Here is a 144179-nt window from a genome sequence, read left to right on the forward strand (position 1 = left end):
ACACTCATTTTTTAATTTGAAATACGTACCATAGGTCTATAATAATCCCGTGATCATTTCTTCAATGGGATGGAGGGCTGGGAATACCAAAAGGACGACACCCCTTTTAATATTCCAGCCAGCATTTTTTATTGAAACCAGTGTTTAAAAACGCAGATTTGACGCGGAACGCGGCCAGGAAAAATCCTTGTCGACTCAACGCGGACGCGGCCAAGAATGCGGTTGACGAGGTTGATGCGGTTATAACTTGGGAGATTCGAAGGAGTTTAATGACTATGTAGGGCAAAACGCGGAATGCGGATGTGGTGCAATGCGGAACGCGGCCAAGGCAAAAAGGAGTCGACTCGGGGGAGTTCCTTGTCGAGTCAAGGAGTTTTTGAACACTGATTGAAACAAACAAGAGCATACAGCCAAACTATTAGTAGTCCAAGTAATTGTGAGTGCAGTATTAAAGTGTAGGGAATTACTAGCGTCCATCGCAAAAGGCATTTTGCGACTGGTCTGTCGCATGAATGAAGACAACAGCTTTTGTCTCCATTCACGAGGTGGCGAGTCTGACATGCGACAGACCAGCCGCGAAAAGCATTTTGTGATGGACCTTAGCAAATCCCTAAAGGGTATTCCAAAGGTGGTTTCAGAAGTTTATTATTTTTGAAAGAGGGTTACCGGACATGCCCTGTGTCGCGGTGACATGCGCCTCATGGGGTTGACCGGGTTTGACCCTTTCGGCCCACTTCGAGGGCCGGTTCGAGCCCTTGCCAACCAGTTTTTGGCAAACAGAAAATGGTTCCAAGTCTCTCCTAACCTGGGTAAAAAATTCGAGGGCATCGCCTTCCGTTTTCTAATCTGATTTTCCCACGACAAACCTTTTGGAGTTGGTGGGACCAACCCTATCAAGATATTATTTAAAGTGCTGGGCCCCACCGTATGCATGTATTTGCGTGGAGATGGTGGGCCACTCATGTGTGTAAAATGGTGGGCCCAACCATAAACAAAGTTTTTGGGGAAAGATAGTGGGCCCTACAATAGTCACATGAGATTTAAAATGGTGGACCCCACCCATGATATGGATGGGTGTAAAATGTGGGCCTCACCTTATCAAGACATTTGTTATAAAATGGTAGCCCCACCTTAAGAAAATCCACAGCATATAAAATTCCAATAAAAATTCAAGGGAAAATATTTTCCAAAGAAATTTTCATGGAGAGAAAACAAATAAAAGACTTGGATTGTTCTTCCTTCAGTTCTTGGTAGTTAAAACATTGTGTTTCTGTCAATTGGGTTCAGAAAAACAAAAATCTGATGCTGTCGGATTAGAGATTGACTAGCAAGGCGATAAACGGGCATGATTAGGTGCACACTTCGGAGGTCATCTGGACCGTTGATCTAATTGATCATCATAAGATGGACCATTGTGCCAGATCTAATGTCAAAAGGAGATCTCAATCGCAAGATTAAGTGGTGAAAAAAACCAATGGATTATTTACGTCTTAAAAGAAATAATTTTCATCATGCTTGGTCAACAGTCTAGAATCGAAATCATCCGATGAGTGTAGGGCCAAGGAAGTTAGGCCATCCATTCAGGTAATTGAGACCGTTGATCTTGTAGATCATTGTAGGGTGACCCACATGGTCTTTAAACACGGCTTGATGGATAAAAGGGCTAGGATCTTTCAAAGGTAGGGTCAGCAACAATGGGGCCGGAGTGTTTGTGTGGACTCAAAATCCAAAACAAACAGAGAATTCCAAAACAAACAAGGCCTTTATAACTTGGATAAACGTATACAAGTGGAGCCCACTTATTCAATGATCCAAACCGTTTATTTTACACTCTCATCGGTGTGGATACCTCCCCAAAAGAAATTCCCTCTAATGTCTGATCCTAGCCATTCATACAATAGATGTGGCCTAAGATGGACGTCTCAAAAAGTCCAACAAATAACAAGGACCCACCTAGAGTATTATATGTCCAGCCTCTATGAGTACTCTAGCTATTTTTTATTGTAGCGGCATGTAGCTAATTTTGAGAGACTAATGTCAGAACCTTATAGTGCTGTTCTTCAAGCCCTCATTAATAAAATGCTTGAGAACTGGTTTTGGTGGGGTGCGCCAGGCCCATGCAGTAGTGCAACGCATGAGCGACACATAAGGACCCCCAATAGCAAGCTACTGGTAGTGGGCCCTCCCCCTAAAGAAATTAGGTTAATATCATGTGGTCCGATGGACCACGTATCAGATATTAAACTGATAAGAACAGATACTACACTTGATCTTAGCCAAAAGGCCGAGAAAGGTATGCTTATTCCCTATGCATTCGGCTCATTTTATACACGAGAGTTCCTCCTACTCTTATTTTCTTTTCCGATGTGGGACTAAAGAGGACCAGATGAGAAGAAAAACTAGCTGCTTTTACATTCACCCGTTTTTTATAGCTTGGGCCACCCCCATTTGGTTTGTTTATGACTACTCTTTTAGTCTTTTACACTAGATGGAGTGACCCATGGAAGTAAGGGGGAGAATATTTCATGTCACAATGTAAAAGGCAATGTTTGGGATTGGCATTGAGGGGATGAGAGTAAGATCATGACCGTTGATCTTAAAGAACGTCCTGGTCTTCGTCCCATCTTGAGAGAACATCCCATCGTAAGGTAAATGACTATAAAGGACATCATCCCATGGTTAATCTTTTCTTGGCGGAACGCCACGGTCTTGGTCCCATCTTGAGGACTCATGGATCAAGGGCTTAGATCATTGGATTGAGTTGTTCTCAATGAGGGAGCCAGGAGTTTACACTTGGGGCGCCGGACTAGTTTACACTTTGCCTGCATTGGTCATTGGATGTGGCCGGGGGATGGGGGCTAACTAGGGTTGCAAGTTAACTCCCATCTTACCTTACAAAAACAAGGGATTTTGCAAGTCATTGGGGGCCGTGGCCATATGTACGGGCTTATGATTTTTGTTTGGATCAATTTGATTTGATCATTTAAGGGCACATTCGGCCACCGTGATTTTTTTTTAATGATAAACTAGTGTCTCCAAGTGGTGAGAGAGGGGTGGTGACCGGTGAGAGGGGGGTAAGGACAATGAAGTGGCTAAAAAATCAGGAAGTCAAGTAACTAGTGTCTCCAAGTGGTGAGAAGTGGCTAAAAATCAGGAAGTAAAATCTCTACTCAAAATTAGATCAACTTATTCTTGATTTTTAGCCATTTCTCACCCTCATCTTTATCAGGCCCTCTCAATTCTCTCTCCTTCCCTTATCACCAATTGGAGACACTAATTTATTATGAAAAAAAATATCCCGGCTGCCAGACATGGCCTAAATGTGAAGGCGGCGATAGACTTCAAACTGATACGGTGCATTTTTTAGGAAGAGGTGTAACAGGCGAGGTCAAAATTTTAAGGCCCAATAAGGAAACTCCTCAGTGATTTTTGGCCTTTTCCGTTGCTGTGAGACAAAAAGCCGAACCGGGAAAAGCACCTTATGTTGTTGATTTTTTCTTTATAGAAAAAACCAAGTTGTAATTCAAAATTACAAATGGTGGTATATTTTGTCAGTTTATGGTTTGTCCTTTGTGACTTACTTTATGGTTTGTCCTTTGTGGCTTGCTTTGCCTTTTAAGCCTTTTAGCTCAAATTTTGAGCTTCCCTCCAACTCTTCTAAAGTAAGGTGAAAACCTTTAGTCCTAGATGGGAGAATGGAGGAGAAACTTGTGGGCATATATATATATATATATATATATATATATATATATATATATATATATATATATATATAGAGAGAGAGAGAGAGAGAACGGTTCCTACACATATGTGTAGAGAGTTCTCTACACACTAGCTTAAAATACAGTGGGGGCCCACATTGTTTGGGTGATCCAAGCCATTTTAAAGACTCTCACATAGATAGGGTGTCTACAAAAAATCAGATCCATAGGATCATCCCAACCCTACGATTTGTGGAGGTAAAATGGATGTCTTTAAACCTTCACAAATTAGTCCATTTTTTGCCTCCACAGTTCGAATTGTTAGGATGATCCTATGGATCTGATTTTTTGTGGACACCCTATCTATGTGAGGGCCTTAAATATGAATGGTTTGGATCACCCAAATAATGTGGCCCCCACTGTATTTTAAGCTAGTGTGTAGATAACTTATCTACACATATGTGTAGGAACCGTTTTCTCATATATATATATATATATATATATATATATATATATATATATATATGAGGAAAGTGAAGCTACACCGCCGGCTTAAAATACAATGGGCCCACATTGTTTTGGTGATCCAAAGAATTCATTTGATTGGCCCTCACATAGATAGGGTGTCCACCAAAAATCAGCTTCATAGGATCATCCCAACCCTACGATTTGTGGAGGCAAAAATGAACGTGTAAAAACCTTCACAAATTTGTCCATTTTTGCCTCCACAGTTTGAAGGGTTGGGATGATCCTATGGAGCTGATTTTTGGTGGACACCCTATCTATGTGAGGGCCAATCAAATGAATGGTTTGGATCACCAAAACAATGTGGGCCCATTGTATTTTAAGCCGGCGGTGTAGCTTCACTTTCCTCTATATATATATATATATATATATATATATATATATATATATATATATATATATATATATTCACTCTTCTATGTCTTGTGAATGAGAAAGAGAAAAAGGAAGACCCTCGCGCATGAGCCGTCGGGTGGCCCGATGGGTTAGACCATACCACACACGCGCGTGGGCCCAAAGCCTTTTTTCTTTTATTTCTTTTCTCTTGGTTTACTAATTATTTAATTAATTTTACCGTTTTTTTATTCTTAACTCTAGATTACCGTTTAAGATAACGTGTAATCGTGGTTTAGTGACTGTTTGGTAACGTCTCTCACGCACTAAAAGAGTGCGATGTTTCAACCTACATGTCTATCAATTTCTATTTATTCGGATTTGTGAAAAATAGAAAGATACCTTTTGGAACGACTTTCTATTTCCACTGTTCTTCTCCTTGCTTTCATCTGTTTTCTGGAACTACTATTTTTCTCCCCCAACCTTTCTTATCAAGGCGATTTTTGCTCATATAAACAAGTTTTAAGGCATTTGGACTGCGTGAGTGCACACCCTTGGAGCGAGAGTTGTTGTATCCTTGAGGCATACGCCGAGACGCCCATCTGCACTGTTGATTCATCACAATGAGGGCGAGATTTGCTTTAAGGACAGCGGAGATTCTTCATGCCTCAACTCGATAAGTGGTCTAACGATTTCTCTATTTGTTTACAATTAATTCTTGCAGTGAAAATAGTTACTGTTCATTTATGTTCGAAGTTACAATATTAATTTGGTACAAGGTATTCTCGAATCCTAAATTACATATTTATACATCAAATTTCTAACACCTTACACACCAGCTTTAGTGGAATCAATGTAGGATTCTTCGGGGAGGGCGTTTTTATCTTTCGAGTCCTATTAGGGTTAGGACTCTCCATTGAAAACTATAAATACATCATTTAGGGTTCTGCAGAACATAATTCAACCCTAATTGTTTTCTACAGCCTTAGAAGAGAGAGATATATACGTATGAACGACCTCGGATGATCAATCGCGGAGCCATCGTCTGCGAATCTGGGTAAGAACTTTGAGTATTCTTCGTTTGATACGAACTAAAAACAAGATTGATAGATTTGATAAAGTTTAAATCAGGTAGAAGTTGGTGTATGATTGATCTAAGTGATGAATTCATGGATCCCTAAGAGAACTTTGATTTTTAGAACTATAATTAGGGTTTAGATCGATCCTTAAAAAGATTTGATTAATTTTTGGTAATTAGATCTGAGGATTTTCGAGCATAAAATTGGATTAGATGGATCTCTCTCGTCCATACGAGTCCAACGGATCCAACAACGCACGATTTGGATGTCAAAAGTATGAGTTATGACCGTTTTGATGTAAAAAACGGTGAAAAATAGTGAAAAATAGCGTTTCGGGAAAAACTGGGTCCGCGCGGGGACGGACGAACGGCAAAAATGGCGGGCATCCAACTGAGTGTAGTTAGGCAAATTGGAAGTTCTCCAGACGTCCGGCGCGGCAGTTTTTCCCCCAGCAGCTTAAACTTAAGAAATTCATAACTTCTTCGTTTCTTGTTCGTTTACGATGCTCTCGTACTCTATGGATATGCCGGAAACATGCTATTTCTGTTAAAAATAGTTTCAAAAAGTTCTGAAAACTTCATAATGATGGAAATTCCAAAATACTAAAAGGAACCCTAGGACGGTTTACCGATTCTTTCCCGATTGAGCACCAAAGGGTGTCTTGTGTCAGTGGAAGGATACATATGCTTTATAGGACTGATATTAATAACGGAACTCATGGGGAATATTCATATTATTGATTGTAGATAACCAAGGTGTACTGTGAAAAGGATTTCGAACTTCAATCGAGGTGAGTAATAAGGGACTATACTGATGGGTTAATCCAAACCCTTTTTGACAATATTCTTTTGTTCACATGCTTTACTGTTGAAAAACCAATTCAGATTATTGATTATTGCACCCTATTGAATATTGAAAACCATGATACCTTATAGATTGAGACTATATACCCATTATGAACCCTTTTGAACCACATGTTATTGAATACTGTGGACCCCGATCTGAGAAGGACGCGTGCAGAGGAACACGAGATCCCCCTGCAATCCTCAAAGTTCTCCACATGTGAAGGAGAGCTCTACCAAGAAACTCTCAAAATAAGTGCCACTCTTACAGCATAGCACGAGTGGCGATACAAAATGAATGAGATAACTCTTGATCTGGAGCCGGGGCTCAAAACCAAGAGGTACCTAAAAATAACTCAGAGTCGTCATCCATGGATACGCCATGGAACCAAAACAAATGCTCTGTTACAATGGATAATCAAAGATACAAAAGGTTCGTGCCTGGTGACGAATGGAGAAGGTCCGAAGAGCGCCCCCAATTCGCCGAGTTCGAACACTTGGTCTCTATGCCATTTATTTATTAACCTTGAAGAGTTTTGGGCAAAAATCATGTAAAATGGGAACGAAATATCCCCGAGAAGACGTCTATCTAATCATGCATGATCCGGGGATGAAATAATAAGCACACACAAAATAAATAAAAGAAGTGTTACCTAAGCATTGCTAGGTTATGAGTGACATGCCTAATGGGTATCAAAGTTCTAGTGGACAGACACATGCATGCTATAGCTATAGGTATAAGGTCTGCACAAGATATATCAAATACAGTAAATAAGATAAATGAGATACAACTAAACATATGATCAAGTAATCAAACAGGTAAATATTACAGCTAAACATGTAAGTAATCAAAGAAAAGAACGGCCACTATCAAGATCCTATGCAAAAATCATCAGAATACAAACACAAACCCTAAAGTACTAACAACAAATCCTAAGACTCTAATGCCTAAACCCGAGTCTTTAGATGATCTGATGTTCATCCAAAGAAGCCTACGTATCCCCGCCTCCACAAGAATCAGAGTCACGTAGTTCTTCGCACCTATTCTAAGCTATGATGTCTAAGACATCTAGACCTCTATCCTAGACTCGACCTAAGAGACCGGATAAGTTATTAGAGCTTCTTGTGCGATTATTTAAATTCCAGTGGATTGTAAATTTTAGGACACCCTATATGCCCTAACTACATGCAGGTTAGTCCTAAGCCAATGCAAGTGGTTCCTACAACCTATGTGTAACTAGGCTGTGCGTCCTAAGGAAAATAATGAGATCACTAGCGCATCTTAGACCTAGTCATCAGTCGGCGATATGAATCGCCAACTGACCGGATGGAGGCGCTCCTAGTTAGGACAAACTCATAACTCTAACACAAACACACAACAACCACAACAATCAAACAACAAACTCCTAACTCTAAAACTCTCTATCTAGGACAAACTCCTAACTCTAAGGGAAGAGTTTTTTGAAAATAAGGTTTTAAAGTTGTTTACTCAAAAAAAAAGATTTAAAAATGCTATTTACAAAAGTTTGGCTGGACTCGGGATAAAGATCCCAAGCTGCACTACGTACCTCGTGAAAGACGATCAAGCCAACGTAGTTCGGAAACGAACTTTCCTAATATGCTCCTAAAACCCAAATCTTTAGATTTTTAAGGTTTTGATGTTTTCAAATGTTTTTGATGTTTTCAAATATTCCAATATTTTTTAGATTTATAAAATTCTTCAATGTTTTAGGACCTTTAAATGCTTTTACTCTTAAAAGGAACACGCAAGTAACACCATAAACTATGGCAAAGCCCTAAATCTAAAGGAAAAACTCCGAATAAGCAACTAGTGTCTCAAAGAGACAATCCACAACAAGTAAACTAGTGTCCCGAGAACGGCGAAAACGATCTAAGATCCCAAGCAGGTAAGCTCTAATAAGACTGAGTTAGTCTCTAATGGAAAACCTCCTAACTAATAACACTAGAGAGGGAATACAAATGAGTCAAAGACTCTCTAATAGCACTACCAAGTCAAAGACTCGCTCTAAAAGAAGAGGCCATTCTAACATGAGGCTGGGTAAGCCTCCTAAAGGGGAAACTCTATACATGAGAGAAGAAGTGTCTCCAAATAGGGGCTCTGTAAATGAGGCAAGGCATGCCTCCTATGGGTAAACTCTCTGCCAAACTAAGGTAACCTTCCTAAGGGTGGGCTTTTGTAAGCCCAATGGTTCTCACCTCAGCAATCTTCTATGTTTTGATGATTCCAAACACAAGTTGAATTGTGTTGTATTTCCAACGTGTTTGATGTTTAAAGTGCATGTATTGAAGATTCAAGCATTTCAAACACTTAGATCAAGGAAAACGGCATGGATCGAGGCTTGTACATCCTTGAACACCATTAGAAGGCAAAGGATGATGAAGGCTTAGAGCATTCAAGGAGAGATCTTGAAGAGCCAAATAAATGGAGGTGATCATTGCAAGAATTCAAGACTTGAAGATGTGCTTCAAAAGAAGAAGATTTGAAGGCTTAAGTCTTGTGTTAGATTGTAAATCTAATCCCTATTAGGTACCCCACCTAGAGGCATAATGGAGTCACCAAACAACTGACATTAATTGAATAGTAATCACATCTATGTCAAATTTGGAAGCCCTTGAAGGCCAAAAATTATCAGCATAAAAAATATGGAATATTGGCTGATTTAGGCTTCTCGGAGCTCCGAGCTCGGAACTCCGAGAAATGGTCCAGTAGCTATTTTTCAAATTTTGTTTGTATTCCCAGAACTCTGAGAGAAATTCTCGGAACTCCGAGACCACTGTGTCGGGAACAAAATTATGACCGTTTGGGATTTTGCCAGAATTACGACTATGCCCCTGTAACGGTCATATTTGGGTTTTCCCTATATATATATGTGTTCTCTATGCCTTAGAACATATCTCTCTCATTACTAAACATGTTCTAAACACATTAGAGAGTGGTAATCAACCTTGTGCCTCAATTTGGGATATCTAGAGGGATTAGACCTAGGCTTGAATTTGTACATCATTTCAAAAAGTGAATTTGTGTGAGCTTGAGAGCTATCTACCCTTGAAGAGGGAAGTTGTATTTTCTATTTTCTTTGATTATATTTGGGCGAGTGCGAAGGGACGCGGAACCATCCCAAGGGCAAGTGTTCGGAGAAGCGTAGCCCTCTCTCCGTGGTGAGGATTGCCACCAAGGTTAAAGCGATTGTAATCGGCACCGGTCTTCGCCGAAGTTAAGAAGATCAAATAGTGAAGCCATCAACGAGTTTGGTTGGTGGAGTGGAGTAGGCCTCGTGTTTGAGGACCGAACCACTTTAAATCTCGGGTGCACTCTTTCTTGTCTCTTGCTCTATTTCTTGCATTGCACTTTAGATTTGACTCACTTACTTAAATTGTTTTATTCCTTGATCTCTTAATCCTTCATTAGAGAACCTAAAAATTTTAGGATAAAATTTCAAAAGGTAAAATTTTATTTGTATCAACCTAATCTCCTTTTAGGTTGCTAATTGGGCCCACCCTTGGATTTTCACCTTTAATCGACAAGGCATGTCTTCAAAGAAGGACTTACCTCAATGAGACAGAGTGTGTCTCCTAACGGGGGCTCTAGAAATAAGGCAAGGCATGCCTCCCAGACACAAAGGTGGCCTCCAAGTATCCTTATCATCACCCATGCAATGATGGAAGGATCAGGCAACTAGTAGAGGGGCTCCACTCGGGACTTGGATAGTCTCCTGTGGGTGACTCGCTAATGAGACAAAGCCCGTCTCCAAAGGGTTTGATTTTTCTTTTAAGACACAACTTGTCTCCCTAATGGATGGGCTTTAGATGACTCTTTCATTGCCCTTGCAATGATAAAGGGCTCTAATTTTTACAGGTGTCTAAAAGACTAAGGCTAGTCTACTAAATGAGAGGGGAAATGCTATTAGGACTTGGCAAGTCCCCTAAATGATGGGCTTGGGCTAGCGCCTTCATCGCCCTTGCAATGCAAGCCCTTCTAAAAAGCTGAATGATTTTCACGATAATTCTAATACTACTAGTGAAAAGGTTAGGGTATAAGAAAATGAAAGGATCCAATACATTCTAGATTTTCCTAAGGCCATTACTCATATAAGAAAGTATCTCCCTTAATTATCTATCTGAAGCAACCTGAAAGACTCTACTGATCTCCACTAATGATATTCTTAATGGAAAGAAGGAAATACTACTAATAAAATTATATCAAAGCTATATGATGACCACAAAATAAGAACATGTTATGATTTGCATAATCTTTCCACCTTACCGTAAAGCAAAGAGACACATACAGACATTGAATCACAAATTATGAAACCTGAACACTGCTCATATACAAATAACGAGAGTTAATGCCATTGTCTAAGAGCATGATACTTTTAACTCTCTCATCAACTATTATGAAGTTATCTTTTCTTTAATAACACATTTCCAAATAAATGTAATAACCCCGATAGCCTTACTGTTAGGCGTTTGATTTAGCACAGACAATTACAAGAAGTACAATTCTTTTGGCATTAAGATATGATAGTACAAAGATTGACAATCAAAGTATGCAATATCAGTGAGACTTTGTACACTTAAACTATATAATAGGGCAGATATCGACAAGCAAAGCTTATAATATTCAGGAGACAAGCCTAGCTTTACACACTCATACTAGAGTCCCCCATAAAGACCATCTAATATATGCATCATCGTGCTCTTAGGCTGGTCTGAATTAAGCTAGTCCCCCCACCCCCCACCCCTTTTCCTTAGTCAGCTATTGAACTTTCTCAAAATTGCAATAGCCTTTGCCAGCTTGCTAAATAGAGAGAGGACGAACAACTTTACCCCACTATTAAAACATGGTGGTACAAATACTGACCTTGTGAGAATGGAATTGAGTTTCCAACGACTACATCAAATCATTTAGTCTCTTATTGCCAAGATGGCATTCTCAAAATTATTGCAATTCCAAGGAGAACCTTAATAAGCTAAACATAAAAAGAGACATAATGGCCTAATGCAGTTATGATGTCCGAGCAGTGTTGATATTAGAAATCAATAGGGAAATCAACTTAAATGAGTAAGGTAAACTAAGACTGGGTCTGATGGCGTCTGAATCCGGGCCTGCGATTGCGCGGTCGGTAGAGGGCCTCCGCGGGGTCTGCAATCACAAACAAAGGGGGTCAGGGGTGGGTCCCGGACGACCACTTCGACACCCAAGTCAGATCCTTCGACCGATCAATATAAAGAACAGCGAGATGGGGAAGGGGTTTCGATCAGGGTTACCAGGGGCAGCGTGCATAATCTTTTCTGGGTGCATGAGTGAGTGGATCGGAGGGGACTAACAGGGAGGGCAGGATTGAGTTCCCGCTCTGCCGCCTGATGGCGTTTGAATCCGGGCCTGCGATTGCGCGGTCGGTAGAGGGCCTCCGCCGGGTCTGCAATCACAAACAAAGGGGGTCGGGGGGTCCGGGGTGGGTCCCGGACGACCACTTCGACACCCAAGTGGTCGTCCAGGACGATCATGACACGCGTCACCCATTCTCCACTCCGGACACCGGAAAAAAAGGCGAGGCAACAACAGAGGAGGCTAGGAACTCAATCCTGCCCTCCCTGCTAGTCCCCTCCGATCCACTCACTCACGCACCCAGAAAAGATTCTGCACGCTGCCCCTAGTAACCCTGATCGAAACCCCTTCCCCATCTCGTTGTTCTTTATATTGTTCGATCGAAGGATCTGCTTGGGTGTCGAAGTGGTCGTCCGGGACCCACCCCGGACCCCCTGACCCCCTTTGTTTGTGATTGCAGACCCCGCGGAGGCTCTCTACCGACGGCGCAATCGCAGGCCCGGATTCAGACGCCATCATATCATCCGTGGGACTCGTCGAGTACTGAACGCCTTATGGCGATGAGAAACCACACCCAACAGCAAGATATAGGGGTAATGACCAGAAGTCAGGCTCAACGCGCACGAACGAACACCTCAAGCTCCCGAGACCCCAACTCACCGCCCTCGGGCCGACACCAGCCCTCCTCTAGCACGCCGCAGATGGTCCCCACTATGGAGGTGTTCAACGAACTCCGCCGAGAACTACTCCAGCGCTTGCCTCCTCCTGCCCCGGAGAAGCCCCTGACAACACAGGACCAGACAGAAGCCTATGATGAAGGCAACGAGGAACAGCCAGGGGAGCGTCATCCCCGGCGAAAGCGAGCACCGACTCGCCGGACACCGTCCCCATCCACGAACAGCCCTTTGCCCCCCGTATCCAGGGGACACCAGCGAGACAGCGGGAGGCAGGCCACGCTAAGCCGCGCCCCCCTATCCAGGCAACCCATCTCCAGGAACCGCCCTTGGCTCGGGTGGAAGAAGTAGCAACCTCAGCACAGCCGCCCGGCATGGATCCGATAGCCGACCTACAAAGGCAAATCCGAGAGGTAAAACTGGAAATGAAAAAACCCTACGCACACGGCATCCTTGATGAGTGGGAAAGGGAGACGGCATCCCCATTCACCTCGGAGGTCTTAAAAACCCAGCAGAAACAGGCATAGACCTCTCCCGCTTCGACCTATACGATGGAAGCACGGATCCTCTCGAGTTCCTCCAAACCTTCAAAAGGGTAATGACGCTTCGAGGCGCGTCAGACGGATTCATGTGCAGAGCCTTTGCGTCCCTGCTAAGAAAAACCGCTAACGACTGGTACATGAGATTGGAGCCCGACTCCATCGCATCCTTCCACGAATTCGGAAGGAAGTTCAGCACAAGGTTCGCCAACAAACGCCTCCGTCATGATCCAGCGGACGCCCTCCTAACCCTCCGGCAGGGAAGGAATGAGACCCTAAGAGACTTCATGTTAAAATTTAACGCCGAATTGGCCCAGCTTTGTAACATGGACGTCCAAATAGCGGTCGCGACGCTAAAGCACGCCACCACCGATCCGAATCTCAAGCTGCACCTCACCCTCAAGCCACCACGGGACCTGCAGGAACTTGAATCCAAGGCTGATAAGTTCGTCGGAGCAGAAGAAGCCTGCGCTCGAGAGCAGAATCAGCCCGGCCCCGATGAGAGAAAAAACAACGGCCGAAGGGCCATAAGGCCACGTGCCGACGAGAGGCAGGCAGGCCGGAACCCCGTCCCCGTCTTCGAGAGACTCGGAACCGCCCCGCTGAAGTTCCCCCTCTCCCACATTCTACTAGCTATCAGGGATCAGGGTCTCCTAACCCCCCCAAGAAAATGGCCACAGACCCAAAGAAGAGGTTCGCCAGAAAATTCTGCGAATTCCACGGGGACCACGGCCACGAAACTGACCATTGCTTCCACCTCCGCCTACAGCTCGAAAAGCTGGCCGAAGAAGGGCACCTAAATCAATATCTTAGGAACCCTGGCGAAAGCTCGCGCGAGGTCCAGCACCCGCCCTACGAGCCCAGAGTTAGGCATCGGTCACCCAATAGACGCCGGTCCAACAACCGTCGCTGATCCACGAGACGACACCGATCCCCTAGCCGGCATCGCTCCCGAAGCAGACGTCGATCCCGCAGCAGACACGACCACATGCACCGCCACCAGCGCCCCTGGAAAGAAGAGCCCCCCGAGCAACCACAGGCCCGCGAATAGCCACCCACCATTATCGGAAAAATCAATATCATCACGGGTGGGCCGGCAGCGGGAGGGCCGACAACCGCCGGTCGGCGGGCATATGCTGAACGTGTATTCTCCATGGATATGCCTTCCAAAAAGGCCCGAACAGATCCGCCCCATGAGGACCAGATCATCACTTTCTCCAACAACGACCTTGAAGGGCTACAGGTCCCGCATGACGACGCACTGGTCATCAGGCTAATCGTCGCCAACTTCGACATAGGAAAAATCCTAGTCGACACAGGAAGCTCCGTCAACGTGCTGCACCTCGACACTTTCGAAGAAATGAAACTGGGCAGGGAAAGCTTGGGACCCGCGGAGTATTCCATCTACGGGTTCTCTGGTGCATCCGTACGGGTGCACGGCAAGATCGACTTACCCGTGACCTTTGGGACATACCCCCTCCAAAAAACCATCCTGACCACCTTCCTGGTTGTGGATATACCATTCACTTACAGCGCCATTGTCGGGCGACCCGCTCTCAGAGATTTGGGAGCAGTAGTCTCCACCCCCCACCTCAAGATGAAATTCCCCACCCCAACCGGAATAGGGGAGGTCCGGGGACAGCAAATGATCGCACGTCAGTGCTACGCAGCAAGCCTAAGAGGAACCAATGCCCCGGCCGAAAACTTCACGATCGATAGCGAAGATCCCCGGCAGCGGGCCTGCACAATCAGAGGAGAGCCCGCCGAGGAGCTAGACTCCATCCCCATAGCCCAAGATCAGCCGGAGAGACAAGTCCTGATCAGTTCCCTACTCAAAGGCCCCCTACGAGACCAGATGATCGACTTCCTCAGGATCAACAAGGACATGTTCGCATGGTCCGCTAAAGACATGCCCGGTATACCCAAGGAACTAGTTGTTCACAAGCTGAATGTGAACCCAGCCCATAAACCCGTCCGGCAGAAAAAAGGAACTTCGCGATAGAGCGCCAAACTCACATAAAGGCTGAAGTGGAAAAGCTACTACAAGCCGGGTTCATCAGAGAAATCTGGTATCCCGAGTGGCTGTCAAACGTCGTCATGGTCAAGAAACCTAGCGGAGGCTGGCGGGCCTGTATAGACTTCACAGACCTAAATCGGGCCTGCCCAAAGGACCCCTACCCCCTCCCGCGCATAGACCAACTCATCGACGCCACATCCGGGCACGAACTTCTCACCTTCTTGGATGCGTTCTCAGGCTACAATCAGGTCAAAATGCACGAGCCAGACATCCCGAAAACAGTGTTTATCACCGATCAGGGCGTCTACTGTTACACTGTTATGCCATTCGATTTAAAAAACGCGGGCGCCACCTACCAGCGGCTCGTAAATAAGCTATTCCAGGCGCAAATCGGAAGGAACGTAGAGGTGTATGTCGACGATATGCTGGTAAAAAATCTAGAAGCCTCCAGACACATCTCCCACCTTCAGGAAACTTTCAACACCTTGCGACGAGCCCGGATGAAACTAAACCTCGCAAAATGCGCCTTCGGGGTAACTTCCGGAAAGTTCTTGGGGTTCATGGTCAGCCAGAGAGGGATCGAGGCCAACCCCGAGAAGATCCAGGCCATCCTAGACATGGAACCCCCGACGACAGCGGTAGAAGTACAGAGGCTCGCAGGTCGAATCACGGCCCTCGGCCGCTTCATGCCCAAATCGGCAGAAAAGTGTCAACCCTTCTTCAAACAATTAAAACACATGCGAGAATTCGAATGGACCCCGGCCTGCCAAGAGGCTTTCGACTCCTTGAAGCAATACCTTCAAACACCACCCGTACTCGCCAAACCCAAGCCGGGGGAAGAGCTATTTTTATACCTAGCCGTCAGCCCCACGGCGGTGAGCGCGGTGTTGGCCAAACAAAGAGACAAAAAGGAACACCCAGTGTACTACGTGAGCAAGACTCTCCATGGTGCAGAAATCCAGTACCTAAACATAGAAAAGTTCGCCCTTGCAGTTGTCAGCGCCGCCCGAAAACTCCGCCCCTACTTCCAGGCCCACCCCATTGTGCTTCTGACCGACCAACCTCTGTGGAAGATTCTCCAAAAACCAGAGACCTCGGGAAGGATGGTCAGTTAGGCCGTTGAGTTGGGAGAATTCGACATACAGGTCCGCCCGAGGCCAGCTATCAAATCCCAAGCCCTTACTGACTTTATAGTGGAATCCACGGCCCTGGCCGCGGAACCAGCAACAACGGAGGACGGCGAGGGCCCCACCGAACAGACGGCTCGCAACGACGTCGCACCAGACTCAGCCAGGCAAAGCGACGATGTTCATTAGACCCTGCACGTTGACGGCTCAGCCGGCAAAAAAGGGCACTGGGCGGGAGTGGTCCTCCACGGCCCAGAAGGATTTACGCTGGAATACGCCCTCAGGTTAGATTTCAAAGCCTCCAACAATGAAGCTGAATATGAAGCCTTACTGGCAGGACTGAATCTAGCAGCGGAGCTCGGCGCGGGAAAGTTAAAATTCCATAGCGACTCCCAGCTCGTCGTCAACCAAGTGAACGGAATGTACGAAGCCAAAGGCCTCAGGATGAAGAGATACCTCCATAACATAAAAGAAAAACTGCAAGGGATGGGAGAGGTAGAGATCCTTCAGGTACCACGAGACATGAACAATCGAACGGATGCATTATCAAAAATGGCCGCCGAAGAGACCCATGACTTCGGCGCCGTGCTCACAGAAATACTGCCCCACCCCAGCATCGACGAGGTGCAAGTTTTGGAAATTCCACCTGGACCAAGCTGGATGGACCCCATCATGCGATACCTGAAAGACGGTATACTGCCCACAGATAAGCTAGAAGCCCGGCGCCTAACTGCAAGAGCCGCCCACTACGTGGTCCACGGGCCCAGGCTCTACAAACGGTCATACACATGGCCGTACCTCCGATGCCTGGTGCCCTCCGAATCAGACTACGCGCTACGAGAAGTACATGAAGGGATCTACGGAGACCACGGAGGCGGTAGGACTCTCGTTCAGAAAATCGTAAGGCACGACTACTTCTGGCCTACGATCCTCAGGGACGCCAAGAAGTTCGTCAAGAAGTGCGGCCCATGCCAAATGTACGCGACCACCCCCCGCCAACCGGCCACACCATATACCGCGATAGCAGGGCCCCTGCCTTTCGCCATGTGGGGCATGGATCTGCTCGGACCTTCCCGAAAACTCCCAGGGGGCATACAATGTTGTACGTCGCCATTGACTACTTCACCAAATGGGTCGAGGTCAAAGCCGTGGTAAAACCCAATTCCAAGGCGACAGAGAAGTTCTTCTATCACGACGTGGTGTGCCGTTTCGGCATTCCAAAGATACTTGTAACAAACAACGGTCCCCAGTTCGCTAGTGCTGAATTTAGCAGATTCTGCGATAACCTAAGCATCGAACATCGCTTCGCCTCCTATAGCGCACCCGCAGGCCAACGGGCAGGTAGAGGTAACTAACAGGATCTTGCTCCAGAGCCTCAAGAAGCGACTGGGAGAAGCCAGAAAAAACTGGGTAGAGGCGTTCCCTAGCGTCCTCTGGGCCTATCGAACGACACCCCGGACCGCGACTGGAGAATCCCCTTTCAGCTTAACCTTCGGGGCCGAAGCGGTCATTCCGCTAGAAATTGGCCTCCCCAACTTCCGCACCGCGAATTATGACGAACAGGGAAATTCCGAGCTCCTCCGGAACACCCTCGATCTCGTGCTCGAAAAAAGAGAGCAAGCTCTTCTCCGAACCCCCTCCTACCAGCAAAAGGTGGCACGCTACTACAACGCCCGAGTAAAGAAACGCTCGGTAAAGCCCGGAGACCTGGTGCTACGGCGTGCGGAGGTATCCGACCCCCGCAACACCGAAAAACTCGCCCCTAAATGGGAAGGACCGTACAGGGTCGTTCGAGCACTCCGCCCCGAGGCCTACCAACTAGCACGCCTTGACGGGACCCCAGTCCCTCGCAGTTGGAGCATGGACAACCTCCGAGAATTTTACCAGTAAAAAGACAGGGTAAGTTCCGTGTTTTTCTTTAAAAGCATGACGAATGTTTGTTTGTTTCTTTTTGTGTCTCTAGAAGCAAAGATGTATTTTCTCCTTAAACAAATCAATGGAATAGCGTTTCTACTTAAAACCATACGTATCTCCACTTTCCGGCCCATAATAAACGAGGGACCCAAAAGAAGACAGGGAGTGAGACAGAGGTAGCATCGGGGCCGATCCCCCCGAGAATACCCTAAAACGCTCCCCATGAAGAAAAGACCTCCCCTTAAGGGGCAGGCGGGACCCATTAACCCCGGACTGATTACCCGAGGGGAAGATAGTCCTTCCAGACACCCCACGGGGTGCACCAGAAATATTCTCGACGATCAGATTGAAATTCAATACCAAAAGGCTCGGATAACCCGGAGCACATCGTGTATACAAAAAAAGGGGAAGAAAGCAGAAAAAGGAAGGAAAGAAGGAGAATTCAAAAGTTATTACAGACCCTGCAAGAAAAAGTAAAATATAAGGTCCAAAATACATCCTGGCATCACTGAGCCCCCTCAGAGGTCTCAGGGACTACTGGATCCGCCAGGGCAGCCACGTCCTCTCCAACTAGCTCCGGTGCCTCTACTGGTACCGGCGGAGGGTCGACCTCAGCCTCATGCATCAGTCTATTACGGGGAAAGGAAGGATCAACCTCTTGAACACGCCTCCGGCATTCAGCAAAAGCATCAATCTCAACATCCACACTAAACGCGGCTGTAGCCCTAAGAAACTCCACTGAGCCACGCCATTCCTCCCGCGCCTTCGCCAGTTCCCAGGCATGCGTTCGATGAGCCACCGCCAATTTGTCCACCACACGACTTCTCCCCTCCATAGTTTTCCGGAGGTCTTCCCGAAGTCGAGCGACAGTATCATCAAAGGTCGTTCTCTCCGCCCGGGCTCTATCCAAATCCTCGCTTAGCTGCCGGTTTCGCTCCTCGAAGGCACTTATCTCAGCCTCATCCTCGAGCAGGCACTGCACCATCCTCCTGGCATAGCTCTGGGACTGCAAAAGCAACATATTAGAAAGTTTCCAACGTACGTTCTCAAAATAGCAAAGAAAGAAACGTACAAACAGAAAACCGGCCACCCGGTGCTTACGCAAAATGTTGATTGAAAATACTGAGCCCCAAGGGGCCCTACGATCGTAGCCCTCCAACTCACCCTCGTCGCCAGGAAGGGTGGTCGTCACCCCCAGTTCCACCCCAACCTGGGGATTCACAAGTACGCTATCCTCGACGCCAATCTTCCAGTTAAGCTTAAACAGCTCTCCTCGCGCCTGGAAGCTCTGCGGAGGAAGCACCACCCGTTCCAGAAGAAGTTTGGTCATAACCGCCCCCTCCATCCGACTTGGCACGTCCTCCGCAAAGGCAGGAGAACGTGCCACGCGAATAGCATCCCCCTGCCGAGCGCTAGAAGGGGCAGCCCTCTTGGCAGACGGCTCCGACTCCGAAGGACAAAGCCTAGCCGCTCCCTTTTCTCCGATCGCTCGAGCAGAGGGGCTAGAAGGCACGGATGCCGCGAGTTTTGCTTGCGACCGGCCCAGCCTGGTCGTTGCCATGAAATCAGAAGGGATCTTCTTGTGACTCATCAGACCCTTCGTCACCACCGCAACTCCTTTCCCCTTCCCAGCGTCACCGGAAGAAGACATACCTCCTGCCAAAAACAGGAGAACAACAACCGCTCAGAACGAAGGAAAGCAAAAAAAAAAGAGAGAGAAAAGGGAGAAACAGAGAGGGAGAAAGAGGAGAGGCGCTCACCACGACGGCTGGCGGAACTCTCCCCCGTTCCCTCGCCCACACAGCGAGTCCTCCTCTCCGCCGCTCCCAGCAAACCAGGCCTCTTCAAGCTCCTCTCCCATCTAAACTCGAAAATGTCAATAGCCTCCCCAGAGGCGAGCTGTAACGACCCGATTTCCGTCGAGTCGCTACGAGCAAAAGAACGCAAAAATCATGGAAATATTTTTTTTTTATAAGCATCAACCACGATGGAATCTTATTCCAACTTAAATATGTCTTACCATAACAATTTCAATACTCATACTTCAAAAGAAAAGCAAAGTTTTAAATCCACAAAGTCCAAGCTAAATAAAATCTTGATAGAAATAAAAAAGTAAATGACGCAGGACGTCAAAATGCAAAGACTCCATAAACGAACTCTCTGATCACACAGTCCCTTATCCCAAGGTTCCTTCATTTGCAAATGCTCCGCCATCTAATGCCTCAACCCCTGTGGTGGAGGAAACAACGTCAGAGCAGGGTCCTCCAGAGACCGAGCAGAGTAAAGGAGACAATATAAACAGCGTATACAATATAATCCACATCCTTAATAATATCTAGGAACAATAATAAAGACTGAAATAAATTACAATATCCATGGCAATATAAATAAAAGGAGTGACAATAATTCAAATTTATACTATGTATGCAACAATTTTATAAAAATTGAGACAGCACATTCCCCAGGTACATCCGGCTTTCCCCAGTTTATTTTTCTGTCAGTTCTTTTCTGACTTTTTCATTTTATTTTTGCCGGTGTCCTTGCCGCACGATTACCCACTACCCCTGTCTAAAGGTAGTGGCGTTATGGACTCGGATTTCGGTCTCGCATTTAATGCCGAGCCGTTTCGGGGATACTATCCCTTTCTGGATGATTTGCCAACGAAAGGCTGTACACGCTTCTCGCGTTGGCCTTTGGACCTTAGGTCCCAGGATGATACCACCACACCCTTAAGTTCCCCTTCACTCTCCCCCATGTATGATATGCAATTAAGAATTTAAGTACATTACCTTTGCCTTCCTTCCTGCATTACTTCGTATAAAATTTTAGAACAATTCATTTTTCATTTCAATTCATTTGATTCCAGGCAAGCAAGTATAAATTAACTAAGCAGGTATTAATAAGGCAAAATTTATAAGTAGAGCTACATTGCATAGACAAGTTATATTGAAAACTATTACAAGGCAAGGTCTAGCTGTCACCTGCCTTCCAGTTAGATTTGAGGATAAAAATTTGACGAGCCCCCTAGAGGAGGTGGGAAGATTGATAACCTAGCAAGGATGAGATACATAGTTTATACCCTAATTTATACATCAAAATTGTACCATGTCTACTTAGTTATTATACACAGATTTTTACGTATACATTAGTTTATACGCATTACCATTCATAAGAACATTTAGACGCATACATATGTATTGTTTTCTTTTTCTTTTTCTTTTTTCTTTTTTAAAGAAAACGAATAAACAAAAAGGGTGTCTCAAGGTAAAAACGAGGGGCATGCTCAATAGACGAATGTCTTTTAAAAAAAACGAATAAAAAAAGGGTGTCTCAAGGTAAAAACGAGGGCATAAGTATAAAAATTTTCATTATTTATTTTTCTCTTTTCTGCCTTGTTTCATTCGTTTACAGCAACCCTAGTTTTCTTTAAACAGATATGTGGGATTTTGCAGGTTGAAACATGAAATAGAGTATGAAGAAATCAAAAATGGAATGGGTAAGGTATAAATCACTTTATTTATTTTCCTGTTTTTGCATCATGATTTCTTTTGATTATAAAATCCATGTATTTCTTTTTAACACAGATTGGGTTTTTGCAGGTGATGAAATCGTGAGATTTGAGCATGGAGAAAAATGTGGGAACGAAATGGGTAATGTATAAATCATTTTATTTATTTATTTATTTTCCTTTTGTATCTCGTTTTCTTAGTTGTAGAAACCCTAAATTAATTTTAACGCATATGCGGTTTTCTGCAGGTTTTTGGAGCTTGAGATATAGGGCATGGCAAAATCGTGAAATTGAAATGGGTTTTACAGAATAACAAGAAGGGTTTCATCGCATATATGGTTTAGGGGTTCCGTTCCATGGTTTCAAAAATAATAGAAGAAGAAGAAGAAGCTGTCATGGGATTTCAAGAACTAAAAAGAAGCATACCTTTCTGCTGGTGAATGAGGAAGTTGAAGAATCGAGATGGGTTTCCCGGCCAAGAACGAGGATGATGCAACCGAGCCTCTCTCTTTCTCCCTCTCTCTCTCACTGTATTCTTTCCCCTCTTCTTCTCTTGATTTTTAATCTTAACAATAAGGTATGTAATTGATTTGGGTGGAATTTTTAAGGTTTTCTAAGCAAGAATGGAAGTTACCACAAAATAAATACGATCCATAAAGAAAATCTTTATTTTTGCCCACTCTCCTCTTGAAATTTTGAGATCGTGTTTTCCTTCCTCATAATTTCCAACGGTTTTTCCTTTTAATTGTTACTAGCCTTTTTAATTTAGTCATCAAATGCCCCTAATTACTTCCCTTAATTATGAATAATGAACAGCTTTATGCAGTTTTTAGATTTAATGAGGGTAGTCTTTACACGAGCTTCCCCAAGTCAAACTTGCTATAGTCAGACTTGTCGGGAAGGGACTTCCTCCGCCACTCAACGGAGTGCCTCCACGACCGAGAAAAGTGCCAGCCGGCGTCCGACGGAGGGGTGATGAACACATACTCCTCCTTCCACTTTTTGATGGAGGAAGGCAAGTTCGCCGCCATTTTCACCTGAGGACGCTGGGTCAGATATAGTCAGCTGTCCTCCCCCTTCACTAATAGGCTAAGGGCAACACAGGCCCGTAGCAGCAGAAGGGTAGGCTGAACCTTGTGAAGACCCGCCTTGGCCACAAAGGCTAAGAGAGTGCGCCAACTATTAGGCGCCAGTTGGGAGGGGGCCACCCGGTAAAACTCGAGGGCCTTTACTATAATGTCCAAGAGCGGGAACCTAACCCCCGCCCGAAAAGCCTCCACGTAGAAAGCTACTTCTTCCTCAGTAGTACCTCCACACACCCTCTCTACAAAGGAAGGAACCCTAATCCCATAATCATCGGGAATGTGGAACTCCCTCCTAATTTTCTCCGCCGCCCCTTCCCCCAAAGTGTTCCTGAAACACGCCACCCGACCGGGACAAATAACGGCACCAGACCGAATGTCCCCAATCTCCGCCTCACGACCAGAAGAAACTCGAGCCCGAGATTCCGAAGGAGCGGCCCCCACCGATGACCCAGAGGTCCCGGAGCTATCTCTCAACTCCGTGGGCTGCCGTACATCTTCAGAGACGCCGCCCCCACCCTCTACAGACAACCGCCTCCTTTTTCTTGGCGGAGCCCTCTCCACTACTTCTACCGACTCAGAAGAAGGGCTCTGAGGTACAGTCGCGACAGACATCGTAAACTATCAAACGACGAATAACAAAAAAACGCACAGAACTCACCGGAAGAAGGTTGATGAACAAGCAACGTGCAGAAAAATCGCCGCGGAGCAAAACCCGTTTAACCCTAGGAAGACGAAGAAATAAAGCAAAAGATGAAATCCCCAAAAGGCTTTAAAAAGAGCTAGGGTTTCGACACGTGTCGTTTGATTTTCCTCCTTTTCTAAATCGATGGGACACGCACACGTGGCGCCGATTGGGAAACCCGAGAGAACATCCAAAAGTCCCACACGGAAAACACGCCCCTACCCCTACGTGACTTCCCCAGCAAGCCATCCTTAAACCCTCACTGCGCCCAACAGCAAAAGGCTCGGACCCGTCAAAAGGGTCCAGGATACACATCCACAAGATGGGAAAGACCACGGTCGACAGCAAAGAGCTTGGAACACTTCACAAGGGGACAGTATGTGGATCCGTTGGATGGAAAATACTGCGTAAGGCCAAGAAAGGCTCAGAGCAAGTCCCGAAGACACGACACACGGTGCCACCAGGCAAATAATACCAAACACAGCGAAAAGGCTCGAGTCGCGCGGGAAAACAAACGCGCAAGGAGAAAGCAAACGCGTAAGGAGAAAGCAAAAATAGGATATAAGTTGTAAGAAGCAGAGAAAAAGACAAAAAAGCCATTCATAAACCACTTCCTTCTGGCCCACAGGCCTACAAAAGAGGGAGGAGTAAGGACAGAAGGCACGCAAGCCCGGACCCCCCAAGGCCCCTAACAAAAAGAAAAAAAATACACAGAGAAAAGAGGCTTCCTCCCAAAATTCTACTCATCCTGCCACCTCGAGCTCAGAGCGATTGGCCGCTAAAAGAGTTCTCCGCATTAGAGAGCTCCTTATCACTCTGCTCCCCCTCCGAAGAGCTCCCCCAGCGGCGACTCTCAGCAAATCGGGCCCGGTCATTCAGCCAGCGCACCCGATTCCTCAACAAATCATTTTCCGCCCGCAAGGCCGCAATCTCCCGATCCATGTCAATCATCCGACTGCAAACTGCCATTTCCCTACGATGGACATGGGAGAAGAACGACCGGTGGCGATGGACAAAAGCTTCATGGGACTCCCTCTCGTAAAACGGGGGAAGGGGAGAACGCGGGGAAAACCCTGGAGGCGGGTTCCTCTCAGGAATCGCTTGCCGGGGCCCCAACCTGTCGGGGTTACTCTCGGGACTGCTGGGAGGACTCCCCTCGGTAGCCACTCTCCCCCCACCACTAATAGAGAGACCCTGGAAAGACGATGACATCTCTGACACGCCTGAAGAAAGGCCGGAAGAAAGCAAAAATAAGAAGAATGACGAAGAATAAAAGGCAATCTGCATGAAAGCAGGAGAGCCCACCCCTTATAAAACCCTATGGGAAGCCCTGGGGTAGGAAAGCGAAGCGATTGCCATCCGCGTGCTCGTTTCCTATTGGACGACCGAGCGGCGCCGCGTAATGGCGACACAATTCCTCAGGAAGGAACCGCCGGACGAGACAGCACGTCCTCTCATACCCCAAAGCTCCCATAAATGCCTTCGTCACGATATTCTTTAACCAGGCAAGCAAGCCTGCTCCCCGGGACCAATCAATGGACTGAAGGTAACACCATGATGAGACATAAAGACGGCGCTATTCCTAGAACACGCCACATGTCGCCCCCACACCTATCTAAAGCATAAACTTCATAAAGAAGGGCGATGGGACACGCCAAGACCATACGAATCCAACACGTATCGCTATCTCGACCCCACGCAGGTTCCGGGCCCGGAGCGCAGGCATTCAAAAAAAAGAGAGGAAAGAAAAGGACGAGGCCCGCAGCCCAGGTACAAGGCCACAGCACACGAGCACGATGAGCAGCGGGGATTAAAAGCGACAGAAAAGGCTCGAAATCCCACGCAAGTTCGATCAGAACATCGTGATTCCTTACAAACAAAGATAATATCTATCAAAACACAAAAAGCAACACAACAAAACACACGGCACCAATTCATGAAGATCATCCATTCACATCCTCCTGGCCCACAGGCCCACAAAAAGAAAGGGAAACGAGGAACAAAGCACGAGGCACGCAGGCCCCCAAAAAAAATCCCCCACAAGGAACAAGGATGACACGCACAAACACAAACAGAGCCAGAGATTAATCGGAGCAAGACTCCTCTCCCGAATGGTTCCCCTCCTCCTCCCAAGAATTTTCCAGCAAGGAGTCCACCTCATATTCAAACAGCTGCTCATTGAGAAGGTCAACCTTTTTCTGTAGAGCCTCGTTCTCCCGCTTCAAGACCTCGATCTCCTTGCCCATCTTCACAATACAGCCACGTAATTCTGTCCCCTGGTGATAGGCTCGGGAGAAAAAAGACCACTCCCTGGTGACATGGGAACGAGACGACTTGTCGTCCCTAGGCAAGGAGGAAAGGCGAAGGGGGGGAGCCGGAGGAAGAACCAGGGTCCCTCCTAGCCTTCTTCCGACGAGCCGCAAGATCCTCCCTCGGATCGGAAGACAAGTCGGGGTCACTCGACGATTCCTGGAGGAGGCGGGCCTTGCCCCTAACTCGCGAAGGAAAACCCGACATGTTGTTGAAAAAGGCGCGAAAGGACACCTACTGCAAGGCGCCAGGGCGATTCCCCTTTTAAACTCAAGAAGGGAATCCTGGTACCTCGAAACAAGGCAACCCATTTAACGACGCTACCGATTCCCAGGGACGGCCGCCGGATAAAACGGCGCGCCTCCTCGAGCCCTCGTAAATATCCTCATCATGACTTCGCTCAAACAAAACGTTACTCTCTTGGCCCATTCAATGGACCAAAGGAGTAAGGGGGAGTTATGATGGGACACAAATACGGCTGTATTCTCAGATATCGCCACGTGCCGTCCATGCATGAGCAGAGCCCAATCATCATGAAGAAAGGCATTGGAAAACGGCAAAGACCACACAATCATGACAGGCGTCACCCCCTCGCCGCCCAGGCCTCATCATCACAAATCATGGAAGGAAATGGCCGCCAAAGTCATGGCCGCCGGCGAAGCAGGAGGACGGCCCAATCCTGCAAAAGAAGGTTTTCTCTCCATAATGATGAAAAGGGCTGCGCGCCTCCCTTTAAAAGGGAGGAAAAGGAAGAAGGAGAGGAGACTGGTCTGCTAAAAAGAGGACTTCACCCATTCTCCACTTCGAACACCGGAAAAAGAGGCGAGGCAACAACAGAGGAGGCTAGGAACTCAATCATGCCCTCCCTGCTAGTCCCCTCCAATCCACTCACTCAAGCACCCAGAAAAGATTCCGCACGCTGCCCCTGGTAACCCTGATCGAAACCCTTTCCCCATCTCGCTGTTCTTTATATTGATCGGTCGAAGGATCTGACTTGGGTGTCGAAGTGGTCGTCCGGGACCCACCCCGGACCCCCTGACCCCCTTTGTTTGTGATTGCAGACCCCGCGGAGGCCCTCTACCGACCGTGCAATCGCAGGCCCAGATTCAGACGCCATCAAGGTCTTCCATAGGAAAAAAAATTAGATTCTCGGTGGTGCAATCAAAGAAGAGAGTAAAATATTGAAATAAAAATCAAACTCTAAAAATAAATCAAAAGCTTGCAGATGTGATCATAGACAAAATGGAGAAAAGGAAACCACATCACATTTTGGGGGGAATAAAAAGTAAAGGAGAGAAGTCGATGTACCTAGATTTTGTTTTGACAAGAGCTGACCGAGAGATTGGCCGAAATTGATAGGGGATTTGCAACCGCGATCTATTTCTGACGGAATCCGGGTGACCCGCAAGCTTCCGTTTCTTCTCAAATTAAACCACAACGCGGATAGGGACTTTGAAATGGTAGGGCTTCAGCTCAATTTGCAGAAAATGGATCTTGGGTTTTTGAGAATGGCTTTTGGAGAAGGATGTTGGGGAAGATGATGGTTGAAATTAATAGAGATTTGGCCACAGAAACAGGATCACGGCTAAGGATATGGGGGAAATGATATTGGATAAGGAGGTGAGAATAAACTTCTAAGTTGCTGTCGGGGTGATGGTAGGTGATAAAAGATAGAGGAAACAAAATGGGTTTGGGGTATGATGATGGGGATATGGGTTTGAGAGGTAGAGTGAGAGGTGGTCGAATTTAGGGTTTTAATGAGAGAAAGAGATTTGGGATGGGCCGGCCGGATTCCGGTGATGGCCACCGGAGAAGATGAAGATATGGCTGGGGAGATGAAAAAGGGTTTGTAAAAATGGAGGTGTTGGTGGCTGAGAAGGTGGAGGAGATGAAAGAAATGGGTTTGGGTTTAACGAATGTGAGGTTGAAGATGGAGGTGGTGGCTTGGTTTCGATGGGGCTTGCCGGAATCCATAGTAGAAATGGGTAGGGTTTCGACAAAGGAGATGTAGAAATGGCTAATGGTGGTGGTGGAAAGTAGAAGACGGTGGAAGAAGAGGTAGAAATGTAGAGGAGATGGTGGTCGGATTCCGGCAAGATTGCCGGAATCAATGGAGGTGGTGGCGGAAGAAGAAAACAAAAGAAGAAGAAGAAGAAGAAGATGATAGCGGTGGTGATTGAGGTTGGGAAGGTGGGGGTGGTCGGAGATATGGCCGAAGATGGCAACTCCTTCTCCTTCTCTTTCTCTCTCTCTCTCTGCAAGTCTCTCTTCCCTTCCCTCTGTTTTTCTTGCAAAAATGAGGCCCTCCCCTTAAAAACCCTAAGGCTCTGTTTGGTTAGATGAGATTTTAGTGGAAGTAGTAGTCAACAAGGAGGTGACAAGGGTGGGATATGTGTAGACTTGTCTAGAGAAGATTAGAGGGAATTTTGGGGAATTTTGGTAGTGTGTTTGGTTAGATGTCAAAGCATGTGTGAGAATGGAGGGGTGTCATTAACAAAATAAATAGTAGAAGAGAGAGAAAGAGGAGAGAGAAAGAGAGGAAAAAGTAATGATTACACATGGCATTTTATATTCTACTCTTATCCCCTCTAAAATTTACCAAAAACAAGGTTTGGCATTGGAAAAGTAGGGGAAGGGACAATCCCGCCACATAGGCGCCACCTAAGCAAAAAGCTAATAATGATGTCTCTTCCATGTCTAGTAGTCCAATGGGATTTGAGCTAAAAAATGACAACCAAACAACATTTGGTATTTCATATTCCTAGAAATGCTCAGCCATCTTCCCTACTTTTTGCAACCAAACAGAGCCTAACTGATTGGGTTTTTAACCCACGAGAAATGATAAATACAACCCCTCTTATTCCTAGAACACCCCTCCTCCAAGTGTATTTACAACTGTTCTATAATTATACGGGGGGTGCCTCGGGTAAGACAAGCCCAAGCGAAAAATGATGCGCTTGACCCCCCTCCCTTTCCATGGACAGCCAACCCTAGTGCATTTATAACTACCTTTTATACCAGCAGGGAGTGCCTAAGAAAATAACACAAGGGGAGATTTTTGAAAAATATCTTCCTTTCCTTTGATCTTAACCCTTCAAATCACCTTTTTTATTCAAAGGCTAAGATCAAAGAAATCCTAACCACCTTGGAAGCTTCATAATATTCTTTTCCAACTAATCCTAGCTTTAAACCTCATTAACTCATGATTAGGCCTAATTGAGACTTGAAAAGAATCTTTCCTATTTACCAAACTGCCCTGCTCTCGGATAATGCACCCTTAATTATGATATACATTAATCTGCACACCCATATATCTTCCTGGACAGCCCACCGCAGTAAATTTGAACTAGCTTTCCAGGCTCAAGGGCACCCCCTTTTCTTGCAAAATCACCACCCTTATTCTTACACTACACTACACTACAAACCTCATCCGTTTACTAGGCAAATTGCGACGGATTCGAACGAAATTTTACGGGGACCTAAATGAGACCCTAACCTGTTCTAGGAACAAATTGGGGACACTAAAACACTAGCCTGATAGGGTTTCTATCCTAACGATGCTATTAGGGTTCGGTCAAAATTGGGTGTCTACAAATACATAACCTTTTGAATATCGAATCGGTTTTTCTTAAGATGCTAGTTTATTTCTGGCCCCTTAGCCAATGTGGGGATGCATAATACCTTTGGCACTTAGATACCACTGGCCAGTTTAATTACTGTCATATAGTACACAGATATCAAATCAATAAACATAGCAATTTCGATGTCTCAAGAAACTATTACCTATCGAATTTGACACCCATATCGAATATTGAAATTGAATGATGCCTTATTTCTGAAAATTGATGCCCATTGAACTACCAATTACTGTTATCAATGAATGCCTTAACATCTTTTGATTGCTTTTGCTTTTGATGCTATATCTGTTAGTGTAGTTTATTATTATCTCACATGAGTGCGTTTAGCTCACCCTTATTTAACATTTTCAGATCCTGAGGTGTGATTCCAGCTTGACATTGGAGCAGCGAGGGAGGATTATCTGAAGATTTCATTAGTTGCTTTATTAGGTTGCTAGTGAGTATTAGAGGCTTTAGACTCATTTACTTTATTTTCTCTAGAATTGGGATGAGAGAAATTGAATATGGATTGTAATGGATTTATTTTCTTTGAGGATGAATGGTTATTTGGATTTAGTATTTTGAGCATGGTTCTGTTTATTGCCAGCCTTGCATGCTTGTGAAGGCAACTTTACAAGTATGTGGCGCTGTCGCACCCTAAGCCTTGTGATTGTAATGTGTTTGTGAGTGGCTTGGGGCGTGACATGCTCCACTTTGAAAATACTTAGCGGAGTCATGTTGCATCTGTTTATTTATAAAATATTTAATAGGATTAGACCCAAAAGAAAACAAGTAGAAAATTCAGATGCTTGGGTGGGGCCTCTAGTGTAGAACCAATGAAGTTGAATCTTTGTTAGTTGCTCTTTCTACCATTTGCACCTTGATTTGGTGGCGACTTTAGTTGAAAAGGGTGAATCCTATATTCCTCAAAATGATATTTCCACTCTTTTTCCCATTTCAAAAAAATGATACTTTACCCACTGTTTCCTGCTTTCCACCATCCTATTGTTTGTGTTCTCCTAAAAATGACTTCATTTCAACTCCTTTTGTTTTGGGGCATCAATGGACCCAGATGGGTCCTATTGATCCCTGAATACGTTTTCAGCTGAGTAGCTGGATTTGAACGGTGTCCATTAGATCAATATCCTATAGTCCAAAATTATTTTGGACAGAGACCTAGACACAGTAACAAAGTCCGACTGAGCATGCTAAATCTAAATGCAGGGCGCCAAGGTGCAAAATAGGTGTGTCAACAGATCCATTTTGGATTGTATCCACCTGTGTCTTAGTAATGATCCATTCAAATCTCTTTAAATCTCTTTATCGGTCGGATTGGATTAGCTTCGGAGTGTTCTTCGGATCCTACTTCCCATGACTCGGCCACGATCCATTTCAAATCGAACTGTCCATCGGAGTGTCCTAGTAGGTCCTACTTACATTTTACATAGTTAAAGTTCTTTAAAAGGGCCAAGGGCATGGCGATTGCGAGTGTAAGTGGTAGTTGTGAGAGTGAGCCGCAGCAGCGATGACGTAGTGGGCTAGGGACTTGGGGACATCGGCTAGATAATGAAGAGAAGAGGGGGTGACTCAAGACTCTTGAGAGGTGAATGAAAAAAATACTAAAAGTAGGAATCATTTGAAAACTATGCATATGGTTGATTTTTATTAAAATACCCCTGAAATAGTGCTTAAAGTTATAAAAAAATTAGAGGGTATTTTAATAAAAATAGCATAATAAAATTAGATCAAGGACTGTCCCACGGGCTTTTGTTAGTTGTCTTGGATAACATCATTAATAATTTTGGATCCTAAGATAGGGCCCGATATGTGTCAAAAGATCTTGGTAACATGTCCAGATCCTGTCCTTTAAAGTTCAGAGATTTAGATGGTCCATCGGGCCGTCTGAGTCCAATGGTGTAGTAGAAAAGCAAACCCCCTGTTTCCCCTCCTAACCTAACCTTAACTATGTACAATGTAAGTAAAGATCTAGGGCATTGTGATAGGCGGGCCAAATTAGACCCTGAGTAAAAAAGGGGATCCAAATAGCACTCCAAAATGGATCATAACCAATACATAGGTAAGATATGAGGAAATGCGAATAACGGAGTGGAAATATTTTTCCATTGTGATTTTCCTCGAATATGAATTATGGAATCTAAGGGTGCAACTCGGATCGGATTGGTCGGGTTGAGGGCCTCAGGCCAACCTGAACCCAACCCTCCTTATCCAACCTGGATTTTTAAGCTTACAAAGAACAATTCAAAAGGAAAAAAAAAAACTTGGTTGAGCTCGGGTCGGGTTGCCAAACCCTCAACCCGAGTCGAACTCAACCCGACCCGAACCGACTTTTTTTCCGGGTTGAACCCGACCCGAGTTGCATATGGATGGCTCCCCCTGAGTTTCGGCCCTCGGCATAACAGAACCCTAGAAATCAATTTTTATTCCTCTTTTTTCTCTCTTTCTCTGAGAAAGTTAGGCCATTGAAGAGAGGAGCAGTGGAAGCTAGGGTTTTGCAGAGAAGCTCCATTGAATCCATGAATGAAATCCATGGACCTTCTCAAGCCCTCTCTGAGGAGTCTCTTTCTGTCCTCGAAGAAGGAATCTCTCTGATATTCTCTCAATGGACCGCTCTCCAGATGGCCATCCAAAACGAATGGGGCGGGAAGGATTCCCGCCAGAAATCCTTTCAACTCTCCTCTGATCTCCTCTCCTGGTTCCTTCAATCCAAAGGTATAGAATAAACAGAAGAAACAAAACCCTTCAAATGGCAAGTTGATTTATTTTCTTATTTTCATTTTTGTCTCGCAATATCGATAATCGCTGTACAAAGGAGAAACATGATAAGACGCTCAAAAAATGAAAGAAAAAAGGAGATTTTTTAAAGTGTCTAATTGGCCGTAACACAAATAAACAAAAGAAAAATATTGGAGAGAGATTGATTTGAGGCAACTGGCCCTCTTAACGGTTCAATTCGAGAGAAATCATGACCCTCGGAACAAAAAGTATCTTTTCATTAAGTTACAACCAAGGTTTAAAATTTCGGTTTCAGTAGCGGTTTCGGACTCGAAATTTCGGTCGAAATCTGGTACAAAAATCAAAACCAATATTTTATTCAATATTAAATTTCGGTGTGAAATATTAAATTAATTTAAAAAAAAACAGATTTTTTGGGTCAAATTTTGGCCGAAATTCCAAAATTTCGGCTGAAATAAATGACCGTTTCGGTTTTTGGTGATTTCGGTGTCAGTCTCCACCGAAATCCGAAATTTAAAACCATGGATACATCTCCCTCAAATACAAACACAAAGGATTGCCATATCACTACCTTACATGACACATAAGCGATAACTAACACCCACAGCCCAAAAACGCATTCCCACAACTACATAATAACTACATTAGAACCACCTCATCAATGCTATCATTTTATGCACAGATCAGATTTGTGTGTATCTGGGATTTGTTCATGATTGATGTATGGAATAAGTCAATAACTTGTTTTCAACTTGAATTTAGAACTTTTGTTTTTGTAGCAAGACAAATTTCTTATCAATGAAATGTGGTTTAGTTTTTCTATTTCCGTTTTATAATATTTGCTATTCGTTTTTCAGTTCCGCATTATATTGATGATTTAGAAAATTTGCTCGATGAAAGCATGATGCTTTCTTTCAACGCTGAGATAGAGGATGGCAGCATTGAGGAGGTATATTTCTATTTTATCTTTTCCTTTTATTTCATGGGATATCTAGAAACAAAACTACACTTTGCTGATCCATTTTTTAGTTTCATCATTATCTTGAATTAGATTCTTTTTTGTGCCATTTGGTGCAAGTTCCTGTGTGTGGTTTTGTATGAACCACTGCATAAATTATTTTTTTAACAAATTCTATGAACCTTACATCAATGTGGTGCGATCTTTTCCCTTTCTTTAGCTCTAGAAGTTTGAAGAGATGAATGAATATGGAAACAATGAAACCTCTTAAACTCTTCTTTTGATTAAAGACTAGAGATAATAAAACTGAATATCCTTTTAGAAAGAGAAATATTTAATAACGGCACATTGGTAAATTCAATTATTTTGGACAAATTCAAATAAAACCCTTAGCAGCAAGGGCACTCTATTCTTAAAAATTGTGGAAACACATGTTGGTCACATGTTGAAGTGGCTCTTAAGGTGAGACCTTTGTTTAATTGTTCTATTATTTTTTTAATGTAGATTAGCTATATTATTTATCAGTGATTCTATTTTCATATTTTTTTTCTGTATTTCATCTCTTCTAATGTCATCATACAACTGTAATAAATTATTAACGTGTTGGGTTTTCTTAAGGTGCCATGCCTAACACATGCTGTCTTGTACTGCTTACATTCTCTTTTACAGATTCTTCTTTATAGAGAGTGTGTGCAATGTAGCCTGTTAGACATGTCTAGACTTTATTTGCAGTTCATATCCAACAGATAAAACAACTGCAATCTGCTAAATGATGCACCGCAATGGATAAGATACCTTGTTCCTAATTTCCAAACAATCCTTACTAAAATCATCGGATCCATTATTCTTTGCAACTTTGCTTTAAAATCAGAATTTGGAAAATCCGAATGGTGCATCATGGGAGATTAGGAAAAGAAGAAGTCAACGGGGAGATCAAAAGCAAATCAGTTAACTGGTGAATTAGTGATGGATCTAGGAAGTGGTGTTTGAACCGCCTTGAAGTTTTGTGGGAGATCTCTGGAAGAAGTACGTTTTATGCTTTTGGTTGCAAGTACGTTTTTTTCGTCAGTTGAATAAAGCCTAAGATTCGATCTGCCCTAGAATTTTTCGCTAAATTTCTTCGATTTCACGAAATTTGTTGAGGGAATTTAGAGGGTGCTACGTCAGCCGACAGTGACCCTACAACGACGGTGGTCAAAATCCATTTTTTGTAAAATAAGCAACCAAACAGCGTTCGGCAATTCAGGAGAATAACATCCGACGCTATTCTCTTCAAAACACAACAACCAAACAGAGCATCTAGGTTGCCCAAATTACTTATCAAACTACTACAAGGACCTTGCATTAGATCAAAAGATCTTTTCAAATCGTCTTGAAAAGAATGTAAAGGGAGAATGGTTAGATTGACATACTGCAGTGATTTGTTGAATAATGATAAAAGTATCTCAACTTATGATTCTATTTCTACCATGAGATTGAAAGAAAACAATTATAGAAACCGATGCATCCAAACCAGAGAAGCAGGATTCGTACCTGGAGTTGGGGATTCGCGAATCCCCGAATCGCGAATCCGAACCGTGATTCGATTCGAATCCCCGATTCCCAATTTATGAAAACCCCGATTCCCACTTTATAGGAACCCCGATTCCCAGGCGATTCCCTGCAAATCCCCAGCGAATCCCAACTCCCCAGCGACTCTCAGCGATTCCCCGACGAATCCCCGTCGAATCTCTGACAAACCCACGATTCCCGCTTCCAACCATCCCAGGAGCCTTTGATTCCCGCTTTCGATTCCCGCCTTGGCAACCTTGATCCAAACTAGGATGAGGTGCTATATTAAAACATAAGAATTGAGAATGGAAGTAGTCATCAAAGTTGCCTCCACACGCGGAACAAAACCCAAAGCAGATTCCTGATGCTCTGTTTGGTTTCTATTTTTTGAGGAGAATAGCGTTGGATATTATTCTCCTGAATTGCCGAACGTTGTTTGGTTGCTTACTTTACAAAAAAGGAATTTTGACCACCGTTGTTGTCGGGCCACTGTCGGCTGATATGGCACCCTCCAAATTCCCTCGACAAATTTCGTGAAATTGAAGAAATTTAGCGAGAAATTTTTGGGGAGATCGAATCTTGGGCTTTATTAGGCCGACGAAAAAAAAGACTTGCAACCAAATGCATAAAACGTTCTTCTTTCAGAGATCTCCCACAAAACTTCAAGACAACCAAACGCTATTTCTGAGATCCAAAACTAGTTCACCAGTTGACTGATTTGCTTTTGATCTCCCCGTTGACTTCTTCTTCTCCTAATCTCCCAGTCATCTACAAGCAACCAAACAAAGCATGAGGGTTTTGATTTAGTGACTCCTGAGAAAACTAATAGCCTTAGGATTTGCCCTCCCCATTCAACCCTTTTTCTTTTCAATGACGGGATTTATGAACTTTCATAACCACACAAAATAGAAAGGCTAATTGTATAAAGCAAAGACTCAGGAATGAATAGGTTATACTTAATCAAATAAGGGAAGCCATAGTGCAGTAAATGAATAGGGAAATTTTTTTCTCGAGTTTAGGGTGGGTGGGCTATTCTTCATACCACACGATGTCTATTGTCCATCTACAAATCGACATGGTTTATGTGTGAGATCATTATTAAAGTATGATAGCATGGCCGGCACAAGTGATGAAGCATGATGACAAGGACAAATTGTATCTTAAATAGTTATAGGGAATCTTTCCTTCAATTACATAAGACAAGAAAACATCATCCCAACACCACGACATGATGGTAACATGTGGTGAGTGCTCAACTTTTGTAATAATGGCATTGCCTCTATAGTCTATATTCTTTCAATGAACCATAAAAGGAGAAAAGCTTCCAAGATATGATGGCAATTTTTGGAAGATGCAAATGCTAACAAAGTAAAGTCAATGGTGAAGAAGATGGTCTGTGAAAGGAGTTGCGGAGGGTGAGGACCCCCATGGAATTATAAAAGAAGTATTTTTTGTGGTTTTTCGAGGTGGGCTGTCCAGGTGCTGCCCTGCTAGATGCATATATTGATTGAGAAGTCTGTCAATACTTGGATCTTTGATTTGGAATTAATGGTTGCTCACCATTGGATGGAAGGATTGTGATGGATATTAGCTGTTGATTGAGATCACATCCGTATTGAGAGATACATCCATTGTTATTAATTTCCTTATGCTCATGACTTTACTGTTGTTCGTAATTCCATATTTGGCAAAGGGTATACTGGGCAAAAAAAGTGGTAAAAGTTAGTGGTGGGTGATCTTGGTAATTTATTAAATAATGGGGGCCTTTTTAGTTGTGAAACTTTGGTTGAGGGGGATTTTATTAATTTTCCCTTAAATGAAGGAAATCCTTCTGTTTTGCACATACAATCCTCATCAATCATCATTAACCAGTGTTTAAAAACCTGTTGACACGACAAGGAACTCGCCCGAGTCGACAAGGATTTTTCTTGGCCCTGTTCCGCTTTGCGCCACATCCGCATTATGCGTTTTGCCCTACGGAGTCAATTAAAACTCCTTTGACTCTCCGGAGTTATGACTGCATCAACCACATTCTTAGCCGCGTCTGCACTGACTCGACAAGGATTTTTCTTGGCCGCGTTCTGCATCACATCCGCATGTTTTAGCACTGCATTTAACAACCCATTAACGACTGAAATAGAATTACAGACATCCATAAGCATATTCACAAGACCCCTATTTGAAGAGGAAGTGCTTCCTACATTTGCATCATCTATCGTATGAAGGTTAGGATGCGTGCTGGTGTTAGTTGTATGACTATGAGCTATCTGCCCATATAGTTTGCGTCAGTGACCCTAAACCTGGAGGCCGACTAGTTTGTTTGGTCGTTGGGCGGCAAATCTGATTTGATAAAGGCTTTTGGCTAGCTTTTCAAATGCAAAGAGAAATGTTAGAGAGATATTGAGTGGATGATGAATCCCATTTTGAAGAAATTAGAAAATTGTGTTCCAATCGTTCTCCACCCACCACTAGGATTGCGCAGGCTATGACTAAATCTAGACTGGTTGAGGCTAATATGGTCACTTCTAGCAATTTGGAAGCACTCGGGAATTGATAAGCAGATCTAATAATTCAGATCTTATATGAAATTGTAAGAACAGTATCAAGGCTTTCGTAGGGTTTATCAATAAGAAAATGATCATAAAACTTGAAATCTATGGATGTAATGAAATTGGAAGGAAGCAAAGAAAGAACCAAGGATTGAAATCGAAGATAGAGAGAGAATTGAATGGAAAACAGAACCAATACCTTAGAAAGATCTGATAGAAAGAATAGTTATTGGATTATCACAAGCGGAACCAAATGCATCACACAAGTGGTTTTCCTAGGGCATCACACCAAAGGAGACCAATATAGTTTTGTTGGAATCACTCCAGGAGACCTAGGGCATCACACCATCACTTAAAATGCAAGAAATCCTTCTGTTTGCACATTCAATCCTCATCAATCATCATTTAACAACCCGTTAATGGCTGAAATAGAATTAGAGACATCCATAAGCATATTCTCACAAGACCGCTATTTGAAGAGGGAGTGCTTCTTGCAATTGCATAATCTATCTCATGCAGTGTAGGATGATGGGTGCTGGTGTTAGTTGGATGAGCTCTTTGCCCATACAGTTTGCATCGGGGATCCTGTACATGGAGGCCGACTAGTGTGTTTGGGTCGTTGGGCGGCAAATCTAATTTGAGAAAGGCTTTTGGCGAGCTTTTCAAATTCAAAGAGAAATGTTAGAGAGAGATTGAGTGGATGCTGAATCCCACTATCCAATTTTGAAGAAAATAAAAAATTGTGTTCCAATCGTTCTCCTCCCACCACTCGGATTGTGCAGGCTATGAGTCTATGACTAATTCTAGACGGATTGAGGTTAATAAGGCCACTTCTAGCAATTTGGAAGCACTCGGAAATTGATGAGCCGATCTAATAATTCAGATCTTTTATGAACTTCTCATAACATTATCATGTCTTTCATAGGGTTTATCAGTAAGAAAATGATCATAGAACTTGAAACCTATGGATGTAATGAAATTGGAAAGGAAGCAAAGAAAGAACCAAGGATTGGAATCAAAGATAGAGAGAGAAGTGAATGGAAAACAGAACCAATACCTTAGAAAGATCGGATAGAAAGTATAGTTATTGGATTATCACAAACGGAACCAAATGCATCACACAAGTGGTTTTCCTAGGGCATCACACCAAAGGAGATCAATATAGTTTTGTTGGAATCACTCCAATGAGACATAGGGCATCCCACCAAGGGGTTTTCAAGGCATCACAACTTAAAGAGCAGACATCACATCCACAAAGGAGAAGCTTTCAAAATCTTTATTCAATCATCCATTCATCCATAAAAGAGATGCTCTGAAGATATACATATATATAAGAAAAGAAAGAGAACTAATAAGTTCTAAAACCCTAAATTAAAGAGTAACCTTTATGAGGGCGAACAAAAAGGTCGAACAAAAAGGCGAACAACAAAAGCTCCCTCCCTAGGCAGACGGCCTAGGGAGGGAGGCGGTTTCTCCCTCTCGTCCCCTCTCTCTCCCACATCTTTCTCTCTCTCGTCTCCCTTTCTCTCACTTTCTCTCGCTCGTTCTCCCTCTCTCTCTCCCTCTCTCTCGCTTGTTTCCCTCTGTTTTCTTCTCTCTCCCCATTGCTAACCCTCTTTTTACCGTCTCTCCCATGGTTGGCAAAAGATGTGCCGCGGAGGTCGAATCGGGAATCGTAGAGGCCTGATCTGGAACATGGCTTTTCCATGGTGGCTAGATCTAGGGCTATGGAGGCAGGATCTGGGGCCTTGGAGGCTGGATTGGGAGCCATGGAGGCCGGATCTGAAGCCATGGAGGCCGTGAAGCTGGATCTGAAGCCGGGGAAAATCGTGAAGGTTGCTGGTGGCCGTGACAGGCCGTGGGGTGTTAGACCTGGAGCCGTAGAAGGCCAGCTTTAGGCGGTGTGAGGCCGTAGAGGCCGTGGATTATTGGATCCGGGGGTCATGGAAAGCCGGGGGCCATATATAGGGCGGAATGGCCGTAGCTGGGCTCGAGAAGGCCGGATTTAATGGTGAAAGGGCCGGATCTAGTTAGGGTTGATAGAGAAAATGGATGGGGGAGTTGTTGGAGGGTATGGAAGGGGCCGATGTAAGGACAAGGGTGCTCGGATTCAGGGGAAAAGGAGGAGGTTGTGGATCGCGGCAAGGAACCTTGTAGGGTTAAGGTTTGAAGGAGGAGGAAGAGGAGGGGAGTTTTAGGGTTGTCGGGGTTGATTGGGGAAGGAGGTGGGGGAGTAGTATAATCTTTAGGGTTACGGTTTAGGATTAGGGCTAGGAGTATACTTTTGGATGGGATGATTTTTGGGTTAGTGGAAGTAGGTTTTAGAGAAGATGGTGGAAGAATTTGATATATTTTTAATGGGGAGCCGTCGGTGTTTGGTGGTGGTTCGAGGTATGCGCTGCTGGAGATTAGATGATGATGTTGGGTGGTTGGCTATCGTGCACGGTTAGGGGCGCACAATAGCTCTGGGCCTTTGAGCGGGATGTTTGAAAATCGAATTTGCCAGCGGATTGCAGTGGAGAAATTGATGTGACGTGGCATGTCACGATCTTGACTTGGGGGTCCCACAATTGCTGGATTCGATTCAATAGAGGCTATTGGGTAATGTAAGGGGTAATGGGTTTTTCTTTTGGGCCAAGGAGAATGCTAATGTATGGGGTAATGGGTTTTTCTTTTGGGCCAAGGAGAATGCTCCTGGGCAATTCATACTATGTAAATCTTGTGGGACTACTGGTCCCCATTGTAATTTTGCTGGTATGAATATATTTGTCAATTTTCAAAAAAAAAAAAAAAAAACCCTAGAAACAAAACTTAGCACTTTTGGACTAAATACCCTCTTATGACTTGAAGACTTACCCCTCACTTAAAATTTTCATAATTCATGTGTGGAGCATTATTTAAAACAATGTGGAAAGATAGAAATAATTGTATTTTTAACAATAAACAAAATCCGTTTAGTCATAAATTGGATAATAGTTAAAATCTTTGGGCGCTCTTAAAGCAAAATGGTTCTCCGGTATTGCCTCTTAAGGCATTATTAATCATTGGATTCAGATTAGTGCACTTCGCCCCCCTCTCTGACGTAGGTTGGCTGAGGATGAACTTTGGTGGTAGTAGTAAGAATCTTAATACGAGTGATAGTGCAAACTGTTCGACTGGATTCGAGGGTCTTCTTCGACCCTAACTCTCAGGTTGTTCTTGCCCATGCAGATCCTTGTGGAAATTGTGATGCCGTATATGCTGAAATATTTTTGTTTTGAATGGCACGGTATATGCTGAAGTATTATCTGTTTGACTGCTGCCTCATATTGAACTGTATAAGTTGTGGTATTCGATGTCTTCAAAACGAGTTTGAACTTCTCTAGTGATTTACTCAATATTTAGAGAGATTTTCGACATCCTAGGAGAGATTGAATGTTCATTCTCCTATATTCATAGAGTAGGCAATGCTTCGACTGGCCACCTAGCAAATTATGGAGTTTTCATTCCAGGATATGGCACAGCTACACGGGATGTCTGTTTTGACAGCCTCCAAGCTATTAGTTTCTCACTTTCTCCCTTTTGACCAGTATGCCTTGTTGTATTTTCTCTTTCTTTATTTTTCTTTCTTGTTTGCTGTTTTGTGCATTTGTCAGCTTTTGCTGGCTATGGCCCTCTTCTTTAATGAAGTCCCACTTGTTTTGTTTGAGAGAGAGAGAGAGAGAGAGAGAGAGAGAGAGAGAGAGAGAGAGAGAGAGAGAGAGAGCACTATGACTGATGATGACAAATAGGGAGCTGGGAAGTTTAGCGAGAGACAAGAGATGAGGGTTAGGTCGAAGGAGTTTTAGCCCAGATTGATATGATTTGTTTTCATAAAAAATGATCTTTTGCAAGTGTCATGAGAAATGTGTTGAAATTTCGAACTCGTGATGGAGTTTTCCCTAGAAAACTAGTTGCCCAAACTGTTTACATCGTGCTTTCCTTGAAAACCTATTCAATGAAAAACAAATCCACCAGCCAATCCAAACTAAAGGCTACTGAAATTATAAATTTTGCCTAAAAAACATAACATTTTACATTGATAAGGCTCTTTGGAAACAACTTAGGTGAAACTTTTATAATACCTAAACTATCCTTACGTTTAAAGAAACTCAAAATCCAAAGTTTCTCCTGATATTCTTGTTCAAATGACTTCGAACATTCCTAAACTGCTTATTTCATGACATAAAAAGAACAGACTCATAGGAAAAGTGATAGAAACATGTTAAACCCATCAAACTTCTTCAAATCCTCTTGCTCCTTTTTTCTTATTTAGAATCTTTGGCATGAATGATGATGCTCCTTCCCCAAAAAGGCCTTTACAAAAACGTGTTCCCTGTCTTCAAGAACAATTTTGGAGGCTACTAAAACAATAAATGAACAATATAAAAGAGTTTCTACTAAGGATTAGGAGTATGAACTACAACGAAGAACAAGCGTTAAAGTCCTCTCCAACTCCTAGGGAGAAAATGGGTGAATTCATGAAAAGGCAATGGACTCTATTTAAGAGAGAAGCCAATAGGAGAAGGGAAGTCTTTTTCAGCTTGACTAGGACTTATAACGTGAAGGAATCCCATAAGCCAACGCATAAACACCCTTTCTTGGTCAAGTTCATGATGGACGAAAGAAGAGAAAGGCGGCAGGATTGGGAAGCGAAGAAAGAGGCAGGGATTCAGAAATTGGAAGAAAAGATCTTAAGTGTAAAGGCTTCGGAGAGTAGGACTTTAAATAAAGCAGATGAAGTGTTGGAAGAAGAAACTTTTTTTGATGAAATCAAATCTCTTCTTGTGGAGTTGGAGAAATGTCTAGGTTAGGGGTGTTTCTTTGACGGTTTTTTGTCTGATTGCTCGGATAGATGGAAAAGGAGCTTTTTGGGCGTATTTGTCTTTGGTCTTACGAACATTTGATGCTTTGTTAATATTGGTGCTAACAAGATTAATGGGATTTGGCTTGTAAAATGGACTGATGATATAGAGAGATGCTTTTGGGGCCCCAAAGTAAAGTCTGCTAATGGCATGGTGAAGGAAGAAAGGAAAATGATACTATAGTTGAATTTGTTTTGTTAGGTTCTACCCTTCCCTGGTTCCGGGTATGCCCAGTCCAGTTTTATTGATATCTTGTAATGCAGGACGGGACTCCTGGTCCCCAATGCTTTTCTAATATCAATGAAAAACGCCATCTTTCAATATATATATATATATATATATATATATATATATATATATATATATATATATATATATATATATATATAAGATGGTTGGAATCTACATTGACAATAAAAGGAATTTGAAGATCATGATTCAGCCCATTTGTGAGATCATGTTATTCATTGTATTATCTTTTATTAATTTGCCATCTTCATTTTTTTTTCTGGGATCATCCTTCTGTCTTGCCAAAATACTCATGCTTTGTAAGTTCTACTTGTATGTAGTTGGTGTCAGGAATGTGAGATAGTTATGGGAGCCAATTTTTAAGATTTTGAATCATGATAAGTTTATGCTTATTTGTTTGTTGATGACCCAAAACAGGTAGCAGAACAATTGATGATTATGCATGAAGACTGTATTCAGGGCAATTATGAGTCAATTGAAAAATTGAGGAACTCAGACATGGGGGCGCATTCAGTTTCTCAAAGTAAACAGGTATTTACAATTTTTTGTTTAGTATTGCCCCTTGTGTGGGTTTTTCATCATTTTAGGTTTGTTCTTTTAATGGGACAACTCATCCCTGTATTGTATCATTGTTTCGAGGAATAAAATCACCATTATCACCAAAGAAATCTGCTTAGCTTATGAAGATTTTCTTTTCTGCATAATGATTGGTTTATATCTATTTAGAGTAAAGCCTTCCGATTGACAATTAACAAAAGCTAGCATGATCTAGAACTTTTGATTACTAAGACCTTTGTAAAATAGTGGCATAAAAAAGCTTCCTATAATATTAGCTGAATACCGTAGCTATAGGTCTTGTAAAAATTGGTGTAGAGAGGGTTTGGCATAAGTTTAGGAAAACAAATAATGAAGATGGTTTCAAATAATTGATAAAAATTAGCCTTAAACATGACATGATTTCCTGTTTTCACTATTTGTATTGTATCGAGGTTCTTATTTCTTTTCATTTTCTTAAGTCAGGGTATCTCTGGACTTTTTAATGTGAACATTTAAGTGACTTAGTACCAACTGTCAAAATTGACAAGAAGGCATTGTTGAAACTGTTGCCAAAACATTGCAGGATTGTCAACTCCGAAGTGTCATCCTAAGTTGTTTCGCCCGTTTCTTCTCATGCAATTTATTCCTAGGTTCCATCTTAAAAAGTTTCTCTAGAATTTCTTAACCACTCCGCATTTTACAGTTCTATAAGGAACTATGGCTCCATACGTCTACTGACACCTTTAGAAGTACTTTCTAGTGTGAACCAAAGTCATTAAGGATCACGATTCTACAAGTCTTTCTCATTTCATTGTTCACCTTTTTAATCTTCAGTAGGGGCCTTTAATCTTTTGATTAGAGAAGCGGGGTCCCGAGAGTAGCTTTTTAACCACCACCTTTAACAAGAATCTGGGTGGCCTTTGCGGGTAGACAGGAAAACTTCTTCATATGTAAATTTAATAAATAAAAACTTCTTAATATGAAGCACAACTTCGATTGTAAATTTAATAAATACCTCCGGTTAGCCACTTTTGGCTTGGATCAGTGTGGGAAAGCAGGACTAAATGCTCAATTTGGTCTATACTTTTAGCTGGTAGGTTAGTTTATCAGAAGTTCATCTCAATGTAGTCACAAAAATTTGTCTCGGGAATTTCTCTGGAAGGGTGAATCAGAGGATATTTTAAAAATTTTCCTATTTTTGGGTTTACACCGTGAAAAAACAGAAGAAAATATAAAATTATAGAACAATTAATAACGTGAATTTATTGAGATATTTTCGTGATATTTCCACAGTCAAAATATAATAGGAAGATATCTCGATGATTTTCAAAAGTGAAGTGATATATTAGCCCCTTTTCTTCGTCGGGCCACCCCTTTAGCGTTTTTTATTTGAATGATACCACTCCCTCTAGTGTATTTATAACTATTTTTTACGCTAGAAGAAAAGGGGGCGAATTTATCATTTTTTTAAAAATTGTGAAGTAGGGTTGGGCCTGTAGCTCAATGATTGAGTCTTTGTTTCTCAACCTTGAGGTCACAGATTCGAACCTTGCTTACCTATCAAAAACAAAAATAGCATAGTATCGTAATAATTTCAAAAAAAATGTCAGAGATATTTGTGACTATTCTTTACATAGGGACGATCTCATTTTGAAAGTTGATTGATATGATGAGATTAGAATCCGATTCAATCGTGTTTTGCATCCCAACATAGTAATCTATTGCTGTTGAGGAGGAATAGATTTGGCTACACCATTTAAAAGAAAAAAAGATTTTATTAGTAGTTATGCTGTTTATTCAGGAAATATAGATATCGTGAATTTGATCTTCTGTTGATCGTATCTTAGGTGATTGATGAAAAATATGATGAGAGCTCATATGAAGAGGCATCCGACATGGCGGTGGATGAGCAGAAGCCAAATCCCGAACCCGAGTCAAAAGTCATGGTGACCGACGAGTTGAAGTTGAAGCCGATAAAATCAACAGAAGCCGAAGAGGGATGGTCAATTGTCTCGCCTAGGCGAAGTAGAAGTAAGAGATCAGGTTGAAGACTTGGATCTATGATTTTTTATTTTCGCCGTTGGTTGTGATCATTCATCTTTAATTATGTATCAATTTTCCAAGGTTTGTTTGATTCCAAGCTGCTGTTTTGCTGCTTGTTCAATGTAATCTTATTTGTTTTTTATGTTCTGAGAACTGATGTTCATGGCAAATGATATCTGCACTCCATATTTTAATAATGGCTCCACTCTTTAATCAGTTTAGTACTTTTGCAGTTCACAGAATGCTGCTATCTTCAAGTCAATCAGAAGCTTATTTAAGAAAAAACATAAAAAATCAGAAGCTTATTTATTTGAGGATTAACACAATCTTTGCCATCCTTGTCCCATTTTCCTGGGCGTTCACTTGATCCATTTGCAGGGAAAATACGCGGAAAATGCCTTGTTTCCGTCAAAATGCGTTACCTATCTGTTCAGTTCCTTTGTTTCCCCGGACTGGAATGCCTTTCTGATCTAGTTCTTACCATAGTTAGCAAATGTGATACAGCAAAAAAAACAGGACAGGAAAAATTTGAGTTTAATATGCTATTGGCTAAAAAAAAGTTTTAAAAGAGGGTTAAATAAATGAAAACACTAAGAAACGCGTTTAAATTGTCTTCTACAAAAGAGTTTTTATATGGTTCCCGAGGGTCCCATGTGGTACAACCCTTGATATTTGATCCAACAGCTGCTCACTTCTTAAGAGGCTGCTGTTGGATCAAACATCAAGGGTGATACTTTTATCGTACTACCCACATGGAATTTGACGGCCGGGGGCACCGTATAATTTCTTTTTACAAAATATATCAGGGTTTAAATTGCAAGTTTAGTCAGAAGAATGCATTTAATATGGTTAAAACATGCTTAAGTGTTTTAATGAAGTTTTTTTGTTGTGAAGAGTTTTAAACTAGCCCTCTCCAGACCCTTTTTTAAAATCTAAACTACAGTTCTTACTCACCCAGCAGTTTTGTTGGAATTAGTTAGGGGTGCAACTCTGGCCAGGTTGGGTCAGATTGAGGCCAACACTATCTTAACCTGAAATAACATTACCTCAACTCTCAACCTTAAACCAAACTCTAAATCTCTTAACCCTGACCCAACCTGGCTAACCCGAAATTTCAGGTTGGGTTGAGTCGGATTGGGTTAGGGTTGTTTTCAGGGCATAAACATTATAACATGTACACAAAAGAATTTTGATAATATAAATAAAATTAGGGGAACGAATTCAAAAAATAATTAGAAATTCTAAATATAATTAGGGGTAGAGGTTGTGGGTTGTGTCGGGTTTCCCAAGGCCTTGACTGTAAATTTTAACTCTGGTCTCACACTGTGCATAAGATGGTGGATGAGTCCAAGGCTCTATTTCTTACTATTACTTTTGTAAAATTTGTGGGACAAAATTCTCCGAAGGTAAGATTTTTCACCGCAATTTTTTACTCGGTTATGTTCCTTTCGATGTAAAATAGCGTCAAAGGGGGGCGTATAAACAAATTTTACCCCCATTTTTGCACTAAAAAATGGAACAAAACTTGGCTTAATAGCAAAGTGTGTGGGGGGTGTGGGAATATCAATTCCATACTTACTTTTTATTTTTAGAGGTAATTGATATTTCCACACCCCTTGCTATTAGACCATTATCAAGGGGTCTGAGGAGACCTGAATTTACCTATTTGTGGGCGACTATGGAATTCATACATAGAGAATGGAGGATTGGAGGGCAACCATTTGGGCTTCTACATTTCGATAATGACACTTGATCATTCTTAAAAGATAAATAGAAGAATTTATATGCTGTGCCCGCACAAAGTCTTAAGTAATTTTCAAAAAGTATGGGTGGGGCCCGCTTCATAGGATGATCCAGACCGTTCATTTGTTGGCCCGTAATGTAGATAAGATGTACGCCGTAGATCATTTCCATAGGATGATCCTAACTCTTCGATCTTCAGAGGCACCGGACATTGTAGGAAGATCTATTGATTGAAGGGTTGGGATCATCCTATGACGATGATCTCAGGGGTTTCAGTCACCTTATAAAAACTCCTTTTTTGCATTCCAACTTTAAAACACCCTCTCCTTTTTCATCTATCAGACAAGTTTGTAAAGGCCTAGACGAGAACTGATTTGTCCAAATCTCCATAGATTTCTCTCCAACACTATCTAACAATAAATCAGAAATGCAAAGAAGAGTGACATTATCAAAATAAGGTACTGCTTATATCATCTTCCAATAAACCTCTCTCTCTCTCTCTCATTTCCCAATAAACCCTTTGTACTTCTGCCAACTCTCTGTCTCTCTCTCTCTCTCTCTCTCTTATTTCCCAATAAACCCTTTGTAATTCTGCCAACTATTTTTCATCTCATTTTTGGCTCAAAGGAAGGGGGCATTTGCTTTATGAACAACGATTCCAACCCGGTGAGAATCTCTTTTTATGTGTTCTATCAATGAAAAATGTTGGGATTTATGATAAATATCTTTTTACGTGTTCTATACTTCTCTCTATGAAAAATGATGGGGGGTTTATATTTGGGGATTTCATTATGTTAGGAAAAAATAGCCGATGGTTTTGATTTTTCTGTATATTGATTGATTCAGAGCTTCAAGTTGAAACCAAATGATGGGTTTTTTTCCATTTGAGATTATATTTTTCCATTTGGGTTGTTTTTTATTTTTTTTATTTTTGAAGATTTTTTCCTTTTTTTAAAAGAAAATCAATAGAAAAATTGTTCTCTACACATGTTGGTGGATAGTGAACTGGTTGAAACTGATTCCCATTTAATTCTAAATAAAGGAAAAATTGAATTTTCTCTTTGGTAGTTGAGATGGGGTTGAAAACCCTAGCTCCTAGTTGCAGCACATTGCATCTTCCAACTTAGTTAGGTTTTGGAGGGGCTCAGATCCTGCATGGGTCAATCTTGTTAACTGTATCAACTGCCATTGAAACTTATTTTCAAATCATACAATTGTTAGGTACCTAACTAATATGCCAAAATGTCCAGAGCTGGTGGAACGCGTTAGGCACGACCATTTAACCCTGTCCCATACCAGGCTGGGTCCCACCTAGTCCCATACCTAGGCAGGCCCTACTCAGGACAGTAACATTCCATCACGCTTCCGTATCCGCCGTCCTCTATGTCCTACTCTGTGACGGCTTTCACTCTGGCATTTTTCCAGGTAGCCCATTCGACAGGTCGCCCTTTCCGCAGCGGCCCACTCTATGGCAAATTCACTTTGGCTTTTTAACCAGACAGTCATTTCCAGGTAGTCCTCTCCACAGGTTGCCCCTTCCGTGACTTGAACACGGGACGTGATGGCTGCTCTGATACCAAATGTTACCTACCCAACCAATACGTAGGCACGGCCCCTTAAACCTGTACCATAACAGCCTAGGACCCAACTAGTCCTGTACTTGGGCGGGCCCCACTCAGGACTGTAACAACCACCTTCTGTAGTGCCTTCGAAACCTCAAGTATACTTATTTCCTCTTAAGCTTCCTCCATCTAGTCATCAAGCCTTTAAACTGCCTTGTGTTTCTCTCCTACCAAATGCCCTTCACTATCAAAGGAGAAGAGTTATCCAGAGACATTTCATCCCCCATCTCTAACTGCTTAACACCACCTACGCCAGCGCTTCCTTGAATTGTTAACTGGGAGTCTATGAAGACATTAAAAAGCTCGAGTAAGAAAAGTAAAATCTGTCTAGTCAAATGACAGTGAGCTAAAATACAAGCTAGTAGGTATGGATTATTCAGGATCTACATTGAACATCAAAGGGATTTCATGCTTGACCATTTAGTCACTGATTAATATTTTGACTTTCTTCCCCCTTGAGTTTTTCTTTTCTCTTTTATTGTATCATTTCTTTTTGTTGGTTCTTACTGTACTTCCCGGAGGATCATCCCGATCTTCCCTTTTTATTCAATAATATGCAACCATTCAAAAATATATATTTTCCCACTTAATGTAAATAATAAAAACTCTTCATGACGCTTTCACTCGTTAGAGAAAAGGATATGGGATGGGACTACAGTGTTATGTGGGTATGAGCAATAGAGGACTTTTCCAAGAAATTCATGTTGGGATTCAAGAGACAGACTGTCATTTCTTGATCGCCGTGACAAGCACAGATACATCTTCCATTTTTTTAGTGTAAATAAAACCTAGTATAAAGCGTATAGCTGTTTGTAACTTTATCTTTATTTATCTTTGTCTAATCTATCATCTCATATAAAATAATTCTTTCAAATGATTAATTTGCAACATGTTCCCATCCAATGATTCGTGGGTCAAACTCTGCAAGGTTGGGAACAGAGTTTTGCATACAGTTTTGTTTTCGAACTGCATTTGCAAAGCCACAGGTTCTATTGCTTGAATCTAAATGTAGTTGTTTTTTTACAACTATCTAGTTTATGTTGTCATTTTCTTTGAAAGCGCATAATACATATTTGAAGTTTCAATTTGAAAGTGTACCATTACATTTTACATGTCATCATTATGGTAGCATATTATTGTTGATGGTATTCTGCAAATGGCTAAGCGTATCAGCTGCTATTATTACCTTTGGTACTGCTCTTTGACAATGACGGTATGCATTACATTGGGAGCAATACTCTGTTGCTTGTGTGTGGGTGATCATGCATATGAGATATGGTGCTCCATTGTTTTCCACCCATGGAATTCCTTAATTATGTCTATTGTCTGCCGTTTTCGATGGATCATTGTTTAACTTAATTATGAAAAGTTTCATTCATCTCAACTAGTTACAGTGTGCCGTAGAGAAACTTGACTTTTTCTTTTAGAAACTTCAAATCCTAAAGTTTAAACTATTTCCTCGAAATTTGACATTGAAAAACCTTGGTTATATCCTACTATTGATTGATTGCATAGTTTACTGTCTATGTGTATGATGACATGGCAACACTTTCTGTGCCTTCGGTTGATATATTTTGTTGTACTTTTGAGTCATGAATTTTGATAATTCACCAAATTACATGGACACCAGGGGTACCGAAACAACTTTATGGAGGTTGATCTTGATGGAAGTAATGATTGCACGCCTGTTTCAAGGGCAAATGGTTCATATGTCTGGCCTGTAGAAGCCGGGGCATCAGGTGAAGGTTTGCCGTATGCCCCAGAAGACTGGCCTACTCCCGGAGATAAATGGAAATGGAAGGTAGGAAGGAGGAAAGCTGCCTCTGGACATTGGTGCGATAGATACCTGTATCCTCCCGACCGCATTCAAAAAGCGGGCAAGAAATTTTTTTTTGCAAGCAGGCAGGCAATTAAAGCATATCTACAAAAGGAATTCCCAAATGTCGATACTAATGCTTTCTTTAACTCTTTCACTTGGAGGGTCCCTTCTTCCGATAGCACTCCTCAAAAAGGTCAGATTTGACGTAGTGCATTTCTTCTTCTTCTTATCACGCTCTCTGCGTGAGTTTTATGTCGATTGTGTGTGTGTGTGTGTGTGTGTGTGTGTGTGTGTGTGTTTAGAAATGATAACTTTTGAATAGCTATGATTAATACCATGACATTGCCCCATTTATTAGATTTATAATGGAAAAAGTGGTATTTGCATGAAAGCTTAGTATACTATGACATGAACATGTGTGTACATTCAAATAGTTCCTCTCAAACCTACACTGTAGGAAACATTAGTGCTCTGTTAATAGATTTATAATAGAACATGTGGTATATACACGTAAACCAAGTATACTGCCGCTCTCACATGCGGACACATACAAGCATGATATTCATTGAAATGGTCCCTCTCAAACTCATGCCATATGTAATTGTAATGTTTCCAATCAACCATTGTACATGAGAACCATACCATGCGATTAATGGAAATGACCAAAGGCGTATACTTGTAAGGCCATTTTTGTTAATTGTTGGGCACTCTCTGTCCCTGGTGTAATTTTATTGTCCTTTTATTGTGATTGATGTAATACTTACTACCCAAAAAAGGTGCATAACATTATGACACCATTTATGAATACAGAAGTGGGGAGCAGAGTACAACTCATTATTTTCCTGAGCCTTGAACATGTGCACAGATATAAGTATCAATATCACATATCACGTTATAGGGCATAGGTCACGTATTGGTGACAAATTATAGAAATTGACAAACTTTAAAGTAGAAGCTACAACATTTGCTATGCACGTATTCAAAATTCAAACTGTAACTATGCAATACTAGAAAAAATAATATTGATAAGTTAATTTTACCAGAACAAAAGTATTCAATATTTTGGTAAGTAAGCTGGGGCTAGGCAGACCCCCACCGGAATATATTAAAAAGAAGAAGGAGAAACAGAAGAGTACAATGGAAAAAACAGAAAAATACAAATCCCTACAATCTCAAAAAAATCTCAGTCCTATCAGCCTGGAGGATTGAAAGGAGAGCTGGAGGAGATAAAAGAAGGGGGGATATCTTTGCCTTTCAGGGGGCAATCTCTCTTGGAGAGAAAGTCAGCAGCAGCATTGGCTTCTCTTCAAGTGTGAGTGAGTCTCCATGAACTGAATGAGCCGATGGCTGATAAAATTTCTCTGATCATGTGGGCTTTCTTCCAAGGAGGCTCCACTTTTCCAGCAATCGTATATACAGCAAAAAGAGAGTCAGATTCCACCCAAAGACTTCTGATTCCCTGGTTTCTAGCGCAGAGGACTCCATAGTGAATTGCAGAAATCTCGAGATCAATAATATCTTCAGTTTCAGTGTTGATGGAGAAGATAGATAGAGGCATTCCATCATTGTCTCTAAAGATGCCTCCAATTCCCTCTCCTGAAGTGCCTAGAGAGGCATCAGTATTCAGCTTCATCTCGCCCAGGGTCGGTTTGATCCAGCTGCAAAGAGAGACAATTTCTGAATTTGGACGTGCCTATATCCAAAGTTTTCTGCAATCTGTTTCTTAATGGAAGAGTCTTCATCAGCGTTCGGAAGACCACTCATTCTTATATTGACATCACTTAGGATCTCCTTAAGAACCATAGTCTTGTGCTTCTTTTTGAGCTGAAACACTCTGTCATTTCTTTCTCTCCATTGTCTGTATATAGAAGCATTGAAAGCTAACTTAACTGCTGTAGCTGCCTGAGATTTACCTTCCAAGCCACTCTATTTCGGCTTGCAGAGAGTTTACTGGTCTTCTCCTGGTGTTTTCTCTCCAAAGAATAGATCTCCAAATCCAGCTAGAGTATCCACATCGGAAGAAAATATGATCAATTGTTTCTTTTTCTGATTCACACAGCGGGCATCTGTCGTCAATACTCATTTGAGAGAACACAACATGATCCTTGGTTAGAAGCTTATTTTGGGAAGCTTTCCAAGAGACTACACTATGTCTCGGGATGTGCCCCGGGAACCAAACAACCTGAGTCCATTTCAGTTTTGGACTTTGAATTCTGATTGGCCTGCTTTACAGAGAAGCTACCGTTTTTGATGGTTTCCATATTGGCTTGTTTGAGTTATCAGGGTTGAATAAAGCTTTCTGAAGAAGGATTTTTTCATCTCTCAGAGAGGGTTTATCAAGGATCGGATGCCATTCTCCATTTTGGTGCAAGCTTGGGAGGGAGTAATCAACAAACCTCAGAGAGATTATTGGTGGCAGAATTCCGTCGGGATGCCAAGGTTGATTCCATAAGTCAATGTCCTTCTCAGCGCCCACAGAATAGCAAATGAACTGACTGGCTAATGATCTAGCCTTAAGGATACTTCTGAGGCCCCATGATGGCTTGGGCTGCGTTGCAACACTCCAAATGTTCTTGTGTTTCAGGTATCTAGCCTTTATCCAATCAGACCAAATCGAGTTTTTATTTATCAGGAGGTTCCAGAGCAGCTTAATCTGTAAAGTTTTACTGATATTCTCCAAATTCCGCAATCCCAGCCCTTCATTCTTTGGCCTACATATTTCCTTCCAAGCCACAGTGTGCATTTTTTTTTCTCCACAGAACCCGACCAAATGAAATCACGAAAGAGTTTTTCAATCTTGTCGATCACATTCCTGGGTAATTTAAAGGCAGAGGACCAATATATCTGATAGGAGGATAGCACTGTTCTGACCAGCTCAATTCTTCTTTGTGATGACAGGAAGGCAATCTCTGTTAGTTATTCTTGAAGTAAAGAGGGGGAGGCCCAGATACCTGATGGGGAGAGATCCCTCTGTGAAGCCAATTTTGTTAAGAATGTCTCTCTTGGTACTTGTTCTGGTACCTGAAAAAAATACTTCACTTTTTTCAAGGTTAGCATGAAGACCAGTAGTGCAGGTTGAGAATTTAGATAGGCACCGATGGATGCCTTTTGTTGTTCTCAGATTTGCTTCCCCAAAAATCATCAGGTCGTCTGCAAAAAGAAGATGAGAGATTGAAGTGGAGCCCTGAGAAAAGGGAGTGGAAATGCGGTTTTGAAGAAGAGCTTTTTCTAGGTAGATGGAGAGCATTTCCATAGTGAGGCAAAAGAGGAGGGGAGACAATGGGTCGCCTTGGCGGTAGGGGTGGCAATGGTTCGGTTTCGGTTCGGTTCGACCCCCAAACCAAACCGAACTGAACCGAAATTTGAATCGGTTTGGTTTTACCAAACCGAAACCGAACCGAAACTGAATTTTCGGTTCGGTTCGGTTCCGCCAATTTTGCCACCCCTTACTCATAATCATTGGAAATATTCGGTTTCGGTTCGGTTTGATCCCCAAACCGAACTGAACCGAAATTTGAATCGGTTTGGTTTAACCAAACCGAAACTGAATTTTCGGTTCGGTTTCGGCTCGGTTCCGGTTCGGCCAATTTTGCCACCCCTACTTGGCGGATGCCATTGGATGATTTGAACTGGCCTTTGGGAGTGCCATTCACAAGGATACAAAAGGATGAGGTGGAGATACATTCCGATACCCAGTTGCACCAAATTTGATCAAAACCTTATTTTGACATAAATAAACGCAGAGATTGATGGTTTACTCTGTCAAAGGCCTTTTCTAAGTCAATTTTTAGACACATGGAGGGAATTTGGGAGGGAAGATGGAAATTGTGCAGCAGATCATGAGTCAAAAGAATGTTCTCTTGAATGAGACGGCCCTTAATGAATGCTGATTGGGTAGGACTCACTAACTTCCCTATCACAAGTTTAAGTCTTGAAGCAAGAATCTTTGTAATGTTCTTATAAATGAAGTTGCACAGAGAAATTGGTCTAAACTTACCAGGGGTAGAGGCATCTGATCCCTTAGGAATAAGAGCAATGAATGTAGCATTCAACTCTTTGAGCATCTTTCCTTTTTTGAAAAAGTTTAGAATAGCAGCAGTGAAGTCATGTTTGACTAAATACCAGAATCTCTGAAAGAAGGCTCCATTGAAACCGTCCGGGTCAGGAGCTTTATCTCCTTTAGCTTTTAGAACAGCCCACTCAATTTCTTCTTGGGATATTGGCCTGGATAAGTGAGTAGCTTCAGCAACCGACAATTTTCTAGAAGGAGATGGGGGATTCAGGGACGGGGTGTGATTAGAGTTGAGAATGTCTTGGAAATAATCGACCAAGATGTCAGCAATTTCCTCTTGATCAGTTGAGAGAGAACCATCCCTTCTTTCCATCGCAGCAATATTGTTTCTATGCATTCTAGCTTTGATAGCAGAGTGGAAGAATTTAGAGTTCATGTCTCCAAGTTGGAGCCAATCAACTCTAGATTTCTGCCTAGCCAGGGACTCTTCAGCTTTTGATACTCTTGCCAGGTCAGCTCTGAGCTGGTTTTCTTGGCGGATCAAGGAGGGATCTCGAGGTTGGAGAGTAGCTGCATTTGGACATCCTCGAAGGCGTTTCTGACCGCAGGAAGCTTGATATCAATCCGCCCAAAGATGTCCCTATTCCATTCACGAATCTGTCTCTTGACCTCTTTCAACTTCTGGAGAAGTCTGTACATTGGGTTACCCTTAATTTTTGTAGCCCAAGCTCTCTCAACTACAGGGAAGAGAGAAGCATCATCCATCCACATATTGAAGAATCTAAACGGTTTGGGACCCAAATTTCCTTGCTGTTTAAAGGTGACAATGATGGGGCTATGGTCTGAGATGCCAGGAGGCTTGTATTCGGCATAAGACAGAGGGTACTCATGCAACCAGTGGGCATTTTTCAGTACTCTATCCAGTCTTGAATAATTCCTTTCTTCATCATCAGCTCTATTATTCCAAGATAATGGATTTCCAACTGAGTTGAGGTCATCTAGATTGCAACAAGCTAAGTAAGTGTTGAATTCCTCAATGTTATTGAGGCTTGTGGCAGCTTCACCTGTTCTTTCCCCAGAGTTACATATTTGGTTCATTTAGTTGTTTCTTATATTTTTCTAACAATTTCTGATTTTGGGGATTTTTTCTATAGTTTTAACTATTAAAAAAATTCCAATGTCATAGCGGAACGAAAATTTTCAAATAAAATCTGGACGAAATGACCGAGATGACTGAAACGTACCGTCCCGGACCCCGGTGACTAAAATGAAATGGTCATCAGAACGAAATTGACAAGTTAGATACCAATTCAACATTGAATTCTAACTGGTGCAAAATTTAAGAAAATGCTCGAATGATCTGCTTGTGTGCGCACACTCTCTAGGCAAGTGTACATGAAAGAGTACATGCACTGAAAAATGGCTAGTTTTATCCCATAGTATTTGAAAGCTCAATAATTGGAGTTGTAAATAACCAGTTAATCATGACTATTGCTATGTTGCCCTTGAGCATGAACAGAAAAAGATTGACCACAATCAAACTCCTACCGTAAATTGAACTATTAATTTCTTTTTAATACTGCACCTCTCTTTTATATTTTTAGTTTTGAAAGATTAATTTCCATGTTTACCTGATGTAGAACTTAAGATGCAACTTTTTTGAGTTTTGTTTCAATCTTCGCTTATTTATTTTCTTGGAAAGGCTTTGGTTGTTGCACCTTGCATTACCTTGGCGTTTTTAATTACGAATATTATAGCATAAAGATAGGCGTCAAGAATTCCAAACCTCGTTCTTAATTAGTCTCCTACTCCTTTTTTTTCTTCTCTAATATTAATGCCTAACCACTTAAGTAGTTGAGTTCCCAATGCATTCCACCTAATGGAGTCATTTGAATCCACTGTTGTTCTTTATATAAATTATCCCACACCAATACAATATGCATTTGCTTTTATGTTCTATATATCAATGTTTTCTGCATCAATAATACATGTATTTTACTCATGAATGAATAACTTCTTTATGTCCATCATTTCTGGATCACTAGAATAAGCATTTTACTGAAAGAATGCTTATGACATTCCCATTTTGTTCCTTTATTTATTCACCCATGTCAAGTGTGAGCGGTTAACATAGATTTCTTTTGTCCTTATGGTTTCTTTTACCATGTCATTTGCAGAGGACAATGGTTCCTCTGGCGTGCATCCTATAGATTTAACTGAACATTCTGGATCTGAATCAACTTTTGGGACTATGGGTTGTAAAGCTGGAAATAAAATGTGCGCTCTCCAAGTACAAGCGCAGAGCTGCTCATTTCCGGCCATGGATTGTGATGTCTGCTGCAGTGAAACTGGCTTTTGTCGTGATTGTTGCTGTATTCTTTGTTGCAAGACTATCGACTGGGCATATGGAGGTTATAGTTTTATTAGATGTGAAGCAAGGGTGAACGAAAATTATATCTGTGGGCATGTTGCACATGTCAACTGTGCTCTCCGTTCTTACATGGCCGGGACTGTAGGAGGAAGCATTGGTTTGGATGTGGAGTATTATTGTCGACGTTGTGATAAGAAAACAGACCTCTTTTTACATGTTACAAGGCTTCTGAAGACATGTGAATCTCTTGATTCCCGGGATGACATTGAGAAGATTTTAAATTTGGGTTTGTGTATTTTGCGTGGCTCACAACAAACGAATGCAAAGAACTTGTTTAATCGTATCCAGTTGGTCTTGACAAAGGTACAATTATGTTTATTATTTCATTTCCTTGTCTAATTTTCGGGTCGCTCAACCAATGGCATGATTGTCTGATATTCATATCAGCTTAAAAGTGGAATTTATCTTGAAGAAATTTGGATGGTCGAAGACAATAACCCATCAGCTTCTGCAGGTTAGTTTCTTCTAAATGTCATCCCATTCTTAGAGTTTTTTTTTTGAAATGATGCTTTTGTTCTTGTGAATTGTTTGTTCTATGTCATGGAACTTCTGTTATGCATGCAGGGTTTAATGTGTATTGGTTGTATTGCCTCAATTTTTTCAAGGCTTCCATTATATACTAATGCAAATGTGTGGGGTTTAACGTTTATTAGGTGTATTACCTCAATTTTTTCAATTTTTTCGAGGCTTCCATTATATATACCTAATGCAAATGTTTGAGGTTTAACATTTATTAGGTGTACTACCTCAATTTTTTCAAGTCTTCCATTATATATACATATACATGTGTGTTTGTGTCTATATAAGCTATACCCGCCCTGATTTTATGTTGCTATATGCTTTGCATTTGAATGGCCCAACATTATGTATGTTCCTTGAACCCCCTTCTGATATTGTGTTGCTTGCATTTGGTTTTGAAGTTGTATACCATTTGGATGCTCACTCGGCACGATACTTTCGGAGATATAATGTTGCTTGCATTTGGTTTTGAAGTTGTATGCCATTTGGATGCTTGCTCGGCACAATACTTTCCGAGAAACACGTAGCAAACACACATACTTTTGTCATGTTAATAGTGTGTATATTTAAAATGATTTCCTTACATAAGCATATATTAGACTGTTTTATTACTTCAATAATATTTATTGTTAAACATCCAGGTGATAAATACTTTTTTCAAACACTTTCTCTGTCGTAGTACCTACCATCTATGTCAACCAATCGTGTCAAAATTTTCCTTATTTCAATATTCTAATTCTATCCACCCCCCTTAGGGTCTGTTCAGCTGCTTCAATTGACTGGGAAAGTAAATGGGAATGACATGACAAATGGAAAGTAAATGGAAAAGGAAAACATGTGAGACGTGCGTTTAGTTGTCACAAATCTGCAGAGAAAAGAAACTAAAAATAGAAATAATGTGTTTAGTTGGATAGAAAATAAATAAAAAGTTTACTAACTTCACCCCAACCATCTCGTGGAACTCACATATGGCTATCTGGGCATCTTATATGGGGCCCACATATAATATACACCTCGATGCTCCCAAAATAAGTAGGCTCGCTATATATTACAACTAATATTTTAAAGTGCCAAAAATCCAACTACAAAAATAATAGAAAATACCGTAGCAGTAGCAACAATCCCTTATTATTATTATTATTTTTTTAAAATAAGCAACAATCCATGATAGAGCCATGATGTAGGTTTAGGTTGGTTATGCATTTTTTCTTTTGGATCTACCATATTCTGACCAATATATTGGTTCTTCCGCTTCCTCCCTACTATGATCTGAACAGTTGAGGGCTCCGCTATATCCTTGACTCTTCACAGGGCTCCACTATATCCATTTACTTGAACTTGCTACTCTGGCCTAGGTAAAATATTCCCTGTTGTCTGCTCCTAAAGACAAGGTACTATTTGTCTGCCATATGTAATGATTGACTTGAAGAGGACATGTAGGTTTAACATTAACCAACATTTTAAACAGTCAAATATCCATAGCGTAAATGAATAACCAAAATAACAGGGTCAGACCATGCAATAGCAATTAAATGTCCATGGCAGTAGCAGTCAAATTTAAAGCAATAGAAATCAAATGTACATAGTAGTAGTAATCAAATTTGAAGTAACAAGAGTTACGTCCGGTACCAACTTCCAGTCAAATAAACTATATAAAATGAGGCATCTTCCAGTCGCTGTACATCCCCCTTTCCTCAACGCCATATATCCTTAGTTTATAATTTCGGCCAAAAATTTTTGGTTTCGGCCATGGCAGAAATGAAATTCACCATGAACTGGCTTTTTACAATATTTTCACGAAATTCTGAAATTTTGTTTTCACCTTATTTACAAAATTGCCACCGAAATTGCTGAAATTTCCATTGAAATTTTAGACATTTCTATGGAAATTTTAAAAATACCAAAAACTTTAACTTTTTACATGATTTCGGCCGAAATTTCCTCCGAAACTGATTCCGAAACCGAAATTTAAAACCTTGAGTATATCATAAACAATTGAGCTTCTTTGGGTGACGGATGAGGTACTCAATGTTCTCATCATTACCTCTGGATTATATCCGTGAACCTCTTTAACTTCCACTCGAACCTTGGCATGATCAATGTACATCGAAAGCCGGTTGATGGCGGTTGCCACCTTATTCCTGCTAGCTGTAACGTTTTCCATCGTGTCTATATAAACAGCTACTTGTCTCTTCCTTTGCCTTCGATTGCCATCTTGGGTATTCCTAATAGCCGGAGAATGTGCAAATCCTGAGGTTGACGGGTTATTCTGAAGAACTTTTTGGAGCTAATGGGTTTATCTTCATATAAATAGCACAACCTATCCAATATCATATTAAGCGCTCGAAAATTTAATGAATTTGCCCTTAGGGTTTTAATTCAGAGTCAAACTTTGAAGAAATTTCGTTAATGTTCTCAAATCCGTCCAATTATGAAATTTTGTTTAACAAGTTACGCCAAAAGATAGCAGAAGAAATAAATATGGGGAGCAATAAATATAGGATCTGACTATGGAGAAAAGTGGGTAGGGAGGAGGGAAAAGTGAGGGAAAAAGGGATCAGGGACGATATAAAATGCTATGGGAAAAGGGTATGTTGCAATCACGACCGAAAAACTGTTTAGCTGACTGATTTGGAAGGGAAAACCGTGAAGGTGACGTGGGAAAAAAAGAAAGGAGGAAGAAAAAACAGAAAGAAAGAAGAGGGGAAGATGTAGAAGAATAGAGGAGGAAAGAGGAAAGAGAGGGCAAAAAGATACCTTGTGCAAAGGATGATACATTTTTCTCCCTTTTACGTCAAAGGGGGATAAACTCCACTTGTGGCTGCTTCTTGGGGGCTACACGAAAATTACTGAAAAAATTAGGGCTCTCCTCCCCCTTGATCTACTTTTATAATGGTTTAAGTGATGTTAGGTGGGTCCTCCCTATTTGCTAACAAGGTATAATCACTTAAGTCATTTGTGAATGACTTAAATTTCCCTGCTTGATGGTTAATTACTCTCACTTAAGGTTAATAGGTTGACATGGTGAAGGTATGAGAATAAGAAGGATAGTAAGGTGGTGTGGGCCTTAGTTGATGTGGACAACCCGCACATCTAGGCCCCCAAAATAATAACAACCTAAAATAGAAAGGATGCTGGAAATCTAAACTATCCTAGTTGCTAAAAATAGAAACTATCTAGTCATCATAGTTGGATCACATTAGTTCTCCTCAGGTGGGAAGAGCTTGACTCTGTCGAGCAGAGAGCCGTTACATGCCGGACCATGACATCGCGAAATCGTCGTATTGGTACGACATCCTACTGCGAACCTGGTTGTCCTCGCCAACGAACTAAGTATCTCCAATGAGATCCTCGACAGGTCTCTCACTGTCCAGGTGTCTATGAGTTAACCTCCATAAGATGTCGTAGCAATAAATAAATGCTCTGACGGCCCTCCAATGGGTATACTATAAGTGGCTCTAGTCATGGAATGATCATGTCAAGATAGCGTCGTCATCAAAATCCCCATTCTGGATATCCGGCCTCTGCAATGCTAATTTGCTGCAACCTGGTACTGCTCGTGACTTGCTCACAAATGCTCCAACACCGCTGGTCATACCTCATAAAGTGTGATAAACGAGATCCTCACCCTCATCACTATACTGACCGGGAGTATGATCCAATCGATGGAGAATAGGAAGTATGTGGATGGTTCAAAAGGGGACGCAATAGGGAGTCGATCGGTAGAATATTATAAGGAAATTCTGCTCGATAAAGAATCAAGTTGAGGTCTCTCGCTAGCTAAACATTTCAATAAACTCCCTAAGCTACGGTTGACGCTCGGTTGCACTTCTTAGTTAGCTCGGAAGCAATCACTTGAACGCTGGGTAAGGCAAGGCTTGGCTCCTACTAACACTGATAGAACACAAGACCACCTCTGTCAGCCCATCTGCTTGGGAAGATAGGTACGACTAAAATGAAGTGCAGTTCCCATTATTCTCCATAAAGTTCTCCAAAAAGGGGGCACGTCGGAGAACCTAGCTACACAAATCGACATGAAACAAGACACATCTTGTCACGCCCCCAGACCCCCCCTACCCACGGCCTTGGGACATGACAGTGCCATATACCTGCAAAGCAAGCTCTACAAGTATACAAGGCTAACAAAACAATATCCGAACCACTCATAACATAAACTAAACTATAATGTCTTGAATTTAAAACAAACGCTTACTATTACATTCTAACTCACATCACAAGATTAAATGTTTTCAACACAATACCCACTATACTGGATTAAACATACTCCAACAACTGATGATGCAAATCAGACTCCCTCGAGATTCTCCACAAGGATCAAAATCTAAAAATTGTTAAACCACAGTCAGTCGAAGCGCGGTCATAATAACATGCTACAACAGTGGGGTGAAGCATCCTAGCAATGAAGGTAATCAGCTAAGAGAATAGAACGAGGTACACAAGGAATGAGCTAGCTTACATCCAAATGTCTGCAATAAGTACAAAAAGGTAAATAAGGAACATGGTCCACAACATAGCTCAAAGGTATCAATCAATGTGTACAAAGCAAGGTATAAAGTTACACAAGATATAGACTATCGTGAATCGAAGATGTCTGCAATTAATACAACAGAGTATGTAAGGAGTATGGTGTACAAAGTCATAGCTCGAATGTGTCACATCAAAGAGTATCACAGTTCTAGGGGCCACTGAATATGAACACAGTATACCACTTCGAGGTCATCGGCTTAGTCCAAAAAGCGAGTTATCGCTTACACCGACCGCCTACGGTGTCGGAATTAGTTCCTCAAATCTACATACATGTCGACAGGGTCAGCGTATCGACCCACTGATGGGACCCACATAACCAACGTATTAGTTGGGTCAGCGTATCGTCCCACTGACGGGACCCACATAATCAACTATTAGTTGGGCTAGCGTATCATCCCACTGACGGGACCCACATAGTCCACATATAATCCTAAGCCTCCACAAGAAGTGTCCACATAGCAATAGGTCGAAGTACAAAAGCAAAAGAGCAAAGTTTCATAAGGGTTCCACAAGAGACAAAGTCCACATTATTTCTGAGGTTCACAACGTAACGAAATCGTAAGGGTGCAACACAGTTAGATTGAATATGGCAACGTAAATCCACATAGAACTAATAGTCAATGCATACATAGAAGAACGAAAAGGAAATGCTCAAGAGTGGGTTCCGTAGAACATCAAGGTCCAAAGGTACACATAGCAATAAGGTCAGAGAACACTTGGTCAAATGGCAATGGTCGGCATTTATCAAAGATTCGAAGAGGAACAAAGGGTGGATGGCACTGATTCACATGGGTTCCACAAGGGTTTTCAATGTAGTTGGCTACCTATTAACCGAAAAGTTCATATTTCTAAGAGAATCACAGAGGTTCCACAAGAAGTCCCGTAATATGGGGCACACATCCAATACAAGTATTATAAAATGTCAATGAGCATAAAGATCAATAGATTTCAAACAATAAAGGGGTGAGCATGCAAGACCCTTATCAAAGTTCAAGGGTATATCAGAGGTTCCACCTATTCAATGAGGTTAGGGAGTTTTAATCGAAAAATAACACATCATCAAATGATAGAGGATTTCACTAATGTAGTATGAAATTACATTTCTCAACGTTCACCCGAAAGCTTCTGGATTCAAAATCGATTACCTAATAGCATAATTCATTTCATTATTATCAATATCTAACCAAAGAAATGACCGAAAACACATATACCCAATTCCTAGAACAAAAAGAGGTCAAACGGGAGAAGAATGGTTATCCGGACTAGGGTCTCTCAAAGTATTTTGAAATTTACTTCGTTATAGACTTTACAAATATTTTTGGAATCATTTTTAACAGAAAGAATGTGTTTCCAGAAAGAACGCGCTTCCGGCATGTCCGTAGAGTACAAGAATGTAAAAAACAGACAAGAAATGGATAAGTTATGAATTTTCAAAGATTGAGCTGACAGGTGGAAAATTGGCGTGCAGTCGACCTGGATGAAACAGTAAGTGCCGCGGTCGACGTGGGCGCGTGTTGTTGGATTCTTGCGAGAAATTCCATATTTTTCCGAATTTAATCACTTTTGGAGGTCCAAACTTGGTTGATACTCATCCAAATCGACCAAGGTTGGATTCGTTGAACTCCATATGACTAGGGGAGTCGATCAAATCCAACTTAGTTATCGGAAGCTCGTCAGAAGGTGATCGGAAGATAGAATCAAAGTTTAGGTCAAAAATTGCAAATATTTGCTTCTTATCATCAGAACATGATGATCTAGGGTTCGATGGGGATCCAAAGACACGATCAACCCAAGAAACTCAAGATCCATCAAAAGAGACTCCCAAACACAATCAAGGATCCAAAATCTCCTCTTTTAATCGATGGTATCAAACTTTTAAGGTTTTTTTTCAAATGTCTAAACTTGCTATACTCATGGTTCTTACCTTTGCTCACGATCTAAGGCTTGTGAATCTGCTTCTCCTCTTCCTTCCACAAGCAACCCGCGTTCTATGGCTGGAGAAAAATGTTTTAGGGTTGCTTATTCTCACAAAACTCACAAAAGATGATATTTATAGGCTTTCCTGAGAAGCCTTGATCACAATTAATTCTCAAGACAAAAACGCCCCTCTCCCAATAAGGGGAGAAACGAATTTGCAGGAGGGGTAATTTCGAGTATTTACACATCTAAGTTCCTATCAGCAATAACAACGATGAATTCACATCTCTTGATAGTCTTGACGATAGGAGAATATGTAAGTGTTTGGAGCTTGACTTTTAATGGACTTCCTTTGCACTGGGTCACACAAACCTTCCTCACATGATTTCCATCAGGTACGATTTCATCGTGCTCGCCCTTATGAGATTTCCTCGTAATTTATCCACGATTTCAAATTCAGAATCCAAAAGAATTTTGGTCATTCTATTTAGTATTAAAATGGGTAAATTAACCATAGTTACTGATTGAAATACCATGGTTAGATATCAATAAAAAATATAACAACATTTAATCATTAACAGGGCAGTCATTAACTATAGTTACAGATTGAAATAACTATGGTTAGTTATCAATAAAAAAATTAACAACACTTAGTCATTAACAGGGCAGTCACTCGTGGTTATTTTGAGAAAAAATGTATTTCAAGAATAAAATAGAGGCATATAATTATAAAGGTTAATGGACTAGGAACTATAAATAACACCAAAATTGGAGGGGTAAGAACAATTCCTTTCTCCCCCTGGAAATCCTTCGCTACAAGTTCTCAGACAAGGTTCTAAAGAGAACGTCGATAGGAAATAGGTGTAAGCACCATGGGCTTGAAGCGATATCATACTAAGGCAAACTACAGTCCATAACCTAAATGAATGTCACGATGTTTGCATTTTCTAAAGAAGAGGAGTACAAATAAGTCTTGGAAATTAAAATCTAGTACCTTTTTCTGAATGGTACTTGTTTTGATAAACATACGGTAAGAACAATTCCTTTTCCCCCCTGGAAATCCTTCTCTACAAGTTCTCAGACAAGGTTCTAAAGAGAACGTCGATAGGAAATAGGTGTAAGCACCATGGGCTTGAAGCGATCTCATGCTAAAGCAAATTACAGTCCATAACCTAAATGAATGTCACGATGTTTGCATTTTCCAAAGAAGAGGAGTACAAATAAGTCTTGGAAACTAAAATCTAGTACCTTTTTTTGAATGGTACTTGTTCTGATAAACATACGGTCCACTTGCTTGTTGTGTAGCATTTAAAGGGATGTGAGAGGATATTACGGTTCTCAGAAAGCTCTTAAAACCCTTTAAATGCTACACAACAAACAAGTGAGCGCATGTTTATCAAAACATTGGAGCGCTGAAATCATTTCCCAATATTTATTTGAAATGATTTTAGCGATTTTCTTCTTGAAGGTGTAATACAACCGTTTGATGGTATTTGTGGTGTAAATGTAATTTTTTTTTCATTTTTCATTTTCTTAATTTCCATGAGATAATGGTATTTTTGTAATTTATCATGAGATAAGGGCATTTTTGTCATTTACCACTGTGTAGGTGTATTTTTAGGATAATTTTTTTTTTTTTTTTTTTTTGGAATTTTGTCCCTTAAGGATTGAGCCTCTAGCTCATAGTCAAGGCTTTGTTCTTCAACATGGAGGTCAGGGCACCTTGTACTTCAAAGAAGAGGAGTACAAATAAGTCTTGGAAACTAAAATCTAGTTCTTGTGTATATATTTTTGGAATGTTGAAGAATTCTGTTTCTCTGTTCTAGATAGAGTTGATTCTGTAATTTTTACCTGGGTATTTATTTACCATTTATTTCTTACCACAGGAGAGAAGTGTAATCTTGAGAATGATGTACCCTTCTCGCAAGCATTAAATGTATCTGGGTTTGAACCTTCAGGCGAAAATCACGATATGTATGGAATAGATGAGACTTCGGTATACATAACTTCAGACCATCGTATTGCATCATCAAAACTTGAAAACGAGATAGATGAGGCGCTTCAATCCTTGAGGAAATCACAGGAGTCTGAATACAGAATAGCAGAGCAAAAGTTGTATGCCCATAAAGATTTCCTTCTCGGTTTATATCGACAACTTGATGCAGAAAGGTCTGAACTTGCACAACATACATCATCACCCAATGATGGCAACTCGGATGACCTTCTCGCCAATGTTTTGAGCAGGGTGGATCAAATCAAGCAAGAGGAAGTAAAACACAGGCATATGATGCAAATTGGCAAAGGATTTGGAAGGACTCCCAAAGGTATCCTTAAAGAACACTTTGGTTTACCAATTGAAGATTGATTAAAAAGGTGGTCTAATCTAAAAAGACACTGCCCATCCATAATCAGTTTACTATTTTAAATCACCTCTAAACTGAAATTGTGCAACTTGTGTTTGTATTGCTTAATGCTATTGTTGTACTATGTTCCTTGCTGGAATTCTTTTCTATATGAACCTGATAATCAAACTTTGATTCATAACCTGATAATCAAACTTTGATTCATAACCTGATAATCAAACTTGTTTCACATCCAATCCGTTTTCGATACAAGCTGAAAACTGAAATCATGACAAAAGAAAGGGATATGATATTCCCCACCTAAACGGATAAAATCCACCCTTAACGGTTTCTGTGAGAATGGTTCACTGCTTGAGGATAAATTCGCCCCCTTTAACGTTTTTCTTTGCCTTTAAAACTTAACGAATAACGGTAGGGGGATTTTAACTTCATTTCCCCAAAAGAACTCACTCCTTTTGAAACCCAAAAGAACTCAAAGTCACAAAATCAGAATCTCAATGAGATTTTACTTGAAAACTCAAAAATATCAGCCTCCAAATAACCTTTGCTGCATTTATGTTTTGGTAAATGATATCTGCACCACATTGTTTTGATATTTCTAGTTGGTTGTTGATTGTGTTTCAGGAATTGCAACAGACAATGTGGAAAGAAGTGTAAATTTAAGAGTGCCAATATAAAACGTGACAGTAGGTTTCATCTCATTTATTTTTATTTTTTATATTTTATATTTGGGAAATGATATATTTGCTCATTTTTCTTATTTGAGACAGCCCCCTGTAGTGTAAAAGAGCAGTCATAAATACACTAGAGAGAATGTCCCAAGTAAGAAAAGGGGGCGGATATATAAATTGGAAGCGTTTGAATTTTAAAAACTATGGTAATGTTTGGCATCGTTGAAAAATATTTCATGGAATGTTTGTGGGGTCGTGTGTGTGTGTGAGTGAGAGAGAGAGAGAGAGATGAAAAACAAGGAAAAAAAATCATACTAAGAGCACATTCGGCTACCATGAACAGTTTTTCCTGAAAAATTAGCTTACCCAATGGTGATTGGGCTAGGGTGTGTGAGTGTGAGGAGAGGTTAAGAAAAAGGCTCAAAACCCAGGAAACAAACAACTCTGCCCAAATTGGGATCGAGTTTTTTCTGGTTTTTTACTTACTTCTCACTCTCTAGCACACTCAAGTCTCTCCTCCCACCCGACCTACGCCTCTCTCACCACTTAGCAAACCAATTTGTCATAAATGAAAAAAATAATTCATGGTTGCCACCATAGTGTAATTTTTTTTCACCGTTGTTATGGATATCTCTGCCTTTCCACTCCTGCCTTCTCAAGTCTCCCTCTCCCTCCTATGACTATCTAGCTCAAAATTATTCCATGGAAAATTTTTTGATGGTTGCCAATCATTTTCTAAATCATTTCTGATGAATGCTTATGTAGGAGCACCTTACTATAATATGGTAAGGCACAACTTGAGTTAAATAGTGGGCCAACCTTTGCTTGATCCGGATATATCGTATCTAAAGGTGAAATATTAAGTTTTTGACCATGGATGATCTACGACCCGGAAAATACAAGTGTCGGGTTGGCCTCAGAATAAATTTTGGGAGATCCAACGTAAGGTTTATCTGATGGATGGTCTTGATCAACCAAAGGTGGGCCATTAGAATTGCCTTGAGATCTAACATAGGGCCTATCGGATGGCCCAGATCAACCAAAGGTTACCAAAAAATGGGTTTAGCATTTACTACCAATCTCAAACCCATTTCTTACAAAAAATCATAAGAAATAAAATAAAATCAGCAAATCCCAAAACTCTTTCCTCCAAAATAGCCATTAGAAACTAGCATCAGACCCTTCTCATATGAGCTCAAGCTCACGAACAGTTTTCCCTATTTATAATTACTTTGATAAAACTAGCTTGCGCATGATATGATATTCTCAAACTAATTTAGAAGGGATTTGCTAGCTTCCATCACAGAAGACATTTTGCGGATGGCCTGTTGCATGTGAGAGCAGCCACCTCATCAATGAAGACAAAATCGCCTGAAAAGTGAGCAGCTGAAAACGCGAGCTTGTGAAATGCCTTCTGCTATGGACGCTAACAAATCCCAATTTAGAATGTATGGAAGTAATAATCACCTTGTAAACGGAAGACCAAATTGTTGAATTTATGTTGATATTATTATATTCTTTTAAGTGAAGTGTGTTAGGATTATTTCCTAACGGTGGATATGGCTGTTGCAAGATCGACGGTCAAGATCATTTGTTGTGAGCAAATAATCGCCAAGATCTGTTGCCTCTTACAAAGTGTGGCTCACCATCCCATTATTGAAACTACTAAATCAGAATAACATAACATTGTAACATAAGTGGGGTCCTTCATGTGCAAAAGGTGTTTCATCCATACATTCCACATGCTGTATGGTGAATATCACATCATGTGTATGTTGAGTTTGTTAAAACAATTATAAATTCCAAATTTCATTTCTTCTTTAAAGTCTTGCTTTTTTTTTTTTTTTTTTTTGAATGGTAAAAATTCCCTTCATATTTCCATTCACTCATGTTTTTGTATGAGGGATTTTTTTTTTGTAACATTTAAAATCCCTATTCAAAACCACAAACAGCTTTTCATTTTAATATTTTTTGCTAATAAAAGTCTTGTTGCCTTTCATTCTTCCCTCAAACGTGGTGTTTAATAGTGAGATATCTAGAAAAACTAAAGCAATTTTTTAGCAAAATGGTTTGAGGGAAATGCCTAATATATATATATATATATATATATATATATATAAGTAAAGCTGAATGTGGGAAGCTGAGGCTGCGCCGCGTGTCACCCCCACTGCATTCCGAAATTTAATAACACATTAAGGGGATGTGGCACACCGTTTCACACGTATTCCTCTATCACACGTAATCTTAATAACGAAATTTAAAAACGTGTTAAGGGGATGTGGCACCCGGAATTTAAAACACCTAAAATCAAGGAATGGAAAAATCGCCAAAAATCAATGATTGATTAAAATAATATCTCTCCGCATATTAAAAGAAAAAAATAGTAAAACGGAATACTGGAAAATGTGGCTGCGCTACGTGGCACCCCTCTATACACGCAAATTCTACGTATAGCCCCTATTAAGAGAAAGGGTAATATACACACAACTTACGTTTCCTATTCCATGTATATCCCTAATTTATAGCTATTAATCGAAATTGAAATCTCTCCTCAAAATCAGCAACAAGGATTAGTATTTAATACTCTTAAAAGGTTTTTTTTTTTTTTTTTTCACTTTCGTATATATCTACTCAATTTTAACGTATGTCTTAACCCAACGATTTGTTTTCCGATATAGGATGTAACCCTTCCCTATTTCACGATTTCACAGATACCCAATCTTCCCTGCTCTTTCTTGTTCTGCCTCTCTTGCTCTCTCGCACGTACGAGAACCCTAGCCATCCAAGCCTCACGAACGCAGACTATCACACCCAGGAAGAAGACTCAGAAGAACTAGTAAGTTTCTTTTTTAGGTTTTTTCTCTTCTTTAAAATTCCTCATCTTCTTTTTTTTTGAGATTTTTACACTCAATCTTTCTCTAGGATTTTCTCTAGGCGGGGATTTTTGTTCTTCTTAATTCTGTGAGATTATAATTTTTTCTTGCTTTTATTCCAAGTTCAGAGATTCAATTAATACCCCAAGGTCTTTCACTGCAGATTCGTCATCCAAATTGGTGAGAAAACTCATTTATGCAGCAGCTTTTCTTATTGCTTACAATCTGCACATATTTTTACTTCTTATTTCATTTTGTAGAGCATGTAAGACAACAATCTGCAAAGCAAAACGAGGCTTTTTCACGGTTACTCCTCAGAAGAATTTGCTTGAACATGACTTCAAGGTGTGAATCTTGCTTTTTTTTAATAAGTTCGATATGATCTTTTTATTGTGGACAAGATCTTTCTCGTTTACATACGCTTTTTATACCGTTCGATCAATTTGCAATCTCTACCATTCAATTGGTTCATTCTCCCTTTGATCCTAAACCATTTGCCAATAGTTCAATCGTGATTTCTATTGTAGAATATTGCACCAAATTTGCTGAAGCAAAGAGAAGAAAGCTGAATTCCCCTTATGTAATTAGAAAATTAGACTGTCCTTTAAGTTGTCATAGAAACTTATGCAAAATGTAAGACTTCCATTGACAACTAAGTCCTTTAGTAAAATTGATAACTGCAGCAGTCCAAATTTTGCTTCCTAAAACTTTTCTCATCTAAATCCAAGTAAAAGTTGTACAACTATGATTACAACTTCATTCGGTTTCTGCTTTTGAGTTCGGGTCGGATTCAGGTTGAGGGTTTGGGCAACCCGAACCAAGTGAAAACCCTACATTTTTTATGATTTTTTTTTTTTTTTTGCGCTTAAAAACTCGGGTTAGGTCGGTTTGAACTCAGGTCGGGTTGGAAATCAGGTCAGGTCAGATTCGGGTGGGAAAAAAGGGTTCCTTGGCTGTTCCAAGTTTGGGGGTTGAGCTGGATAGGACATGACCAAATTGGTTAGATCTATGAATTTAAACAGATCAATTTATTGGGTTGTTTTAAGGCCTCTATAATTTTTATTGGTTTTTCTTATAGACAAATTTTACAAATTTTGTATTCAATATTCATCGGAATTATATCAGGTGAGACTTGAGAGTACTTTTCTGTATGGGTTTTTCCTTGGTTCATTTATGCACTTTTGCCTTTATTTTTATTTTTTTCTATCATTTTGATGGTATTTTGATATTGTTGTCGATGATGGTGGTGATGTTGTGTGCTGGATTTCATTTCTTATTTTTGTTTCCATTTCCATGGTCATAGGTGAAGATTGTAATACCTTCAGTTTTCAATTCTTGAGTGTTTTAAGAATAATAAAACATCTCATGTAATACCATGTTTTAGAATGCATTTTTATTAACAATTTTATTTTTCTTTATTAACGGATGGATGGAGATATTTTTAATTTTAAATCATACTTTTTCCTCACCTTGTGCATCGCACGGGTCTGCAACTAGTTTTTTTAGGAAAATTGTTTACGTTTATCCAGTATCTAACCTTCAATGATGGAACCAAATCCAACGTTTTGAGCATTGTTAAAGGGATTTGCTAGGGTCCATCGCAAAAGGCATTTCACGGAGCGTCTCTTGCATGTGAGAGCAGACACCTAATGAATAATGACAAAATCTTTTGGAAATGCCATGTGCGATGCACACTAGCAAATCCCTTTTACGAATCTATCTTCTATTAATCTTCCTAAAACCTCTCTTCTTTTCAAGAAAACCTACACTTTGTGTATATATGAGGGTGTCAATGGCAAGGTTTCAAATTTTGGACGAAATCTAACGAAATCAAACAAAATAATATTTTATGTCCTACAAAATTTCGAACTAAATTACCGAAATCAAACAAAATAATTTCGGCTGAAATTTACCGAAAATATTAAATAAACAATAAAATCCAAAATTTTTTGGAGATTTTCCTTAAATTTTGGACCAAAATTTCAGGGAAAACGAAATTTCGGTCGAAATTTTGTAACGTTTCGAGTTTACCCAATTTCGGTTTCTGGTATGACCTAAACGCGAATTTCAGTCCGGTCAAAATTTAAAACCTTGGTCAATGGACCCAAATGGTAGAAGGATCCTGAACTTTAACGGACAAGATTTGGGCATAGCACTAGTCCATTGGATCCATATCATAAGGTCCGAAATTATTCTGGATCGTGGCCTAGACTGTTGGAGTGGGGCCCTCCCAATTTGGAGGTATCGCCCACTTCCCTCCTTTATTTAAAGAGGTAGGTGGTATGTTATTTTAATAATGTATTAAGGGATTTGCTAGTGTCCATCGAAGATGGTCGATTGCATGTCAGACCAGCCACATAGACTCACTTTACAGCAGCTTTTGTCTTCATTCATGAGGTGGCTCATCTGACATGCAACAGACCATCTGCGATGGACGCTATGCGAATCCCATGTATTAAATATGTAAAGGTGTGGACGTGTAACAACTTTTGTTTAAAAAGCTTTGGACGGTGCATTTGGCTGCTGAATTCGGCGCCGAATTTCAGTATGGCGCTTGCACGCGCAAGCCGCTTTTGCACCCGCAAGCCGCTTTTGCACCTGTAAATAGAGAGCAGAGGCTAAGCCAGAAACATAGAAACGACTAACACACCCGCATATAGAGAGAAAAGCAGTGCAATGCTTGATGAGAATGCAGAGAAACACAGCCCTCTGTTAGTAGTGTAATCTGGTGAAACTCGAAAGAAAATAGTGAGAGCCAGTGTGTGAGGGGAGTATTAGCCACTCATAGCCATACATTGAAGGCACGGTATTTGTGTGCACTCAGTAAGAGATCCACCGTGTAGGTGATTTTGTAACCCATTATTTACTATAGTGGAAGTTTTCAAGTGGACTACGGTTCCTTGGTTTTTCCCTTCACCCCGGAGGGTTTTCCACATAAAATTTTATAATGTCATTTGTTAATTTACTTATCCGCTTTCATATCTTTATCCTATTTAATTTTCACAGCTTCGATTCGAAAAAACTTTATTTGGACCTGAAATTTTGCAATAGTAACTTTTTTCCCAACAAAATGGTATCAGAGCTTTGGTTGCTCTAGATTCCTAGAGAAAAGGGAACAACTATCACTAATGAGACAATGTATGTCTCCTATGGAGGACTCAAAGTAACCTTATCATTGCCCTTGCAATGATAAATAAAGATAGGTTATCTAAAAGACTAAGTTAGTCTTTAACTTAGTATGGGGTTCTATTTTATGAGACTTGGGTAGTCTCCTAGGGTTTGACTTCTAATGAGACTATGATAGTCTCCTAAGAGGTACTTTTCAAATGAGACAAAGCTTGTCTCCTAAAGAAATTACTTTTCTAATGAGACAAAGCCTATCTCCTAAAGGGGGAGGCTCCGGATAGCTCCATCACAGCCCTTGCAATGATAGGTGTCCAGGCTAACAAATAAAATAACTTTATAAACTAATAGTCAAGAACCCAGGAAATAATCCTAAGAGATGATTTCTGAAGAGCAATGAAAGTTTTGAATTTCAACTAGAATCTTGAAAACGAACCTCAAATTCAATGTATATCTATCATTGAACTCAAATCATAAAGCAATTGAAACAGAGTATCATCAACCTGAAGAATATCACATGCCGTTCTAATAATTTTTTCTTTTTATTCTAATAGTGCATCTAGCTAAACAAGAGAAATCATAAATCTTTTCAATAAAATCTTTATAGAGAGAATAAACTTAATACTAAGCTATCTATGTTTCCAAACTTCTCTACTAATATTCAATGAAGCACATTAACATTTCACTATCAATATAAAAAATATTATCTATACTGATATTTTCTTAGCTATTCAAATGAGTGTTGACCCCGATCCGAGAGGACGAGTGCGGCGAGGGACGCGAGATCCCCCTGCAATCCTCAAAGATCTCCACAATGTGAAGGAGAGCTCTACCAAAGAACTCTCAAAATAAGTGCCACTCTCACAGCATAGCATGAGTGGCGATACATAACGAATGAGATACATCCTGATCCGGAGCCATGGCTCGAAACCAAGATATACCTAAAAATAACTCAGAGTCGCCATCCATGGATACGCCATGGAACCAAAATAAATGCTCTGTCTGTAACGGATAACCAGAGATACAAAAGGTCCGTGCCTGATTACGAATGGAGAAGGTCCAAAGAGCGTCCACAATTCGTCCGAGTGCAAGCACTTGGTCTCTTATGCCATTTATTATTAACCTCGAAGAGTTTTGGGCGAAAATTATGTGAAATGGGAACGAATATCCCCGAGATAACGTCTACCTAGGCATGCAGGTCTCGGGGATAGTAATAACAAGCGAACACAACATGAATGAAAGAAGTGACACCTAAGCATTGCTAGATTTTGAGTGACATACCTAAAGGGTGTCTAAGTTCTGGTGGACAAACACATGCACGCTACAGCTAAAGGTATAAGGTCTGCACAAGAAAGTAAGAAAACACAACAAAACATACAATAGGATAACACAATAAATCCTAAGACACTAAACGATTTAGCCCGAGTCCTTGGATGATCTGATGTTCGTCCAAGGAAGCCTATGTATCACGAGAATCAGAGCAACGTAGTTCTTCGCGCCTATTCTAACCTAGGATGCCTAAGACACCTAGACCTCTATCCTATACTCGACCTAAAAGACCGGACTAGTTCTTAAAGCTTCTTGAGCGATTATTTAAATTCCAGTGAATTGCGAATTTTATGACACCCTATATGCCCTAACTAAATGCAGGTTAGTCCTAAGCTAATGTAGGTGGTTCCTACAACCTATGTGTAACTAGGCTACATTTTCTAAGAAAAACAAAAGGCGGACTAACGCATCATATTCTAGTCATCAGTCGGCGATGTGGATCGCCAACTGACCGGACGGAGGCGCCCTATAACTCTAGGACAAACCCCTAACTCTAAAACAAGCACACAACAACCTCAACAAATCTAGGACAAACCTCCTAACTCTAAAAGAAACTCTCTATCTAGGACCACTCCTAACTCTAGAGGAAGAGGTTTTCGAAATCAATGTGCTGCTTATTCAAAAAGGTTTAAAACGCTATTTACAAAGTCTGGCTGGACTTGGGATGAAGATCCCAAGCTGCACTACGTACCTCGTAGAAGAGGATCAAGCCAACGTAGTTCGAAACGAACTCTCCTACCTACTACTAAAAATTAACACTCCAAATGATTTTGAATTTTTTCAGTTTTCAAATGTTTTTGGGTTTTAAGATATTTCGAATGTTTCAAGTGCTTTTGGATTTTTAGGATGTTTTCACCCTTTTGGTCAAAGACCTAAGGGAATACAGACCTAAGGGAATACAGAAAGCAAAACCCTTGGGACGAACCCGAGGGCTAACAGGGGAAACCCCTAAACCAGGTAAGCTAGTGCCAAAGACAAGGAAATGATATAACACTACCAAAGGGACGAATGAGTCAAAGACTCTCTAGTAATGCCATAACAAAGATAGATGAGTCAAAGACTCTCTAATAACACCTCTTAAAAAAACAAATGAGTCAAAGACTCTTTAATAAAACCGCTAAAAGACAAATGAGTCAAAAGACTCTCTAATAACACCACCTAAATGACGAGTGAGTCAAAGACTCTCCGATAATGCTACTAAACAGACAAATGAGTCAGAGACTCTCTAATAACACTATCAAGAGGACGAGTGAGTCAAAGACTCTCTGATAATACTACTAAAAAAGATAAATGAGTCAAAGACTCTCTAATAAGGACAAATGAGTCAAAGACTCTTTAATAACACCACCTAAAGGATGAGTGAGTCAAAGACTCTCTAATAACTCCTCCAAAAGGACAAATGAGTCAAAGACTTTCTAATAACACTCCTAAAAGGACAAACGAGTCAAAGACTCTCTAAATGAGACAAGGCTTGTCTCCAAATAGGGGCTCTATCAATGAGGCAGGGCATGCCTCCTAGACACAAAGGTGAGCTCCAAGTATCCTTATCATTGCCCTTGCAATGAATAAGAAGGGTACAGGTGACTAACAGACCAAGTCGGTCTTCAACTAATAGGGAGGACAAGCTGGGGTACAACTTATAAAAGGTCCTACTACGCATGAGGCAAGCCATGCCTCCTAAGGGTTAACTCTCTAAGGTAACTAAGGTAAACTCTCTAAGAGATAGGTTCTGAGATAACTCTTTCATTGCCCTTGCAATGATAAGGGTTATAATATTTAGGGGTGTCTAAAAAAACCAAGTCCTCTACTAGAGGGGTGTTCTAATTGAGGCTAGGTAAGCCTCCCAGGGGTGCTCTTCTAATGAGACCAAGGTGGTCTCCAAAAGGGAAGACTATCTAATGATACACAACACGCCTCTTAAAAAGAGAGGCTCCGACTAGCGCCGCCATAGCTCTTGCAATGGAGAAGGGCTAAAAATGAACAACTTCCTAGGCCAATAATTCTAAAAGATAAAAAGAATAACCTCTAAAGAAAGAGAAACCCCTATAGAATCCTTAGACAAGAAGGAATACGGTCATGAAATAGTTCCATTTCTAGAACAGGGAGATCCATTTGCTAAAGAAAGAACAGATCCTAAAAAGGAACAGACAAAGCATGTAAATATATATATATATATATATATATATATATATATATATATATATATATATAATTTCAAAAGGTATCAGCATTTGTAACACTATAATGATTATTCCCAACCCAACTTGCCCTTTTATCCTAAGTGAGCTTATAAGAATACCCCACTTCTCGGATCAGTACAACTTTTAAAATGGTTAGCTCTCCCCTTATAATATTCCCTAAGCTCCTAATCAAATGCAAAAATCAGCCCTTCAGGTCCCTTCCCCTAGCTATAAATCTAAATCTATAACTAGTAAACTTACAATCAAGTAGCAGTTCTGGCACTCACTTTCTGGGTTAAGCCCATGATAGGGTGATAGATATAGGCTGCTAGCCTAGGGAATGAGGCTCAACTATTTTTGTTGATTTCAATTGCAGAGTCTGATGTGTCTCACCCAAAATATAATCTTTCAAACATGACTTCCCTAGTTAAGCAGTAGCATGATATCTGCCTTGAGAAGTCATCACTGCAGAGCATCCACCAACAGAAGTTAGAAATTGTCGGATTAGAAATTTCCGGATTCCATCCCATGTCAATTTCTGACACTTAATATTGCTATCCATAGAGCTCACACACTCTTATGCATACACGCACATGTCGCTACCTTGTAATCAATTGCACATAGACACAAACATAATTTTCATAACCCATGAAATCCATTTACAATATTCAAATCTAAATCTGAGCTAAAAGAAATATGAGCGGAATATCGAGCTAACGAGGGCTGATTCATGGACTGCATTGCGGAATAACTGGGACAGATTCAGGGGCTGAATTTAAGTGCTAAACAGGGCAGCAACATAGACAGAATCTATGCTAAAACAGGGGCAGGATTGTGACAGAATTTGTGCTACGAAATCCAGGCTCCCCGATGGTTTGGAAAGCATCATAGAGGAGCGACGACGTTAAAATAAATGATAGACCACTCATTTTAGCACTACCACGTTACGATGTCAGTACATCAACCCAAAGTATGGCTAAACTAGCATCATTTCCAAAATGAATAAGCCAAAGCAAGCCGAAACAGTCCATATAATAACCATAACTGTATTAGGACTACTCCTCCAACATACAATACTAGATAAAATCTGACTCCAACCTTTTTACAAGTCCCTAAAGTGTATGAAATAAATGAGCTTGTTCCATAGAATGTGATAAAGCTAATGCCCACCTGTGGCAAAATCTCATCCAGAATTCTCTTGCATTTAAAACCTATCAAAGGATCCAATGCAATCTATCATGAAATGATTACATGCGAGCATTACACTACTTCGAGAATATTCACAGAGCTCATGCAATTATTCAAGTACTAGAAGATTCTCAAAAGACACAACCAACAGGTTCCCTCATGAAGACAGCGGTGAGATAAACCTTTGAGTACTTCACTCCCACAACAGTTCTTCCATCCACATACACCAACATATACACACATACCCTTTTTTAAAACAAAAAAATCATCATTTTTACTATAGAGGACAGCAGCAGTGTATGATATAATCATGTAAATAATAATTTTTGAGGGTCCAAAACAATGACAGATTCAATGCAGTTCACATTCTGAGTTTTCTTTTAACTATCTGCCAAGAAAACTCAGTTTTGAATATATACAACAAGGCAAAGAAAGGTGTTCTCTTAATTTGAAAGCATTTTCATAAGAGCACATTCGGGAATGCAATCTTAAAGCCAGAGATACATAGATTGTTTTATTTACAAGATGTATTTTGTTGTTGTATGTACCCCTTCAACCACGTGGTTAAAGCAAACATCTACAAAGTTAAAAATATAACACAAAGGGCTTAAAAAATATATATATTAGATTTTCACAAATGGGATTCATATGCTCTACAACTGATTAATTCATCTATCTAAGCTATAAACTGCTGGTATTGTTATTCACTCATGCTTGCTCTACAAAGGCTATCTTCACAAATATACACAAAGTCCGTACACAACCTGTCCCAGTAGCAGAGAGTATTCATACTAATAAGCAATTGCAATAGACCGTGGATACATTTATAAACCAAAACTGAGACCTTTTCTTTGCAGCTTAAAGGACACAGAGCTATTCATTTGGAAGAAATGTGTACGACCTAACCTACACAAGATAAGTAAATCCACACACATATATCTGCAATATTAAAAGGCAATTACTTCACTTCCCTGGCCTGAACTAGAACCAATACATAGTTTGCTTTGTTTTTTTAGAAATATGCAAAATATATGGACTCACAGAAGAGAACAAGAGCAGCTGGAACTTCATATAGAACTAAAAACAGAAGAAAGGCAAAAGGCATCACACATGGAATCAATTTTGCGAATGGGAAAAGCAAAAGAATACACAATCTTTCCACTTAGTCCCGTGCTATTCTCCTACCTGAGACCTTATAAACTAAACCGGAAGGAATCAAAGCACCAAAATTCTGAGCTTAATATCACCATTTTAATCATTTCCTTCTCTTAATATCTATCACAAAATCAAGCAACCAATTAATCCTAAAGGAGACCATATTAAAACAAGCATATGAATCAAAATAAGAAGATAATGGAAAGCCTTACCTAAATAAATTGCTCTGGTCCAAAGTCTCTTCTTCTTCTTCTCTCCACTTTTCGAAATTACTGACCAGAGGAGCAGATCTGAACTAGGAAGTTTCGGTCTCAGAAAATGGATGAAAGTAGAAGAAAATCTCATATCTAAGGATTAGAACAGTATTTGAGTGAATTGCAACGGAGAGAGTGTTTCGGCTATGGAGCCCACGCTCAAAATGGTAAAGATGATGGTGTTAAGGGATTGTGCGTTGCAGAGGACAGGCTTGCCGGAATCTATGGCCGTTACCGGTGTGAATGGGTTTGTAGTGATGAAAATTAAAGAAGAAAAAGGTGGGGTTGGGATCTAGAGGTAAAAAATGAGGGATGATGGAAGTGGAATGGGTGGCCGATGGGTATGGGTTTGGTAGGATGGTGAGGATGATGATGGTGGAGGTGATGGTGGTGATTCAGAGGGAAGTGGGTTGGGTTTTAAAATGGGTTTAGGGGATTTTGAGAAGTGGAAATGAGGGTGGGATTGGTGGCTGGCCGAATTTAAGGGTGTCCGGCCGGATTCCGGTGGGTTTCCCAGAGGATACGACCGTAGCAATGAGTATGGGGGAGTGAAGGTGGGTTGAGATGATGGATTCGAGAAATCCGGTGGAAAAAGGGTTTTAATGGAGAAGGTTTGGGAGGGTTTTGATGTAAGAGGAAGAAATGAAGAAGAAGAGGATGGTGGTCGGAAGTAGCTGGCCGGAGATGGTGGTGGATTATGGTGGTGGTGGTGGTGATTGGGGAAGAAGAAGAAGAAAAAGAAGAAGAAGAAAGAAGAAGAAGATGATGGAGATGGCAGCTCTCTCTCTCTCTCTCTCTGCAAGCTTTTCTCTCTGTATCTCTCTCTCTCTCTATAAATCTGGTTTTCTTCTCCCTAACATGAGGCTCCCCTTCTTTTTTTTTCGTAACCCTAATTGATTTGGGTATTTAAAAGGGGAAAACGAAAATTCACACCCCCGCCCCCCCCCCGGCACTCATTACCTGGACAGTCCCCTCTAGTGCAACTTTTAAAATCTTATTTTACAAAGGAGGGTGCCTCGGGTAAGACAAGCCCAAGGGAAAATTATGCATTCGGCCCCCCTCCCTTTCCATGGACAGCCCACCTCCAATGTATTTTTAAAACTTTTTATACTGGCAGGGGGTGTCCTTGTAAATAACAAAAGGGAATACTTTAAGAAAATATCTTCTCCTCCTTGCCCGATCTCAGCCCTTCATATTGCCTTTATGAACAAAGGGTTGAGATCAAAACCCTCTAACCTCCTAGGAAGCTTCCCAATATTCCCTCATAACTAATCCAAGTCCTAACCCTTTCACTAACCTAGCTTAGGGCTTAATGGTGACTTGGAGGGGAAGAAAAGCATCTTCACTATTTACGAAATTGCCCCGGTTTAGGATAATACACCCCCTAATTATGTTACACACTAATCTGCATACCCTTGTATCTCCCTGGACAATCCATTACGGAAAATTTGAACTGATTTTTCAGGTTCCAGCGCACCCCTATTTCTGGCTAAATCGTCACCCTTATTCCTACACTACAAACGCTGTCCGTTTGCTAGGCAAACCACGACGGATTCTGATGAAATTTTATGGGGACCTAAATGAGACCTTAACCTATTCTAGGAACAAATTTGGGACATTAAAACACTAGTTTGATAGGGTTTCTATCCTAACGACTCTATTAGGCTTCGGTCAAAATGGGGTGTCTACAATGAGTATCAAAACATAAGAGAACATAGTATGACCTTTTCAAAAGTAAAAATTATGCAAAATTTAACTTCCTAACATCTCTTTTGGAAAGATTAAATTTCATAAGTTGATTTATTAAATCATACTAATTCATATTATCCCTATCGTCCAACACTGTTTTCAAAATAATTTTAATTAATTTTCTTTAACAAACAACTTTTATGCACTCCATAAAATAAAAAACCTATGTGATGAGTATCAATGACAAAATGATTTTTTTTAATAAAACCTTATTACAACAAATACTACTCGGTTTCAATAGTTGACCAAAAATCATTTTGTCATTCATAATCAAAGCATTTGTCAGTTGAATAGAATAGAACTAAATTTGCACAGTTATTAAGGCATAATAGTTTACACTAAAAAAAATGTCCTGAGCTATGCTCTACAACAAGTTCCTACTGTTATAAAGCTGGAAGCAAAGCGTTTTGAAAAAGTTTATTACTAACTACCGAATAAGCATTCAAACTAAATACCCTATTTGCTTAATTCATAGTGCGGAATTTTATAACCAAAGTAAAAAAAATTCTAAAACTTTAACAGGAAACAACTTGGAATAGGCATACCAAAATATGAGTTCAAAATATGATGAATTCATTTTCCACCAGGATAAAATTTTAAATACAACAATGAAATTCCACTTAGCAACCCAAGAGGGGGGTGAATAGGGTGTCTTTTCAAATTTTAAGGATTTTGAAAACTTTGTTTACATTAGTTTTAGATTAGTTAGAAAATTAAAATTAAGATTCAATGCTTACCACAAGAGAAGAGGTGAAGAGACAAGATAGAGAGACATAAGGATTTTTATATTGGTTCGGTCTTATCCAAGACCTACTCCACTCTTCTCAAGTTGCTTTCCTTGATGATTCCATTATCTTCTCCAAGGAACTTAAATACGGCATTCCTTCCGCCTTGTACAAACCGAGCTTCGCGCTCCAAGGGTATTCTAAGATGCCCTTTGTACCAAATACAAAGAAGGAAAAAGGGTTTAGCTTGCTTACCTCTAGATAGGCTAATTACATGTAAAGCTCACTCACTCTCACAATAAAAAGATCAACAAATGAAAATCCTAGTCTCTCAAGTATAAACTAAGGTCAAGGCACAAGAGAGAGAGGGAGAGTGAAAATCTTAAGAAAATTGAGTGTGAATACCTTTGAAAGTACTTAGAATATTAGGTGAACTCCTTAGATGCTTTCCCAAAGATCCCAAGGTTCAAATATATAGGAGAGCACAAGAAATACCTTTTTAAAACACTCTAACGGTCTTCTCGGACTCCAAGCTCGGAGCTCCGAGCGGACCGTAGTCCTATATTATTTTTTTAACCTGGAATTATTCTCGGAGCTCCGAGAAGCCTACAACTAGCAGGTTTTCTTGTTTTCATTGCTGATTTTGTTTGGGCTTTTGGAACTCAATCTAAACATTATAAATGGAATGTCATGTGGGTCCAAATATGTGAGGACACAACCATGGTCATTCACTAACCATTTAAGCTCAAATTTAGGTTGATTTTAATTCTCTTTTGTGCCTTTGACCTAGACTATACATGATGGACCATATATATTCTAAATTTGCTTGGTCTTCACTCTTGTTGGCACTTTGTAAAGGCTTTAACTTGTCTTCAATCATCTCTGTAAGCCCAATGGTTCCCACCTTGCCATTCCCATCTTCTTTTGATGATTCCAATACACAAGTGATTTTATATCACTAATGTGTTTGATTGTCTAAGTTGTAGATCATGATTGTATTAAGTCAAGATTGTTTGGATTGAGGCCAAGAAGCTCTCATTGGACCACATTAGGAAGGCCAAAGACATCGGAGATCCAAGACGCATGAAGACTTGAAGCATCGCAATTGAAGATCGAAGTCATTTTAGAATGTAAAGATCCAATCCTAGTTTAGGTGTTTAGAGGCATAAATAAAGTAATCTCACACACCCTAAATGTTTAAGTGATTGTCCTTGTGATGTTCCAACACTTTGGAACCCTCATTAACAATCCCAACTTGGTGTAGAGTTGGAAGCCCAAATGAATAAGTTGAAATAGATATTAATTTAATTAAGGATAAAGAATTACAAAAGCACTTCGGCGGAGCACGCGGGCACTGGGGGTGGGGGGTTGTAAAAATTGCTCCATTTTTTAAATTTTTTGAAAGCCAATGGGTCCAACCTGTTGACATCCCTAATACCCCTTTTTTTTTTTTTTGAAATAGATACCAATTTAATTAAGGATAAAGAATTACAAAAGCACTTTGGTGGAGTTTGGCTGAGCGATCAGCCAATTCATTAGAGCTCCTAGGAATGAGAGAAAATGAGAATAAATCATGCAAAAGGATTCAGAGACATGGTTAGCTCCACGCATGAAACACATCACATTAATGGATATTCATGCATAGACTACACGAACAGAGGGAAGAATTCATCCTTTTCTCCTCTTGAGAGGGTGAATTGCTATGATTTGTGGATACGGTACAGACATGAGTGTCGCGTGTTGACACGGACATGGAAAACCCCCAAAATTTAGAAACGGGGACACAACTAAAATAGAAAGTAGATATAATCATAATTTGTGGATATGGATTCGTGTGTCATGTTTTGAAACGGATATGAGGTGTCAGACATGACGATATCTAAAAATCTAAAAATGGTGAAATGTACGTACATATAAATTACCAATTACTGTATAATTTGTAACAATATAAATATGGAAATCATTTAACAAATTAATAAATCTCAACTATAATTTAAAACAAACATGAGATAATCAAATAACAACACATTCATCAATTTAATCTAGTTCTCTTCCGTCTCCAATATACAGCGAGTAAGGGAGACCAATATGATATAATGAACATAGTATTGGTCCGATTGGAGCTAGAGTTTGTTTAGACTTTTAAGTTTAGGAGAGAGGAGAGGGGAAGGGGTGAGGGGGGATGGGATGGATATAACAACAAATATTAGTTAAAGAAGAGCTAAAAACGAGCTTATAATAAAAGAAGAGTTAATAATAAAAGAAGTATATACAATATTCTATAATAAAATAGAATGTCACACTTGGCACGGTACAAAAACGTGTCCACACGCCCATATCAAGTCTAACACTTCTAGCATTACATTTAAAGGTGTCTAAAGGAGTGTCGACGGGTGTGGACACGACATGACAGGTGTGTCGGTAATAAATTCAAAGTGCTAGCTAAATCATAGGTAAATTGGTAAGTGGTAACTGCATCCAATCTCCGAAAAAGTCCCTATTGTTTCGATTAATCAAATTTTGGAATGGGATATGGACCGAATGAAAGGGTATATTACAGTTGAAAACATTACTGCATTCCAGCAAGGGACAATGCAATGAAGTTTTTTTTTTTGTCTGTATTTTGTGTGAGCATAAAGTTCAAAGCAATTCATTTTCCAAAAATAAATAAATAAATAAATGAATAAATTCCAAAGCAATGCAATGAAGTTGAGAGATGTTAAGAGATGTTATCATGTTAATGCTATCAGATATTTTCTCTAGGGTCCTCTCTTAGCTGTGGTAATCAAGATCAATACTCAATTCAGATGTAAGTGAAATAGTAATTTCTATAAAACTCAACTAACACACCTTCTTTAGGCAAAGGCGTCCCTGCTCAAGACCCACGCCATCACCAACCCTAAGGAAGATAAATGAAGGAGTGTCAGCAAATGCCTGAAAACATGGTAAGAGCAGGGTTAAGACTTCAGAGAGAAGCACAGGTTATAAAATAATATGAATGGACAGCAAATTTGCATATGTAATTATGTAAATAGAATTGAGAGAAAATAAAGACATCAAAAAGCCATATCATATACGCCAACACTGAAGTGAATAAACTTAGGACAAGTAAATGATGTACCTCAATTTTTAGATTTTGTATTTCTTTTGGTGTCCAGTACTCCATATGGTCAGTAACACCAGGAGCCCGATGGAAATATTCCTCCCATGGGGGATCGACAAGAATGACATCGAACTTGGTGCCAAAAAATTCAGGGGACAACACATGCTCGCGCAGGTCGCACTTGTAATACATGGGTGGGGATGAAGATTTGGCCACAATTTCATCTTTCCTCTGAATAAGTTCCCTCAGCTTTGGGTAATCCTCCACAACACTGGTAAGTTCTAGCCCCCTGATGAAATTCTGTGTTCGCATACCAGTATCCACAAAATTTTGGGAGTAGTCATTTTGCTCTCCCCTTGAAGGAGCTTTACCAGGGGGAGCACTAATCCTAGGTGGACCCCAACCCATTGGAGCATTATCATGAGGTACTCCACGTCCAATTGGTCCCATTATATTAAATCCAGGATCAGTTATAGGAGATACTCCTCTTCCAGGGCCAAATTGATTAAAATACATTGCATGGTTTGGGCCAGTCCCCATATTAGGAAGGAATCGCGGTCCTAACAATCGTGGTGGTGGTATGGGAGAAAGTTCAGGTGGGGCAGCCAACGCATTCATATCAAAACCTCGAGGTCCAGGCCAAACAATTGGCCCTGGAGATGGAGGAATGAAAATCGGTATAATTGGTGGGCCTGGGGCTGCGGACATGTTCGGGCCAATGGGCCGCATGGGTCCAGGTGGCAAGCTCAAGTGACCAAAGGGAGGTCCCACCATAGGCACTGGGATTACATGTTGCCCGTCCCTCCCCTGAACCCCTCCTCCTCTTCCTCTCCTGCCTCCTTTTCTTCCTTGAAGAATGCCCTTGTTGAAAGACCCCGGTCCCTGGTTATTTCCAAATGGAGGCAGTGAACCCCTACTAGAAGTCTGGCCTGCACTAGTATGCCTAGAAAACATGGATCCAGACTCCTCTCTCTCATAATCGAGAGACTTGGGCCTGATCTCTATCACATCAGAATACTCATTTTTAGTTCCAACACTCGAGGTTTTCATGCCTTCAGTCCTGGTTCTGTCTTTTCTATAAGCAGGTCTACCATGAAGCTTCTCATTATCCATTCTATCCCGTTCACGCCTCTGTGAGTCCCATTCCTTTTTATAGTCAAAATCACAATCCCCATCTTTTGCCTCTTTATCATTCCTGCTCTGCTGCCTTTTCCTCCAACTATCTTTAGAACCTCCCCAATCCCTATCTCTGCCTTTGGATCTATCATTTCCGTAAGCTTCTTTTTCACTTTGCCTCCCTTTGTGGATAATACTTCTTTCATTGTCAGATTGAGAGAAACCTCGATCAATTTCATCCAACTCTTGACGATGTCTCTCAATTCTCTCAGGGCTTCGTGACCTTTTAGTGCGCCTCACTTCCCTACCACTTCCGCATCATCACGGCCACTATGTACAAGGTCTTGTTGCTGTCTGTTCTTCTCAGTTTTCTCTCCATGGGCTCTGGAGCTCAGCCTATGGGCGCTAGACTCAACATCCTTCACCATTTTCTCTCTGACACTCATCTGTCTATTGTCTCTAACACTCTGATCTTTCTTCTTGTGCCTCTGACATGCCTCTACTTTTACTCCTCTCTCCATCAACCCTTCTCTCTTGTTTCTTGATCTAACACCCTTATCAATGTTTGAATCTAAAGCCCTCCTTTTACTCTCTTGTGATTCAATTCTTGCATCAACATTTCTCTCTCTAGAAGACGCATGCTTATGATCCAAATAACCACCATCATCGGCCTTTCTGACAGATTCAGATTCATCCCATCTTCTCCTCGGATTCCTTTCCCGTTCATGACTTCCAAGACCTTTATCTCTACCACTTTCCATCTTTCCTGAATACCTCGAATCCCTATCCCGCGCATTTTCAAATGACCCATCATGTGGATTATCCGCCTTGCTTCTAATTTTGCTCTGAGAAGCCTCTTGAGAGGACGTCTTTGTGCTCGATTTCTCTCATTTTCATCAGCTAAACAATATACTTCACTCCTTACAACATCCCTGCCCTTTCTACTAATTTCCGATTCTCTATCCTGATACACACTACTCAATATCTTCACACTCTTCCCCTCATGGGTTTTCTTCATTATCTTCGAACATGATTCCTCGTCCCCACTGCCCCCTCTGCTTGAGCCCCCTAACTTTTTCCTTATGTCATTTTTGTCCCCGACACTCTTTCTTTTTCTACCATCTTCCCATTCTTCGTTTTCTTCTGGAATGTTGCGCTTTCTAGAGTTGCTTAACCCGCGCTTCCTCTTATCAACAATCTCCCTATCTTCCTCTTCTTCAACCCTATAACCCTTCATGTCTGAATTCTCCTCCAAATCCTGTTCCGTGTAACTCCGAATTGATTCAAGTGCATCCATTACAAAGAAAGACTGTCAAATACAATTGATTTATATTCCTTTCTATATCCTTAATCAAGATACAATTGCAACTTCAACAATGATTAACCCAGACAGACACGCACGCGTGCAAAAAAAAAAAAAAACCGCAATCCCAAAACCCTAACCCTAATAAATAGATAAAAAAACCAACCAAAACCCTAAACAAATAGGAAAAAAAAAAATCACACCATCCGTCTAAGCGAAGACACGAAAAGGAAATTGATTCCTCTAGTCCAAACCAAAACCCTAAAGATTGTAACAAACCCAAGAAAACTGAAAAGAATTGATCCTACATATAACCAAACACTTAAAAAGAACTCAACCAAGACCCACATTTTCAAAAAAATAAATAAATCAACCAAGACCCATAAAATCAATTGAGCCCACCTGGCCCGTAAAATCAACCAAGACCATGCAGGCAATGCAAGGTCCTCCAAAACAAGAAGTTTGAGATTTTGTCTTCAACTTAGAAGGGTTGACAGTAGAGGAGAGACAAGATGCATATGTTAATCTTGTGACTATCGATGTCGAACACTTCAATATGATTAAAGAGCTTAATGATGAAGAGAAGCGGAAATGGATCCAACTTCTAAGCCAACGCCCACCAACCTAACCGGCATGGCTTCTTTTTGGCAAAATCACATAAAAAGTCCTACCAATCAACATGCATAGTTCTGATATTGATGAATGTTTTGTTCTTCATTTGTTTAATTTATAGATCAATTGACTTTTATTTACATGTTATGTGCTTTCTTCACTGAACGTTGGAAGAATTTGGAACTCTGAGCAGGGTCACTGAGCCTAGCCTGCACTTGTTAAGCTTGGCATATTAATTAAATACTCCCTGTATACAAGAATCTGTCTAGATATGTCAACGTATGACTGAATATTCTCTCAATTTCATTGCAGTACTTGGATACAAAAAAGGCAAAGTTTAGCACATTGCGCTACTTTCTTAAGGGTTATTGTTTGTTGTACAAATGTTTCCCAGCTGCATTTATTTTTTGCTATACATACATGTTTCCCAGTTGCACATTGTAGTACTTTCTTAGATCCAAATGGGATCCATTCTTCTGTAGCAAGTGATTTCAAAGTCAGACCCTTCTTCTTGTTTGCCTAAGCAAGCAGTTGAACCCTTATACATATCTCATGAAGATCTCATTATAGAGCTCCACACCACACATGGGAATTTGGCTCCAAGTCGCCCAGCTTTTGAATGACCCAACTGGTGTTAGATGCCATGAGGCAATCAATCAGCCCCTCTTTCAAGTTAATTGAGTTGTGATTAGCAGTCTTTATAGGACATGTAATCTGTGTATAGGAATAACTACTTTGGTGTTTTCTTTGCATTTTTAGTTTTAGCTTCTCATGATGAACACTAAACAAGGCGGTTGCTATATCATTTTGCCATATTGAATACTAAATGGAATCCCTCTTTGAATGCGTGTGACCATGTTCACGGATTGGAAAGGGTTCCTGAGCATAGTTAACTGATAATGGTATAAAAATTCAAATGAAAAATCAGTTTCCTAAATATAGCCATTGAACCTGCTAGTTCAGCTCCCGAAATTTATTTGTCAGCGGAATTCAGCCATTTCTGTAAGTACTTTTTGGTTAACAAATGGATAAAGATAGTTATATACCTTTCTGTTAACTTGGATGAATGGGCATGTGAAGATTCTGTATTCCAATTTCTAAGACTTAATCATGCTTGCATATTTGATGAAGATGTAAAAGTTCAAAGAAAGAAATTTTTTTTCACTAACATTTAAAAAATGGGTTTTTCACCATCATTTGTTGGGTTTGTCACTAATCTAATCTCTCTCCATTATCTGCATTTCTTTGACAGGCAGAGGTTGTTCAACCTGCCTTTGCACTGGGAAAGCCTCAACATCAGGGACTCCTATACATGAATGGAGCATGGTAATGGAGATGCACCGAGTCATGGTTGTTTTTGTACATGACAACTACTTTGAGATCAACCAATTTGTTATATACTTTTAGATCAAATTAAAGCCTGCCCACAATTCATGTTAAGGGGGGGGGGGGGGGGGGGGGGGCGGGCGCACATAATCCTACGCGTGGGCGTGGGGTGGGGGGGATCATCTCCCCAAACTAATTTGTAAATAGTTGAAGACACCCAATTTTGTCAACGTGGAACTAATGGTAAGTTGTCGCGAGGAAGAATCTCATGTCGAGTCCTAGAGCACCGGTTCCTTTTCTCTCAATCTCTCTTTAGGTTATTGAAACAGGAAAATACTTTTCGAAAATGATTTTATCCCAGAGATGCAACAAAAGCTTGTCTTTACGTATCACCCGCCTTTTACGGCAGAACCAAAAAGCCCATTATCACACGGCATAGCCGAGAAGTTAACTTTGAGTAAAAAACATCCGTTTTAACCCAAAAATACTTCGTGTCTCGAAAGCTAACGATATTAGATTCATTGGAATCTTCCCGGAACGAGGAGTCCAACGGATTTGATCGCACGTGATTCGGAGTCCAATCGGAGAACTTGCGGTCAACCGAAATTCCCCAAAAGAGATGGAAAATCACAGTTTTCGAAAAAACACAAAAGACAGGAAATCACATTTCCCCATACAACTGACATGGCACTGATGTGACTCCAAATTTAGCAAATTGTGAAATTGGATTTTCCAATTTCGCACTTTGCGAAATTTGAGTGGAAATTTACAAAAATACCCCCCCGAATTCTATAAATAGAAGGGGCGTAAGCGTAAATCAGATTTTAACTTCTCTCTGGTTTAAATTTTTAACTTCTGGTTATTTCTCTTCTGGTTTTTCAGTTCAAAACCTTTTCCTGATTTCTAGAAAACCCTAGTTTCTTTACTTTAGAAGAGAGAAAGTAGAGAAATTTTTAGGTAGCTCACACTGGGCGTCGGTATTCTGCCGAATTTCCAAAGATCAGTAGCGACATCTTTCAAATATCGCCGTTCTTCTGCCGAATTTAACAGAACTATGAGCTATTTTTTTCAATAATAGCATCGTTGTAAAAAGAAATCCTATGTCCAATTCACTTGATATTGATTCATATAGGCTCCAAAGGGTTTTTGAACTCCAAAAGGCTCTCCAATTGAGTTTACGAGTGTTAGAATTCTGTTTAGAGGGTTAAGGAACATATATATAGGCTAGGGTGAAAACTAGTCGTTTGAGTGGCATTTTAGTAAAAACTGCCAAGTTCCAAGAACTATGCAAATCTCGGCGCACACTTTCTATCTATTCTCTCTATTATTGTTTGTACATTTGGTTCTATCTTTAACTAGTTGTAGTCCCGTGCGATGCACGGGGCGAAGAAAAAATTATGATCTTACGGATTTGTACAAATCAAGTTAGAAATGTTCCTATTTTTATGGGATTCTTTATTGGGAAATTTTATTGCGTTAAATATTTATTGGAAAACTTTATTGCGTTAAATGCGTATTTTGCAATTTAGATGAAATCAATTTAGAAAAGTTCCTATTTTTTGGGACTCTTTATAGGAAAACTTTTTTGCGTTAAATGTTTATTGGAAAAAGATACTTTACTAAGGTTTCGTATGATAGAGGAATACGTGTGAAAAGGCGTTTCATTTTCCTATTTTTGTTTAGCGACTCTTAAAGAACTTTTGGAATTTCAAAAGTGTAAAACGGTGTGCAACATCCCCTTAAAGCATTTTTAAATTTCGGAATGCAGTAGGGGTGCCACGTGGCGCCACCCTAGCTTACCACATTCAGCTTTATATATATATATATATATATATATATATATATATATATATATATATATATATATATATATATATATATATATAGATTTCTGGATTGTTGTCTGATTTGCCATTGCCATTAAGTTTGAATTCAACATTGTTTCTGGCAAAAGTTTTTACAATCCAATTTACCCCGCTCTTGGGTTGCCATACCCTCACTTTGTATTTTCATAATACTAATCTAGTTACCACAACAATAGTCAGTAAAACGTGATTCGGCAAAAAAATAGGAAAGACAAAATTTCGAGTTTTATACGGCATTGGTTAAAAGAAAACGAAGTTAAAAAAAAACGGAAACACAAGAAAATGAGTTTAGAATTTTGTCATTTACAAAATATGGTGGGGTCAAATAAGAAAGTTGGCCCAAAAAATATGTTTAAAATGTTTAAAATGCCTTTAAAATGTGTTTAAAATGTCTGCCTTAAAAAACTGGAGTTTTATTTGTAGTAAAAGTTTTAAATGGCACACTAATAAAACACCTTTTTTTTTGAAAAAAAAAAAACGCCGTTTAAAACGGAGTTTTGCGAACAATGGTCAGTATTGGATTGGATTTATCAATACCCCACGTGTAACTGTTGTAGTTATCCAGGAGACCTGTCAGTTGTGATTACTTAGATAGAATTTTCGTTTTTAAAGAACTCTGAATTGAAGAGAGCATTCATTCATTCGTTTCTTATCATCCTTATTGACCACCGCAAATTAGCTTAAAATAATCGCTGATGTTTTTACATTTGCCAGTGGTAAGGACCACCTGTCACATTTTTGTCACATTTTAGCAAGGGAAATGATATCACCACAACCATGTTTTAATAGTTGCACTTTCCTAGCTTGTCTTTTCTTTTAATTTTTCTTGTGGGAATTGTAATAACCTTCTGACATCTCTTTAAATATTAAAAGACAAGATGCTTTCGTGGAAATATCAAAACATGGTAGTGCTGATATCATTTCTTAGCAAGCAATTAACCATTTTTGTTACATGTTCAAGCAATTAGGGTTATTATATTAATGTGAGTTTTGTGCAATGACCATTCTACTCTTTTTCGTCGACCAATATTATAGATTATCAGTTTACATGTGTGCCACTTTAAATATTAAAAGACAAGCTGCTTTTGTGGAAATATCAAAACATGGTAGTGCTGATATCATTTCTTAGCAAGCAATTGCCCAGTTTTGTTACATGTTCAAGGAAATAGGGTTGTTAAGTTAATGTGAGTTTTGTGCAATGACCATTCTAATTTTTTTCGTTGACCAATATCATAGATTATCAGTTTACATGTATTGCTCCCTGGATAATTGAGATAGTTGTAGCATGACATAAAATAACATATATTGCTTTGTTGAATCTCAGATTTATCCAAAATTATTCGGTGACAACAAGACTCGAAAAAACTCTTAACTGGACCATTTAATGTATCGTATTGGTTTAAAACTAGACCTGGGGTTTGTGCAAGTTAGCCCTTCCATCAACAATCGGTAACAATATGAGTTGAAAACTCTTGTGTGCGAGGTAGTGTTGTTGTTTTAAGCTTAATAAATGACTAAGCTTAGATCTTTCGTATCTAACTTTTAAAATTTATGCTTTTATAAATAAAAAATCATCATGCTCGTTTCTAAAGTTTGGAAAGGAGAAGTGTCACTAAAATTTCTTACTTTTTCAAAACAAGAAAAAAGGTAACTTGAAACAACCCTATTCGATTTATATTGACAGGGACCATCAATTTATGATGACATCCCCCTAAATTATCGATAATCATATTATTTCCCTCTAAATTGTGGGAAGAAAAAATTTGCATAGGCTCCGTTTCTTTCGACCTAAAATTGGACATAAAATTTGTTTTATGTTTTTATGGCTCCGTTTCTTTTAGAAACGGAGCCTTAAGCAAAAATTTCCTGTGAAAGTTTTTTTTTTTTTTGGCAATTTTAAAACGACCTTAAGCTCTTTCTCTCTCTCATGCGAATATGATAAACATACTGAATTTAAAATAATATAAAATATAAATAAATAAATAAAATTAAAAGACACCTTGAGTAGGTCATACACCTTGGCCAAAATGGAAATTCCAATAGGTGGATCGTGAGAAATCACAATGACAATGCCAATGGGTGGTCCTTCGTTTATAATTTAGGTTCACTCTAAATCTCTCTCATTAGACATGTAGAATGAAGATACGAACAAAATTTCTTTATTTGTTGTTTGTTCTTATCAAGTGGGATAAGATAAAAAGATAAGAAATTAAAGATAGGGAAAGATAAATGCGCACCTTTTCATTACTTAGGAAGAAACAAATAGAATGGAGTAATGCTAGGAAAATAGGGGTACAATTAATCACACGAAAAAAAGAAAAAGTTGGTTTGGCCTCTTGCATTGCAATGCTTCCCTTATGTTGTAAACATGCTTTTGAGGATGGCTATTGATACAGATAAATTAAAAAAGCTCATCCTCAAAGAAATGGAAGGCAAGGAAGGAAGTAGCTTCTGGCTTAAGGAGTTAATTAAGTTCCTTATGATTCCTGATACGGATTTGAATATAGAATCACATGTAAAAAATTGATTCCTGATATGGATTTGAACATAGAATCACACGTAAACAATAGTGTCAGCTGGAGATGGTTTTAAACTCCAATTGAAGAGATTTTGTCTTGGCCAACACACTATCATGAAAATGGAAATGGAAGTGGGAGAGTGAGGCAAAACAAACTATAAATGGCTTTTGTCTTTTGTCACCTGCTGTTTGTTTTGGGGAAATGATTTCAACACACACATCTTTTGACACTTGACACAAGAGGCTCATGTTTCTTGTCTTTTATATTTAAAGAGCTGTAAAAGGGTTTTTACTGTCCCCAAAAAGCACTTACCTGACAATCAAATGCTAAAAGACAAGATACATGCGCGCATGTATCAAAACATAGTTGTGCCGAAATCATTTCCCTTGTTTTTACTTCTCTTATAGTTTGACAAAGAACCCACCAACCTCAAATCTCAATTAATCATTCCTCAATGGATTGGAATTGAAAACTTTTTTCTTATTTTCATGTGGTTAGAGTATAATAGAAGGTGGTGCTGTACCATTCACCCTTCTTAAAACAGGGTATTCTTCACCCATCATGACAGTAGTTCTAGGCTTTATTCTTCCTAAAACTGGTTTTATATTACACATCACAGAGTAATATAAAATGCCCTTTATTCCTCATGATTAATCATACTTTGCAAAACTCTGTTTAAAATGGCATTTTTTCTTTTTGTTTTATTGTGTGCCGTTTAAAACTTTTACAAAGAATAAAACTCTGTTTTTTTTAGGCAAATGTTTTAAACACGTTTAAAATGCATTTTAAACGTTTTAAACACGTTTTCTCGGCCAACTTTCTAATTTTAGCGCCACCATATTTTGTAAATGACAAAATTCTAAACTCATTTTCTTGTGTTTCTTTTTTTTACTATGTTTTTTTCAACCAGTACCGTATTAAACTTGAATTTTTGTTGTCCCGTTTTTTTTTTGCCGAATCACGTTTTGCTAACTATGGGATTAATTGGTTTGTGCGTGATGAGTCCAATAAAGGAAAAAATCAAGGAGTCGCCTAAAGGAAGGAAAAATCAAAGAGAAAGGAAAACAAAAGCTAACAAAATCAGACGAGAATAAAAAGAAGAAAAAGTAGGAGAGTGTTTCTCATCAAAATAGGCCTATCTCACTCCATACAAACTTGGAGAGAGGGTTTCTCCAATACTGAATGTGAAGAAACGCATTCATCACATACAAATTCAAATGAAAGGAGAAAAAAGGAGAATGAAGAATAAAGCCTTCTTCCACAAACTTATCTTTAATTTCCAACATGTAGCTACCTTGTTTTAATTAATGGCTTGGTAATCATCTTCCATAAATCTCCCAAGATGGAATGATCAATGTATTGCAATGGAAACCTTCACACTCAAGATTTGATACTAATTTTGTATTAATAGGTAAAGAAAATATAGATATGAGAAAAAAACATTACTTGCAAGTGGCACCACCAGACAAAACGCATATAATATAACATTAACTTACAAATACTCAAAGAAATAACATGTAAAATAGTAATCTTTGTCCAGTGGGAAACAAAAGCAGATGTAGCAGTGAAAAATTTCTGAGGTAAGATAAACCTTCAGTGACAAATAAGGCCCTATTTCATCATTCTCTGTGGATCCCAGCACCAATATATACGTTTCTAATAGAACACATTTCCTTTACAACGCCTCCCATCTCCATTCGTTCTCTCGGAGATTCTGCAGAACACACCACTCCAATCCTCACTAAAGATACCAAACACTCCTGCAAACGACGTATCTTGTCATTGTAATTCTCAGTAATGTTTGTAGCTCTTCCTTCATCATCATCTACAAGAACTAATGGATCCAGTATCTCCATCACTCGATCAGGGAAAGACAATTGGACAAATTTGTGAAGACTTCGGCCATCCTTAAACATTTCATCTGTGGGGCGCTTTCCAGTGAATATCTCTAATAAAAGAACCCCATAGCTATACACATCTCCGGTTGTGGACACATGACCACCTGCCCCATATTCTGCAATTCCACACATCTTTTACACTTTTTGTTGTGATAAAGGATATAAGATACCAGTTAGAAACTAAAAGCAAATATGAGGTTTGATTTTGAAAAAAAGGTGAAAATTTTATCTAGATAATTGAATGATCTCTTCACATTTAGAAACCTAAGTTGCATGGAAAGAGTCTAGAATTTTTAGAGAAACACATAAGAAATGATTTAGCACAATGAAAGAAAATATAGAAGTTATGTCCTATGTTGCATTAGTATAGGAGCTATAGGTAAGAGTGTCAAAATCTGACATGGTTATCTAGTGTCAAATTCAGCAAATCTCAAGAAGAATGATTTGTAGATTCGCCAAATATTTTAATCAATTGTCAAATATTAATTTTTTACATAATAATATTATTTTAACCAGTAACATATTTAAATTTTGATAAGTTAAGTGCATATAATATTTTTTTTTTTAAGAAAATTACTAATAGGATGGGTAAAATTCAAAATGTGTGATAATTATGAAGCTATGGCAGTAGCATCCAGTAAAACAAAAAACAGATAAAAGAGATCTAGAACTGTCTTAGAGACTCGTGCAATTTGAGACATACGTGTCCCATACGGGTACTTCACCCATTTAGAAGAATCAATATAACATGTGTTTCGGCCAATCAAGTCATGTAAGTGATGAATAGCATTCCAATATGTAATACTAAAAAATGCTAGCCAATTTTTGACCATGATAATTTCTCAACATGATTTTTTCATCTAAAACCAACCAAGTCTCAGTGATTACACATGCAAAAGCACTACAAAAGTAGATTAAATTTAATTTCATACTACTTATATAGTAAAAAATAAGTAGAAGTAGAAGGAAAGTGAAATGATGTCATTTTCTAAGTACAAACAAAATAGTTAAAAATGCCAAATCTTTAATTTCACTTTCATGTTGACTTGGGAGAGGCAACTTAAAAGGCAATTGTCAAAAAATCCATTAAACACAAGGAAGTAGAATGAATAGTGCACACCAACCAAACGTGTCTCGGAAAGGCAAATGGCATCATTTAACCTTCCTTTCCAAGTGAAAAACTATTTCAGTCACAACATTAATCCAAAAGTCTCATATTTATTATTAGGAATTATTAGAAACCTCCTTGATTTATATTTATCAAACACCTTAAATTTAGGATAATTGGCAAACAGAACTTAGGATGGTTACCAAAAGGCTACAATTATTCGCATGACCATGTTTTCATTATGAGTAAGACTCACATTGTTTTACACTTTTTAATGAGCTACTGAGAGTTTTGTTTGGAATTGTAATAACATATATTGCTCTGTTGAATTGAATCTCAGATTTATCCAAAATTAGACAGGCTGATACAATTGTCTGTGCCTGGGCTTTGTGCAAGTTAGCCCTTCCATCAACAATTGGTAACAATATGAGTTGAAAACTTTTGTGTGCAAGATAGTGTTGTTGTTTTAAGCTTAATAAATAACTAAGCTTAGATCTTTCGTATCTAACTTTTAAAATTTATGCTTTTATAAATAAAAAATCATCATTTTGGGTTTTTCCACACTCAAACATGCTTGTTTCTAACATGAATTTTCTTGAAAAGTTTGGAAAGGAGAAGTGTCACTAAAATTTGTTACTTTTTTAAAACAAGAAAAAAGGTAACTTGAAACAACCCTATTCGATTTATATTGACAATGGGAGGATCGTGAGAAATCACAATGACAATGCCAATGGGTGGTCCTCCGTTTATAATTTAGGTTCACTCTAAATCTCTCTCATTAGACATGTAGAATGAAGATACGAACAAAATTTCTTTATTTGTTGTTTGTTCTTATCAAGTGGGATAAGATAAGAAGATAAGAAATTAAAGATAGGGAAAGATAAATGCGCACCTTTTCATTACTTAGGAAGAGACAAATAGAACAGAGTAATGCTAGGAAAATAGGGCTGCAATTAATCACACGGAAAAAAGAAAAAGTTGGTTTGGCCTCTTGCATTGCAATGCTTCCCTTATGATGTAAACATGCTTTTGAGGATGGCTATTGATACAGATAAATTAAAAAAGCTCATCCTCAAAGAAATGGAAGGCAAGGAAGGAAGTAGCATCCAAAAAAGTGATAAAAGAGATCGACTGTCTTAGAGACTCTTGCAATTTGAGACGTACATGTCCCACAAGGGTACTTCACCCATTTAGAAGAATCCATATAACATGGGTTTTGGCTAATCAAGTCATGTAAGTGATGAATAGCATTCCACTATGTATTACTCAAAACTGCTAGCCAATTTTGGTTCTCAACATGATTTTTTCATCTGAAACCAACCAAGTCTCAGTGATTACACATGCAAAAGCACTACAAAAGTAGATCAAATTAAACTTCATACTATTTATAAGGTAAAAAATACGTAGAAGTAGAAGAAAATGAAATGATGTCATTTTCTAAGTACAAACAAAATAGTTGTAAATATCATCTTTAATTTCACTTTCATGTTGACTTGAGAGACGCAACTTAAAAGGCAATTGTTGAAAATCCATTAAACACAAGAAAGTAGAATGAATAGTGCACGCCAACCAAACGTGTCTCGAAAAGGGAAATGGCATCATTTTACCTTCCTTTCCAAGGGAAACACTATTTCAGTCACAACATTAGTCCAAAAGTCTCGTATTTATTATTAGTAATTATTAGAAACCTCCTTGACCTATATTTATCAAACACCTTAAATTTAGGGATTATGGGCCCTAAGTCCTGGACATGACTCTGTCTAGAACCATATATCCAGACTAGGAAAGTATCGCTTGTCATGTGCTCAAGCTCTTTTGGAGAACCTAATTCATCTTTCTTCCAAACCACTTTTCTTTGAAAAAATTCACCAAAAGTTGAAATGTTTGACTAGGGATTAATAGAAACAACTATTTATTAGAAAGAAAGCAAGGGTTCTAAGTGTGGGAACCATCCTCCACTGACATCTTGAGGGACGTGTGTGCACCTTCAGCAGATGGCGTGGAGTGAACTTGTGATGTGCCAATTGGGATCTTTTGCAGTACTCATTAATCTGGAAATCCTTATGAGGCCGATGCCAGAAAGTGGCTACTTGACCCCAACCCTTCGTCCGAACCAGTGGAATGAAAACAAATACCTAACTCTATGTTTTTTAGTTTTTGAAAATTGGCATTGCATTAATAGTCAAAAAGTATTGGGCGGGGACAAGATGTCCCACACATGATCCTTAAAAGTGGTCCGCAGACCCATTACAAAGCCTGTTAGATAGGTGAGATAACCGGCGACATGACTAACATGGACTCCCTAAGGACTCATTCCTTTGCTAGAATATCCGCCACCTCATTAGCCGACCTCCTACGATGCTCAATCCTTGGCTCCAATAATCTTATTACGTCCAAAATCTCCACAATTAATGCAGTAACCACAAAATTTACAGATGTAGTAACCACAAAATCTACAGATGCAAGAGGAGACAGGGTGTTATAGCTTCGTGGATGATTACTTGCTAAATGTTCGGCTTTGTCACACTCCTAAGAGTGTTATACCTTCGTTCAAGGGTGGTTGCCGATCGTCCAGCTCTAGACAATCTTGGGAAATGGTTCACCTAATCTTTGGAATGGCAAAGGGGTTGCACACATGGATTCAGGCTGTGGCAATGACGGTAGCGGTAGTGGGATCCAATCGAACATGGGCTCATCCGATTGGCCAACTCCAGGGCGTTTTGGTCCTTTTTGAAAAGTTGGATAATTTTGAAAAAAGGCACTTTTCATGGTACTTTTGTTTATTTCATAGGAATATATTTTCTCTCATGGGTCTTTGGGGTGTTTTACTGCTCTAGCTCATTTAAGAAGCACGATTTGATTCATCATTGGAGTGTTGGGCCATTTTTTGTTGAGACACATTAGTCATGGGTTTTTTTGGAAATTTATTTACAGAATTTCTCATTATTTTCTGATAATATTAGAGATTTTATTGAATAATTACTTCTCCGAATTTTTCCCAAATTATAACTTTTGAACCATTTACATGATTAGCATTTTCTACACAACTATGTTGCATATAGAACTTGTGGTAATAGGTACTAAAATGGCCGTCTATTATTCGGGTGAGATGTACACGACTACTTTATGTAAAATAACATTCCTATTTACTTTGTCATTAAACATACAAATACTATCATGTATTTATTTTGGCTAATAGATGCTAATTTAGCATTTGTTGTGCTACACTATCCATCTAAAAAGTGTGAAATATTGCATAAAACTCACTGAAAATAGATTGGATGAAGAAAATTGATGAAAATGTTACCTGGAGCAATGTACCCAATAGTTCCCTTTAATCCAATTGTGCTGCTTTGATCTTCAGATGAGTTACGAAAGATTCTTGGATAAAACTTGGCTAACCCAAAATCACCCACATGAGCATTCATGTCTTCATCCAGAAAAATGTTGCTGGGCTTTAGATCACAATGAGCGATTGGTGTATGGCAATGATGGTGAAGATAATCCAACGCAGAAGCTACATCAATTGCTATGTTTAATCTCTTAATGAAGTTTAAACGTCCGAATTGATGTTGCCCATCTAATTTTGAATGCAACCACTTCTCTAGACTCCCGTTTGGCATAAACTCAAACACCAGAGCTTTGAAATCGTTACCTCTAAAGTCCATGCTTGAGCAAGAAGTTAAGATCTTCACAAGATTTCGGTGACGAATGTTTCTCAATGTGTTGCATTCAGCTATGAAACTCTTTGAAGCTCCCCTTAAGTCAAGGTTGAGTACTTTGACAGCAACAACATTTTCAATGTGCCCGAGGATTCCCTTGTACACTGATCCATAACTTCCTGCGCCTATTAAATTGGCTGAAGAGAACCCATCTGTTGCCTTAAAGAGTTCTGCATAAGAAACCTTTAAATGTCGGCCGTCCATAGAAGATAGGGAAGATGGTTTCTTCCTTGACTTTCTTATCTAGTAAAGTGAAGCAGGGACACACAATAAGACAATCAAACATACAACCGCACTTACTACTAAGATGATTACTCTAGAAACATGGGCTTTTCCTCGTCTGTCATTAGCTAGCACTGGGCATGTAGGCAACTTTAATTCTGGGATACCACCACAAAGATTATCATTTCCCACGACTGAAATTGCACTGGCATTTCCAAAGACCCCTTGTTTTGGAACTTCACCCTCAAAATTATTGAAAGACAAGTTTAGATACTGTAGAAACTTAAACCCCTCTAGATATTTTGGAATCTTCCCTGAGAAGTTATTGTATGACAGATCAAGGAATTCAATGGATGTTAATGTAGTAAAAACTGATGAAATATCTCCTCGGAAGGCGTTACCCTGCATATAAAGTTCTCGCATGCTCTTACAATTTGCAAGAGTGCCTGGGATTTCACCTGACAATTTGTTCTTAGAAACATCCAATTGCTCTAGAATTTTCAAGTTACCCACTTCTGATGGGAGAGAGCCAGTAAAAAAATTTAGAGACAAATAGAGTGCAATTGATAGCGAAGAAAGGCCAATAATTTGTTTTGGTATCGTACCACGAAGGTTATTTCGAGAAAGACTCAATGCTAATAGTTTTGTACAGTTTGCAAGAGATATAGGTATGCTTCCTTGCAGGTTGTTTGATCCTAAATCAAGGGCGGTCAATTGAGTAATATTTCCAATATTGTATGGGATTTTCCCGGACAAACTATTTTCTCCCAAGTAGAGTCGTTGTAACTTCTGGAGCATCCCAATTGAAGTGGGAATAAAACCCGTGATGAAGGTTGAATATATACCCAAACCATTTAAGTTGATGAGATTCCAGATCTGACTAGGGATGCTACCAGAAATTTGGTTTTCTCCTATTGCCAAAAAATAAAGGTGAGTTGAGAGATTAGCTATGAAGTTGGGAAGTGGGCCAGCAAAATGATTTCTCTGTATGGACAACTCATTTAGATTACTACAGTTGGTCAAAGAAGTGATAAATTTCAAGTCATCAGCTCTACCAAGGCCTAGGTAATTATAGCTCAAGTCAAATATGAGTAGATTCCTTGCCCATCCAATATTTTCAGGCACCGGTCCTCTAAACTGGTTACCAGTCATTTCAAGCCATTCAAGACTTGAAACATTGGATAATGAATTTGGAATGTGTCCGGTAAATTGATTGAGTCCTAAAAGTAGATATTGGAGATTAGGAAGAGAGAATCCTATGTTGGGTGGAAGGGTTCCGTGTAACTGGTTTTCTGTCACCTCAAAGGCCACAAGAAACGAGAGATTATTATAAAAAGAGGAAGGAACCGTACCAGATAATAAATTTTCAGAAAGGACGATCCATTCCAAGTGATTAATTCGGGCCAGGTCATCTGGGATGTGTCCCACCAAACTATTTTCATATAAATAGAGACGGATGAGAGATGAAACGTTCCCTAGTTGAGGTGGAATGCTCCCTGTAAGATGATTATGATATAGAAACAACAAGGATAGCTTCGGTAGAGTGCTAAGTTGGATGGGAATTTTCCCTGTAAACTCATTGTAACTCAAATAGATGACTCTGAGGTCCCTACAGTGGGTGAGATTGGATGGAATTTCCCCTCCCAAGGAATTAAAGCTCATATTAAGATGTCGCAGTCTAAATAGACGGCCAATATCTTGGGATATTTGGCCAGTGAAGCTGTTTTCTTGGAAGTGGATTTCCCTAAGAAAGGTGAGGTTGGATATGGCAGGAGATAGAGTACCAACCAAGTTCTGCCCACTGAGGCTCAATACAGTGACCCTTTGATGCCTCCGACTGCACGTGATTCCATTCCATTGGCAGAAATGGAGAGTATGGTTCCATGATGATAAGGCTCCAAGAGGATCACTCTTTATCTCATCCTTAAAAGAGAGAAGAGCAATTTGATCGGTTTCGTTTCCTAGTAAGGTGGTGGTGGTCATAGATTCTGAAAGTTGAACATTCATAGCAAAGAAGAGATTTAGAGAGAGGATAAATGACCAAAGCTCCATCCTGGTTGAAGCTCTTCTTGTGCTGAACAGATACACCTTTTTTTTGTCTGCCCATTTTCATTTCATCTCACTAGACCTTTATGTGGAAGACTCCAAATTTCAAAGTCTAGTATTTGGTTTTTTTCCCTTTCAAGGGGGTCCACGAAAGTCACCTTTCAATTAAATTTCTGTACTCTTGACTCCAGTCCAAAAAATTTCTCCATCGTGAGAATACATTAGTCGAGGGAGAATCATATGTTCTCTCTATTAAAGTGATTGGTGATGTAGCCATCAATTGACTTGACCTCGTCAATCCCTTCAATTATAACACTGCTCCAAGCCGGCACAGTAGGTTTTTGGCTTTTAAAATCAATTTTGAATCCAAAACTGATTACCGAGTCAAATTGTGTTTATTTTTTAGTCCAATGTTCAGCTTTGGACTCAAAATCCAAAGCATAAATGGGCTTAGAGAATTCCATGACTAACCATTTGTAGTTAATGAGAGTTTGCATAGTGTCAAAAAACGTGTCACAAGGTGTCTAGGCATTAGAGTTACTAGTTAAGTCCCTATTCGTTGTGGATATTGAGAATCAGTTTTTAGACTCTAAAAACTGATTATATTTTGAACTAAAAATCAATTCTCAAAATCCGAAACGAACAGGACCAAAGTCTTTCACAGAGGATCACTTCTTATACCATCCTTAAAGGAGGGAAGAGCCATTTGATCAGTTTCGTTTCCTAGTAAGGTGGTTGTGGTTGCAGAATTTGATTGTACTACGTTAATGGCAAAGAAAAGATTTACAGAGATGATAAATGACCAAAGCACACTAAGAAGACTCATACCTGGTAGCTCCATCCTGATTGAAGCTCTTCTTGTGCTGAGCAAAGACAAGATTTTATTTATTTTTTGTCTCCCAATTTCATTTGATCACACTCGACCTTTATACAGAACGAAATGATGATGAAATTATTTCCCTCTATCTAACGTTTTTTCATGAAATTTGGACTCCTAATTTCCATGTACACGCTTGTCACATGCATTCGCGATGTGGTAGTTTGGTACACCGTACACATGTGTTCACGATGTGTTACACACGACTCACATGAACGGGGTTTAGATTACATAACAGGCCAGAGCTTTTAGCCCTGTTGGTGTTGGATTTTTAGAAGCAATTACTGGACTGAAATTACATTTTATTTTGAGTCCTATTTTCAGTTTTGGACTAAAAATCTATGTTGTTGTTGGATTTTTAGAAGCAGTTACTGGACTGAAATTACGTTTTATTTTGAGTCCTATTATCAGTTTTGGACTAAATATCTATTCTAAAAAGGGCGGGGCCTGGGAGAGCTAGATGTATTCACCCTTTACCCCTATTTTGCAGAGAGGATGTTTCATTGACTCGAACCCGTGACCACCATGTCACAATAGAGCAACCTTACCGTTGCACCGAGGCTCGGTCTCGACTAAAAATCAATTATAAAAATCCAAAACAAAAATGGTCTTAAGATCAATTGATCGACTTGACTTCATCAATTTATTTATTAGGTCTTTAGATTAAATAACACGGCTTGCTCAAAGCTTTTGGCCTGTATGGGAATCTAGAAAGATGAACAGTTATTCGAAGACCCCGTCTAGTGTGTGTTCAAACTTAAAGCCAATCTGTCAGATGGGACTGAATTACTAAGAGAACATCCGGTTTGACTGATTCAAGGATGTGGCATTACAGTTTCCAATCATGAGAAGGTGGATGATAACCACTTGGACAACGGAGGACCTGAGAATAAGGGAACCCATCATGGGTAGTTACAAAAAAAAGTTCCCGGCCTCCAAGACAACGTGGGGTAATGAAGAATGGTTACCAGAATAAAGCTATATATTGAGACGTTTGTCCCCATGGAAGAGGTCACAAAACCAAATCCAAACATGTTTTTGGCATTTTATCTTTTCTTTTAAGCACTTGACCCTTTACTTTTCGTACCTGTAGCTATAATTGGATTAAGCTAGCAATGAATTCATCTTCTCGGGTGAGTCTATCTCTTTAACTAAACTATCCCTCGCACTAGCGTTCTGTCTGTGTCCCTTTTGTCATTTAGCTTGAGTCCAACGATCTGGTGACCCTGAGAGTCTCTATGTTTAGACGTCACGAGTACACCTGAAAAGTCCTTTCCATCTGTGTAAGTACAGAGGAACCCGCACACACTCTCACACGCCACGCACACACCAAAATCAGATGGTCACACTGACTGACCACACAGGAGTGCCCCTCCATACCGATCGAAAGCCACCACTCTTTTTGGCACGCACGGTGGGACACGATGCATTGCATAGCATTTAAATGGTTCACAATACATGACGTAAAACCACGGGCCCCAGTGTTTCCCAGAATTCTAGTGACTAATGTTTCCAATAGTGTTGATACACATGATAAAGTGACTTCTAACCAGGAAAATTCTTTGTTAGAGGAAAATCTAAATAACACTATGCATACTAGGGAGTCTCCCTCATGTGGACGAAGCCCTGACGCGCATATGCCATTTCAGGAGGTGGAAGCCACCCTTAGGAAGCATATGGACGGGAATTCCCATGAGTTGTCATAAATGGTAGCTTGCCAAATTTCTGAAGTGTATTGAGGCCCTTTTAGTCCTCTAGCTAGATTTTTCTAAGTAGGTAGACAGACTGTTTGGTTTTCTATCCGACAAAATGGTGCTAATTACGCTAGTACAGTCACCTCTCTAGCACGATAACAAGCATGTCCTGTAGCTAACGTACTGAAGCTGTTCTTCCGAGTGTTCCTACTAGTTGGAGGGCGGAATTAGGTTCGTTCAGGTCCAGCTTTTATCTAGACTGAGTCCTAAAAATGACCGAGTCAACAAAGTATATAAAATCTTGAGTGTAGGGTTTCCATTGGGGGATAATTAGATTCGTCTAGGTCTTGGTCCAACTCATGACCGAGTCTACAGAAAACCCACTAGTCACAAGCGGAATTAGGTTCGTCCAGGTCCAACTTAATCAGTCAAAGATTTTTCGAGTCTCCTACAATCGCCCAATAAAATCTTTGTATCTTTGAAGAAAGAAAAACAAAATCACTTCAAAGAGGGTTATAAGATGTAAAGAAGATGTACAAAGAAGTCCTATATCCAAATCTTGTTCAAAGGATGGGAGGAACAACTTAAGTTGATTCACTCTTTTAAGACGTTCCAAATAATTAGTTTGAGTGTCGCTTGGTTCATTTAGAATGGTTTAGTAACTCTCTCTCTCTCTCTCTCTCTCTCTCTCTCTCTCTCTCTCTCTCACACACACACACACACACACACACACACACACACACACACACACACACACATATGGGGTTGATGTTTCTAGTCGGCCGACAAGAAAAGTTTTCTAGTCCGCCCGCCAAAAAACAGTGCGGGCCCACATTTTGTGTGTGATCCGAAGCATTCATTTAATAGGCCCTGACATGGATAGGGTGTGCCCAAAAAATCAGCTCCATAGGATCATCCCAACCCTACGATTTGTGGAGGTTAAAATGGACGGGTATAAAACCTCACTAATCTGTCCAATTTTTAGCTCAACAAATCGAAGGGTTAAGATGATCCTATGGAACTGATTTTTTGGGCACACCCTATCTATGTCAGGGCCTATCAAATGAATGCTTTGGATCATCCAAACAATGTGGGCCGACTGTGTTTTGGGTCGGCGGACTAGAGAAGGTTCTCTAGTCGGCCGACTAGAGAAACTTTTCTCAATATATATATATATATAGTTTTAGACCAAAACAAGCGTTGGAATGGCATGTTGGTAAATCTACTAAGTTCCCAAACAACTAGCTGATATAGCCTAACAACTAGTTTTTCAGCCCACTCCAGTCAACTGCCCCCCCCCCCCTCCCCCAGTTGACTGGGGTAGGGCAATCGCTTGGCCCTGTTAGTTTGCACTTTTAAAGCTAAATGTATTTCTATCTTTTGGGAGTGTTGGCTAGGTCTTGTCCCATGTATATTATCACGTTAAGGGACACTAATTAACTTAAATTAGTGCCTCTAACAACCTCAAAACAAGAAGATGACTTTTACATTCTAAAAAGACTTGAACTCAACTTGATCTTCTCTTAAACTTCAAGGTTTCAAGTCCATCTTGGCTCCTTGGATCTCCTAAGTATTTGGCACTCAAAATATGCTCTAAATTCTGTTTAGAGGGTTAAGGAATATATATATATATATATATATATATATATATATATATATATATATAGGCTAGGGTGAAAACTAGTCGTTTGAGTGGCATTTTAGTAAAAACTGCCAAGTTCTAAGAACTAAGCAAATCTCGGCGCACACTTTCTATCTGTTCTCTCTATTCTTGTCTGTACATTTAGTTCTATCTTTAACTAGTTGCAATCCCATGCGATGCACGGGGCGAAGAGAAATTTATGATCTTACGGATTGTACAAATCAATTTAGAAATGTTCCTATTTTTATGGGATTCTTTATTGGGAAATTTTATTGCGTTAAATATTTACTGGAAAACTTTATTGCGTTAAATGCTTATTTTGCAATTTAGATGAAATCAATTTAGAAAAGTTCCTATGTTTTTTGGGACTCTTTATTGGAAAACCTTTTTGCGTTAAATGTTTATTGGAAAAAGGACAATTTATATGATGCCCGACCGTGAAAATCACAAGGGCAGGGTGTCAAAACCCTGCCCCTTGATTTTTTATCTAAGTGAGAAGTAAAAAAAGGTCGTTTAGGGTTTTGACACCCTACCCTTGTGATACTTTACTAAGGTTTCGTGTGATAGAGGAATACGTGTGAAAAGGCGTTTCATTTTTGTATTTTTTAGCGACTCTTAAAGAACTTTTGGAATTTCAAAAGTGTAAAATGGTGTGCAACATCCCCTTAAAGATTTTTAAATTTCGGAATGCAGTGGGGGTGCCACGTGGCACCACCCCAGCTTACCACATTCAGCTTTATATATATAGATAGATAGATAGATTTGTGGATTGTTGTTTGATTTGCCATTAAGTTTGATTTGCAAAAGTTTTTAAGACCCAATTTACCCCGCTCTTGGGTTGCCATACCCTCACTTTGTATTTTCATAATACTAATCTAGTTACCACAACAATAGTCAGTAAAACATGATTCGGCAAAAAACTAGGAAAGACAAAATTTCGAGTTTTATACGGCATTGGTTAATAAAAATGAAGTAAAAAAACGGAAACACAAGAAAATGAGAATTTTGTCATTTACAAAATATGGTGGGGTCAAATAAGAAAGTTGGCCCAAAATATATGTTTAAAACGTTTAAAACGCCTTTAAAATGTGTTTAAAACGTTTGCTTTAAAAAAATGGAGTTTTATTCGTAGTAAAAGTTTTAAATGGCACACTAATAAAACACCTTTTTGTTTTTGAAAAAAAAAACGCCATTTAAAACGGAGTTTTGCGAACAATGGTCAGTATTGGATTGGATTTATCAATACCCCACGTGTAACTGTTGTAGTTATCCAGGAGACCTGTCAGTTGTGATTACTTAGATAGAATTTTCGTTTTTAAAGAACTCTGAATTGAAGAGAGCATTCATTCATTCGTTTCTTATCATCCTTATTGACCACCGCAAATTAGCTTAAAATAATCGCTGATGTTTTTACATTTGCCAGTGGTAAGGACCACCTGTCACATTTTTGTCACATTTTAGCAAGGGAAATGATATCACCACAACCATGTTTTAATAGTTGCACTTTCCTAGCTTGTCTTTTCTTTTAATTTTTCTTGTGGGAATTGTAATAACCTTCTGACATCTCTTTAAATATTAAAAGACAAGATGCTTTCGTGGAAATATCAAAACATGGTAGTGCTGATATCATTTCTTAGCAAGCAATTAACCATTTTTGTTACATGTTCAAGCAATTAGGGTTATTATATTAATGTGAGTTTTGTGCAATGACCATTCTACTCTTTTTCGTCGACCAATATTATAGATTATCAGTTTACATGTGTGCCACTTTAAATATTAAAAGACAAGCTGCTTTTGTGGAAATATCAAAACATGGTAGTGCTGATATCATTTCTTTGCAATCAGTTGCTCATTTTTGTTACATGTTCAAGCAAATAGGGTTGTTAAGTTAATGTGAGTTTTGTGCAATGACCATTCTAATCTTTTCGTTGACCAATATCATAGATTATCAGTTTCCTATGAAGTTTTTTTTTGGGGAAAATTCTCAAAAAAATATGATTTTTAGCTGAAATTCTCAAAAAAGGCGGAAACGCATCCCCGGGAGTGTTTTTTGGACTAAAATGCCCTTTGGGCACTTTTCACCTACCATCTTCTTTCCTTCCCCCTTATCTCTCTTGTTTTTTACTCTTTTTTGAAACTGAAATCTCCCTCCTCTTGGAACGACGAGCTCTTGACCGGAGAAGACGAGATTTTCGCTGGAAATCTCCTTCCTTTTGCTACATTTCATCTTCATTTCGCTACAAATCTTCTTCTCTACGGTATGTGTTCAAATTTGAGATTAGGGTTTCCTTGTTTATGGTTTCTTCATGAAAATGTTTTTATGGTTTGATTTGGTTTGCTTTATGGTTTGAATTGGTTTATGGTTTTCTTCATCAATATGTTTGAATAAGAAACCCTTGAATCCATTAATTTATTGGTCATGTTAGGGTTTTCCTTCTTTAGGGTTTTGGATAAGGTTTTTATGCTTAGATTTGGTTTGGTCATGTGCACAATCGTTCAAATTTGTTGGAGGGTTTGTAACCCTTTCAATGCAGTGATAATTAGTGGTTCCATATAATTTTCAGCCTTGTGATAATTAGTGGTTCCATATAATTTTCAACCCTTTCAACCCATTAATTTCCAGCCTTGTAACTGTGGTTCAAAGGATGCTATTAATTTTCAACCCTTTCAACCCATATAATTTTCATTCTTTCAACCCATATATTTTGAATAATTTTTGGAGTTTTGTAAGAGGTGAGAATCAGTAATAATTAGTGGTTCCATGGATGCTATTAATGTTCCTGCATGTTTAGACAATTGTTACTGACATCTTGGAGAGAGTAAGATCCTTGGAACCACTAAGTGCTTTGTAGGGTTGTAACAGTGGTTTCAAGGCTTGTAAGTGTGGTTCAAGGCCGTTGAAATCATAACTCTTACATTTTGAAGAGTCTAGAACTCCTGGAACTAATAATAGCAGTAATTAGTTTATTAGTGGTTTCACTGACTGTAAGTGGGTTCCAACTATCTGAAACCAATATTGTTTACATGTTCCCTTGACACCACTATGGTTCCAGGTAATTGTTAGTATTTAATTGTTGTTCCTTTAATGTAAATGTGGTTCCATTGACCCTTCAACCCAGTAATATTTTTAGAATGAGGTCATACAACTGTTTCCGAGAGTCGGGAGAGTTTAGGACCCTTGGAACCACTAGATTGATGCAAGTTGTATGACCTCCTGGTTCGAAGGGCCTCAAAGCAATAAATTTGAGATGTTTAAGTGTTTAGAACCATTGAAAGCAGTAATTATGATTCCCAGAAATCTTGGAATAACTATTTCTGAGATTGTAAGAGTTTGAACCAGTAATTAGTTGAATATTTGTTCCAAGGGTTGTAAGTGTGTTTTCAAGTATCGCAAAGTAATATTTTTTAGATATTTAAGAGTTTTTATGGATGAAAGCAGTAGATTTGGTTGAAGGCAATCTTCCGTTTAATAGTGGATATATAATGTGCTTGAAGGCACTAATTCTGGTTTTCCCTTGTTTCTACAGAGAAGGGACGGAAGTTGTTATTCCATCTGCAGCTCCTCTCATGGTGATGAATGTTTTATTTTTCCATTTGAATCTCCTAAAAGTACCACTACTTCAACTGTTAATGTTTCCAAGTTCCATTTGCAGGCAAAGTATGTTATATCTAGATGTTGTCATTCCCGCTTTCATGAGTGCGTCGAGGTGTTTCACTTAGGGGAGGCACATAGAAATTTGATAAGTAAAATCCCGTTTGGAGATTTGCTACTACACCTTGAAGGTGTTGAGTTGCACAAGAAGATTTTGACGGCATTGGTGAAATCATGGGAACCGAAACGGAAAGCATTCAAAATAGGTGGCATTTTGGTTATGTTTGTAGCTAGTGATGTAGCAAAAATTTTAGGATTAAGTATGAGAGGCGAGAGCCCGAAATTAGTTTGGGCACGACCGTTGATGATGGATGGAGGTTTGGGGCTCCAACAACCACCGTTGAACAGATTTTAGAGGTAATAAATACGAAATGTTCTCAAATGAGGAAGAATCAATTAGGTCCACTATGAAGCATGTGATCTTGCTGTTTTGTAGCATTTTCTTATTTGCATAGAGGGATCACAAGGCATATTCTTGCCTATTTCTGTATATTGTTCTGGAGACGGTTGGAAATGTTGCATGGGCCTACGTCATCTATGACTTCTTGACAGAGTCATTAAATTCATATGTTGCAAATGGAAATGAGCATATAGTGGGATGCTCTATCTTACTATAGGTAAATTTCACATGCAATCTTTAATGTTCGTGTTTGTTAAGTATTGGATGGTCTAAACCATATTGCTTGATTTCAAGTATGGCTATTTGAGCATACCGTGTTATGGGTACCTTCTCATCCCCATGCGTATCCACGTCTATTGAAGTGGACCGATAAGATGGATACGAAGAGGAGGGAGCATAGAAAGTTGATTATGCATATTGCTGAAGGGGTTTTCGAAGCATCACAAGTGAGAGAATAATTCACACCGGTCGTTGTCTTACATGTCTATTGGGTTATTATAGTCGAATTTGTGATCCAAATATGAAATGGATTTCAGGTTGTGATGCGGCTAGAAGCTGTGGGATGAGAAGAATGCCTACTAGTCTGGAACCACTATTTATATTATTAGATTGTGTGAAGCACCATAACATCTAAGGGTTTATGTTAATATTTTACAACGGTACATAAATTCATGGCAACTTTCACGCTGTAGACACCCCATTTTGACCATACCTTAATCTCTCCATGTTTGAGCAAAACCCCATCAGATGAATGAGATAGGATCCCAAATTTTGCCCCAAGGTAGGTTAGGGTCCCAGCTAGGTCCTTACAAAATTTCATCGAAATCTGAGCGCGTTTGCCTAGCAAACGAGTCGAGCAAAGTCGTAGTACAAATACGCAAAGGGGGGTGGATTATCCGGAGAGGTGCAGATCGTGGTCCTAATAAGACACGATAGAATCGCGCGCTTATCATTTTTTTGCGCAACTGCGCACCCATCACAACTGGTTGTGCCGATATCTACTCCTCACTTTCCCTTATAAATAACCATTTAATCTTTTAAAAAAAAAATCGGGGAGAAGAGAGAGAAACAGAGAATGAGAGAGAGAGAGAGAGAAACCCATTTCACTCTGATTTCTTCTTCTCCGATCGAGTTTCGATCATGCTCCGGCAAGCTCCGACCGGTCAATGCCTTGGTAAGTTCCTTAATCTACTCTATTTTCAGTCCTATTTTCTTCCTGGAACTATAGATCGAACGTTCAAATCCTAGTTCAAGATCCGAAGATCATTTCTCAGATTTCTGCGCTAATTCCATAGATCCATCCATTAAACCCTAGATCTGAGATTTTGTTCTCATCCTCTACCCTTAGCACCTATTTTCTTAACCCTAACCTTTTTCAATTTTCCGATCATACTTTGGTAAAATTCCGGCCTCTTTCTCCGGCGGATCTCCATTTTCTCCGGCGAGCTGGAACTTGCCTTCGTCAAGCTTAAGAAATAATCTTTGATCTAATCTTTCTTGAACTTTCGGAAGCCACATGATTCCAAGAGGTGACAGCTATCATTTTTGAGAAGCTTTGTTCTGGAAAAGGTAAGCACATCTGTTCAATTTCATATTGAGTGATGAATCTGTTGTCTATTGCTTAGACTCTTATAAAATTTTGAAAAATGGAATGTGTGTGATTTTTGTTGATCATTTTAAGAGTTTTTACTGGTTTATGATAAGTTTTACTGGTTTATGATGTGTTCTTGAGAAGTTATGATGATAAGAAAATTCTATTTTGATAAGATTCATAAGTTGTTAACTTGAGTGATTATGTCTGGAAGTGATTTACTCATCCTCTGGTACTTGTAAAATTTTTCTTTATCAGAGGTTTATATGGATACCATTGCTACAGGTTAAAAACAAATCTCATGATATAATGGCTTATGTTAAGAATTTAGAAAGGTAGGCATATATTTCAGACTTCCACAAATTATAGCTTTCAGTGTTATATTTTGTCCGTCCCTTTAACTTTTTTTCAAGTATGTCTAAGCTTTCCTTCAATTTCTCTATTGTACCAGACCTTGTTTATCCTTGTAGATTTTTTTTATGTATGTTTGAAATCATTATAGTAATAGATTGTCTTGTATTAATTATAACATTAAACCTCACCTTGTCAATCAAGTTCTGAAGATAAAAGATGGCATATTTATCTACAATGATCTTACCCTTGCTTTGTTAGCCCATGCTCTTGTCTACAAAATGGGTTTCACTGGTAGCCATTTAAGAACAAAAGTTTATGAAGGATATGTTCACTTCATCTTTGAAAAGGCAAAGAATATCTGTTCAAAATGCCCCAGCCTGAAGGACTTTCTTGCATCCCTTCCTTGTACTTTTCACATAGAAGTTCTTCTTATGGCATTCCATTTATCCACTGATGCCGACAAAGCTACTCTAGCAAACCTTTTGTTTTGTTCTCTTAAAGCAATAGATTCTCCTCCAGCTGGATTTAACATCATGCAACTGTCATGCTGGTCTTTGTTAGTTTCAAGGCTGGTTTTGGTGCTGAATCATATGATCTCTTACCCTTCTACATGCCCATCGTGATTACTTTTACATTTGAGGTCCAAATTGAGGGAAGCCCCGTCTTGGTCAAATATTTCACATTCCACCAGCGAACATCTTTCATCATGGGCATCCACTGTTATAGAGAATATTATGGGTGAATGGATCAAAGAACAGCCAGTCTTTGGTAGCCTGCTTCAACAATTGATTGATGTTGCTCCCCTTTCTGCTACAATGTGTAGAGATGACCGAGCCTTTCAATGCTTAGGTTTGAACTGGGATGAATTACGTGCCTCTTTTTCATTGATCCTGGGCTTCTGGGGAGGTAAGAAAGCTGAGACAGTGGAAGACCTTATACTTGAAAGATACATCTTTATTCTTTGTTGGGATACTTGTATTAAATCTGCATCATGTCAACAACCTCCTTTGGGAGGAAACTTGCAGATTCTTGATGTATCAGATGTGGAATATTTCTTCCATTTTAGCCATGTTCTGGTAGGCAGTGTGAGTGCTATGTCCACTGACGTTAAATTCCCAGAAGTTTTTGTTAGTGGGCTTCAACAGTTGAGCTCTTTCCATGTGTCTTATGACTTAGAGGAACAAGGGTGGGATTTTTTTTTAAAGGAAAGGACAGTGGTTTTCTCTAGTGCTTTCTTTGCTTCATACATGTGTTTGGGGATTTTCTTTCAAGAATGCAATCCCTGGAGTGGAGCCGTTGTGGGTTGAAGACACATCTAAGGGCAATGATAAGGATACTTGGAGCCTTTCATAGGAGACACTCGGTGTCTCATTAGATGGTCATTCTCATTTAGGGAGACTCGCCCAGTCTCATCTTTTTCATTTAGGGGGACTCGTTTAGTCTCATCCTTTTCTCTCAGGAGACTTGTCTAGTCTCATTCTCTAGTTGTTTTCTTCTCTCTTAAGAGACAGGCTATGTCTCATTGATCATAATGGTCGTTTTCACTTGAGAGACAGACCTTGTCTCATCTGCGCACTCTTTCAGAGAAGAGTGGTACATGTCTTCCTTTTGATTTGGTTCTTTTTCCTTCTCTTAGGGTTTAACCCGGTTTTCTTAGGTTTTCACACCTTCTTGGGATTCTTTCCTTTTTATTATCTAGTTGAGATACCGATTTGCTTGTTTAGGACGACCCTTAGGCTAAAAGGGTTTCTTCTTTTCATCTGACACTTCTCCAGGCTATGGATCACAGGAGTGTTCTTTTCTTTCTGGTTGTCTCCTTGTTTCCCTTTGGCTAAAAGGGTTTAAGCTTTTTGAAAATCCAAAATATTAGAAATTTGAAATATCAAAAACACTTGAAACATTCAAAAACATCAAAAACATCTGAAAAACCAAAAATCTCAAAAATCTTGAGTCATTAGGAGAGTAGTTAGGAAATCTGTTCCGAACTACGTTGGCTTGATCATCTTCCACGAGGTACGTAGTGCAGCTTGGGATCCACATCCCAGGTCCAGCCAAACCTTTAAAAATAAAACATTTTAAATCTTCCGAAAATATAAAAATTATTTAAAACCTTTTCAAAAATATCTTCCCCTAGAGTTAGGAGTCTGTCCTAGATTTTTGGGGTGTTTTAGAGTTAGGAGGCTGTCCTGATTTGTATTGATATGGTGTGTCCTGTCGTGTGAGTGTCCATAGAGTTAGGAGGCCTCGAGTTGATCGGTTAGACATTTAGTCGAACCGATGGTTAGACTAGGAAGCATATAGTCAGCCCATGGTTTTCCTTAGATGCACAGCCTAGGTACACATAGGATGTAGGGCCCACCTGCATTAGCTTAAGGCTAATCAACTTGCATTAGTTAAGGCATATAGAGAGTCCTAAAAATTACAATTCACCTGAACTTAAGCAATCGTACAAAAAGCTTTAAAAATTAGTCGAGTCTAGTGGATCAAGTCTAGGATAGCAGTTCTAGATGGTTAGGCATCGTAGTTTAGAATAGGTCATCGAACTACGTTGACTCCGATTCTTCCCGAGGCCGGGATACGTAGCACAGCTAGGATGGACGGCCATCTTGGTCCGAGTCAAGTCCTGCATTAGAGTTTTAGGATTCGTCTTGTCCAGTCATGTATAGAGTTGATTTGTGTCGTGTGTTTTGATGTGTTTTCTTACTTTCATGTACAGATCCTATACTTTTAGCTGTAGCATGCACGTGTTTACACACCAGAACTCAGACATCAATTAGGTATGACATTCATAACCTAGCTATTCTTAGGCGACACTACTTTCTTCTATTTTGTGTGTGCTTATTATTCCTCCGAGACATGCATGATTAGATAGACGTCTTCTCAGAGATATGGGTTCCCATTTCGTATGACTTTCGCCCAAAACTCTTCAAAATCAATAATAAATGGCATAAGAGACCAGGTGCTTGCACTTGGGCGGACGAGGTGCTCTTCGGACCTTCCAAATTCGTAACCAGGCACGAACCTTTCTTTTATAATCTCTGGTTATCCGTGGCAACAGAGCATAGTATGGGATCCTTGGCCCACCTCCTTGGATGGCGACTCTTCTTTGTTTAAGGTACGCCTCGAATCCGGGCTAGTCCCCGAATCGAGAGGTATCTCACCTTTTATCGCCACTCATGCTGTGAGAGGCACATTCTTTCCAAAGTTCCTTGGTAGAGCTCTCCATTCACGTGGATTATCCAGTGAGACATAGCTAGTGTGGGGCTCGTCCCCCGCCCCTCTCTCGGATCGGGGTCAACACACACCCAATGAAATACTATTAGATTGTGTGAAGCAATATTTCTACTTTGGAACTACTATATATACCTTGCAACCACTATTTACACCTCAGAACCACTATTTATACCTTGGAACCACTACTTATACCTTAGAACCACTATTTATACCTTGGAACCACTACATACTAGTAAATAGTGGTTCCTAGGTATAATTAATGGTTCCTAGGTATAATTAGTGGTTCTGAGTGTTTAAAACACTATAAATAAACTCATTCTCACTCTTTATAGTGTTTTTGAGTGCATAACTTTTTGTAATCACAATTTAAACTCTTTGAACAAGTATTAGGCCATCTAAACTATGAACCACCATAAGATCTGAGTGTTTAGACAACTATTTAACCCATTGTTCGTAAATTCATTGTAACATGTCACCAATGAAGTACTACCAATATTTCTACTCTCGAACCACTATTTATACCTTGGATCAGCTATTTACACCTTGGAACCACTATTTATACATTGGAACCACTACATACTGGTAAATAGAGGTTCCTAGGTATAATTAGTGGTTCTGAGTGTTTAAAACCCTATAAATAAACTCATTCTCACTTTTTATAGTATTTTTTAGTGTATAACTTTTTGTAATCACAATTTTAACTCTCGGAACAAGCATTAGGCCATCTAAACTATGAACCACCATAAGATCTTAGTCTTTAGACAACTATTTAACCCATTGTTCCTAAATTCATTGCAACATTGACACCCATTGAAGTACTAGCAATATTTCTACTCTTGAACCACTATTTATACCTTGGATCAACTATTTCTACCTTGGAACCACTATTTATACCTTGGAACCACTACATACTGGTAAATAGTGGTTCCTAGGTATAATTAGTGGTTCCTAGGTATAATTAGTGATTCTGAGTGTTTAAAACCCTATAAATAAACTCATTCTCACTTTTTATAGTGTTTTTTACTGCATAACTTTTTTTAATCACAATTTAAACTCTCGGAACAAGTATTAGGCCATCTAAACTATGAACCACCATAAGATCTGAGTCTTTATACAGCTATTTAACCCATTGTTCCTAAACTCATTGCAACATTGGCACCCAATGAAGTACAAGTAATATTTCTACTCTGGAACCACTATTTATACCTTAGATAAACTATTTATACCTTGGAACCACTATTTATACCTTGGAACCACTACATATTGGTAAATAGTGGTTCCTAGGTATAATTAGTGGTTATGAGGGTTTAAAACCCTATAAATAAACTCATTCTCATTTTTTATAGTGTTTTTTAGAGCACAACTTTTTGTAATCACAATTTAAGCTCTCGGAACAAGTATTAGGCAATCTAAACTATGAACCACCATAAGATCTGAGTCTTTAGACAACTATTTAACCCATTGTTCCTAAATTCACTGCAACATTGACACCGAATGAAGTACTATTAGATTGTGTGAAGCAATATTTCTACTATGGAACCACTATTTATACCTTGGAACCACTACTTATACCTCGGAACTACTACACAGTGGTAAATAGTGATTCCTAGGTGTAATTGGTGCTTCTAAGTGTTTAAATATTGGTTCCTAGATATCAACAGTGGTTCCGAGAACAAAATATTGCTTCTACACATTTAAATAGTGGTTGTAATTGTATAGACATGATTTTCATCCAGGTTTACTCTAAATAGAAACATAGAGGGCAATAGAGAGATTATGACAATACACCATAGCATTGTAAAGAGGATGATGACAATAACAAATGCCTAACAAAACCATAACAAATCCCTAACAAATGCACAAGATGATGACAATACACCATAGCATTGTAAGGAACATGTTAAAACTATGCAAATGTATCACAATGGACCTAGAAGAGAAGCTTAGGTTTCATAGCCAAAGAAAAATAAAGAGATCCAATAAAATCTTGATTTTAGGAGAGGGGACTTTCACCTCTCTGCAATGGAATTTGAATGGATTCTTACAACATTTCCTAGACAATGGAGTTTCATTTTGGCGTGGGGAAGAAGAAGGTAAAAAGGTCAAAATGTTACGTGAAATGCATTGGGATCCGTTGCTTAATTTCTTGGGGGGGAACCAACAAAAGGGCATTTAGGTCTTAAAATAATCCTTGGGATGCGTTTCACCCCTTTTTGAGAAATTAGCCAGCTTCACTCTTTTTTGAGATTTTCAGATAATGTAAGCCCAAGGGTTCCCATGGGTTAATCATTTACCTTACCTTCTTGTTTTGATGCTAGCAAACTAAATTGATTAGCTTTTATGGTCTAATGTGTTGTTTTGAGGTGTTGTGTCATATACAGGAATTTCATGTCATAATTGCCCTTACACAACTCATCTCAACACATAGCTTGTGGATCAAGAAAGCAAGGAACCAAGAGCTTGCACCTACATTGGAAGCATCATCATTTGAAGATGTTCAAGTCAAGAAGCTCAACATAAAGATCCTACAAGTTCCCAACAAGTGTCAAGAAGAAGCTTGGAGTTGAACAAGTCATTGGTGACACTTCATGCACCTTCCAACATGCATTCAAGATTGGAGGAGTCACAAGAGTCAAACGAAATTCAAGAAGTTCACTCTCAAGTTGAAGAAGTTCGAGGAAGTGCAAAGGAACAAAGACATTCCAAGAAGACTCAATGGTATACACTATTAGAATGTATTTGGAGTCCTCTTGCTTTTATGTTTAAATGCACCTTCAAAAGGTTTTCAAAATGATTTTCATACTTAACATTTTATATCTTTGAAAACCATCAACACACCCAAGAATGTGCTTGAAAACCTAGGACTAAAGCCCAAAGACCAAAGCCCAGAGCCCCTGGATTTTAAAGTTAAAAATGGAATTTCACTCAGCCACGGTCGACCGGGCAATGCTGGGCGACCGCGGTATGAGACCTGGAATTCCAGGCGCCTCAAAATTTATTGGGCCGGTCGACCACGGTAAGCCGGGCGACCGCGGATACGTTTCTGTTTGAAACAGAAATAATCCAGGTTGGTCTTGGAGGTCGACCGCGATGGGTCCGGTTGACCGCGATAGTGTTTTGAGCAAAAATTAATTCAAACAGGAAGCCCTAGCCGGGCAACCGCGTCGGTATGAATTTTGAATTTCAAAAGAAGAGCCTGATAAGGGCGGGCGACCTCCGTGCCTCGGTCGATCGCCGCCACTTGGAAATAGATCCGTTGGGGCTTTCGCAAGTTGACTTTTTCAACTCTGTAATTCATAGTTTAACCCCCAAACGGTCATATTTCCTTGTGGGCTATATATACACTATCAAAACCTTTCTAATCAACCCTTTTTTTTGCAAGATCAAATCCTATCTTCTTGAACCTAAACTTTTATATGAAAGGTTAAACCTCTCTGAACTTGTATTTTTACATTCTATCAAGAGGATCTCCATAGGCTTTACATGTGCATCTATTCCTTGGAGAGATTGTGAGCTTTTAAAAGTTGTAATCAACCTATCAAGAGGCAATGAGAGTTCTTTCATTTTATTTCTTCATTCTTTATTTGAGGGTCTCCGATTTGGCCCGGAAAGAAAGGTAAATCAATTGTAAGAGAAAGGTGTCCTCGGAAAGGCTTCGTACGAAAGGGTGTGATCCCTTGGATGTTGAAGGAGTGGGTGTACGGCTTTAAGATTCGCCCGTTGAAGAATCTTATTGGTTAGTGAAGAATCCCAACGAGGAAAACTTGGAAGAGTGGAGTAGGTCAAGTCGTGACCGACCACTATAAATCTTGTGCCTTGTGGATGCTTTCTCTTCTCCTTCTCTTTGTACTTGGGTGTTTCGTAATCTTTTTCTTTACTTATGTTTATGCTTGATTGAACAAGGGTTAGAGTATATATGCATAAAGTAAAATCTAATCTCTAGCATACATTATTGATTGATTAAGGGTTAGACTTGTTTAGGCTTAATTGGTAAATTGATTTCAATAATCCACTTAATTAAGCCCTAAAATTTTAATTAGCCAATTCACCCCCCCTTGGGTTGTCACCTTGTATTTCAGATAAAAATCACATTTTTTTGAGAATTTTACCTTATATTTTTTGGCAATTTTAAAACGACCTTAAGCTCTCTCTCTCTCTCTCATGCGAATATGATAAACATACTGAATTTAAAATAATATAAAAGAAAAATAAATAAATCAAATTAAAACACACCTTGAGGAGGTCATACACCTTGGCCAAAATGGAAATTCCAATGGGCGGATCGTGAGAAATCACAATGACAATGCCAATGGGTGATCCTCCGTTTATAATTTAGGTTCACTCTAAATCTCTCTCAGTAGACATGTAGAATGAAGATACGAACAAAATTTCTTTATTTGTTGTTTGTTCTTATCAAGTGGGACAAGATAAAAAGATAAGAAATTAAAGATATGAAAAGATAAATACGCCCCTTTTCATTACTTAGGAAGAGACAAATAGAAGGGAGTAATGCTAGGAAAATAGGGCTGCAATTAATCACACGGAAAAAAGAAAAAGTTGGTTTGGCCTCTTGCATTGCAATGCTTCCCAAGGATGTAAACATGCTTTTGAGGGTGGCTATTGATACAAATAAATTAAAAAAGCTCATCCTCAAAGAAATGGAAGGCAAGGAAGGAAGTAGCTTTGGCTTAAGGAGTTAATTAAGTTCCTTAGGATTCCTGATATGGATTTGAATATAGAAAAAAATAGTGTCAGGTGGAGATGGTTTTAAACTCCAATTGAAGAGCTTTTGTCTTGGCGAACACACTATCATGAAAATGGAAATGGAAATGGGAGAGTGAGGCAAAACAAACTATAAATGGCTTTTGTCTTTTGTCACCTGCTGTTTGTTTTGGGGAAATGATTTCGACACACACATCTTTTGACACAAGAGGCTTATGTTTCTTGTCTTTTATATTTAAAGAGATGTAAAAGGGTTTTTACTGTCCCCAAAAAGCACTTACCTGACAAGTAAATGCTAAAAGACAAGATACATGAGCGCATGTTGTAGACACCCCATTTTGACTGGATCCAAGATCGCTGTGTTTGTGCGAAACCCCATCAAATCAACTAGGTAGGGTCCCAAACTTCACTTTAAGCTAGATTAGAGTTTCACCTTGGCCCCTGCAAAATTTCGTCGAAATCCGAATTGATTTGCCTTGCGAACGAGCCTCGAGAGTATCGTAGTATAAGTGTATAGGGGGGTTGAATTAATCAAGATAGGGGGTGTCCATGGGGGAAAAGGAGATAAAATACCATTTTCGTATAACGGGGGGGGGGGGGGGAATTAGCTCGTCTGAGATGGAGCAGATTCGTGCGCCCATTAAAATGTTTGTGCGCTTATCAATTTGGGCGGTGCCGATATCAACAGCCGTATTTTGATATATATATATATGAAGAAATCAAAGAAAATAAGAAAAAGTTTTCATATTTTTTGTTCCAGAGAGAGAAAGAGCGAGAGATTTTATTCTTCTTTTCTCCCTCCGATCGTCTTTTCCGATCGAGATCTGACCATTTCCGGTCAGATTCCGATTTTATTCCGGTTGATTTCTTCTCTTGATGTTATATAGATCTCATCATTTTGCTTTGTTCTCTTCATCTTCTTGTTTGATCCTTATCTTCTTTCTTACAAACCCTAGTTCAAGATTTAGAGATCCTTTCTCAAATTTCAGCACTAATTCCTTAGATCCATCCCTTAAATCTTAGCAAGAGTTATAGATCTATGCTCCAATCATCCTCCTCTTCTTCACCGCTCAGCCACTTCAGATCTCTATCTTCATCCCATTTAAACCTTATTTTAGGCCTTGAGAGTTTAAATCCAATCTCAGCAGCTTTGGATTCACACTCCTTTTGTTAAATCTAACATTGAGCCTCATTTTTTTTCTTCGGCAAAATATTGGCTGGATACTGATCTGGTTTTGATCTTCGGATCTGTGTATTGTTGCTAGCTTAGAGGATCTGTGTATTGTTGCTAGCTTAGACCTGAAAAATTTGAAGCTGAAAGGAGAAAGGAAAGCAAGGAGGAAAGGTTCGAATAGCTGCAAAAAGTAAGAGATTTAGGTATTATTCGGTTCTTCTATTGATTAGATTAATAAATTCGATTTGAGAATGATTTTTGTAGCTTTGATTATAATTTTGATTTGATCACTATGTGATTTCGTTGATTGATTGTTTATTAGCTGATTTATAATCTTATAGTCGATATCTGTAGGTTAGTTTCTCTTTTAAATTTTAATTATTCTCAGTTTAAGATTTGTGAGAATTACTTATGAATCATGAGTTTGGAATCAGGAAGAAATTTTATATATCAGGAATAGGGATTAAAGTTAAATTTCGTCGGATTTTCTTTAGATCATTGTCATCAATTTCTTATGCATTTACTTAAGTTTTGGTAGCCTTGAAGGCCTAAGTTGTCGCTAGCATATTTTACATGAAAGATTTTTGGTAGCAAGTGGTGGTTGAAATGATCATCATTGGATTAGTTTTGATCACCACAAGATGATAAATGTATATAGTATATCAGTCATTGATGTGTGAGATAGTACAAATTGGTTTCTGTCTTGATATGCATGAGGTATAGCTGGCTGTTTGCGATTGATACATGAGAATTAATATCAAGTAGCTTTGTTAATTGCTTTGTTAATTGAACAAAGTCAAGTTCAGTTCTCTGATTTGTGATAGTAAACCGATATATGCATGGTTTGATTCTCATTGTAGCAAGGAACATCATTCAGGCTCTTGTTGTTTTTCTTGAAAATTTTATTTTAATCAAAGAATCACCTTCTTTTGATTGACTCTTATTGCATGTAAATTTAGGATTGTTTTGATAACCATGGTATCATTGATATTCTAATTTTGTATTTGAGGAATTCCATTAGAATGAACACTCTGAGGGCTTACTATTTTGCTTATCAGTTATTAGTATTTAACCTTTTAAATTTCAGCACAATGCACTTCAATCCAAGTTCTGTGTAATAAAGTTGACATATGCACTTATAATTTACCCATTGATACCTTCCCTGTTCTAGTATAATTCTGTACATTGATATGCTCCTGTATTAACACAATTCTGTCTATGGTAATGCCTATAACAATCTTACACCTGCTCATTTCAATCATGCTTACTGAGTTGAAATATAGGCACACTTGTATGTAAATTTTTCACGATGAGCTTGGAGGCTTATGAGTCATTGTTCTAAATTTATTGAATTCAAAATTTTGATTCGGGAAATGAGGGTTTTATAGCTCAGATTTCAGCCCCTGTCCTGTTTCAGCACCTGTTTTAAGAAGTTTAACATGATCACATTTCGATGATTCTTTTGTTTTCCTGATAGGTATATAACAATTTCCAGAAAAAAATGATGTTACTGTTGAAACGTATGTTGAGCTGTTTGGCATTATATTTGTTTCTCATCTACAAAAATGATTTGAAACATAGAATGTGGATGCTTATCATCATGATATCTCCTTTTTATGCTGTCCTTCTTACTCACCTGGCCATCCTTCATAGTGATATAATCTAAGCCATCAGTTCGAGTAACCATTATGGCCACATACAAATTTCAACATACTGCTGTTTTACCAAACACTTGTGCAAAAGTTGACTTATAATGGGGAGAGAATATCAGTTTCTTTAATGGAGATGTCACGTCAGAAGTGTATGGAAAACTTATTTGTGGTTGCTTCACCCTATTCAATGGTATAAAAGTAACCCTTTCAATTTTTTTTTATAGCAATGTATCTTATTATCCTAGTTAATATCTCACTTGTCTTAACCCCCACATGAAATAAACTATTACAGCAGTAACTTCAATGGTAATAAATTTTTTTTTTTACCTGAAGCTTCATGTTTACCCTTGGGTTACATTTGTTTAGATAAATTGCTCTGCATGGTAATATAACAGTGCGAACCTCATTATAATCATTTTTTTTTGGAAACAAAATAGTTGATGAATTCTATTTATATCTAATTTTTAGTTTTGAGAAAGAAATGTTATTTTTGATGGGAGCACTTTGGTCTGCATGTTTAATTTCTCAGGGGATAAAAGAAACTGATGATCACACTGATGTTTTTAAGTATCATCTATTTTTATATTGATCATATAAGTTTTGGGTAATAGGTGTAAGAGCTTGCTTTATCTTGGATATACTCACTGTTTTAACATAATTCTGTCCATGAATCAGCCTATGTTTTGCACTAACTCAGCCCCAGTTTCTGTATATTTTTACTCACAACTCAGCCCAGTTTCTGTATATTTTTGCTCACAACTCAGCCCCAGTTTCTGTATATTTCAGCTCACTGTTTAAGCATAGTTTTCACCCATTTCAGCTCCCTGTTTGAGCACAATTTTCACCCACAAATCTATCCCTGAATTGTCTCAGTAAAGCCTAGAATTTAAGATAAATAATTCTGAAATGATATGGGATTTGATCTTGAATGTATACATGTATATATTTATGAATCTGCAGAATTGGTTGTTTATGTGTATATTCGGTTCAAAGTCTGTTCTAGCCCATATATGTCTTCATCTTGCACCATTGTATATCTTTATACTTTCTGCTTGATCAGTAGTTTTCTGTTTAGACTGTTATTTGTGATTGCAAAAATTATCAAGTGGTTTTTGTTAGAAATGCTAAAGTTTGTTTATTAATTTTTTTTTAGTCTTTTATTTTCCAGGCATAAAAAAAAAACTTGACAGAATCATATAGCGTATTTCAATTTGTTGAGTTATTTATATGATTAATTAATCATTCAATTATGGTTTGGGTTCATATGATGTGTCATCTGAACCTGTTGCAATATTTTTGTATGTTATTTTTCATTAAAACAGGTGTGATACAGGTAGTTTCAGATTTTATACTGCAATCATTATTGAATTGTAAAAGTATTTCTTAAAATTACGATATTATTGATGCACCCTACTTACTTGGCAACGGTCTTCAATGCATGCAGTTAAGTCACATTGATAAGTTGATAGTTAGGTTTTGAAAAGGACATTGTCAACATATTTATTTATTTGATTTCATTTAACATAATGAAAGCTTACCTGTCAGGGAAATTTGCATATATATAATATGTAAAGCTTTAGTTTACTCATTTTTTTTATGCCATTACATAATGACTGAAAAATGACTTTAATTACCTTTAATACTTCATGTCATGGTTTAGTTTATGAAAATTACTTTGGGCGCTATTTTATGCCCTCATAAATGCTGATATGCTAAGTCATTTTTTTTATATAGTTACTGTTATTGATGAAATGATGATCACATTGAGATGTATTGGTTGTATTAGAGTCGGGTTATGATTTTTAATCTTACTTTTGAAAATGATATAGGTGTCATTATGACAACCTCATTAGATTATGATATTTTAAATGACATGTCTAAACAATTAGAGAAAAGAAGAAATTGATAACTTTTCATTTCCCTGTTCAATGGTTTAAATACTTATTTATTTTATTATTTTTATTTTTATTTTTTATTATTTTTCTTAGTGAACTTTATTATGGACATGATAGAAGATATTAAGAAGTTTTGTTTGCTTAACTTTTTTGAAGTCATGATTAGGAAAGAACATGTTTCAGAATTTTAGAACAAATTTTATTGAAAATATGTGAAATGGAAATAATTCTGTTTATTCTTAAATGCTTTAAATAATGGCTTTATATGTTGAGCTAATTTAATCACTTTTATTTCTTTAATTTGTTGTGTTGATAAAGCCTCATGGGTACTTTACATATGTTTCTTTTGTATAGGTTATTAATATCCCTATTAAATAAACTTTACATCCCTTCATAAATTAGTTACCTGTTAAGATCTGCTATGCATATTTGAATGTTTTTCAAAGAAAAGATAAGTACAATTTGGACCACTAAGGAGATGAGGTACTTTTCCCTTGATTAGTTTGTGAGGGCATTGTTGTAGTTGAAATGGATTTAATGAGTTAATGCTTGTTATGTTTGTAATAAGAGTGTAGTTCATTTTTTTTCTTTATATTTATTAAGTTTATTTGATAATGTGCTTATGGTTATGTCGTTAAGAAAAACTAATGTAAATAGTCAAATGGCTCACTTTTGGGTTAACATGTATTATGTGCTTATTTGATTAAAAATCTAACAGCTTAAAGGATATATCCTTCGCTTATATTAGAAGAAGCTTTGTTTCCATGTTTGGTCTATTAAAATTGTTTAATAAAGGCTATTAAGATTAAGTTGTTGCAGGGGTGATGAAGGCGCTAGCCTAAGCCCATCCTTAGGGGACTTGCTCAGTCCAAATAATGCTTCTCTCTTCATTTAGTAGACTAACATAGTCTTTTAGACACCTTTTAGATAATAGAGCCCTCATTAGGAGACACACTATGTCTCATTAGGTAGTTCTCATTTGGAGATAATCCTCATTTTGAAATTTACCCTTAGGGAGTGTTCCTTGGTTTAATAGAGAGACATACATAGGAGACATATAGTGTCTCATTTATAGAACCTCCCCTACTTGTACATCAATTTGTAATTCCTCTTTAATTTTGTTTGGTTTAGAGGTTTATCCTTAGAGACTAGCTTAGTTTTGTTCGGGTTTGACTTGTTAGGAATCTTATCCTTTCTCTTTTACTTTAGATTTCGGTTACTTGTTTGATGTTTAGTTCAAGTGTCTTTGACACTAGTTTGCTTGTTCGGGGTTTCCCTGTAGCTTTAGGGTTTTGCCCTAGTTTGTTACTTTTGTGTGTTCTCTTTGGGGTCTTTGACCAAAAGAGTGAAAATGTTTTAAAAATCTAAAAAACACTTGAACACTTTAAAAATTCAAAACAAAAACATTTGAAAGTATCTTAAAATTCAAAAACATATGAAAACTTTAAAAAATATCAAAAGCTTTTAAATCATTTGGAATGTTAAACTTTTAGTGAGAATTAGGAGAGTTCGTTTCGAACTACGTTGGCTTGATCCTCTTTCACGAGATACGTAGTGCAGCTTGAGATCCACATCCCAGGTCCAGCCAAACTTTTAAAAATAAACATTTCAAATCTTCCAAAATTATAAAAATTCTTCAAAACCCTTTTAAAAAAAGATCTTCCCCTAGAGTTAGGAGTCTGTCCTAGTTATTTTGGGTGTTTTAGAGTTAGGGGGCTTGTCTTGATTTGTACTGATATGGTATGCCCTGTCGTATGAGTGTCCCTAGAGTTAGGAGGCCTCGAGTCAATCGGTTAGATATTTAGTCGAACCGATGGCTAGACTAGGGAACATATAGTCAGCCCATGGTTTTCATTAGGTTGCACAGCCTAGATATACATAGGATGTAGGGCCCACCTGCATTAGCTTAAGGCTAATCAACTTGCATTAGTTAGGGCATATAGAGAGTCATAAAACTTACAATTCACATGAACTTAAGCAATTGTGTAAAAAGCTTTAAAAATCAGTCGAGTTTAGTGAATCGAGTTTAGGATAGCGGTTCTAGATGGTTAGGCATCGTAGTTAGAATAGGTCATCGAACTACGTTGACTCCGATTCTTCCCAAGGCCGGGATACGTAGAGCAGCTGAGATGGACGGCCATCTTGGTCCGAGTCAAGTCGCATTAGAGTTAGAATTTATCTTGTCCTGTCATATATAGGATTGATTTGTGTTTTATCTTTTGATGTGTTTTCTTACTTTCTTGTACTAATATTATACCTTTAGCGGTAGCTTGCATGTGTATGTCCACCAGAACTTAGACACCCATTAGGCATGTCACTCATAACCTAGCTTTGCTTAGGTGACACATTTTTTTCATTTCATTTTGTGTATGCTTATTTCTTTATCCTCAGGAAATGCATGCTTAGGTAGACGATTCCTGAGAATTGTTCCTATTTCATATGATTTTCGCCCGAAACTCTTTAAATTTAATGATAAATGGCATAAGAGACCAAGTGCTTGCACTCGGACGAATTGGGGGTGCTCTCAGACCTTCTCCATTCGTAATCAGGCACGGACCCATACATATCTCTGGTTATCCATGGTATACGGATCATATTTTGTTTGAGGATCCATGGCCGTTGTAGACACCCCCATTTTGCTCCGCTTTAGTCAACGAAGAAGTTAGTGTGTCGCTGTCAGTTTCAGTATTTTCCGTTCCCGTGTCCGTCCATTATGCTTTCTCGATCTTTTCAATCATTTTTGCCATGTTTCGCATTTTTCCGCTAAGTGTTGAGAGGGGTTATTCGCAGGAATCCAAGCAAGAGAGAATTTGGACCCACTGGTTGGCCGCGCATTGAGCACTTCGATTAGATTTGGATTAAGCAAGTGTGAACTGCGTTGTTTTCATAATGGGCATAGTGCATTTCGGCCAATGGACATTGCAGCCCGGTTTGGATTATCTGATGGAAAAGGTTTAAGAGGGCGCGGCCAATTTGCTTTGTGGTCCATTAATGGGAAGTTCTCGATTATTATAAGGAAATGAGTTAGGGGGCGCTACCAATCCACATCTATTTCGACATTCGCATGGCTCGGATCAGCCCATGGGATGGTCTTGATCACCCAACGAAATGGGCATACAGGTACCTTTTAAAAATATATATATATATATATATATATAAATATGTATATGTATATATATAAATATGTATATGTATATATATAAATATGTATATGTATATATATAAATATGTATATATATATATATATATATATATATATATATATATATATATATATATATATATATATATATTAAAGGAGTGTACTGCCACACCAAGGCATGATCCTAACCATCTAATGAATGGGAAAGAGTCCCGACCGTCCAATCTTCTTACTCTCATCTTGGTTATAAGGTCATGAGTAATCTTCTTAATTTTGGCAAGTTGCTTTCTCTCTTTTCCATGAGTAGCCCTCAAGTTTCCCAACGTGGGGGAGTGTGACAGTGCATACATTTCTATCCCATCTTATTTTCCAAAACCGTCTACCATGGGCCGAATGTTTACCATAAATTTAAATTTTTTTCAAAAAAAAAAAAAAAAAAGGTGCATATGTTACTTTATTAGAAGTCTTCTTCAAGACTCTCTAAAATTTAAAATTGCCAACCCACTTACACGTTTTTTGATTGTTTCTAAAAAAAAAAAGAAAAGAAAAAAAAGAATGTTGCCAAGGAATGTCGTTGTTACTCTATTCATGTTACATACGTTTGGTAGGAAGCCTCCATTATGGCATGGCCAAAGATATGGAATCAATCTCTCGGCTAGGCAATGGAAATCTCTTTAATTTAGTAATTCATGCAAGCTATCACTTAGAAACAGGACATGAGCTCGATACTCGGTTTTTCGGAGAAGATCGAGGAGCAGCAGCCCTCTTCCCCATTCGTATGTTCTTCTCTTCCACAGCAGCCATATCCACCTCTTTCAGCCATCTTCACTTCTCCCTCTGTCATTTCTTATCTTCCCCACTCTCTCTCGGCAGCAGTTCTGTGAGAAGGAAAAGAAAAAAAAGAAGGCAACAGAGGATTTCTCGTTCATTCCCTCTCCCCTCTCTCACTCTGTTTTCACTAATCTCCTCTCACCTTCTGTTTCGTTAACTCCTCACTCTCCCTCTGTTTTCAAATACTCACTCACACTCTATCTCTCTCTCTCTCTCCCTCTCTCTCTCTCTATATTCCTCCCCATCTCTCTCACAAACTCTCTATATCCCACACTCTCTCTCACTCCCTATCACCCTCTGTTTTACCTTCACCCTCTCTAACTCTCAATCTATCTCTCACCAGCCGACACTCTCTCTCTCTCAATCATTCTGTTCCTCACGCCCTCCCTCTCTATCCCTCTGTGTATCTCACTTACTTATTCTCCCTCTTTCTCTGTCTCTCTCGGCCTCTCAACCTCTTGGCCTTTCAATCTCTCCGTGTCTCTCTCAGCCTTTTTTTTTTACTATCACTTTCTCATACTCATACTCTCTCTCTCTCTCTCTCTCTCTCTCTCTCTCTCACACACACACACACACACACACACACTCTCTATCTCAGTCATTCTATCTTACTCTCACATCCTTCTATCTTCCTCTCTCAAAGTCCCTCCCCATCTCTCTCTCTCCCCATTCTCAGTAAAGAAGAAAAAAAAGAGAGAAAACAAAGAAAGAAAGAAAGAAAGCGGACGTCGGATTGAGCGTCGGCGAGATTTTCTGGATTTTTCGACTCTTGGATTGGGCGAGGATCTCCACCACAGGTAGGTGCATTATTCTCAGATTTTTCCGGGATTATTTGGCATTTTTATATATTTTTGCATGATTTTTAGCATTTAATTATATTTAATTCCAAATTATATGTGTGTGCTAAAAATCATGATCTGCATGAGGGTTTCAATTCCAATTCGTCCCGAAATTTAATACAATGATCTTCTTAAATAGACTAAAATAACCATCGGATCGGATCAGACATTGGATCAAAGGGTTTTGAAAATTTGAGTGAAGAATGGAATTTTATTTAAAATAATGGCTGAGAAATTACAAAATTTGAAAAAATAGCTATCTCAGGATGATCTATTTTTTGGAATTTTAAAATTTTCTTGTGTTCATCACATCAGAAGAAGATTAAAGGATATTTTCCGGAGTCGTAATTTTCTCAAAAAGCGCGTTTTAAAAATAGAAAACTCTTCAAAAATGTCTTTTTGACGAAGAAAAATAAAATATATACTAAATAGATTCCAAAATTAATGAAATTTTGTGAGAAAATAATATGGTACTGATACATTCTACCATGAATTTTTAAGGATTTTTGGATTCTGTTTGATATATTATTTAATGCTTTCTTTGAAAATTATTAGATTTTGTGAGAATACTGACATTAGATCACAATTAAAATTCTCAAAAAATTTTCAATAGTCTTATATTTCATATTTCTTGCTGCTGTAAAATTTTCAATTGATTTGGATCTTGTTTCCTTAGGGATGTAGTGTAAATTCCTAATCTGGTCATAAAATTGAAAAATCCGAAATTGGTAGTAAATAGTCTTTAAAATTCATAAAAATCTCACAGCATGTTATGTTTACTCATATCTTATTTCTGTAGAAATTTCAATGAATGTAGATTTCTATTTCTAGTAGTTTCTGTGTTATTTTTGCAATCTGGTCTCATTATGGTTAAATCAAAATTAAATATGAGCTTAATATAAAAATCTATAGAACTCTGCCAGTAAGCTACATACATTCCCATCTTGCTGCTGTAGAAGTTTTAATTTGTTTTGAATTCGTTTGCAATAATTTCACTTGTAAAATCATTCATATGTTTAAAATTGATAAAATCTACTAAAAAATGAAATTAATTAAAAATCATTGTGAAAATTTCTAAAGAACCTTAAATTTTTGTCAGATATTCACTCCTCAATCCATTGAAACAGAAATCTTAGGATCCTTAGATTTCCCTGGTAAAATGGCCAGTGCATCCATAATCGTATCTCAATTGCAACCGATCTTTGACAATTTGAATATTTAAGCTATAGCATGTTATTGGCTCCGAGGTTACTGTCCACGGAAATCCTGAGATATGCCAGGCAATAAGGTGCTATAACTTAAGTATTAAATTGCACAAGGAAAGAGCGCACGATTCCCTTCCGTGGATGCTATTCGAGGCCGAAATTGGTGAACCGTAGAACCTTTGGTATTCCTTAAATGCTCAGAAATTGAAAATCCTTGAAATCTGAAATTCATTAACTTCAAGAGCTTAAATCAATTTATCTCGTGTCTTTCGGAACCATTGGATTACGGTTTCCGTCATAAGTACCATTAGAGCCCTATTTAGGAACACTTACGTCATGTCGTGTCCTAGGTTTTAGGGAGTCCTAGAGTTAGGAGTCCAGCCTCATCACAGACGCTTGCTATAGATAGCAACCGTGCCATATGTCTAGTTACACTAGTCACCTAAATTTTCCCTAGGACGAGCCTAGTGACCTAGGATGTAGGTTAACCTGCATTAGTCTAAGGGACAACTTGCATTAGATAAGATCATATAGCATCTTAGATGAAATCCTAAGATAATAAAATCCTCAACTTGAATTAAATAACTTCTCTTAAAACTGTTGAAACAGTCAATCCAGTCTAGGTCGGTGTCTTAGTTGAGTTAGGCATAAGTAGCTTAGCTTAGGTGCACCGAACTACGTCGACTCTGATCCCAGTGAGGCTTGGGTACGTAGGCAGCTTGGATGTCTGATGGCATACCAATCACGAGTCGGCTCCACAACAAATTGTGGGGTTTTGTATATTAATTTTCTTGTAAATTCTTAATTAAATCACTTAGGACTTTCCATGAAATTAAAATTTTAGGAGAACTTTCACTTACATTGAATTCAAACCAATTAAGAAATCAAGATACACATTTAGGATCTACACTGAAATTAGATCATAGGATGCATGTCACATAGTTAGCACACTAACATAGAGTTAAATGAGCCATTTAAAAGAAATTCAAAAGAGCTAACTTTTGGAATTGAAGACCGATTATCGGGCAGGAATGGTGCATGTGGTGGATAACTCCCCATATCTTCCATTCTTGTAACCAGGTAACGAGTCTAGATTTCTGGTTAATTATGGGTCCTAGATCCCACATCTAGGTGGCTACTCTGTCAGTCTCTTTTGTGTGAAATTCGGATTGCCTTAGTGATCCTAAGTTCACATGAAAGATGAATTAAAATCGATAATAAAAATGCACACGCCAATCGCGTGGGTACGAGAGACCAAGAGAGAGCGTGGCGGCTCTCTCCCCACCCCTCTCGCGGGATCGGGTCCCACAGCCGTATACCATGGATGGCGACTTTGAGTTTATTTAGGTACGTTTCGAATCCGGACTTGTTCCCGAATCGAGAGGTATCTCTTTTATATCGCCACTTCTGCTATACTATGAGGGTGACATCCATTTCGAGAGTTCCTCGGTAGAGCTCTCCTTCACACGTGGATGATCCAAGAGGCCGTTGGGGGCTCGTCCCCCACCTCTCTCCCGGATCGGGGTCCACACATGTATCAAAACATAGTTGTGCTGAAATCATTTCCCTTGTTTTTACTTCTCTTATAGTTTGACAGAGAACCCACCAACCTCAAATCTCAATTAATCACTCCTCAATGGATTGTAATTAAAAACTTTTTTCTTATTTTCATGTGGTTAGAGTAGAGTAGAAGGTGGTGCTGTACCATTCACCCTTCCTAAAACAAGGTATTCTTCACCCATCTTTTAGGACCGTAGTTATAGGCTTTATTCTACATAAAATTGGTTTTATATTACACATCATGGAGTAATATAAAACGTCCTTTATTCCTCATGTTTAATCATAGTTAGCAAAACTCTGTTTAAAATGACGTTTTTTTTTTGTTTTATTGGTGTGCCGTTTAAAACTTTTACAACGAATAAAACTCTATTTTTTTAGGGCAAATGTTTTAAGCATGTTTAAAATGCATTGTAAACATTTTAAACACGTTTTTCCAGCCAACTTTCTAATTTTCGTACCACCATATTTTGTAAATGACAAAATTCTAAACTCATTTCTTGTCTTTCTTTTTTTTACTATGGTTTTTTCAACCAGTACCGTATTAAACTCGAATTTTTGTTGTACCGTTTTTTTTTTTTTTTGCCGAATCACATTTTGCTAACTATGGGATTATTCGGTTTGTGCGTGATGAGTTCAATAGCGGGAAAAAAAATCAAGGGGTGGCCTAAAGGAAGGAAAAATCAAAGAGAAAAGAAAATAGAACCTAAAAAATTCAAAGGAGAATAAAAATAAGAAAAGGAGGAGAGTGTTTCTCATCAAAATAGGCCTATCTCACTCCGTACAAACTTGGAGAGAGGGTTTCTCCAAGACTGAATGTGAAGAAACGCATTCATCACATACAAATTCAAATGAAAGGAGAAAAAGGAGAATGAAGAATAAAGCCTTCTTCCACAAACTTATCTTTAATTTCCAACAGGTAGCTACCTTGTTTTAAGTAATGGCAGGGTAATCATATTCCATAAATCTCGCAAGATGGAATGATCAATGTATTGCAGTGGAAACCTTCACACTCAAGATTTGATAGTAATTTTGTATTAATAGGTGAAGAAAATATAGATATGAGAAAAAACATTACTTGCAAGTGGCACCACCAAACAGAACGCATATAATATAACATTAACTTACAAATTCATCGAAGAAATGACATGTAAAATTGTAATCTTTGTCCATTGGGAAACAAAAGCGGATGTAGCCGTGAAATTATTTTTTCCATAGTATCTCCAAAATTATTGAGGTAAGATAAACCTTCACTGACAAATAAGGCCCTATTTCATCATTCTCTGTGGATCCCAGCACCAAGATATATGTTTCTAACAAAACACATTTCCTTTACAGCGTCTGTCATCTCCATTCGCTCTCTCAGAGATTCTGCAGAACACACCACTCCAATCCTCATTAAGGATACCAAACACTCTTGCAAATGACGTATCTTATCATTGTAATTCTCAGTAATGTTAGTAGCTCTTTCTTCATCATCTTCTAAAAGAATTAATGGATCCAGAATTTCCATCACTCGATTAGGCAAAGACAACTGGACAAATTTGTGAAGACTTAGGCCATCCTTAAACATGTCATCTGTGGGGGGCTTTCCAGCTAATATCTCCAATAAAAGAATCACATAGCTATACACATCTCCGGCTGTGGACACATGACCACCTGCCCCATATTCTGCAATTCCACACATCTTTTACACTTTTTGTTGTGATAAAGGATATAAGATACCAGGTAGAAACTAAAAGTAAATATGAGGTTCGATTTTGAAAAAAAAGAAGGAAATTTTATCTAAGAGATGATAGATAATTGAGTGGTCTCTTCACATTTAGAAACCTACGTTGCATGGAAAGAGTCTAGAATTTTTAGAGAAACACATAAGAAGCGATTTAACACAATGAAAGAAAATGTAGAAGTTATGTTCTATGTTGCATTTTTACAGGTACGAGTGTTAGAATCTGACATGGGTATCTAGTGTTAAATTCAGAAAACCTAAAAAAGAATGATTTGTAGATTCGCCAAAATATTTTAATCATTTGTCAAATGTTAATTTTTTTTTTCATAATACTATTATTTTAACCAATAACATATTTAAATTTTAATAAGTTAAGTAAATATAATGTTTTATTTCTTTTAAAAAAAAATCACTAATAGGATGGGTAAAATTCAAAATGTATGATAATTATAAAGTTGTGGCAGTAGCATCCAGAAAAATAGAAAAGAGATAAAAGAGATCGACTGTCATAGAGACCCCTGCAATTTTAGATGTACGTGTCCCACACGGGTACTTCACCTATTTAGAAGAATCCATATAACATGGGTTTTGGCCAATCAAGTCATGTAAGTGATGAATAGCATTCCACTATGTATTACTCAAAACTGCTAGCCAATTTTGGTTCTCAACATGATTTTTTCATCTGAAACCAACCAAGTCTCAGTGATTACACATGCAAAAGCACTACAAAAGTAGATCAAATTAAACTTCATACTATTTATAAGGTAAAAAATACGTAGAAGTAGAAGGAAATGAAATGATGTCATTTTCTAAGTACAAACAAAATAGTTGTGAATATCATCTTTAATTTCACTTTCATGTTGACTTGAGAGAGGCAACTTAAAAGGCAATTGTTGAAAATCCATTAAACACGAGAAAGTAGAATGAATAGTGCACGCCAACCAAACATGTCTTGAAAAGGGAAATGGCATCATTTTACCTTCCTTTCCAAGGGAAACACTATTTCAGTCCCAACATTAATCCAAAAGTCTCGTATTTATTATTAGTAATTAATAGAAACCTCCTTGATCTATATTTATCAAACACCTTAAATATAGGGATTATGGGCCCTAAGTCCTGGACATGACTCTGTCTAGAACCATATATCCAGACTAGGAAAGTATCGCTTGTCATGTGCTCAAGCTCTTTTGGAGAACCTAATTCATCTTTCTTCCAAACCACTTTTCTTTGAAAAAAATCACCAAAAGTTGAAATGTTTGACTAGGGATTTATAGAAACAACTATTTATTAGAAAGAAAGCAAGGGTTCTAAGTGTGGGAACCATCCTCCACTGACATCTAGAGGGAAGTGTGTGCACCTTCAGCAGATGGCGTGGAGTGAACTTGTGATGCGCCAATTGGGATCTTTTGCGGCACTCATTAATCTGGAAATCCTTGTGTGGTCGATGCCAGAAAGTGGCTACTTGACCCCCACCCTTTGTTCGAACCAGTGGAATGAAAACAAATACCTAACTCTATGTTTCTTCTTTTTGAAATTTGGCATTGCATTAATAGTCAAAAAGTATTGGGCGGGGAATGGATGTCCCACACATGATACTTAAAAGTGGTCCACATACCCATTATAAAGCCTATTAGATAGGTGAGATAACAGGCGACACGACTAACATGGACTCCCAAAGGAGTCCTTCCTTTGCTAGAATATCCGCCGCCTCATTAGCTGATGTAAGCCCAAGGGTTCCCAAGGGTTAATCATTCACCTTACCTTTTTATTTTGATGATGGCAAACCAAATTGATTAGCATTTATGGACTGATGTGTTGCTTTGAGGTGTTGTGTTATGTTGTATACAGGATTTTCATATCATAATCGCCATTACACAACTCTTCACATCACATGGCTTGTGGATCAAGGAGCAAAGTAACCAAGAGCTTGCACCTACATTGGAGACATCCTCATTTGAAGATGAAAAAGTCAAGAAGCTTAACATGAAGATCCCATAAGTTCCTAAGCAAGTGTCAAGAAGGAGCTTGGAGTTGAACATGCCATGGTGACACCTCATGTACCTCAACATGCATTGGAGATTGGAGGAGAAGTCACAAGAGCCAAGACAAGATCAAGATGTTCACTCAAGCCAAAGAAGTCCAAGGAAGTGCAAAGGAGCTGATACATTCCAAGAAGACTCACGGTTCTTATTTTTAGAATGTATTTAGAGTCCTCTTGATTTTATGTAAAATACACTTTCAAATGGTTTTCATACTTAACTTTTTACATCTTTGAAAACCATATACACACAAAAAAATATGTTTGAAAACCTAGGACTTAAGCCCAAGACCATGGCCCAAAAGCCCCTGATTTTTAAAGTTAAAAATGGAATTTCACACAGGGCCGGTTGACCGGGCTTTTCCGGGAGACCGCGAGATGGAACTTGGAAGTCCAGGACATCTCAAAATTTATCGGGCTGGTCGACCGGGTCAATCCGGTTGGCTGCGGATTGATTTTCTGGAAATTCAGAAAACATCCAGGTTGGGCTTGGCGGACAACCGCAATGGGTCGGTCGACCGCGGATAGGTTTTTTAACCGAATTTTTGAGCTAACAGGTTAGCCTCACCGGACGACTGCCATGGGGCTGGTCGACCGCAACGGTAATAAATTTGAAAATATAGAAGGGCGCCTGATAGGGGCGGGCAACCGCGGTGGCTCGGTTGACCGCGACGATCGGGCAAACTAGCCGTTGAGGCATTTTCTGCTTGACTTTTTCAAGCTAGTTTTTACGGTTTTGCCCCCAAACAGTCATATTTTCAAATACACTATATATAGATGATTAAAACCTATCTCTAGAAGCTTTTGAACATTTTAAAAAGATCAAAACCCATTTTTCTTGAGCTAAAACTTTCTATCAAAAGCCAAACCTCTTTGATCTTGCATTTGCACATTCTTTCAAGAGGTATTCCATATGCTTTGCATTTTGTCTTTCCTTGGAGTGTTAGTGAGCTATTAAAGTTTGTAATCCGCGTATCTAATGAGGCATTGAGAGTTTTTCATTTATTTTCTTCATTGTATTTGAGGGTCTCCTCTTCGGCCTGGCAATAAAGGTGAAGACGCTGTGATGGTCTATTCTTCGGCCCGTTAAGAAAGGTGAAGACATTGCAAGAGGGTGTGATCCATCATCGACAAGGCTTTGTACGAAAAAGGGTGTATCCCCTTTGGAGTTTGAGAAGTCGGGTGTACGGCTTGGAGATTCGCCCGTTGAAGAATCTCATCATTTTAGTGGTGATCCCAAGGAGGTAAACTTGGAACAGTGAAGTAGGTCTTGTGATAGACCGAACCACTATAAATCTTGTGCCTTGTGGATTGATTCTTCTTCTCCTTCTCATTTGCACATTGGTGATTGGTAAACTCTACCCTTTCTTGTATTTATGTTATATTAAAACAAGGGTTAGGGCAAATAGGCTTAAAGTAATATCTAAACCCTAAACTTCATTATCTTGAATATTTGAACAAGGGTTAGATTAATAAGTGCTTAATTAGTAAATTAATTTTCGTAATCCATTTAATTAAGCCCAAAATTTTTAATGACCAGTTCACCCCCCCTCTTGGGTTGTCGCACTTGCATTTCAGCTGACCTCCTACGATGCTCAATCTTTGGCTCCAATAATCTTATTAAGTCCAAAATCTCCACAATTAATGCAGTAACCACAAAATTTACAGATGCAGTAACCACAAAATCTACAGATGTAAGAGGAGAGAGGGTGTTATAGCTTCGTGAATGATTAGTTGCTAAATGTTCGGCTTTGTCACACTCCTCAGAGTGTTATACCTTCGTTCAAGGGTGGTTGCCGATCGTCCAGCTCTAGACAATCTTGGCAAATGGTTCACCCAAACTTTGAAATGGCAAAGGGATTGCACACATGGTTTTAGGTTGTGGCAATGACGCCTAGCGGTAGTGGGATCCAATCAAACAAGGGCTCGTCCGATTGGCCAACTCTAGGGCGTTTTGGTCCTTTTTGAAAAGTTGGATAGTTTTGAAAAGGCACTTTTCATGGTACTTTTGCTTCTTTCATTGGAATATATTTTCTCTCATGGGTCTTTGGGGTGTTTTACTGCTCTAGCTCATTTAAGAAGCACGATTTGATCCATCATTCGAGTGTTGGGCCATTTTTTGTTGAGAAACATTAGTCATGGGTTTTTTTGGAAACTTATTTACAAAATTTCTCATTATTTTCTAATAATATTAGAGATTTTATTGAATAATTGAATAATTACTTCTCCGATTTTTTCCAAAATTATAACTTTTTAACCACTTACATGATTAGCATTTTCTACACAACTATTTTGCATAAAGAAGTCATGGTCATAGGTACTAAAAATGCCGCCTATTATTCGGGTGACATGTACGAGACCACTTGATGTAAAATAACATTCCTATATACTCTGTCAATAAATATAGATATGCTATCAAGTAAATTTTTTGGTTCAAGATGCTAATTCAGCCTTTATTGCACTACATTATATACCTAATAAGTGAGAAATATTTTAAAAAACTCATTGCGAATAAACAGGATGACAAAAATTGATAAAATTATTACCTGGAGCAATGTACCCAATAGTTCCCTTTAATCCAGTTGTGCTGCTTTGGTCTTCAGATGAGCTCAAATGACTCTTGGATAAAACTTGGCTTACCCAAAATCACCCACATGAGCATTCATGTCTTCATCAAAAAAATTGTTGCTTGGCTTTAGATCACAATGAGCAATCGGTGTATGGCAATGATGGTGAAGAAAATCCAGCGCAGAAGCTATGTCAATTGCTATGTTTAATCTCTTAAGGAAGTTTAAACTTCCTAATTGATGTTGCCCATCTAATTTTGAATGCAACCACTTCTCTAGACTCCCATTTGGCATGAACTCAAGCACGAGAGCTTTGAAATCATTACCTCCAAAATCGATGCTTGAACAAGAAGTTATGATCTTCACAAAATTTCGATGACGAATGTTTCTGAATGCAATGCATTCAGCTATGAAACTCTTTGAAGCTCCCCTTAAGTGAAGGTTGAGCACTTTGACAGCAACAATATTTCATTGCGCCTGAGGATTCCCTTATACACTGATCCATAACTTCCCGTGCCTATCAAATTGGCTGAAGAGAACCCATCTGTTGCCTTAAAGAGCTCTGCATAAGAAACCTTTAAATGCCGGCCGCCCATAGAAGATAGGGAAGATGGTTTCTTCCATGACTTTCTTATCCAGTAAAGTGAACCAGGGACCGAAATTTTAAACCATGATTAGAAGACCCCCTCTAGTGTGTGTTCAAAGTTTCAAACTTAAAGCCAGTCTGTCAAATGGGACCGAATTACTAAGAGAACATCCGGTCTGACTGATTCAAGGATGTGACATTACAGTTTCCAATCGTGAGAATGTGGATGATAACCACTTGGACAATGGAGGACCTGAGAATAAGGGAACCCATCATGGGTAGTTACAAAAAAAGTTCCCCGCCTCCAAGAGGGGTAATGAAGAACGGTTACCAGAATATATAAGGAGACATTTGTCTCCATGGAAGAGGTCACAAAACCAAATCCAAACATGTTTTTAGCCTTTTATCTTTTCTTTTAAGCACTTGAACCCTTTACTTTTCATAACTGTAGCTATACTTGGATTAAGTTAGCAATGAATTCATCTTCTCTGGTGAGTCTATCTCTTTAACTAAACTATACCTCGCACTAGCATTTTGTCTGTGTCCCTTTTGTGATTTAGCTTGAGTCGAACGATCTGCTGACCCTGAGAGTCTCTATGTTTAGAAGCCACGAGTACACCTGAGAAGTCCTTTCCATTTGTGCAAGTAAAGAGGAACCCGCACACACTCTCACACGCTCCACACGCACACACCAAAATCAGATGGCCACATTGACTGACCGCACAGGAGCGCCCCTCCATACCAATCGAAAGCCAACACTCTTTTTGGCACGCACAGTGGACACGATGCATTGCATAGCATTTAAATGGCTCACAATACATGACGTAAAACTACGGGCCCCAGTTTCTCGGAATTCTAGTGACTCTAATGTTTCCAATAGTGTTGATATACATGATAAAGTGACTTCTAATTGGGAAAATCCTTTGCTAGAGGAAAATCTAAATAACGCTATGCGTACTAGAGAGTCTCCCTCATGTGGATGAAGCCCTGACGCGCATATGCCATTTCAAGAGGTGGAAGCCACCCTTAGGAAGCATATGGATGGGAATTCCCATAAGTTGTCATAAATGGTAGCTCGCCAAATTTTAGAAGTGATGAGGCCCTTTCAGTCCTCTAGTGAGATTTTTCTAAGCAGGTAGACAGACTGTTCGGTTTTCTATCCGACAAAATGGTGCCAATTGCGCCAGTACAATCACCTCTCTAGCACGATAACAAGCATGTCCTATAGCTAATGTACTGAGGCTGTGCTTCCGAGTACTCCTACCAGTTGGAGGGTGGAATTAGGTTCATTCAGGTCCGGCTTTTATCTACATTGAGTCCTAAAAATGACCGAGTCAACAAAGTATATAAAATCTTGAGTGTAGGGTTTCCATTGGGGGATAATTAGGTTCGTCTAGGTCCTGGTCCAACTCATGACCGAGTCTACAGAAAACCCACCAGTCTCAAACGGAATTAGGTTCGCCAAGGTCCAACTTAATCAGTCAAAGATTTTCTGAGTCTCCTACACTCGCCCAGTAAAACTTTGTATCTTTGAAGAAAGAAAAACAAAATCCCTTCAAAGAGGGTTATAAGTTGTAAAGAAGATGTACAAAGAAGTCCTATATCCAAATCTTGTTCAAGGATGAGAGAGGAACAACTTAAGTTGATTCACTCTTTTAAGACGTTCCAAATAAGTTTTAGTGTTCTTGGTTCATTTAGAATGGTTTAGTAACTCATATATATATATATATATATATATATATATATATATATATATATGAGAAAAGGGTTCCTGAGGTTAACCTCATATAGCTTATATGAGGTGGCGCTCACAAAACATAAGGGGCCCACATTCTTAGGATGATCCAAAGCATTCATTTGAAAGGCCCCATCATAGATAGGGTGTGTACAAAAAATCAACTCCATTGGATCATCTTAACCCATCCAATAGTGGAGGGCAAAATGGATAGACACTTTTTGTCCACAAATCTGCCCATTTTTTCCTCCACTTTTAGAGGGGTTAGGATGATCCAATGGAGCTGATTTTTGGTACACACCCTATCTATGATGGGGCCTTGCAAATGAATGGTTTGGATCATCTAAACAAAGTGGGTGCCTTATGTTTTGTGAGCGCCACCTCATATAAGCTCTTATATGAGGTTAACCTCAGGAACTCTACTCTCTCTCTCTCTCTCTCTCTCTCTCTCTCCGTATATATATATGAGAATAGAGTTCCTAAGGTGTCACCTCATATAGCTTATATGAGGTGGCACTTAAAAACATAAGGGGCCCACTTTGTTTGGATGATTCAAAGCATTCATTTGATAGGCCCTCACATAGATAGGGTGTGCCCAAAAAGTCAACTTCATAGCATCATCCTTCCCCTTCCATTTGTGGAGGTTGAAATGGATGGGTATAGACCTCCATAAATCTGCCAATTTTTAACCTCCATAAATGGAAGGGTTAGGATGATCCTATGGAACTGATTTTTTGTAGGCACCATATCCATCTAGGGGCCTTTCAAATGAGTGGTTTGGATCACCCCAAAAATGTTGGCCCCTTACGTTTTGTGAGCGCCACCTCATATAAGCTATATGAGGTGACACCTTAGGAACTCTACTCTCTCTCTCTCTCTCTATATATATATATATATATATAGAGAGAGAGAGAGAGAGAGAGAGAGAGAGAGAGAACTGTTGGTGCGCTTAAGCTCACCATTTTTATGGTGCGCTTAAGTTGTTATAACGCCTCCCATTTGTTTAAATGTTTGGGTCTCGCTGGGTCCCGCTTAAGTGCAGAGATGAGGTCTTTGGCGGGCTGAGTCCCATGGGCTTCGTCTCTCAGATCGAGTAGCTCAATCGGCAGCGATTCCGACGCATTTTTTCCCTTGAGTGCCATGGCATAGCACTCCCTGGGCTGTGGTTGATCTCCCCTTACTTCTCCCACGCCGTTTGGCGTTATAAACTTCATTTTCTAGTGATATGCTGAAGCGACGGCGCGGATTAGATTCTGGCCGGGTCGTCCCAAAATAGCGTTATAGACCGAAGTGGCCCTCACTACTAGGAAGTTGACCATCGCGAAGGCCTGACAGGGCGGCTCTCCGACGAGGACTGGGAGTTCTATCTGTCTTTCCACTTTCACGACCTCCCCTGAGAAACCGAACAGATCGGAGTTCGTCGGCCTTAAGCGGTCGTCTCCTATCATCATTTTCTCGAAAGCATGATAGTACAGGATATCGGCCGAACTCCCGTTGTCGACAAGGATTTTCTTCAATTCCCAGTTCACGACGAGCATTGTTAGGACCAGGGCGTCGTCTTGATAGTATCAAGTTGTCGAGATCCGCATCTGAAAATGAGATTTCATTCTCCGTCTTCATCTTTTTGCTGCATGTGTGCTTGACATTGACTCGGCGTGTGTATGCTTTTTTAGCAGCAAATGATGTACCCCTGGCTGCTGGCCCTCCCATAATTGTGTTGATGACCCCCTTGGGCTGGGATCGGCGCGCCTCTGGCTGTGGACTGGATGGCAGGGGAGATTGATTCCGCGCATGGGGCGGCTGTGACCGTCGGGGGCTCTGGCCCTGGAGACTCTTCTCCCTGCGCTCTCTTATGTGGTCGTCATCTTTGACATACTTTTTCAAGTATCCCCGACCAATCAGCAGCTCGATTTCTTCCTTGAGCTGCCAGCACTCGTCTATGTTGTGCCCATGGGAACCGACAATACTTCGACTTGTCTCTTTTATTCCCCTTGGAGATCATTCTGGTCGGCCACCTTATGAATTCTTCTCCTCTGATTGCGGCCAGTATGTGTCTCCGGGAGGTGTTGAGAGGGGTAAAGTTTTCTTCCCTCCTCTGGGGGGACCTCTCTCTTCTGGGGGCCTATCATCCCTACGCTGCTTGGTAGGGTCCTTTTCTTCGGAGGTTCTCCTCCGGTTTGAGTCTAAGGCCGTTAGAGTGTCCTCCACGGCTCTATATTCCTCGGCCCCTGCCATCAGATCCGCTAGTGAGTGCAGGTTCTGATGAGCAACTGATCGGCGAAAATCGTTGGATTTGGCGCCTATGAGGAGCACATTCATGGCGGCTGATGGATCCAAGTTTGGCACTTGAAGAGCCTCTCTGTTGAAACGGCTGACGAATGTTTTCAGAGGTTCATTATCCTCCTGCCGCAAGGCCATCAAGGATGCTGTTGTTTTCCTTGGCCTCCGGCTACTCATAAAATGGCGGACCAGGTCGTCCCTAAAGTCCTCAAAGTTGCTAATGGAGTTCGGCTTGATCCTCGAGTACCAGTCCCGGGCTACACCGGTCAGTGTGGTCGGGAATGTTCTGCAGAGGAATCCGTCAGAGGCACCGTGGAGGAGCATCATAGTCCTGAACGTTTCCAGGTGGTCCACAGGGTCGGTGGTTCCGTTGTATTGCGGAACCGTCGACATTTTGAACCCTCTGGGTGCTGGCGCGTTCATAACATTCTCTGTGAACGGAGGTCTGCTTGAGTACGTCTTCGTAGCGGGCCGGCCCTGATCTTTTGCCAGTTCTTCTATATGGTGATCTATTTCTTCTATTCTCTATAGCATTGGGTCAGCCCTCCGGTTGTGGGAGCCAGATCCCGCGAGAGGGGCGTGGCGCGAGCCGCCATGCACTCTCTTGGTCTCTAGTACCCACGCGATTGGCGTGTGCTTCTTAGTGTTGATTTAGATTCGTCTTTTATGTGAACTTGGGATCACTAAGACAATCCGAATTCCACATAAAAGAGACTGACAGAGTCGCCACCTAGATGTGGGATCTAGGACCCGTAATTAACCAGAAATCTAGACTCGCTACCTGGTTACAAGAATGGAAGGTATGGGGATTTATCCACCACATGCACCATTCCTGCCCGATAATCGGTCTTCGATTCCAAAAGCTAACTCTTTTAAATTTATTTTAAATGGCTCA

General features: G+C 39.4%; 6 protein-coding genes, 1 long non-coding RNA gene and 1 other non-coding gene across 11 annotated transcripts; 3 read left to right on the forward strand and 5 right to left on the reverse strand.

Moving 5' to 3' along the window:
- Positions 1-2099: 2099 nt before the first annotated feature.
- LOC143888993 (U2 spliceosomal RNA) lies at positions 2100-2297 on the reverse strand. The gene has a single exon (XR_013254623.1). It is a non-coding gene; the product is annotated as a U2 spliceosomal RNA (small nuclear RNA).
- A 29315-nt stretch (positions 2298-31612) lies between these two features.
- Positions 31613-45048, forward strand: LOC143887010 (uncharacterized). Its single transcript, XM_077391137.1, has 4 exons — positions 31613-32033; positions 32915-33006; positions 42665-42778; positions 44632-45048. Exons 1-4 carry the CDS (start codon positions 31838-31840, stop codon positions 44830-44832), a joined length of 603 nt encoding a protein of 200 aa, XP_077247252.1. The 5' UTR covers positions 31613-31837; the 3' UTR covers positions 44833-45048.
- A 1844-nt stretch (positions 45049-46892) lies between these two features.
- Positions 46893-65936, forward strand: LOC143887526 (CDPK adapter, putative (DUF1423)). Of its 3 annotated transcripts, XM_077391610.1 has the most exons (6): positions 47071-47236; positions 49823-50040; positions 50173-50204; positions 56201-56757; positions 56842-56908; positions 65325-65936. In XM_077391610.1, the coding sequence occupies exons 1-6, from the start codon at positions 47216-47218 to the stop codon at positions 65801-65803; spliced, it is 1374 nt and encodes a 457-aa protein (XP_077247725.1). In that variant the 5' UTR covers positions 47071-47215; the 3' UTR covers positions 65804-65936. The 3 variants fall into 3 exon arrangements, with proteins under 3 accessions (XP_077247724.1, XP_077247725.1, XP_077247723.1); XM_077391609.1 differs by lacking the exon at positions 47071-47236 and adding an exon at positions 46893-47028 and having other exon boundaries at positions 49823-50204; XM_077391608.1 differs by having other exon boundaries at positions 47072-47236; positions 49823-50204.
- A 3079-nt stretch (positions 65937-69015) lies between these two features.
- Positions 69016-69835, forward strand: LOC143887527 (uncharacterized). Of its 2 annotated transcripts, XR_013254224.1 has the most exons (4): positions 69016-69065; positions 69184-69308; positions 69474-69525; positions 69606-69835. It is a non-coding gene; the product is annotated as an uncharacterized LOC143887527 (long non-coding RNA). The 2 variants fall into 2 exon arrangements; XR_013254223.1 differs by lacking the exon at positions 69016-69065 and having other exon boundaries at positions 69074-69308.
- A 13959-nt stretch (positions 69836-83794) lies between these two features.
- Positions 83795-86564, reverse strand: LOC143888062 (N6-adenosine-methyltransferase non-catalytic subunit MTB-like). Its single transcript, XM_077392353.1, has 4 exons — positions 85948-86564; positions 84170-85571; positions 83899-83982; positions 83795-83824 (listed from the first exon to the last, which is right to left on the reverse strand). Exons 1-4 carry the CDS (start codon positions 86562-86564, stop codon positions 83795-83797), a joined length of 2133 nt encoding a protein of 710 aa, XP_077248468.1.
- A 7873-nt stretch (positions 86565-94437) lies between these two features.
- LOC143887011 (putative LRR receptor-like serine/threonine-protein kinase At3g47570) lies at positions 94438-99949 on the reverse strand. The gene is made up of 2 exons (XM_077391138.1): positions 99206-99949; positions 94438-94906 (listed from the first exon to the last, which is right to left on the reverse strand). The coding sequence occupies exons 1-2, from the start codon at positions 99822-99824 to the stop codon at positions 94512-94514; spliced, it is 1014 nt and encodes a 337-aa protein (XP_077247253.1). The 5' UTR covers positions 99825-99949; the 3' UTR covers positions 94438-94511.
- Positions 99864-101894, reverse strand: LOC143888063 (putative receptor-like protein kinase At3g47110). The gene has a single exon (XM_077392355.1). The coding sequence runs from the start codon at positions 101892-101894 to the stop codon at positions 99864-99866; it is 2031 nt and encodes a 676-aa protein (XP_077248470.1).
- Positions 101895-133625: 31731 nt separating this feature from the next.
- Positions 133626-134036, reverse strand: LOC143888069 (receptor kinase-like protein Xa21). The gene has a single exon (XM_077392360.1). The coding sequence runs from the start codon at positions 134034-134036 to the stop codon at positions 133626-133628; it is 411 nt and encodes a 136-aa protein (XP_077248475.1).
- Between the last annotated feature and the right edge of the window lie 10143 nt (positions 134037-144179).

Source organism: Tasmannia lanceolata, unplaced genomic scaffold, assembly GCF_043159265.1.
Source record: "Tasmannia lanceolata isolate RefF3 unplaced genomic scaffold, GAP_Taslan_0.1 ptg000012l, whole genome shotgun sequence".
Taxonomy (NCBI): domain Eukaryota; kingdom Viridiplantae; phylum Streptophyta; class Magnoliopsida; order Canellales; family Winteraceae; genus Tasmannia; species Tasmannia lanceolata.

Excerpts from the sequence above, each read along its gene's own strand:
- LOC143887010 (XM_077391137.1), top strand. The coding sequence starts at position 31,838 with ATGAATGAAATCCATGGACCTTCTCAAGCCCTCTCTGAGGAGTCTCTT. Across the intron at positions 32,034-32,914 it reads CTGGTTCCTTCAATCCAAAG|TTCCGCATTATATTGATGAT; the intron begins GTATAGAATAAA and ends TTCGTTTTTCAG. Across the intron at positions 33,007-42,664 it reads AGGATGGCAGCATTGAGGAG|GTAGCAGAACAATTGATGAT; the intron begins GTATATTTCTAT and ends GACCCAAAACAG.
- LOC143887526 (XM_077391608.1), top strand. The coding sequence starts at position 47,216 with ATGAACAACGATTCCAACCCG. Across the intron at positions 50,205-56,200 it reads CGATAGCACTCCTCAAAAAG|AGGACAATGGTTCCTCTGGC; the intron begins GTCAGATTTGAC and ends TGTCATTTGCAG. Across the intron at positions 56,758-56,841 it reads TCCAGTTGGTCTTGACAAAG|CTTAAAAGTGGAATTTATCT; the intron begins GTACAATTATGT and ends TATTCATATCAG.
- LOC143888062 (XM_077392353.1), bottom strand. The coding sequence starts at position 86,564 with ATGGATGCACTTGAATCAATTCGGAGTTACACGGAACAGGATTTGGAG. Across the intron at positions 85,572-85,947 it reads GATGGGATGAATCTGAATCT|GGAAGTGAGGCGCACTAAAA; the intron begins GTCAGAAAGGCC and ends CGGAAGTGGTAG. Across the intron at positions 83,983-84,169 it reads TACAAAATCTAAAAATTGAG|GCATTTGCTGACACTCCTTC; the intron begins GTACATCATTTA and ends CCATGTTTTCAG.
- LOC143887011 (XM_077391138.1), bottom strand. The coding sequence starts at position 99,824 with ATGGACGGCCGACATTTAAAGGTTTCTTATGCAGAACTCTTTAAGGCA. Across the intron at positions 94,907-99,205 it reads TATTGGGTACATTGCTCCAG|AATATGGGGCAGGTGGTCAT; the intron begins GTAACATTTTCA and ends GTGGAATTGCAG.
- LOC143888063 (XM_077392355.1), bottom strand. The coding sequence starts at position 101,894 with ATGGAGCTTTGGTCATTTATCCTCTCTCTAAATCTCTTCTTTGCTATG.
- LOC143888069 (XM_077392360.1), bottom strand. The coding sequence starts at position 134,036 with ATGTGTGGAATTGCAGAATATGGGGCAGGTGGTCATGTGTCCACAGCC.